This window comes from Trematomus bernacchii, unplaced genomic scaffold (genome assembly GCF_902827165.1).
Source record: "Trematomus bernacchii unplaced genomic scaffold, fTreBer1.1, whole genome shotgun sequence".
NCBI classification, from domain to species: Eukaryota; Metazoa; Chordata; class Actinopteri; order Perciformes; family Nototheniidae; genus Trematomus; species Trematomus bernacchii.
In genome coordinates this window covers 6757-150935 of record NW_022987342.1, presented here as the reverse complement: position 1 = coordinate 150935, position 144179 = coordinate 6757, and the positions used below count along the sequence as shown (strand labels likewise).

Here is a 144179-nt window from a genome sequence, read left to right as displayed (position 1 = left end):
GGGGTGGGGTCCCCCGGCACTGTTTTTTGAGCACACTTTCTGCGAGGTAAGCGCAGCAGGGTGTGCTCTGTCAGCCGCAGCCCAGATTTCTCCTCGGTCTAAACCGGGTTAAGGGAGAGTGTGGGGCAGCAGCTGCTGACCAGAAAAGCCGATCAGGGGCAGTAGGGTGGAATGGTGTTGGACGACAGTGCGCGTATACATCAGGGCTCCACCCACTGTACCCATAGAGTCCAGTAGAGGGCGGAGCCTGTGAGAGATATAACGGGGGGTTACTTATTGTAACCCTTGTTATATAAACACAGGCGGAGCCCTCTACTCAGGGCACTGTCTGTCCTGTTCCGCTCGCTGAAGAGAGGTATAGGATGGCAGTCAGGAGGCGAGGCCTCCTTTTATACGGTGTGATGCGCGCGCATTCAGGTAGGCCCGCCCTGGGCCGGCTACGTCTATAGAAGTCTCAGTGAGAGAATGCACGCGGGATAAGGTAGTACCCATAGAGTCCAGGCTCCGCCTGTGTTTATATAACAAGGGTTACAATACGTAACCCCCCGTTATTTCCTGGTACGTTTACACATACAAGGGTTGCGGTCGAATAGTCCAAAAATCAGCTCCTAAGTTCTAACCCTATCGTCTATCCCTTGACCTCTGAGTGAAACGTCACGGGGTTAAGGGATAGTGGATAGGAGAATTCAAAAGGATTTAGGAGAAGAGACTGCGGTACTTTAGAGAATCCGACTGCACTTTCACTATCCGACGTGTTTATGATGCGCCAGCAGAGGTCATAAATGTGCGCCTGCTGCTGTGGGGAAACTATGGAAACTACAGTTTTCTATACAGCGGACTACAACATGGATGTTTAATAAGAACGAGGGACTACTGTAAACTCATCTAGAGACTCTGCACCGTGCTCTGATGCTGTTGTTTTATGCTTTATGAACGGGGACAACAGAGAAACATATTCTTCATGACCAAAGTTGGAATTGAAATAAAAAAGGAAAGTGAAACTTATGCTCGTCACCCTCTCCCTCCGGTCCACATTAATACAAATGATCCCAATACGTATGATTATATGAAAAGATCTTAAAATCAATACAAATGTATTTATTATAAACGTTAGTCCTTAACATCTATCACTGTGTATATCACCATTCAAACATATTTCAAAAGTTGAACAAACCCCACACAGCTCAGTAAAGACTGTGAAATGTTGACTTTATTTGATCATTTCAGTAAAAACTAACGTTCATATTTCTCTTTTTGATTATAATACTGATGAACGTTCAAAACAAAGCACTTTGGCAACTTACCACATACGTTTTAAAATGCTTAATAAGCACCGTAACTTTCATGATATCATTTCTCGTTCATAATCGGTTGTTTCCGTGAACGGCCGACTGTTGTGTGACGGCAAATGCCGCGGCCGCAAGGCATTGTGGGGCAGCATTTTCTCCTCTCCTTTCGGTTAGGGAGGTCCAGTGGTTCCTAAGCTAAAGGAGGTTATAAAGGAAGTTTGAAACCTCCTTTCCTTTCATTTAGAGAATTCGAACGGCACTTATCATGGCTGCCACTGAGGGACTTCCGGGTCATTTCACTCCGTTAGGAAGGTTCCTAAATGGACTATTCGACCGCAACCAAGGTATTTGCTTTGGTGATGGTGGTTTTGGCCTTGCAGAAGGAAGGAAAAACTGTGGCGAGAGGTTTTGGTCCTGATGGAGCGCAGCCTCCTGCCAGAGGGGAGGGGGGTGAACAGTTGGTGTCCAGCACTGTAAGACCAAACATTACAAGCTTCTTAAAGAAAATGGGTTGTTTTAACTCAAACATTTAAAAAAGTTAATTCACCGCTAATGTTCTGATTACTATGAACTGATTTTTTATTTAATATTGTGTATACAGTGCTCAACCACTTTGGGTCATATTGGGGATTGTACTCAAACATTTTTACTGAATCTGTCTGACGCTGGTCTGACGTCATCACGTACGTATGTGCTCCGCCCCCGATGTGCCTAGACGTGCTCTTTCACCGATGCCTTTACCAGAGTCCGCCATGATAGCTGCTCGCCTCGGACTTCTAAGCAATTTGCCCACCGTGCTGATTGCTATCACTGCCGGAATCTTGATCCTTTTTTTTTGGCCGCGCTACTCTGGTGAGTGGCTGAGAAGGGCAATCGACAATTACAAAGTGTGAAACACTTTAACAAAGCTTGAGACAAATTTGCATTTTCTAAAACAAATTTACATTTTCTAAAACTAAATTACATTAGCAAAACACTTTTACCAAAGAAAAAACTATTTAACATTAACAAAAACAAATTAACAAGATGCGAAACACTTTTACCAAAACTGAGACAAATTTACAAGTGTCGAAACACTTTAACATTTCCCGAAACACTTTAACATTTGCCGAAACAAAATATATCTAGATATTTCTCAAGGCCTTTGCACTGTTTTTAAGGTATTTTGTGTTTAAAAGTGAGTTATTTGCTATAATGTATATATATTGGTTGGTAAAGTGTTTATTTGTCACTTAATAAAACAGTGATTTGCATTTAAATTGTCAGTGTTAAAGTGCTTTTTAATGTTTACTCAAAATGTTAATTTAGGGATTTTGAGTTACAGTTACTTGAAAATATTTATGTAATCGGTTTTAAAAAATGTTTTAAGTACTCTACATTCAGTTTTGAGTACTACTCAATTTAAGTTTTTAATTCATATCACGTTTTATACAGCGAAAAGTTTTTATTTACAGATAATACAAATATTTAAGTTAAATCTACTTGATTTTCATATGTACTGTGCTAACAAAATAGCTAGTTGAAATATATGAAACATTTTTTTTTTTTTTTTTTAAGTTAACGATACTTGATCTTTATATGTACAGTGTTAACAAACATTCTTAGTTAAAATAACTTAATATATAATGTTTCTTTTAACTTAAAACAATATGTTTGTGTCACTTAAAAATTACTAGTAAATAGAACTCAATTGATAAGATTATACTTTAACTTAAAACATTTCAGTTAAAGGTGGGGTAGGTAAGTTTGAGAAACCGGCTCGAGATACACTTTTTGTTATATTCCATTGAATGCTCTTAACATCCCGATAGCAATGAATATCTTAAGTGCTTTGACAAAAAATCCATCTGTGGAAGCCGTAGTAGTACTGTAAAAAGCACGACCAATCATTTTAGCCGGCTCGGCTAAAATAACTGGATGGCCTACCTGCCTGTCAGCCTTCCATCTGTGCACAAACTTATCTCGTGCCCTCATTGGTCATGTGCGCGTTTGTGTGTGTTGGAGGAGGGGCTCTGTAAGGAAGTGGCAGATTTTTTCCGGCTGTGTACTTTCAAATTCTAGCGAGCTGGTTTCTCCAAAATTACCTACCCCACCTTTAAGGTATAAGTATTACTCAAATATTTAGATGTAATCGGTTTCAACAAAAGTTTTGAGTTATATTAACTTGTCTGGTTTTACAGTGAGGGTGGGTGTTTATGCTATAGCTCCGTTATTTGGTTTATAATGCAGTCTCCGACCGAAAATAACGCGTTTAGGTTAATCTGCAGTTCAGTCAGACAACTCACGTGTTTCTTTATATGTTTATTAGAAGCAGCATATAGTTTGAGTTTGGCCTCTAGGCTCGGGCCTCATCACTCCACAGATGCACATAGAACATTGAGTGATGATTAGATAACTATCCCGAGCCTACAGGTGGATGCTGGGATGGAGCTTGGGTGGTGGTGGGGCAGGCAAGCAGCTGTGACATGAAACACAGCAGCAGTAGCAATGTAAACGCAGCAGAAGGGCACAAACACAGCAGCAGCAGCAGCAGCATTATCGAGGCAGAGGCAGGCAGATCTTGCAGCTTAAAGGGGACCTATCATGCAAAATGCCCTTTTGTACGTCTTTTATACATGAATATGTGTCCCCGGTGTTCCAGGGAACTCACCAAGTGTCAGAAAACACAACCCTCTCTATTTTCCTCCATACCCAAATCTCTAAAAAAGGGGCTGCAACGGATCTGATAAAAACTGATCCAGATTTGAACACTGTCCTGACGTCAGGACGGTGGCACTATACGGCTATTGGGCCAACTCCACCAATCAGGAGGAGACGGCCATTGCCGTTCGAAAGCGCTGGAGACGCTGTAGTACATATGCCAGGCCTGTAAGTGGCACTGTAGTCTGCCACAAAAGCAGTGAAGAAGACTTGGTTACCATGGTTACCCTTCTGTTTATTCTCCGCTGTGGCTTTCTTTCTCCCTCCCCGAGGCAAGCGTTTGCTCGCGCTGCAATGCAATCCCTCCCCGTCGAGGCAAGCACTGTAATTCTCTCCGGTTAGTCCACCAGCAGATGACAAACACCCACCTCTCCGCCTCTTCCAAGGAACGAGGGGACCGCGCGGCAGAGTTTCAGTTTCAGTTTGTTTCGCCGGTCAAGATGTCCGTTAAAGTTTAAATCTTCCGGACAAAATTCGAAAAGTGCCGGTCAAAGGTCTTCTTTGTTATTTATTGAGCTTTAAAACAAATGAATAACGACTCTATATAATAAAACACGGAGATCTCTTTTTCTCCCCCTCTTCTGACAGCCCAGCAGCTGATCAGAGCACGTCTCCCCACTCCTGCAGAGGGGCGTGGTCAGCAAAATCAGACCCTTAGACAGCAAACAGCACATAGAGCGAAATGAGGCATGGCTAAAATGCATGATCTGTTTGGTATTTTGAAAACAGAAATGTATAAATATACCTTATATAGGTATGGCCCTACAATATATCATTTAAATATAGCATGATAGGTTTCCTTTAAATAGAGCGGCATGTTTAGGAGAATGTGTTTGGTTGGTTGTAACAGGTGCGTCACGTGTTAATGTATCATTAGGCGCTTTCACACCGGAGTACTTTTCCCAGTATAGTTCAGATATATTTCCCAAAATGTGCGTTCATACCAAAAAAATCCGGAACTAGAACTTGATTCATGAGAACCTTTTCATCCTCTTTTCAGTCCCTGCTAGAGAGCAGGTACTTTCATGGGAGAAAAAGGTTCCCATTTCTGATTGGCTGGGCGGATTGCAAACCACGCCCCGTAAAACTCCCAAAAAGTTTTGTGAAGCCGCCATTTTATTTTCCTCGCATTAGCATTATTATCATTAGCATTAGCCCAGCGCACAAACGGAGAGGGACTAACTTATGGCAACACAAAAGAAAACATGGGAGCGGTGGAGATGAGGAGGTGTCGGTGTTTTTGGCGATTTACTCGGAAGGCTTCAGAAGCTGCTGGGACTCCCAGCAGCTTCTACTGAAGCCAGTCCCCATCTCCGGGGACTTCGGGTGGCAGTTACGCCATGAAGTTGTTTGCGGCCTGCAAGTAAACCCAAAGCAGAAGAAGAAGAAGTGACGTCAGCGGCTTCATTTGCCTAATCCACCCTCAGCGACTTATTCCGGTGTGAACGCGATCTGCTCTTTAGTTCATCAGAACTAAAGAGTTCTGATGAACTAAGTTCTGATGAACTAAGTACGGCAAAGTACTTGGTGTGAAAACGCCTATTGGTGCTCGAGTTGACTGCCTGAACTAGCTCGCAGGCTTCGCCCCATTGCTTACATGCTTACTATTCGCCATGGAGCTAACACTCTGTCACTGTTACGCGTGCTAGTTAGCCGGACGTGCTAACAATTGCGTACTATACTGTACCAGAGCAGATAAACACTGTTGGTTCCTTACGGTTTTGCTACGATACGATAATACTTGTCAGATCAAGTCTGACATTTTTCTTGCATCACAGCAGCTCCATGAACAACATCAACAAGGACAAAGATTTAAGACAAGATACAAGGGAGCAAACATTTAACAAAACATCAAGACAAACATGCTCAAGACCCTCTAACGTACATTTGACCTGGGATTTAGCTCTGTATTTAATTTGAGGATTGACTGGTGCACAAAAGAATGCTTCAGTCTAAATTTACTAAATCATGGAACCCTGTATCTCCGATTTGATGGCAACAAATCATATTTGCTGTTCTGGACATGGTTGGGGTCACAGATGATGTTGTTGGCCAGCCGCAATATGTTATTATTGTAGGCTGCTTCATAGAGTCTCTCAAAAGGTTGACATACAATATTTGAGCAGATGCTCTCTCTTTATACAAAGGCTAACAACGGTAAGATATGGCTAATTAGTTTTCTTATGCAACATTATCTGAACCTACATCATCTGTTCTTCAGCTAAATACAGCCAAGAAAGTGATAAGTAAGTTGTTTCTGTCATTTACAGACCGTTTAAAATCCCACAAAATGTGCCCAAAAGAAGCATAGACACATCCTTAAAAAGCTCCAAGACAGTATTTATCGGTGTGATTTAAATACAGTTATATTACTGTTGTTAAGCAGCCAACTGGGACGTTTATGTCACTTTCATACTGATTGAGGTGCGATTCATGTCGTACGTTGTACACTGATGGACTGCCCGAAGCGATTCTGGCCATTTGGGAGCAGCAAGGGGCTGATTTCTCTTCTTTTAATCTGGTCACACTGGGCTGGGTGTGTCCTCATTTGATAGCTCGCAGCTGTAATGGCTGCAGCACTCTGGAGAACTTAATTGCTACCCAAGCAGCGCTCAGAGAAACGCTTGGAATCTTAAAGCCACTTCCCTTTTAATTGCTGCCATTTCTTCCTTTCTAAGAAAATAAGCTTCTCTTTTGTTTGGAGATGGCAAAGGTAGAGTAGACACAAAAAGGAAGCGGTGAGCACATTATTTTTTCTAGATTTGGTCAGGGAGTCTATTAGATCTTGGTATTGATTGAGAGACATCTCTTGGAATTCTCCCTGTATAGTGTCAAACAGCGTATGTGCTTAAATATGTTGTGTCTGTATTGATTTCTCCATGAAGCTCAGCTGAGATAGAATATTGAGCTATTCAGCTTGAGCCGGCACAGTCTGCCTTTCTGTTACAAAGGGTTGTAAAGGACATACCACATACCCCCTTAACATTTAGAACATGTGCATTGTTGCAACTTAATGAAAGCATGAAAACAGCAGAGAAAGTCTAGATATTTGACAATTAATTAAAATGAATTAATGTATAATTGAGGTTAATATGCACATATGAAGAGGTTATTTCTTCAAAGTAAAGAAACAACAGAGGTCAGAAGAGATAACATTATGAAAAAATATTTGAAAGCAATACAGGATGCCATACTGCATTATTGTTCACCTGGTGCCTGCATTTGCACTTTTCCTTTAAATGAAAAGAGACATGTCCACCATTAATTGGTGCATAAAGAAACGATTTGAACATTTATTTTTGTATTTCATGTCGTGTGCACGGTTTGTTTGCATGTCAATTGTCTGCAAAAGCTGAAATCCTAAAGTTTATTTTTCTGCGTTGACATTGATGAGCTGAGATTAATTGTGGGGATACACCTTAAATAATTTAATCCAAAAACAAGAAGAGAGGTAAAATCTGTCGCCTCTGTGTCCTGCCTATTTCCACCTGACCATGTTACGTTCCAAGGATACATGAGACTGGTCCTGTGCATTTAAAAATAGCATAAACTGTCCATGTAACCTCATTTAAGCACTCCCGGGGCTTTGAAATCACAAAATGATTTATCAGACTTGACACATCAATTTCCCTGCACTTACAAATTCTGCTGCATATGCTTTTGGTCATGAGATTATTTTCCTTATGAGCGCTGTCACAGATGTAGCTTTGACAATTTTCCCATAGGATGCTGTCACTTTTAATCAAACTAGCACATTTATCAGTTTCAGGCTTTGAATAGAAATCTAGAAATCTATTACAGTACGGTTCATATTTTTCATCAGTTCATGAATATTCAGTGAAGGAACGTCAATCACCTCCCCCTCCCTTTTCTTTAGCCTAATGCTATTCAGACTTTATTTTTAATTATATGACAGCTGCACACTCTCAAGACTGAGGACTGATATGTGATGAAGCAGATGCAGTTGGACTTTGGTTCAACTCCTACATTGCTATTGGTCAGCTGACTGCCCTCATTATATTTTAAATTCCCCATAAGAATCAGAACCAGAAATCCTTTATTTGTCCCAAAGGGGGTACATGTACATTGTTGAGGCAAAGGGGGCAGTGCAGATAAAAAAAGGCTTATACAATTAGTCAAGTAAACAAAGTATACATTAATAAGATCAATAAGTACACAATCATAGTTAGAACATGTTTTGGTAGCAATATGAAGTACGTGAACATATAAAGTGACTGAAGTATCACCCAGTAATTACAGAAATAAACTGTGCAAAATTGTACATTGCACATGATTAGTGACGCTTTATGATAATTTTCAGGTTTATATTTAATGTCTCTAATGTTCAAAAGGTCTTTATTCTTCTCATACTGCCTGTGCTGCAGCATTTATTTTCACCCTCTGTCTGAAACCAGAGCCCAGAGAGAAACTCCCTCTGGAGTGAACTGTGGGATATTAGCCTTTGCAGACCATTTACATGCACCAAAACCAAACCTATATAACACACTACAGGACAGGGAATACCTCCAAAAGGCATAATAGGGCCCTTTCAAAAATGTGGACTACTCTAAGAATCAGCAGGGATAAAACCCAGAAAAGCTTAAAAGGGCCTCTTCAATATTCAAAGGCAGTGTTGAACATTGCACATCAGTGATATTACAGTCAGGAAGTCTACCAGGGACCATTGTGGTTTTACAGTTTGACCGCTGCAGGAAGAAAGGACCTGCATGTCAGTATTGCTGCTCTAGGAATAGATTTTGAGATTTTGCTTGAAGGTTCCACTGGCATTTGCTCAAAAGGTCACTTGAGCCATTCACCGATCTGTTATTTGACTTTAAGCGTATGCTTTTCCCCCGATATGTTCGATATTATTGGCACCTTATACAGTAGGTAGACTGAGTCCTCGTTGCTATGGATTTCAGAGGAACAGGTTCACCTGTTTGTGAAAACTAGACTGACATATTGGTATCTGTGAGGTTCTGTGCCTTCTAGGATTTAGATTGACCTCAAAGAGACATACAACCAAAAGAAAATTCCTGTAAACCTACTTGGTAATCAAACCGATTCTGATTCTGAAATATTACGAGACGCAAAATAATAAAAAAGAAGACATTAAATAGCTACAAAGTTATGCAAAGACACAAAAAGAAAAGAGAACTATGAGACACCAACTGGTCAAAAAGAGACCAACTGATACAAAACCCCCTAAAAACGCCATTATGACCCCAAAACCACAAAGACAGACAAAACCACAGAGATACAGAATAAGCAAAAAAGGCACATGAATGACTCTAGAAGACTTCCATGATACATACAATGAGCAAGAAAACACATCAAGTGATCCTAAAGAGATACATATCAACCAGAAAACTGAAGAAATTACAATAAAGAAACATTAAATAGTGGAGATGCAAAATAACCAAAAAGTCTCACCAAAACGACTGACTACAAAGAGATTCAAAACCACCCAAAAAGTGAAGGGACACACAATCATTGGAAAGAGACATTAAAAGATGCATAACAAAAACAAAGAGTCTTAATGTTTATTGCTACCATATCGGAAAAGGTGCTGGGGCATTTTGCATGTCTTTGCCCAGGGACCCAATGCTCATAATCCGCCCAAGTTGACTATTCTGTATACACTCTCTTGGCACAAATCTCTGCAGTTTTACAAATGAAACTTGTCAAGCTGATAATGTGTAGAGAGTGTGAATCATATGTGCATTGTAACAAGCTCACGCATGAGAACTTGTTAGAACAGTGAAACGGGGGGTTACGTATTGTAACCCTAGTTATATAAACACAAGCGGAGCCCTCTACTGGACTCTATGGGTACTACCTTATCCCGCGTGCATTCTCCCACTGAGACTTCTATAGACGTAGCCGGCCCAGGGCGGGCCTACCTGAATGCGCGCGCATCACACCGTATAAAAGGAGGCCTCGCCTCCTGACTGCCATCCTATACCTCTCTTCAGCGAGCGGAACAGGACAGACAGTGCCCTGAGTAGAGGGCTCCACCTGTGTTTATATAACTAGGGTTACAATACGTAACCCCCCGTTATATCTCTCACAGGCTCCGCCCTCTACTGGACTCTATGGGTACAGTGGGTGGAGCCCTGATGTATACGCGCACTGTCGTCCAACACCATTCCACCCTACTGCCCCTGACCGGCTTTTCTGGTCAGCAGCTGCTGCCCCACACTCTCCCTTAACCCGGTTTAGACCGAGGAGAAATCTGGGCTGCGGCTGACAGAGCACACCCTGCTGCGCTTACCTCGCAGAAAGTGTGCTCAAAAAACAGTGCCGACGGACCCCCCCCCCGCCCATAGACGGGTGGGGAGAGCCCCCTCGGCCCCCGTATGGGCCTGAATCCCTAAGGCCCATGCCTCACACTCAAGCACTGACCCCGTGCAGAGTGTGAGAGGACAAAAAATGTGGGGGGGCTATCCCCCTCCTGCCTCTGGAGAACCACAGGGCACAGTGGCTGTTGCGCCGGCTGGCGAACAGGTCCACTTCTGCTCTCCCGAACTGGGCCCAGATCTGCTTCACCACCTCCGGGTGAAGCACTCGCCTGGCAGGGGGCCGCCCCTCGACCTGAGGTCGGCCCCTCTGTTCTCCAGTCCCGGGACATGGAGGGCTCTCAGAGATAACACCACCTCTGAGGCCCATCACCACAGCTCCTCCGCTGTGGTCAACAAGGAGGCGGAGCGGACTCCGCCCTGCCTGTTGATATAAGCCACTGTGGTGCTGTTGTCGCACCTGACCATTACATGTCTCCCCTGAATTAGGGGCATGAAATGCCGGAGGACTAACACTACTGCCCGTAGCTCTAGGAGGTTGCTGTATCGAAACTCTGTCAGAGCCCAGCGCCCACCTATAGCTCTCTTCAGGCAGGTCCCTCCCCATCCTGTTCCGGACGCGTCCGTGAACACTGTGATGTAGGAGGTCACCCGTCCCAGTGGAGACCCCCTCCGGAGGTGGTCCGGAGACCCCCAAAACCGGAGGTTGCCCCCACTGAGGGGGGGGGGAGGAATGGTCACCAGCCGTCGTTTGTGCCTCCAAACGCAGGCTGGGGAACCACCTCTGCAGGCGGCGCATATGTAGTAACCGGCGGGACCACCATGTGAGCAGCCGCCATGAGACACAGAGTCTGCATGACAGTTAAAGCTGTCACTGTTGCCCCCTGTCGCAGCCTGTGCGCCGCCCTGAGACGGGGCGCACGTCTGCTCTCTGACAGGGTGGCACGCAGCGCGTCTGCATCGAGCACCACACCCAAATACAACGCCTGTTGGCGAGGTATGGGGGTGCTCTTTCTTTCCCATCGATCGCAAAACCTAATTTGGTTAGGTGTGTGATCAAATGTGCTGTGCAAAATATTGCCTGTTCCCGGGACCCAGCCATGACTATGAGGTTGTCTATGTAAAAGAAAACTCTCATGCCGTGTGCGCGCAGCGGTTGAGGCGCTGTGGCCACACATTTGCTGAATGTGCGTGGGGATAGGGAATAACCGAACGGCAGCCTGTTGTATTCGTAGGCTATTCCCTGGAAGGCAAAACGCAGATACCTTCTGTGCTCTGGAACAATTTCCACATGAAAGTATGCGTCTTTCAGGTCGATGGTGGTGAACCAATCGCCTAGCTGCACAAGCCCTAGTAACTGTTTCACAGTTAACATGCGGAATTTCCTGCTGGAAATATGACGATTCAGGCCCCGGAGATCTAGAATAGGTCTGAATTCCCCTGTTTTCTTGAGAACCAGGAAATACATGGAATAAAGACCCCTCTCTCTGTGCTGAGGATGCATAACAGACACAGCCTGTTTCTGCACCAGAGCCTGAATCTCTGCTGAGAGGAAACCCATCTCCTCCTGGGAAGACAGATTTACCTCTCGCATGCCCATAAAAGGAGGTGGGATGCTGCAAAACTGGAGTGAATAGCCCGTTTCAGCGTCCTGTCCATCCACCTTGTCAGTACACAGCTGAGTTTCCATTCCCCATAACATTGTGTTAATGGGCAAGCCCTCAGCTGTGGGGCCGCAGCTATGAAGCTGTGGTACTCTCTGGTGGCCCACTCCGCCGTCAAACCCTCCATAAAAGGAAGTTTGACCCATGGGGGGCTGACACAGAAAGGGCCGTTTTTCTATAATGCAGTTTCCACTCAGAGAAAAAAACGGCAGATTTTCCACTGAGGTACCTGAACGCACCACGGCACGCTCCCGTGAGAGCGCGCGCTCCGCCATAATGCTGCTTCCTCTTAGAGAGAAAGAGGCATTAATCGGAGTTTCTTCTGTCCATGAACGCACCGCGGCCCGCTCTCGAGGGGGGGGGCTGCGCGTCGTCCTAATGCTATTTTCCTCACTATGGAAAACGGCATTAACCGGAGTTCTTACAGGCGTAGTGTGTTTTACTAAGGCCCCTGAACGCACCGCCACGCGCCTCTTTACAAGTGCGGGCGTTGCTATAATGCAGCCCCTATCACTATAGTAAACAGCATTATTTGGAGTCTTAGTTTCAGGCATAGAATGTTTTCTAACAGAAAAACATCGGCCATAAAGTCCCTGTACCCGCACCGCACTATAACAGTGCTGCCTGCGGTTTATCACTCTCATCTGCGCACTCCCACTAGCCTCCTCCCTAACGGGAGCTATAGCTGGGGCGGCGAGTGGGGAATTTGTACAGTCATCAACATGTGCAAGTGTATTGTGGAAACAAAGGACACTCAGACTTGGATACAGATCAACACCATCTTTATTTTAAAAGTTTTGACAGAGATCTGGGCATTAAATAGGCGAGGCCTCCTTTTATACGGTGTGATGCGCGCGCATTCAGGTAGGCCCGCCCTGGGCCGGCTACGTCTATAGAAGTCTCAGTAGAAAGTTGTGGTTGTTAGATGTTGGAGTGGCAGTGCGACAAGGTTACGCCGAGCGTCAAACAGCTCTATGAAATGGAATAAAACCACGGCAGACTATCCAAAACTGGACTTGAACGGCTCCACTACATTTATTTTAGTTACTTTGCAGATTCTGATTAATGATGTGAAATATATACAACCCTTAAATCAGACTTTAGTTACACCTGAGTAAAACTCAGGGAAGGTGATTGTCAAGTGCCAAAATAAACTATGCAATATATTAGACGTTAAGTACTTTGTCAAGCTTAATATTTATCTCTAGATACCCCCAACGTTTTTTTCTTATTCAAAAGAAGACCTTAACTTAAAGTATTCTTTAATGTTTGAATAAAGCCTTATTTGTTAGTCTGTTTTGCACATCCTCCTGTTAATATCTTTGGACGTCCTGCACTAAACTGTTTTATTGTAGAGATCACTACAGTATCTTCTTGATATTTTCTATTCTATATTTCTATCATTGACCTTCTACTTTCCCCCTATTTTGTAAGTAGGCTACTCTTAATATTTAAACGTTTTCATCAAATGTTTGAATAAAGCCTTATTAGTTTGTCTGTTTTGCACATCCTCCTATTAAAGCTTCCATGTCATGCTTTTCCGGTTATTACCCGTCCCCTTGTGTGTTATGAAGGTTTTTATGCATGTAAACGGTGTGCAGAGTCAAAACCCTCAAAGTACACCCTGTAGCGAGTAAAACTCTAACACAGAAAATACCTCCCCAAAACGCCTCGTTGGAGATACGTCACTGCCCATTTGAGTCTTCCATTTAGTTCCGGGTACGGCCTGATGTCATGCGGTACCCGGAACGAAATGGACCAATCCCGAAGAGCTATGGCCACACCCAGCGGTGCTGGCCGCACCCTCTGCCAGCCTAACATTTACTGTTGGAAGCTCTGGTTCAGTTCACAATCATCCAGTCATGCCACTGCCAAGGACCTGTTTCCTGAAATGTGAGGAGAAATCTGAGCTGTTTGTCCTACCGACGGAAGAACCACGACGAAGTCAGTGGTTGAAATTTCTTTTTAACACTGTTCCTTCAGAGGTTCGAAGAACCGGCATTTCACAGACGAAAGCTTCCAAAACATTGCCCAGTTTGAGGCCGGATATGCACAGCTTGTTTGGACCGTTTGGAGCAGGGGAAGATCCGGGTACACAACCTGTAAGTTTGCATTGTTATTTGTGTATTTATCAAACAAGACTGTTTAAATGTGTAAACTGTGTTGGACTGCTAAGCCATTGACACAGTGCTAACTGTACTAACTAAGTTGCTAGCGTTTCCATATATCAACTCTAATATCAGCAGATGGCCTTGCATACATGTATCTCATAGCAGGAGAATGTCTGCATTCACACACAAAATACCTATTGACAGTATACTCCGGGTGATTTGCCGTGCGGTCAGTCGCGAAACGTAATTACATTATAGCTGGCGTAGCGTGTATGCAACCGATCTAACACACGGAGCTAGAGCTAGGTTTGGTCGGAAAAACATTTTTGTGATGCTACGTTGCTAGCGTTTAAATATATCAACTACAATGTCAGCAGATGGCCTTACATGTTTGTCATGGCAGGAGAATGTCTGCAGTCACACACACAGAATACTCATACAGTATACTCCGGGTGATTTACCGTACATTGTGACAGTACATATACTGCATGTATAGCTAACGAGGCTAGCTGTATGCTAGCGCAAAACAATGTATTCATGCAAGTTACATTGTATGACCGAACGTAGCAGAATACCCGTATACGATTGCAATTATAAACACGTTATTGCTAGCCTAATATGAACCACTAGCTTTTGTTCATAGTAGTTGTATTACACTGCATTATAGTTGCCTTTCCTCCAAGCTAACGTTCATATCGTGTTAGCTACCAAGGTAAACAAAGCTAGGTTAGCATATTAGCAGGCAAGCTGTTCATTACACTCCTACCACAACTACTACTAACGAATCTAAAACAACTAAGTTTCTCTAATATTTTGTGATTTGCATTTGATTTCGTCCAGCCAGATCCTGGCGGACAATCCATGACGGGGACGGGACTTCTACTACTACTGAGGCCTCGTGCTAAAAGGCACCGGCTGCACCCAGGCAAGATGCGGGGAGGAATGGATGATATACCGTGTATATATGTATATTTATGTTCATTTTGTACATTTCTAAAAATAAAGTTTAATGGAAATACTTAGTAGGCCTATCCTTTCTTCCCTGAATTATTTGCTCCTATAACATATCATTCATATATAGCAAACCATGATTTGATTTCTCATCAAACAGTAGTAGTTTATTACAGGTAAAAATAACTTACTCTTTGTTATGACCGGCTCGTAGGCCACAACGGAAAGGCAAGGAGACATACACGAGTTTACAAAACCACGGCACATTTATTGTGGTAAATGCAGAGATAGGTGGTCGGGGAGAGAATCACCGAGTTCGTCCTTCTGCAGCCGCTTTGGAGAGAGACTCCGGGCCGCTGGGATTAATAGCACCGGCTACGGAGGTGTCCGTGATCGCGCTGATTACCCTCTTCAGCTCCACCCCACCGTAAGCCCTGCAACACACCTGCACAAAGGCCCTGGGGCCGTCACACTCTTCTATAACAACAGTTGTAGGTTCAGTTCGGTTAGTTAGCGTATAAAATATCAGCTGTACCGACGCCATTATTACACTGATGTTCCCCGAAAAAAGCGGGCGGAGCCTCTCTGGTGGTTGACTAATCAGAACAGAGTGGCCGAGCTGACCAATCGGAGCACACTAGGCTCACAGGGAGGGGGGGGCAAGAGCTCCAACGAGTCATTTAGTGGAGAGAGTGAATACTGCTGAATACACATGCTTGACAGAGATGCTGTATGCGAAACCAATGTGAGTTTGGAAAATTGCACAGTATAAATCTATTTTAGTATACCTCAACAATGTAATTATGATCAGTGGAAATGGCCATGACATGGGCCCTTTAATATCTTTGGACGTCCTGCACTAAACTGTTTTATTGTAGAGATCACTACAGTATCTTCTTGATATTTTCTATTCTATATTTCTATCATTGACCTTCTACCTTCCCACTATTTTGTATGTAGGCTACTCTTAATATTTAAATGTTTTCATCCATCACCCAAATCCCCTGACTATTCTCTCAACTCAGTATTTACATTCTTTAATTCAAAGAAAATCTGTAATATCTTTAAAAACTACAAGTCCTTTTCTATAAGCTGTGCACCGTTATCGTGTACATATAACCTATCTACCAATTGGATCAAATATAAAAGTCAGCCGAATTACTATTGATACTGCAAGGAGACGTATTGTGTGAAGAGAAATTGAAGATATTGTTTAATTGCTGATATATTTATGATCCACGTCACATATTCAGTTTCGGCGGCATTTCTTCCAGTTTGTCCAAAGATCTTTTAACACTAGAACCACCAGAGGTTTTTGTATACCTAAAACCGCCACCTGGGTCAAATTGACCCGCTATTAGAATGCATTGATTTTCAAGGTAAAATGTTCTTTTATTGAACAGTGAGTTTTGATCGCACAGGGATGAAACGTATACCAATAGAATCTGTGGACTCAGCTTTTCATATGTCACAGGGCTCGACATTATAAATGGCCCGCTGGCCCGGAAGCATTATTTAGACACCCCGGCCAGCATAACGTACTTTCAACTCGCCCCACAGCTGTTTGCTGCGGAGCGCAGCGTGAGCAGTCTCCCGTGAGCGGGAGCGCACTCCTTCACTACAGACTGTCTCTATCTCTCTCTCTCTATATATCTATCCATCTATCTCTCTCTCTCTCAATCTATCTCTCAATCTATAAGGAACAAAAGGCGTTGCTATAGCAACACGTCATGTTTATATGAAAAGGGGTGGGGTCAATATGACCCGCTGGGCGGAAATAGGTATAAATGGCAATTTATTTGGCGATTTCTTCAATCTGACTTCATATTGACAATTTTTAACAACATAGGGTGCTACATAACACACTTTCAGGAAAAGTCACGGACTGGGAGACTTTAATATTTTATTGAAAAAAAGTTACATACAATAAAAAAACTAGAGAACTACGGCAGATGTGTAATATTTAATGCAGCCGAACCGTGTATTACAATGCCGTTATGTGATGACTTTCAAAGAAAAAGCAAGCACACTCGGAATAAAGTATTCTTTTCTTTTCTTTTTTAAAAATGTTTTCGGATTTCACATCACATATGCGGCTAAAACATCAAATCACCGAGCTTCAACGATAGCTGAGGATTATGGGTAGTTCGATGTTTTAGCCTATCAAAACCTCTGAAAAAATAAATGTGTCTCAGAATCGAAAGGGAAAAATCTATGGGAAAAACACAAAAGCAGTGTACACAAATGTAAACCAATTAATGTAATTAACAAGGATAAACTGATGTGTTTTAGTGGATGAGTACGGCAGATATCACTGTGAAATAATTTGACAGTGAGGGGAATACAGTTTTATTATGAAAACTTCGAGACCGGAAATACTGTTTTCACCCCGTGAGGGTTAACGCTAACTTTACATAGGGGGAAAGACATACACGTTCTCCTGGCGAGACCTCAAATAATCTTCGTAATATCTATCAAACTATTGGACGTGTATTCTAAAAGTACAATATACACTTCTCGCTAGAAATCTAATCAAAAAGCATTTTAATGGCCAAACTATTCTACAATTTAGGATTTTCCAGTGTGAGGAAGCGCACACACCCCCTCACTAACATTTTGGCTTAACTATTTGTTTGTTAACCTGTTAAGCACCAAGCCTGTTTTTCATGTTTCAGGCTCGAAAATGACATGCCCAAAACAAATGACTACAACTTAACTTCTAAAAGGGTTATATGAATAATTTCTTTTATCAAAGCAAGGTTACATCTGTGAGTTGGATGTAGAAGTGTCAGAATCAATATAAATGTTTTTTATTTTAAAGAAAATTCAGATTTTACATAGTAAAAAACTGTAAATTATAGTGTCCGTCCAAAAATTATTTTTTACAGATAGTGAAAACTACCCTTGGATGATGGGTTAGTAGACTAAAAGCTTTAGGAATCCAAAGTACAACATATAATAAGTACCCTGTATCAAGATTGATTCAAAACAAGTGACATTTGACCTTTTTAGAGAGGTTTAGCCAAAACCACCCCACCTCTGAGGTGATTTGGGTGAAAATGGGTTTTTTTCCATATCTCTGGCCCCCCTTGCTCGATTTTGATGGTTGACACCTCTTTCTGACCGTTAGAGCCAATAGAATCGAAGGGGGAGGCTCACACACACACACATTGTGAAGGGAAAAGGTGGGGGCTGCGCGCATGTAAATGTAAAGCAGAGTGGAGCTATTCTAGCTCTGGCATTTGGAAAAAAGCAGTTTTATTGCTTATGGATTATCAGAAATAATTTCAAAGAGGGCACAGATACATTGGATGAACCTATGGATTAACTGCAACATCGTTTTTTTATCGTTTTAATGGCATTGAAGACCAGTTTTGACCAAGGTAAGCCATGTTAGCGTTTCTAGCTACTTAGCTCCACATGTTATGATGTACGCTTTCGTTTATGGCGTCGCAAATGTTTATCACTGAGTGTTGAGGTGGGCACCACTAGATTCAGTGTCTCCAGGACACCAAAAACGAGTGGTTGGCTGTGCATCTAGGATAAGTAATAAGGGAGTTATTGTGAGGTTAAGTGCCGTTTTAGGTTAAATTTTTTCGCTCGTGGCTAATTCAGAGGCTGAGTGCTAGCATTGTGTTTTTTTTTTGGATAAAACATTCATAGTTTTATTAAATATTAAGATTCCTTAGACGTTGTTTCCTGTAAATGACACGTTTATCCGCCCCGTACCGGGCGGATAAAGTAATCACCATTTCCTTTGTTCAGACCTGGAAGCCATCTTGTGCCAGTGCTCAAAAGGGGAGCACGCCTCCAAAGTACTCCTTATATGTGCCGTATGAGTAGGCGGAGTCTTGGACGTGATTGGTCAGGAAATGTGTGATTGTCTGAGTGTCAATTAGGTTAAAAATTATCCGTTTTAAGCAGACCTTGTTGTTTTTGAAGGTACCATATTTATGTTGATGCAATTATGAATTTACTTAAAGGGCCCATGTCATGGCCATTTCCACTGATCATAATTACATTGTTGAGGTATACTAAAATAGATTTATACTGTGCAATTTTCCAAACTCACATTGGTTTCGCATACAGCATCTCTGTCAAGCATGTGTATTCAGCAGTATTCACTCTCTCCACTAAACGACTCGTTGGAGCTCTTGCCCCCCCCTCCCTGTGAGCCTAGTGTGCTCCGATTGGTCAGCTCGGCCACTCTGTTCTGATTAACCACCAGAGAGGCTCCGCCCATGTCTAACAGTGCTTTTTCCGGCTGCTCTCAGCTGAACATCAGTCTTATCATGGCGTCGGTACAGCCGTATATTTTATACGCCAACTAACCGAACTGTACCTACAACTGTTGTTATAGAAGAGTGTGACGGCCCCAGGGCCTTTGTCTTACGATGGGGTGGAGCTGAAGAGGCTAATCAGCGCGATCACGGACACCTGACCGGAGCCGAGGTGCTAGCCAGCTGCCCGGAGTCAAACGGCGGCCCCTCTCTCTCTCCAAAGCAGCTCAGCGATCCTCTCCCGTCGACCACCTATCTCTGCATTTACCACAATAAATGTGCCGTGGTTTTGTAAACTCGTGTATGTCTCCTTGTCTTTCCGTTGTGGCCTACGAGCCGGTCATAACAAAGAGTAAGTTATTTTTACCCGTTATAAACTACTGCTGTTTGATGAGAAATCAAATAATGGTTTGCTATATATGAATGATATGTTATAGGAGCAAATAATTCAGGGAAGAAAGGATAGGCCTACTAAGTATTTCCATTAAACTTTATTTTTAGAAATGTACAAAATGAACGTAAATATACATATATACATGGTATATCGTCAATTACTCCCCGTTGTCGGCATCTTGCCTATAGCAGCCGGGGCTTTTTAGGACGATGCATCAGTGTGGTAGTCCAGTCATGTATTGTCCGGCAGGATCTGGCTGGACGAAATCAAATGCAAATCACAAAATATTAGAGAAACTTAGTTGTTTTAGATTCGTTAGCAGGGCTGGACTGGCCATCTGGCATACCGGGCATATTCCCGGTGGGCCGACGTGCCTTTTGGGCCGACGCGTCATTTTTTTTTTTTTCTGAAGTCCCGGCCCATAAGACGGGTAGATTGGCCCTCTGTTTAAATGTTTTTAGTAATTGACACTGGGCCGGCCCAATCAAATCTTTAATCACCTCCCCCTTTGGGCCGCTCGGTGTGCATCATTAAATCACGCCCCCAAGAGGTGAGCCGGCCGTTGAAGAACAAACTGCCTTTTTTTTCGAAAAAAAAAAAAAGTTCGTGTTAGAAATGGAGAAGGCGAAGACGAAGGCCAAGCGAAAAGGGGGAGCAGAAAAATTGCGGGCAAGAAAAAAGCAGGCCCTTCGTGCTGATGCTGCCGCTTGTGTCAAAATAACCGACATGTTTAGCACAGGTGCAGGTCCATATTCAGCACCCGTGGCCGATATTGGTGGTGAGGAGGAAGATGATGAGAGGGAGAGAGATCCGCGCGAGTGGGGAGAGGGAGGAGAACTCGCGGTAAGCAGAAGCTAAGAAAATTAGGAAAAGATTATTATTAAGGTTATGATACTCTGTAGTTCTGGAACCCATTAATATCCCCTTGATGAAGCACTAATAAGACAAATATTATAAGAGAAACATTCGTTAGCCTACAAGCTAGTAAGCTGGCTTTTTTAGGTTTTCCCTGGCAAGTTAAAATATAGCTTAATGGGACTCTGATACGTTGTCTCATTGAAAGAATGTCATTATTTTGTTAACCACCATTCATGAACAATTACTGTCAGCTGGCAGCTTGTTTTGTTTAGTTTATTTACTTATGTGGTTATAAGGGCAACAGTGGTCTTTTGGGACCTGAAAAAAATGTTTATAGTCAGCTTTTTGTGATAGTTTTGATTGACAATATATAGAATGAATAATATAGAAATAGATATTAAATTGAGGCACACATGTAGTTTTGACCATTAACTGTGTGGTATTGTTATGTCAATGCCTATTTGTATGGACCTCTATCAGGGAATCCATTAATTCTGTATCATTGTGTTGAGCCAGGTAGCATCCCTAGAAGAGGAGAGTGTCAGCGAGAGTGAGGAGAGCAAAGAGCAGGAGGACATAGATTACTTTGCCCGCCCCGAGCCATCTATGTTACAGATGTTTTTAGAACAGCACCCACAACAACATACCAGAAATCCAGTTGTGCAGAAGGTATTCACCTGTAAAGATGGCACCAGCAGAAAGTGGCTTACATATTGCAAGGGACGTCATATGTTGTTTTGTTTTGTATGTCTGGCATTTGGGAAGAGGACTGACACTGGCACATTTATAACTGGAATGTCAGATTGGAGGCACGCACACCAGCGTACAGAGGAGCACGAAAAGAGCATTACACATTCAACCTGTGCTGAAGCTTTTTTCTTACGGTGCTCTAAAGCAGACATCGAAAGCATGTTTGCTGGCAGTCAGATGTCTGCTCATAGGGAACAAGTCCGAAAGAGACGTCAGGTTTTGGAGCGTGTGGTGGATGTGGTGAAAGTGCTTGGGAAGAGGGGGCTAAGCTACAGGCAGGTGGAGAATGAGGGAGCATATATGCTAGCTGACAACACCGTGGACCACGGTAACTTTTTGGAGCTCATCCTTTTATTAGGAAAGTATGATGTCTGCTTAAAAGAGCATCTGGATGATTGCATAGAGAAGAGCAAGAAATTGCACCAATCCAGTGGAACAAAAGGTAGAGGGTCTCTCATCACCCTACTCTCCAAAACTACTGTTAACTCCATAATAGAAACTGTTGGTAGTCTAATCAAAGAAAGTATCTCCAGTGATGTCCAGAAGGCCGGAATGTTTTCTGTTCAGCTGGACACAACACAAGACATAACTTCTCAGGATCAGTGTTCAGTCATCTTAAGATATGTCAATGAGACTGTGCAAGAGAGGCTTGTGGCTTTAGTGAAGTGCCATGCATCCACTGGACAATACTTTGTGAACTTGCTCTCAGAGGTCTTAGAGCATCTGAAACTGGACAAGGGCATGTGTATAGGTAACGCAACAGATGGAGCATCCAATATGCAAGGCCGGTACAAAGGATTTTCTGCACTGATGACCTCCCAGTCACCCACTCATGTCCATGTGTGGTGCTATGCTCATGTTCTTAATCTTGTCCTGGCTGAAACTACCCAAACTGTCATCGAATGTGGAACACTTTTCAACCTAATCAATGACATAGCAGTGTTTATCAGGGAGTCATATCAGAGGGTCAATCTGTGGGAGAAACAAGCCCAAGACAAGAGCCACAGGCGCCTCTCCCCAATTGGACAGACAAGATGGTGGGCAAAGCACGAAGCTGTCAGAAAGGTGTTTGGAAATTTCAATAAACCAGAGAAAGGCCTCTTTATTGATGTAGTGCTCACACTGGCAGCCATAGAACAGAAGGCAAATGAAAAGCCAACTGTACGGGCCAAAGCACGAGGCTTTAAAGAGGGCCTCCTGAGATTTGAGACAGTGTTAACAGCACAGATATTCCTGAGACTATTTGAAAAAACCACTCCGCTGTCCAAGTACCTCCAGACACAAAAGATGGACATCCTTTCCGCCCATCGAATGGTGAGTGCCACACAAGAAAGTCTCAAAAGCATCGCCAGGGATTTCAAAACTGTGAAAGCAGCTGCAGACACGTTTGCCAAATGGACAAATGAAAACATTGAGGAGAGGGAGGAAGGAACAGACATTGAAGTGGCGGTTGCACTACCTCAGAAAAGAACAAAGAAAAGAAGCAGGGCTGAAGAGATGTCTCCAGATGAAGCACTAAGCGATGCAGAGAGAGCATATGAAGTAAATGTACACAACGCTATTCTGGACACAGCAATCGAGACAATCCACAGGAGGTTTATGACACATGGAACTCTCTTTGCTGACTTAGCATGGCTGGACCCTCGGAACTTCAGTCAGATCAGAACCACGCCGCTCCCAAATACTGCACTCAAAGACCTCAGTAATTGTCTTATCAGATTTGACAGCAGGGCTACAGTGGAGAATCTACAGTCAGAGCTGATAGGTTTAGCTGGACAGTGGGACAGGCTTAAAGCATCACATGTGGAAGAATATAAGACCAGAACGGTGGAAGATGGATCAGAAGGAAAGGAAGAGGAGACTGAAATTGTGCATAAAAGCTGCTCCTCCTGCAAAAATTGCCCACTGTGCTGCTATGAGATACTCAGGCGGTTCAACATGTTGTCAGATGCTTATCATGTCCTTGGGCTTGCATATAAGTTCCTGCTGACCCTTTCCCTAACTCAGGTGGCCTGTGAAAGAACATTTTCAACGCTCAAGTTCATAAAGAGCCGACTCAGAAGCAGTCTGTCAGAGAACAAGCTGGAGACTTTTCTGTTGATGGCCACTGAGAAAGACATCCTCATGGCATTGGACTCCGACGTGGTCATTGACAGGGTTGCTGAGAAGAGTGACTTATTGAGAAAGATGCTTTTGTAGCTTAATAAGGTGAGATTAAGTAAATAAAATGATTAAGAAAATTCTCATTGTAATTAGCCAGCTCTGTTTTCTTAAATCCTGAACTTCACCCTCTCTTTGACAGGATGCCATCACTTGCCTTTTAAAGGATTCATCCAAAGAGGTCACCTGCATCCTTTTTGACTCTCCCAAAGCCCCCCAACTACATACAAACAGACACACACACACACACACACACACACACACACACACACACACACACACACACACACACACACACACACACACACACACACCCCGAGGAATGGACGCTGGACATAGTGCCCCTCTCCACAACAAGCATTAATTTTTGTTATTTCAATCTAGTATATAAGTTACTTTGTGTGTACAGTATATATATATACAGTATATATATCTTGCTAGTTGTGTACTTTTGTAATTTATGTGGGATTTCTGTCAAATGTTGCTTCAACTCCCTTTGTAAATTTAAATCTGTCTCTTTCAAACCTATTCTCAGGAAAAAAAATAAAGACAGTGGATAGTATTTTTGGTTAAGCATGTGTTCCTTCAGTTCTGTGTGCTCTGTGAGGTTCTGAGAAACCAGCCGCCTAAGACTTGCACTATAGCCCCTTGCGTGCGTCAATCAATCAATCACATTTTATTTATATAGCCCAATATCACAAATTACAATTTGTCTCAGAGGGCTTCACAGTGTGTACAGGTACGACATCCTCTGTCCTTAGACCCTTGCAGCGCTCAAGGAAAAACTCCCCAAAACAGACCCCACAATTAACAGTGGAAAGTAGGAAGAAACCTCTGTGAGAGCAACAGAAGAGGGATCCCTCCCCCAGGACGGACAGACGTGCAATAGGTGTCGTGTGTACAGATGAAAAAGGCAATACAATTACAGCGATTAAAAAAAGGATGGAAAAATTAAATGAAAGCGTCAATGTATATAAAAAAGATGCCGTCGACTCATCCTGTAGACTCATCTGGTCCTATCTCTATTGTGTTGTCATAGAAAGGGGAGGCAGGGCACTATAGGGTCCACCCCCCCTAAATTCACTAGAAGTCATCATTTAAGGGGTTATTTTTAAAACTTTTCTTCTGGGGGGGGCATACCCCCCCAGACCCCCCTATTAGTGCTCGGTCACTGTTCGCTTTGTGAGAGGGTTTGAAGGTCTAATTTCTAATGATTGATAGTTACACATACTTGTGGTATGTATTAGTTTTGTTTGCCCCTGGTACGTAAAAAGGATAATAATAGCGTTTTTTTTTATTATACTGAGTTATTCTTCTTGTCAGGAACTGCTACTATTCGTTTGTTTTATGGATTTGGGCCGGTCTGGGTCTAAATGCCAGGGCCGATTTGCTGTCCCAGTCCGGCCCTGTTCGTTAGTAGTAGTTGTGGTAGGAGTGTGGATCTATCTAATGAACAGCTTGCCTGCTAATATGCTAACCTAGCTTTGTTTACCTTGGTAGCTAACACGATATGAACGTTAGCTTGGAGGAACGGCAACTATAATGGAGTGTAATAAAACTACTATGAACAAAAGCTAGTGGTTAATATTAGGCTAGCAATAACGTGTTTATAATTGCAATATTATACGGGTATTCTGCTACGTTCGGTCATACATTGTAACTTGCATGAATACATTGTTTTGCGCTAGCATACAGCTAGCCTCGTTAGCTATACATGCAGTATATACATGTACTGTCACAATGTACGGTAAATCACCCGGAGTATACTGTATGAGTATTCCGTGTGTGTGACTGCAGACATTCTCCTGCCATGACAAACATGTAAGGCCATCTGCTGACATTGTAGTTGATATATTTAAACGCTAGCAACGTAGCATAACAAAAATGTTTTTCCGACCAAACTAAGGTCTAGCTCCGTCGGTTAGATCGGTAGCATACACGCTACGCCAGCTATAATGTAATTACGTTTCGCGACTGACCGTACGGTAAATCACCAGGAGTATACGGTCTATGACTATTTCGTGTGTGAATGCAGACATTATCCAGCTATGAGGAACATGTATGTAAGGCGATCTGCTAATATTGGAGTTGATATATGGAAACGCTAGCAACTTAGTTAGCCCAGTTAGCACTATGTCAATGACTTAGGAGTCCGGTTTACACATTTAACCAGTCGTGGTAGATACCTTGTTTGATAAATACACAAATAACAATGCAAACTTACAGGTTGTGTACCCGAATCTTCCCCTACTCCAAACGGTCCAAACAAACTATAGCCTCGTTGTTTGTGTAGCTCGGTAGCATACACGCTCGGAACGCCAGCTATAATGTAATTACGTTTCGCGACTGACTGTACGGTAAATCACCTGGAGTATACTGTCTGAGTATTTCGTGTGTGAATGCAGACATTCTACATCCATGTATGTAAGGCCATCTGCTGATATTAGAGTTGATATGGAAACGCTAGCAACTTAGTTAGCACAGTTAGCACTGGCTTAGCAGTCCGAAACATGTTTACACATTTAAACAGTCGTGGTAGATACCTTGTTTGATAAATACACAAATAACAATGCAAACTTACAGGTTGTGTACCCGAATCTTCCCCTGCTCCAAACGGTCCAAACAAGCTGTGCATATCCGGCCTCAAACTGGGCAATGTTTTGGAAGCTTTCGTCTGTGAAATGCCGGTTCTTCGAACCTCTGAAGGAACAGTGTTAAAAAGACATTTCAACCACTGACTTCGTCGTGGTTCTTCCGTCGGTAGGACAAACAGCTCAGATTTCTCCTCACATTTCAGGAAACAGGTCCCTGGCAGTGGCATGACTGGATCGATTGTGAACTGAACCAGAGCTTCCAACAGTAAATGTTAGGCTGGCAGAGGGTGCGGCCAGCGCCGCTGGGTGTGGCCATAGCTCTTCGGGATTGGTCCATTTCGTTCCGGGTACCGCATGACATCAGGCCGTACCCGGAACTAAATGGAAGACTCAAATGGGCAGTGACGTATCTCCAACGAGGCGTTTTGGGGAGGTATTTTCTGTGTTAGAGTTTTACTCGCTACAGGGTGTACTTTGAGGGTTTTGACTCTGCACACCGTTTACATGCATAAAAACCTTCATAACACACAAAGGGACGGGTAATAACCGGAAAAGCATGACATGGGAGCTTTAAGCCTTTAGGGTTTTATTAAATGTAGACAACAGTGTTTAATTTTGTATTTAACCCTTCACTCCGCTTTCAGAGCCATGAACTGATTGGCCAGGTTGGATTGGGAAGGCGGGCAGTCTCCTATAAATGTGGTTGGGAAGAGAGGGGAGTGTTTGTTCCTTGCTGGTGAACGCAGCACCAGGCATGAAGTTTTGTGTTCCTGTAAAAGAATATGGAAGGCTAAGAAATACGACTCCTGACTTTTCCTTGTGTTTTATTTTTATTTTTTATATCTGTTGTAATTTATTGTCTTTTATTGTGATTGTAGTAATGTGTTTTTATTACATGTACAGCACTTTGGCTCGACCAAAAATCGCTTTTAAATGTGCTTTATAAATAAAACTTGATTTGATTTGATTTGATCCAGAGTGGGTTATTTGTGAATATACGACCCTCCGGAGCGTTTGTAATTGCCGCAAATTGTTGTTTCTTACACGACCACTAGAGGTGCTAAACTTTCAAACGTGACTATAGGTCGTAATAAGCTGCTGAACAATCGACCTATTTGGTCGTATGAGTTGGAGGACTTGTTGGGAAATAAACTTGATTCTGATTGTTATTCTGATCAAATCTGCTAATAACAGCCGCCTTGTAAAAATTGAGTTGCTAGAAAAGAAAAGATAAGCCTGCTTTTGTGTAAATTGAGGGAAAACAAGTCAGGTTGTAAATTATCACATTTAACGAAATATTTGAAAACATACTAAGGCAACAGCTAATAGTCAACTGAGAGAAAAACAAACTGTCTCCGTTATCTTTCCCTATTGTTATTTACTGTACCAGCCACATACCGCTTACAGTGAGCATATTCTACAAGAAGAGTTTAATAACTTCTTTCATAAAGCCTAAATCTTTCATCTGTCTTCCACTTCCAGAACTCCAGAAGAAATGACGCAAGGGTACTTGGGGGGAAGCAAGGAAAACCCTTTCATTATCCCTGGTGTCTGCGGTGTGGGAGAAATCAATAAAGGTGTCCATGCTGGATTCATCTATATTCTACTGTGTGAACCTAATACCCTCACTTGGGGAAAGGAAGATGAGTGGGTGGTTTGAGGGGAAGAGGTGAGGGAGTATCAGAGGCAGGGAGGCACACTGGAGGGGAAAAGGAAGTTAAAGATGGAGGGGTCAAAGAGTTATTTAAACACAAAGTTTCTCAGTGCACTCACACAGCTTGAGGTAACTTCGTCAGGTTAGAGCGACTTTGGGGAACTTTGCTGGATTTTGATGCCGGTGGGATACTATGGGCTCAGAACAGTCTCATAATACACAAATGCAAACAGAAGGATTCACACTTGTATTTCATGATCCGCAAAAGGAGTCACACTTGTATTTCCGGATCCACACTTGTGTTGTTCAATGCACACACAAATGTGTTCCGTTTCATATACCAACACGTTCTCACTCCCAACCCGTCACATGTTGACGGTCGGTCAGGGCCCCTCCCCGTCACCCTATTACGCACAGGGTACCCCTTGAGTGTCAGTTTTCAACGGGCAGGGCGTCCCATTGACTTGCATAGTGCTCCCTGAACGTTGGTAATAGACGAGTTGGGATTGCGGCGAAATGCTCTCCGCAGACCCATTCTCACAGCGTTTATCAACCTTTTTCTAACTCAATATCAAGCCACACTTATTGTGTTTACTTCTTTATTTTAATTGAATAATGTCTGACTTTTGTTGCCGTCAGTTAGGGGGAGAGTAGGGGCTCAGAAAACTGAAATCTGTATTGTTTCATCGTTTTTTCCTTCTAATTTTGTATTCTTTTCTAAACCACACACTGTTATTTACTCAACAATAAGACACAATTATCCTTGTGTTTATTTATTTGTTTGATTGTATAATGTCGGACTTTTGGAGTCCGTCAGGACCGAGGGTCGGAGCAGCTCATAGTAGTTGCTTTAGAGAATTTTACACCCGGAAGTAAGTATTCTCTCCGCTATGTTTGACAAACCCCGTGATTAGTCGTCAAGCTCTGTGATTGGATGTTTGAGTGGCAGTGCGCCGAGGGTTACGCCGAGCGTCAAACATCACTTTGAAATGGGATGAAACCACGGCAGACTATTCAAAACTGGATTCGGATGGGTCCAATGCCATGTTCCTGGAGCAAATCGGAAAATACTTGGAGTTATCAGTGGAGTTCCGATAGAAATCGGCATAGAAGAACTCAAGAAAGAAATTAAAGGGGGAAAAGTGTCTGTAGTTAAGCGTCTTCCTACTAGGTATCAGGGTAAGATAGTGGATAGTTTGTCTGTTCTTCTTCAGTTTGAAGAAACAATTCAACAGAAGATAATGATCGGTTGCATGAGCTTTCCAGTAAGAGAATTCATCCCTAAACCTTTGCGGTGCTTTAAATGCCAAAGGTTTGGGTATGTGGCAGACAAGTGCAAAGCAACTAAGCCCAGGTGTCCAACATGTGCGGGGGAACATGAATATGGTAGTTGTGCTGCAGGTGCTAAGGTGAAATGTTGTAACTGTGGTGGGGAACATAGTGCTGCGTATCAGGGCTGCGAAGTGCAGAAAAAGGCCAAGGAGGTGCAGAGATACAAAGTGCAAAATAAAGTCTCATATTCTGAAGCAACAGAAAAGGTATCACTAAACTTAGCTAGGAAATCCCAAGTAGCAGCAAGTATATTCTCTTCAAAAGATTTTCCCAAACTCCCACAGGCAAAGGAAAGCTCCACAAAGTGTTCACATAAGTGTGTGATAGGAGAGGATGCATTGATTGTTAATAAGTACACATTTGTGGCCTTTATTGGAAAAGTGGTGAATGTTGCTTTGCAACAAACAAAAAAGAGGTCAAGACTGAAAACAATAGTGGAAGCAGCAGGTGAATTTTTGGGGATAAAGGATATAACGGTTGAAATGATACATGATATGCTAGCCCCCAATAATGATGATTCACAGATTAGTGAGTAGATTGATGGTTTTTCTCATTCTGCAGTGGAATGCTAGAAGCCTTATTGCAAATGGACAAGAATTCAAGACCTATATATATCAGTTAAAAGAAAAACCAGACGTTATTTGTATTCAAGAAACATGGCTGAAGAATCATTTGGACTTCATTATTGGGGGATATAGTGCTATAAGACAAGATAGAAATGATGGTCAGGGAGGGGGATGTGCAATCTTTATCAGAGAAATAATGTCTTATAGTAGGCTAACATTTAAGAACAGTCATGATTTAGAAATAGTGGGTGTAGAAGTTTGGATTAATAAAAGGAATATTAGTGTCCTGAATTTTTATAATCCATGTAATAAACTCAAAATAGAGGAATTAGACAGTCTTTGCCAAGGAAATAAAATAATATGGTGTGGTGATTTTAATGCACATAATACAATGTGGGGAGGGAGATCAACAGATTACAACGGACAGGTGGTGGAGGACTTAATGGAGGCAAAGGAATTAGTTTGTTTAAATAATGGGCAAGGTACAAGACTCAATTTTAGAGATGGAACAGAGTCTGCGATCGATCTAACTCTGGTAACAAGTGAATTAGCTTCTGGTAGCATTTGGGAAGTATTGGCAAATAACAGTATTGGGAGTGATCATCTTCCGATTATAATCAAGTTTGATATAAGTAATGTGGTTGAGCTAGACGGTATCATGAGATGGACTTTTTCTAAAGCAAATTGGGAGATGTTTGCTAAATTGTGTGATAATGAATTTGATCAGATTGATATGGCAGGAAGTATTGATGATATAAATGAGCAATTTACTTCAAATATAATTAAAAGCGCTAATCAATCTATTGGGAATAAAACTGGTAAACTTAGTAAATGTGTTAAGATGGTACCGTGGTAGAACAAAGAATGTAATGATGCAATCCGAAACAAAATCAGGCTGTTTGGAAAGCTAAGAAAGACACATTCATTACACAATTTATTAGAATATAAGAAGGCACAGGCTCAGGTAAGGAAAATTGTTAAAAGAGCAAAAAGGGAGTGTTGGAGAGGATTCTGTTCAAGTATTGGGAGAACTACGCCATTAGATAAAGTATGGGGAATGATTAAGAAGATGAGGGGAATTAGACAGCAGAGTAACCTGCCAGTGTTAGAGAATGGAGGGGAAATTGCCACTGGTCCTATGGAGAAGGCAGAAATTCTAGCTAAAAATGTTGTCAAAGTTCATTCTTCGGAAAATTTGACAGAAGAAGGTAAGATGAGGAGGCAGGAAGTGTTAGATGAACATCCTAATGTATATGAAGAAAGACATTTGTCGCAGAGTGTTGTAAATGTACCTTTTTCTATTCAAGAGTTGAGAAGAGCATTAAGTAGGGATGGGTATCGTTAAGGTTTTAACGGTACTACTACTTTTATCGATACCGCTTATCGGTCCGGTCTTTTAACGGTACTTTTATCGGTTCTTTTGGAGAGAAAAACGAGGTAAACTAACTATATGTTGTATGTCAGGGACTACGGATGGAAATTAGCTCAAAGCTAAAATCCAGCATATTTACACTTGAAGCATTATTTGTCTAAAGTGTTCATTAATGTGCATTGTCCCTATTCAAATAAACAATTAAATGAAAAATGAAAATAAACAAATTGTGAACAAAACTAACATTGCTTTTTATTTTAATTAAATACATAATATTTCACATCAAAATAAACAACGTTTTAACAAATGGTATTAAATAATCTGATGACAGAACTGTAAACAGAATAGCTGAAACTTTAACAAACTAAATAACTCAGTTCCCTCTAATCATTAACCCATGTTTGTATCATTGAGTTAGCTCCGTGTGTTGCTGCTAGCATACATAGCACCTGACGTGGAAACGTTACTCGTGGACGGGGCTACAGAGCTACTAGAAAGACAGTTGAACCCGGTGCATTTCTCCGTCTGAATGTGGTGCACTTTTGCTAAATGTTTAGACAGATTGCTCGTGTTACCGCCCTCACATGCTAAACTCTTATTGCACTTTTGGCAACGAGCGAGACAGGTAAAGTTTAACCACACCTCGGAGCGCGTTCTCTCCGCCATCTCCTCCGTGTGTGTGTGTTGCTGCATGTAGCAGCTGCGTGTGTGTAAACTGCCCCGCCCCCTCGCAAGCAGGCGGGGGAGAGAGATCTCTCGTCTGGATTGGAGAGATCGAAAATACAAAAAATGACGCATTTTGCAGTCTTTTTGCGTATTAGAAACGGAGTTGGCGACACTAAAACTGCAATATAATGTTTGTGTAGCAATAATACATATGACATATTTTTTACATGTCTCCAGTACCGATAAAAATACCGATAACGTCGGAGCTTAACGGTACCACGGTCTTTAATAATTCAGCCCCGGGGCCCGTTTAATACCGGGGCTCGGTACCCATCCCTAGCATTAAGTAAGTGTAAAATGACTGCTCCTGGGAAAGATAATGTATGTTATATAATGTTGACCAAATTAAGTGATTTTGCATTAGGAAAGCTGTTGGAGATGTATAATAAGATTTGGGAGAAAGGGAAGCTGCCAATAATATGGAAAGAGTCTGTCATTATTCCTATTAGAAAACCTGGGAAAGATCCAACTAGTCCAGGCAGTTATAGACCTATAGCTCTGACATCGCACTTGTGTAAAGTTATGGAAAGAATGATAACAGAAAGGCTGACATACTACGTTGAGAAAAATGAACTAATGACTCCTTATCAGAGTGGGTTTAGAAGAGGGCGGAGTACTTTAGATCCACTGCTGTGCCTGGAATCTGAAGTTAGGAAAGCCCAAGCGAATAAGGAGTGTGTTGTAGCTGTATTCTTTGATGTGGAAAAAGCTTACGATATGATGTGGAAGGAAGGATTATTAATAAAACTGGACATTATGGGTCTGGGAGGTAATGTATATAATTGGATTATGGATTTTTTGTTTGGCCGTGCCATCAGAGTCCGAGTTGGCAATTCTTATTCTCGAAGGCATGAAGTTGAAAATGGAACCCCACAGGGGAGTGTAATTAGTCCTCTTTTGTTTTCTATCATGATAAATGATATACACAAGTAGGATCTGATATCGGTAAGTCACTTTTTGCAGATGATGGAGCTATTTGGAAAAGGGGCAGAAATGTAAATTATATTGTAGGTAAGATTCAGGAAGCCATTACGGAAATTGAAAGCTGGTCTCTGACATGGGGGTTTAGATTGTCGGTGGAAAAAACTGAAACTTTATTTTTTACGAGGAAAAGGATAGGTGAGGAGGTTAGGTTAAAACTTTATGGACAAGAACTAAAGAAAGTGAAGACATTTAAATCTCTGGGAATATGGTTGGACGAGAGAGTCACATGGAGTACTCACATTGATAAAGTAGTAGATAAATGTAAAAGGGTTTTAAATGTTATGAGGTGCTTGGCAGGCACTAAGTGGGGGGCTGATGAAGCTGCTTTGAGGAACGTATACACAGCTTTAATTAGATCAGCCATAGAATACGGACTAATAGTGTATGGTTCAGCTGCATACTCTTCTCTTCAAAAATTAGATAGAGTCCAGGCACAAGCACTAAGGATATGCTGTGGGGCAGTCAGATCTACACCAGTGTCGGCACTTCAGGTAGAGGTCGGAGAAATACCAATTTTTTTGAGGAGAAAACAGTTAATTGCTGCACGGATTATAACAGACAAAGACTCATTCTGAAAACTGCACTGGAACAACTCAACGTCAAGGACATGGATTTCAAGTCAATATACGAAAGTAAATCAAGAAATGAAGCAAACAAGCTGATCTTCAAATTCCTCAAAAGCACTGGTCTGAGGACAAGGATTTAGTATAAACATTTAATAAATCAACAGTAGGTGGCGATATATGCTCCAAGTGGAAGCGATTCGCCATTAAAGAAAAGAAGAAGAAGAAGAAGGGACGGGCAGTGACAGTCGGTCCGTTCTTCTATATGTCTGTCGGTCTCAAATCTAAAGGGTGCAATAACGATTTTTATCCAATATGCATAAACAGCGGACACTGTTTATACGCAGCCCTCACAAACCACACACGGCCAGATAGCTTATCTAACAGTTAGAACCTACATACGAGACACAACCTTTATAGTCAGAAAAAAGTGTGATTATTTTCTGATATTTTACACATATGATATTATGAATACTGTGGGCCTACATACCTTAGTGTGATTATAAGTGCATGTGAGTGAATATTGGCATGCAAATTCGTTTTTATACGTCCTATTCATTGTCTCAATGCGCGCATACATCTTAAGAAAGTGATCACCAAAAATGTTAAGAATGTTTTTAGAGAACGTTATCCTACCTTTCAGAAGAACATTCTGGGAACCAAAATAAAACATCCCGCTGAAAACGTTTTAAGAACAGTAGGGCATAATGTTCTAACAATGTTATCAAAAACATCTTAAGAAGGTTATCACCAAACATTTCAAGAATGTTTTCAAAGAACGTTATCCTCCCTTTCAGAAGAACATTCTGGGAACCAAAATAAAACGTCCTGCTGAAAACATTCCTAGAACAATGAATGGTAACATTCTCAGAATTCTTTGAGAACCAAAAATGTCTAGCTGGGAACTCACACATGCCACCGCAAACATGCAATATCTGCTTACAGCTTATCATGAATTATGTGCTTGTTTGTTTTTTTCAAAAGGAAAATATGGTGACATCAGATTTTTTAAAACATCCGTTTCAAACAAATGCAACAAGTTTGTTTTTTAAAGCGCTCTAGAAATAAATCTGACGTTGACCATGACCCTTTTAATATTTGCCATCACAGGAACGTTTTATAAAAAAAGAATAACATCCTGAAAACATATTCAGAATGTTTCTTGGAGAATGTTCTTCATTTGTTATCATGTAACATTGAGGGAACGTTTTATAAAGAACATCTTTAATGTGTTACCCCAACAACGTCCAAAACACATCCTTAGAATGTTGCAGGCAAAACGTTCCACCTTTGTTAACATATCACATTAAAGGAACATTTTATAAAACACTTTCTGTCATCTCAGGCCTCAATAACATCCTGAAAACATATTCAGAATGTTGCAGGCAAAACGTTCCACCTTTGTTAACATATCACATTAAAGGAACGTTTTATAAAAAAACGTTCTGTCATCTCAGGCCTTAATAACATCCTCAAAACATTCTCTGAATGTTGCAGTTAAAACGTTATGTCTTAGTTAACCTTAAACCTTATAGGAACATTATTTGAAATAATAAACATCCTAAAAAGGTTCTTTGAACATCAGATTAAAAAGTTTCTTTAAAACATTATTAGAACCTGTAGGTAACATTAGCCAAAGTTGTGAGAACATTCCCCGCTAGCTGGGAGGTCCATGGAGCCTGCCTGCAGGCGCTAATCTCAGGACACTTCCACTCTCAGTATATTGCCACTTTCCAAACAGGAAATGCACGCAAATACAATCTTTTATATTATTAAGGTACAGCGCCACTTTCCAAACCATTAATGAATGCTTGTATACACAAAAACGGCAGGCAAAACCGTTTTAAATGTGTGTTTCCTGTATGGCGAATACAGCTGCTTTATTTATGTCTGTATGAAGTTGTTGTGAGTGTGGAGGGAGCAGCTACAGGTTAGCTTAGCCTAATAGATCAGCGGCCTGTACTACGAAGCAAGTTCTACAGACCCTGGATATCTCTGAGTTATCTGGCTTAACTAACCCTAACAAGCGGTCGGTCCTACGACCATACTTGCCAACCTTGAGACCTCAGAAATTGGGAGCATTTCAAGCTGTTAGAACTGTTAGCGCCGGAGCCTCGCAGCGGGGAAAGAGACTTTTAAAGATGAAAATAACATCTACACATTAGGGCTGTAACGGTATCCGTATTCGTCCCGTACCGTCACGGTTCGGACGTCACGGTTCGGACGTCACGGTTCGGCACATGCAGTGACACGACGAATACACCTTTTTTTAACGAGTGGGAAAAAAGTCTGTCATTCAGGGCAGTATCCACTACACTATATATTATCCAGGGGGCGGTATTGTGCCTAAAAGCTGTTTGCCAGCCGCCCTTAAACAACAAATGAAGAAGAAGAAGAAGAAAACACAGCAAAACGAACAAATTACAAGAAGAAGAAAAGTTAGTATGGCGAGTTCAGATACCACACAGGAGCTAGAACCCACCTGCTTCTTTTAAATCAGCTGTGTGGGAACATTTCGGGTTCCCTGTGGACTACAACAACGTTGTTCGACAGCGGTGCGGTATGCTAATGGTAACACGCAAACATGCTAAATCATATCAGAAGGCATCACCCAGATTTGCCAATCACCAGAGCCCGGCAAAAGACAACAGCTGTTCAACAGCTTATCCCCGCTGTTTTTAAGAAGCCAATAGACATGAAAGCCGAGAGACCAAAATAAATAACGGAAGCTATTGGCATATATATTTCAACAGCTATGCGCCCTGGAAACACTTTCTTATTATTTATTTTGTAATATTTTCAAGACATTCTTTTTAGTTTTACAGCTTGATGAAACCTTTTTGTTTGACATCAGCCATTATAGATAATATGGCCATCTGAGTGTGTGTGGTACTGTTTGTGGTTTGTTTTTCACTGTGTAATACAGTTAATTATTCAAAATGTTAGAGTTCCTTATTTTTATACTGAAACTTGCACTACTGTTCAAAAATAAATAACAACAAACCTGGAATTATGCATTTGGGACTTTTTTTTTGCTTTTTCTTGTTGTACCGAACCCGTACCGAACCGTGACCCCCAAACCGAGGTACGTACCGAACCGTGAATTCTGTGAACCGTTACACCCCTACTACACGTGCTTATTGTAGTTGTAAGTGCAATGCCTTGCTGCCTGTAGCACCATCCTTGATGGAGCATATGTGTGGGCTGGACCTGTATTTTACAGGAAAGGAGTGAGCAGAGGGTAGAGTTGTCCATTCTTGTTCTGTTTTCTGTGACTATCTTCCTCACCATGCTGAACACCCTCTCAGACTTTCAGTTGCGCGCGCTACTAAAGAGACGCGCTACCATGGAAACCAAACAATGGTGTGCCTGTATTAAAGTCCAAGTGGAAACAGTCGTGAGTACATCAGATTTTGTCAGAAATCGGGAGAAATGCAGGAGAAATATGACCCCGGGAGGAAACCGGGAGTCTCCCGCGAAAATCGGGAGGGTTGGCAAGTATGTCTACGACGCTGGTTATCAACTCGGTAAATCAACCCAGGGTTTCTCTGTCCGGCCGAGAGCGCGTTCACGTGAAAGGGACGGGGTGAGCAACATTTGACCAATCACAAACAGGGACAAGCGTACTGACAGCGCAGTGTCATACTATACTATAAAAGACAAATATGAAGAAGTTAAACTTTAAACATCCATGACTTAAACACTTAATCCAGGATAAAAGCAACATAGCTGCACCTGCAAGGTGAATACAGAACAGCTGGTACAAAAAAACGACCGAGTGTTTGAATGCGTACATTAACAGGTTTATGCAACCCGGTATCACTGCAAGACGTGAACATGTGACGATTTACCATGCTGGGAGACGTGAAGATGTCACGCAACAGCTTCGGTTCATGTTAATTTACAAACTCTTCAACTAGAGCCGTAGTTATATTTAGAAACATTTTAGAAGGCCTCACGAAATACTTTAATGTAAATTAAAATTTAAATGTGAAGGAATGTGTGTATAACAAAATACATCCGTCATAAAAAATACCGGAAACAGACGTAGGCAAGGTCCTCAGCTCGGTGATTCGATGGTTTAGCCGCAATGCACGTTGGGAAATGGTGTTTATGCGATGTGAAATCCGAAAACATTTTTTTTAAATAAAATAAACCTTTATTCCGAGTGTGCTTGCTTTTCTCTTTGAAAGTCATCACATAACGGCATTGTAATACACGGTTCGGCTGCATTAAATATTACATATCTGCCATAGTTCTCTATTTATAGAGCCCTGATGAGAAGACTTCTGGACAAACAGGAAGCACTGCCGCCAAAACTGAAAACGTGACGTGGATCATAAATATATCAGCAATTAAACAACGTCTTACATTTCTTTTCACACAATACGTCTCCTTGCAGTATCAATACTAATTCGGCTGACTTTTATATTTGATCCAATTGGTAGATAGGTTATATTTACACCATAGATATACAGCACAGCTGATATAAAAGGACTTGTAGTTTTTAAAGATATTACTGATTTTCTTTGAATATAAGAATGTAAATACTGAGTTGAGAGAAGAGTCAGGGGATTTGGGTGATGGGAGACACATCTATGGATTCAGAATTTCAATAGCTTACTGTTAAATGACGGATATACCTTTCTGTCTGTGATGTTTTACAAATCAGATATTAGAAGTAAAACATGTGAAATAATATAGCAATATCCTGTACAATTATGTGAAAACATGAATAAAACTACACATCTTCAGATGTTATACATACACAAGTGTCCTACACTAATAATACAAAGTTATTATGGCTGTGTGTACCTTGTGTGCACCGCCTAGTGGTTAAAGCACGTTATTGAATTAGTTGTGTATATGATATGTCAATAAACCTTAGAAAATCTTGAAAGGGATATGCAAAATAGCCATTATATACAGTCTTTAATTAACTATTAGTAGAGTAACGAGTAATGAATATACTTTATAGGGATCTGCAGATAAATGTTTAGTCTTCTCAAGCACCAACTATCAAATATCTCTCCTGATTGTTGATTGTTGGCACTTGACAATCACCTTTCCCTGAATTTTACTCAGGTGTAACTAAAGCCTGATTTAAGGGTTGTTTATATTTCACATCATTAATCAGAATCTGCAAAGTAACTAAAATAAATGTAGTGGAGTCAAAATACCAGGTTAACCTCTGAATTGTAGTGGAGTAGAATTGCTGTTTTGTTTAGTAATGGATATTGAATATGGAATAAAGGTTTTGACAAGACCTGGTGTAACAATAATCAAAAAGGACATTAAAAGAGCTCCAGATGTTAATGATCTAAACAAAACAGCACACCTGAAATGTATATTTAAATACTTTATTAACCTGTTAAGCCCTGAGCCTGTTTTTCAGGTCTCAGGCTCGAAAATGACATTCCCAGAACAAATGACCATATCTTCCCTTCTAAAAGGGTTAAATTAATAATCTTTTTTCTCAAAGTAATGATAAACCTGTGAGAAAAGTCAGAATCAATATAGATGTTTTTTATTTTAAAGAAAATTCAGATTTTACATAGTAAAAAACTGTAAATTATAGTGTCTGTCCAAAAATTCTTTTTTACAGATAGTGAAAACTACCCTTGGATGATGGGTTATTAGACTAAAAGCTTTAGGAATCCAAAGTACAACATATAATAAGTACCGTGTATCAAGATTGATGCAAAACAAGTGACATTTGACCTTTTTAGAGAGATTTAGCCAAAACCACCCCACCTCTGAGGTGATTTGGGTGAAAATGGTTTTTTTTCCATATCTCTGGCCCCCCTTGCTCGATTTGGATGGTTGACACCTCTTTCTGACCGTTAGAGCCAATAGAATCGAAGGGGGAGGCCCCCACACACACACGTTGTGAAGAGAAAAGGTGGGGGCTGCGCGCATATAAATGTGCAGCAGAGTGGACCGATCTCTCCCTCTGACATTTGGAAACGAAAAAGCAGTTTTATTGCTTATGGATTATCAGAAATAATTTCAAAGAGTACACAGACACATTGGATTAACCTATGGATTAACTGCAGCATCGTTTTTTTATCGTTTTAATGCCATTGAAGACCAGTTTTGACCAAGGTAAGCCATGTTAGCGTTTCTAGCTACCTAGCTCCACATGTTACGCTTTCGTTTATAGCGTCGCAAATGTTTATCACTGAGTGTTGAGGTGGGCACCAAACGATTCTGTGTCTCCAGGACACCCAAAACGAGCGGTTGGCTGTGCATCTAGGATAAGTAATAAGGGAGTTATTGTGAGTTTAGTTGCAGAGATAGGTTGCATTTTTTTCGCTCGTGGCTAATTCAGAGGCTGAGTGTTAGCATTGTGGGGTTTTTTTGGAGAAAAAAAATTAAAAAGATCAGTTAGCTGAGTTTCTTCCCGTTACATGGATATAAAACATTCATAGTTTATTAAATGAACATGCCCTCATACACTGTTTCCTGCAAGATGTTGCGGCAGTGCCCCGGTACCGGGGTCTCTCGGGCTTAACAGGTTAAGGGCAGTGAATTAGTTTTTTCTGTATGTTTTTCAAATCAGTGTTATACAGTAAGTGTCATAGACAGTGTTACATTGCTATTATTATCCTTAAAATATATGTAAAACAAAACCACTTATGATCTTTTTATTTGAGTGGTTTACTAATGACAGTTAATTCTGTTTTTGCTATTGATGGTTTCATTTTTGTGAAAAATAATCAAATTCAATAACGTGCTTTAAACACTAGATGTGCCTTTCTATCAGCTTTGCACCGTTACGGAGCGTCCACACAGCAGCGTTAAAAAAATCTTGGAGGTGGGCGTATCTGAAGCTTGGGGATTTTTTGCGAGCAAAGCGAACAACAACCAATCACATGAATCTCCCGCCCCCAACATACAAAGCAAAAAAGCCCGAAGTAAACTGGATATAAACTCCCCAAACAGGCGAAAACCTACCACTGTCTCTGCCACCTCCCTCCATGCCTGGCTACTCCGGTTTGTATCCCGGTAGGTAAATAGGGACTGGTCATAAAGCACCGGGTGATTCCCTACCGCGATAATGAATTTCTCCTCCATTTTTTGGAATATGAGGAAATGACCTGCGGTATGTCTCTCCCAGCTTACACGCGGTTTGATTGGCTAGCGCTTGAACTGTCAGATTTGCATAAATGGGATTTGATTGGCTGACGCTTCCACCTCAGCTTCAAAAGTTGAACATTGCTCAACTTTTGAATCCTGAAAATCCTGAAAATCTCCGCTCTGCTTCCCACAATGCAGTTCGGCGAAAAGTGAGGCAAAGTGACGTCACCCCATTCAAAGTGAATGGGCAGAAGCGTTCCAAGATTTTTTTAACGCTGCTGTGTGGATGCTCCGTTATGGTGTAAATACAGCCTATCTACCAATTGGATCAAATATAAAAGTCAGCCGAATTAGTATTGATACTGCAAGGAGACGTATTGTGTGAAAAGAAATCTAAGATGTTGTTTAATTGCTGATATATTTATGATCCACGTCACGTTTTCAGTTTTGGCGGCAGTGCTTCCTGTTTGTCTAGAAGTCTTCTCATCAGGGCTCTATAAATAGAGAACTACGGCAGATATGTAATATTTAATGCAGCCGAACCGTGTATTACAATGCCGTTATGTGATGACTTTCAAAGAGAAAAGCAAGCACACTCGGAATAAAGTTTTTTTTTTTTTTAAATGTTTTCGGATTTCACATCGCATAAACACCATTTCCCAACGTGCATTGCGGCTAAACCATCGAATCACCGAGCTGAGGACCTTGCCTACGTCTGTTTCCGGGATATTTTTTATGACGTTTGTATTTTGTTATACACACATTCCTTCACATTTAAATTTTAATTTACATTAAAGTATTTCGTGAGGCCTTCTAAAATGTTTTTAAAGCTCCCATGTCATGCTTTTCCGGTTATTACCCGTCCCCTTGTGTGTTATGAAGGTTTTTATGCATGTAAATGGTGTGCAGAGTCAAAACCCTCAAAGTACACCCTGTAGCGAGTAAAACTCGAACACAGAAAATACCTCCCCAAAACGCCTCGTTGGAGATACGTCACTGCCCATTTGATTCTTCCGGGTACCGCCTGATGTCATGCGGTACCCGGAACGAAATGGACCAATCCCGAAGAGCTATGGCCACACCAGCAGCGGCGTGTTCCTCCTCCAGAGGTTCGAAGAACCGGCATTTCACAGACGAAAGCTTCCAAAACATTGCCCAGTTTGAGGCCGGATATGCACAGCTTGTTTGGACCGTTTGGAGCAGGGGAAGATCTGGGTATACAACCTGTAAGTTTGCATTGTTATTTGTGTATTTATCAAACAAGACTGTTTAAATGTGTAAACTGTGTTGGACTGCTAAGCCATTGACACAGTGCTAACTGTGCTAACTAAGTTGCTAGAGTTTCCATATATCAACTCTAATATCAGCAGATGGCCTTGCATACATGTATCTCATAGCAGGAGAATGTCTGCATTCACACACAAAATACCTATTGACAGTATACTCCGGGTGATTTCGCGAAACGTAATTACATTATAGCTGGCGTAGCGATCTAACACACGGAGCTAGAGCTAGTTTTGGTCGGAAAAACATTTTTGTGATGCTACGTTGCTAGCGTTTAAATATATCAACTACAATGTCAGCAGATGGCCTTACATGTTTGTCATGGCAGGAGAATGTCTGCAGTCACACACACGGAATACTCATACAGTATACTGTACTGTGATTTACCGTACATTGTGACCGTACATATACTGCATGTAGCTAACGAGGCTAGCTGTATGCTAGCGCAAAACAATGTATTCATGCAAGTTACATTGTATGGTAGCAGAATACCCGTATACGATTGCAATTATAAACACGTTATTGCTAGCCTAATATGAACCACTAGCTTTTGTTCATAGTAGTTTTATTACACTGCATTATAGTTGCCTTTCCTCCAAGCTAACGTTCATATCGTGTTAGCTACCAAGGTAAACAAAGCTAGGTTAGCATATTAGCAGGCAAGCTGTTCATTACACAACTACTACTAACGAATCTAAAACAACTAAGTTTCTCTAATATTTTGTGATTTGCATTTGATTTCGTCCAGCCAGATCCTGGCGGACAATCCATGACGTGCTAAAAGGCACTTCTACTACTACTGAGGCGTCGTGCTAAAAGGCACCGCACCGACTGTGCGCAGGCAAGATGCGAGGAGGAGGAATGGATGATATACCGTGTATATATGTATATTTATGTTCATTTTGTACATTTCTAAAAATAAAGTTTAATGGAAATACTTAGTAGGCCTATCCTTTCTTCCCTGAATTCATATATAGCAAACCATGATTTGATTTCTCATCAAACAGTAGTAGTTTATAACGGGTAAAAATAACTTACTCTTTGTTATGAGCGGCTCGTAGGCCACAAAGACAAGGAGACATACACGAGTTTACAAAACCACGGCACATTTATTGTGGTAAATGCAGAGATAGGTGGTTGAGAGGATCGCAGAGTTAGTCTTCCTGCAGCCGCTTTGGAGAGACTGGGGCCGTAGTGTCCGGAGGTGTCCGTGATCGTGCTGATTAGCCTCTTCAGCTCCACCCCATCGTAAGACAAAGGCCCTGGGGCCGTCACACTCTTCTATAACAACAGTTTAAAATATATATGTATATAAAATATACGGCTGTGCCGACGCCATGATAAGACTGATGTTACGCTGAGCGCAGCCGGGAAAAGCACTGTTAGACATGGGCGCAGCCTCTCTGGTGGTTGACTAATCAGAACGAGTGGCCGAGCTGACCAATCGGAGCACACTAGGCTCACAGGGAGGGGGGGGCAAGAGCTCCAACGAGTCGTTTAGTGGAGAAAGTGAATACTGCTGAATACACATGCTTGACAGAGATGCTGTATGCGAAACCAATGTGAGTTTGGAAAATTGCACAGTATAAATCTATTTTAGTATACCTCAACAATGTAATTATGATCAGTGGAAATGGCCATGACATGGGCCCTTTAACAAGCTCCCATGTCATGCTTTTCCGGTTATTACCCGTCCCCTTGTGTGTTATGAAGGTTTTTATGCATGTAAACGGTGTGCAGAGTCAAAACCCTCAAAGTACACCCTGTAGCGAGTAAAACTCTAACACAGAAAATACCTCCCCAAAACGCCTCGTTGGAGATACGTCACTGCCCATTTGATTCTTCCGGGTACCGCCTGATGTCATGCGGTACCCGGAACGAAATGGACCAATCCCGAAGAGCTATGGCCACACCAGCAGCGGCGTGTTCCTCCTCCAGAGGTTCGAAGAACCGGCATTTCACAGACGAAAGCTTCCAAAACATTGCCCAGTTTGAGGCCGGATATGCACAGCTTGTTTGGACCGTTTGGAGCAGGGGAAGATCTGGGTATACAACCTGTAAGTTTGCATTGTTATTTGTGTATTTATCAAACAAGACTGTTTAAATGTGTAAACTGTGTTGGACTGCTAAGCCATTGACACAGTGCTAACTGTGCTAACTAAGTTGCTAGAGTTTCCATATATCAACTCTAATATCAGCAGATGGCCTTGCATACATGTATCTCATAGCAGGAGAATGTCTGCATTCACACACACGGAATACTCATACAGTATACTGTACTGTGATTTACCATACATTGTGACCGTACATATACTGCATGTAGCTAACGAGGCTAGCTGTATGCTAGCGCAAAACAATGTATTCATGCAAGTTACATTGTATGGTAGCAGAATACCCGTATACGATTGCAATTATAAACACGTTATTGCTAGCCTAATATGAACCACTAGCTTTTGTTCATAGTAGTTTTATTACACTGCATTATAGTTGCCTTTCCTCCAAGCTAACGTTCATAACGTGTTAGCTACCAAGGTAAACAAAGCTAGGTTAGCATATTAGCAGGCAAGCTGTTCATTACACAACTACTACTAACGAATCTAAAACAACTAAGTTTCTCTAATATTTTGTGATTTGCATTTGATTTCGTCCAGCCAGATCCTGGCGGACAATCCATGACGGGGAAGGGACTTCGACTACTACTGAGGCCTCGTGCTAAAAGGCACCGCACCGACTGTGCGCAGGCAAGATGCGAGCAGGAGGAATGGATGATATACCGTGTGTATATATGTATATTTATGTTCATTTTGTACATTTCTAAAAATAAAGTTTAATGGAAATACTTAGTAGGCCTATCCTTTCTTCCCTGAATTCATATATAGCAAACCATGATTTGATTTCTCATCAAACAGTAGTAGTTTATAACGGGTAAAAATAACTTACTCTTTGTTATGAGAGTAGCTCGTAGGCCACAACGGAAAGACAAGGAGACATACACGAGTTTACAAAACCACGGCACATTTATTGTGGTAAATGCAGAGATAGGTGGTTGAGAGGATCGCAGAGTTAGTCTTCCTGCAGCCGCTTTGGAGAGAGACTGTGTCCGGAGGTGTCCGTGATCGTGCTGATTAGCCTCTTCAGCTCCACCCCATCGTAAGACAAAGGCCCTGGGGCCGTCACACTCTTCTATAACAACAGTTAAAAATATATATGTATATAAAATATACGGCTGTGCCGACGCCATGATAAGACTGATGTTACGCTGAGAGCAGCCGGGAAAAGCACTGACATGGGCGCAGCCTCTCTGGTGGTTGACTAATCAGAACGAGTGGCCGAGATGACCAATCGGAGCACACTAGGCTCACAGGGAGGGGGGGGGCAAGAGCTCCAACGAGTCGTTTAGTGGAGAAAGTGAATACTGCTGAATACACATGCTTGACAGAGATGCTGTATGCGAAACCAATGTGAGTTTGGAAAATTGCACAGTATAAATCTATTTTAGTATACCTCAACAATGTAATTATGATCAGTGGAAATGGCCATGACATGGGCCCTTTAAATATAAACTACGGTTCTAGTTGAAGAGTTTGTAAATTAACATGAACCGAAGCTGTTGCCTGGCAACGTAATCGCACAACGTCACGTCCGTTAATTCCACATCCACACACATGGATTAACATCGATTTAATACATTATTGTAGCCTTTGTTTCTGCTAAAAGAGGTGTCGACCAGCCACAAGAAAATTGGCGAAATCGAGTGTGACGATTAAAAAATAAATTAAAAACATCTAATTTTGACAATGAAAACCGACCAATAGGCGCGGTAGACCATTTGCTTGGCACTTCCGGGTATTTCTCCACTGGTTGGACCATGTTGACAATACCGTGTAACTGTCACGTTTGAAGGGACGAAACCGTGACATATTCACGTCTCCCAGCATGGTAGATCGTCACATGTTCATGTCTTGCCGTGATACCGGGTTGGGTTTATGATATCACTAAGACACGACTGGATCTGACTTTAATTACATTTGACTCAAGTGTTTCGTCAACTTAATGTGTTGTTTAAAATAACACTTCGGCATACAGTATGTGACTATAAGTGTTGCACGGCCAGATACGGCTCGAGAAGCTGACTCAGATGAATGAGGCGAGTAAACACAGCTGACAGCCGGCGTGAAACTCGAGCGATTATTCGCATCGCGTCTGGTGTGAACGCACCATTATTACAAGTATTATATAATTACAAAATAAAATCGCCACTCTCAGTACTGCGCCACTTTCGGAACAGGAAATGCACACAAATACAAAAAGTTATATTATTATTATTATTAATAATAATATATATAAATAAAGACATATTGTATTTTAGTTACACCCGCTATTGATTAATTTTGTCAACATTGGACCTTGACACCGTCCACATAGCTATAGTGAAATAATATAATCGAAAACATTAAGCCTCTTTGATTTAATAATCGCAGCTGAAACCTCTCTGCCATCTCATATAACACACACTTCCTTATTTATCTTTGAATAATAATAACGTAAAAATAAAGACGACTATACTACGGTCCTTCGGTCCTGAGATTAGCGCCTGCAGGCAGGCTCCATGGACCTGTCAGCTCCGGACAGCGCAAAATGCGTATATGAAGTGCTACGTCATGAACGCAATAAATCATACCCTCGTGGGGGCGCGCTCATGTGATTGGCTTAGAATGGAGGAGACATCTGATTGGCTATAGATAGAAAAAATTACAAGTACGAATCGGGTGACCGTCAGGGGAGTCTCAAAAAACCCACACACGAATGCACAGCGATCCATGCACAGAAAGCAGTTTGTGTTTGCAGGTTCAGCGGTTTTAAACGGAAAACAAATATGTGAGGATCAAAAATACATATGTAAAACTTTTTTCTGTATTTGGATTTTATTTACATGTATATGAAACGGAACACATTTGTGTGTGCATTGAAAAACACAAGTGTGGATCCGGAAATACAAATGTGACTCCTTCTGTGTGCATGTGTGTATTATGAGACTGTTCTGAGCCCATAGGATACAGTAGCTGCACAAATATTACCTGAGAACTGTGCTGAACTGAAGAGGAAAACAAACCCCTGGTTATCGCCTAAGAGATATAAATGGAGACAAAATCCTGTGTGATTTTTCTAGGAAACAAATCAAAGAGCAACACAAGGCAGTTGGCGACGCACTGGATGCAATAACAGACATTTCATCTGTGGAAGTCATGCTAACGAGGCACTTGTTCGACTTGAGTGAAAATCCTCCTCACCAGCACACGTACGTTCACACACACAGAATCTAACAACCACATCACCTGTCAGTGGGAGCCTCATTAAGCTGACAGGCGCTGGCCTCTCAGGGCAGGCCAAGACGTCAGAGCCCTCTCCTTCCTGTCATGACATGATGGATCTCTCCACCACTGGCTGCCAAGCTGCCACTCATGTCCACCTTCCTGTAGGCGTCCATCAGGAAACACTTGCTAAGCATCCTGTTGATCTGATGAGAAGCCTAAATACCCACAATGCCGGTTTGGGACCAAATCTGACTGCATGTCGAAGGGACCATCAAGATTGGCTCTATTAGGAAGTTCTTCCCTGTGTCTCAATGTCAAAATGTTAACAGGTGTAAATTGGATTGCACCAATGACTAACTTTATACTTTACTACTAGCATAGCCTGGTGTCAGGCCCAATTCAAATACATATTTCAGTACTTAGAAAAACATGAACTTCTCTTACCTATCACTAACATTACAAATGCTACCGTTGCGACTGCAAAACACATTGGCAGCCAGGATGGGTATCGCTCTCTATGTATAACACTGTAAAAGTGCTGAATTATTCAAGTTAAACACACATGATCTCATTCATTAAACTTTGGCAAGTAAGATAAAGAGCATCTTATAAAATAGTGAAAAATGTGATCACTTGGAAACATTATTGATAATAACTCATTTTAAAAGCTTCAAGTGTTTTTCAGCTAACTAGGGGAGAAACATTAGTATTCATTTTGCGCTATGTTCATGAACACCTAATGAATATAAGTCATTCCTAACTGTCCTTTGATCATTTGCGAATATTAAAATATTGACTTTAGCACAGCTTTATAGCTTGTTCAAGCCATATCGGCAGAATGTTGAACTTAGACAGTTTGTTGTAGCATTGATACTTATCTTTTGGTACAAATCCAAAAGTTCCTGTCAACAGAATTACGAGATAGTTCTTCAACGATTTATTTCATCTTTGATGTAGTGCTGCCTGTCAGGATAAGTGTTAAAATAGCACAAGAGTAAAAGTCTTGGTGTGGATGGGAAAAACACTCAACAGCTCATCACTAATGACAGCGCCGCCTTTGAAGAATTCCCATACGAGTTTTAGTATCTCAAGACCTTTGAGGAGAACCAATTAACTGTCAGCACTACTAATAATTGAGCCAACTGGAAAGCTGTCAGACAGGGAGAGCTACATGAAGTGAGCTTGTTGGTGGATTGTTGTTGGCAAATAGTTTGGTCGTCACAATAAAGACCTATTGTTGAAACTATTCCATCCCAAAGAGATGTAAAAAGGGAGATTTGGAAGAGCTAAATTAAGCTTATTTTTACAAAATATACCAGGTTTATGAGATGCGAAATCAATAAAACAGATAACTACGTCATATTTTGGAGTAAGGCTTTATGATTGGTCAACAATGTCACACGATTGGCCGCAGACAACATGTTTTTTCCTGCTTCCAACATGCCTTTTTTAATGGATTGTTAATGGGTAAATACAGTATGTCGAGGATATGCATGGTTGGAGAGATGTTTAGTTATTTTAAAGGCCCGGACACACCAACCCGATTTTGGCCGTCGATAGATGTCGATAGATGTCTGGCCGTCGATGAGCGTCCTGTTGCCCTACTCAGATTGGTGTGTCCCGCGCCGTCGTGTCTTTTCTGCCGTGCCGACACCTTCCGCCGCCGATTCGACATCTTGAATCGGGAGGCTGTCGGCTAAAGGCCGTCGGCCAAAGAAATCACTCTGATTGGCTGTTCAGCTTAGCGAATCAGTGCATGAGAAGCGAAACGGAAGTGAGGGACCCAAACAAACGATTAAGAAGGCAAATCTGAGATTTAATTTAACTCCAGCTCTCGACACAGGTTCGGGAAAGCCCCATGAGCTTCTCGCTGTAGAGTGAAAATGGAACGCACACGCTATTTGTTGTTTGTTTATATGACGCAGTCTGTTCTTCTTCTCTCGGTTATCACGCAGTCTGTCTTCCGGTTGTTGCCTCTTTTGAATGATGAATACACACTACCGCCGCCTGCTGGTAAGGAGAGTTATTGCCACTCACGCATGCGCAGTGCGTACGTGCTACTTGGCCGTCGGCTGAAGTCTTTGCGGTGTGTTCCAGTGCAACACATGGCCAAGACGCAGGAGACGTGAGGCGACACAACAGTCGTGTTCCGTCGGGACGTGTTCTTTGGTGTCAGTTTGGTGTGTAGGCCCCTTTAGGGATCTGCTTAGAAAACCAAGACCTATCGTCGAAAGTCACGCTTCATTAAATGTGACTTAAAGATGACAACACATAAGCCTTGCAGTCAATTTGAAACAAATTATAAAAAAAGAACAGCTGTACTTATCAGCATTAAATCTTGATAAAAGCTTCATTTTCTTTAGATGTTGTTTATTTAATTGCTGACAACCAGATGTTGTGGATATCAGAGTTGTACAGCCCCCCAAATAAGAAAATATATATATCTTTGGCAATTTATTGACGTAGTTAAACTAAATATAGTCTTGCTTTGCAATTATAATAAACAAGATGCAAAATCATGCAAGTGGCGTAAAGTGTGTGTGTTTGTGTGTGTTTGGTGGGGGGGGTCCCTTCTTCCTTGCCCTATACTTCTGGCGCCCTTGCTTAAAACACAGCCATTTTAAAATTCACGCTACTGCAGTGATAGACAGAAACATTAAGACTACAAAGTACTCAAAACCCCCAGTTCCTGCTACAGTAGATGTTTCAGAAGCCATTTTGCTATGATGACACACAGACAGACTCACAAGATAAAATAAAAGCATCACTGTCGAGGCTGGAGACTAAAGTAATAATCTTAAAGATTTGCATTAAAATAAATGTAAGTATGCATCCCCAATGAGGTAAAGCAATGAGGATTGAGGCTATGCATTTGCAGTATTAAAAAAACTGCAGCAACATTCCCAAGAAAAGGCAGTTTGGATCTCTGGGAAATGAGATCCACAAAAACGCACCTGCCATTACTGCTTGTCAAAGAGTATAAAATTGACATCTTTGAGGTAGTAACTAAGCAGATTATTTGATGTGTTTGATTGGTGAAAAACCTCTAGAGTCACAATCTGCGTAGTGCCTGGAGAGAACCTATAACTGACTGATAGTAGCTGTGTTTATTGGCAGCCTTACGCAGAGCCCATTAAGCTGTTATGCAAACAGAATTTAACCCCTCACTTAAATACTGACAAAACTCAGAAGCTGAACAAACAAAACACCTCGATCAGACGTTTATATCAGTTCCTACAGAGACATATGGGACATCAAGTTATATGGCTTGCTGAGATTCTTTCTTCCACACATGTCCTGATGTGCATCTCACAAAGTGGAAGAGCAGAGGCATTGTCAGCTTTGGTGATAACAATCTCAGGCACCTGCCACCTCCATCGCCAGGTCCCTCCATACAACATTCCTGCATGCACCTTTCTCTGTTTGTATCATCAAAGAACAGCTGCTGGCAGGAGGCGCCCCGCTGAGATGTTGGACGGAGTCTTTTGACAGCGAGTGTAGCACACGTAGGACAGGCCAGCTTGTACCAAATTTAATGCTGGCTGCTCTCATATGCGAGTCCCATTGGTGACCTTGTGACCCGGGCACTATAAAGCAGGGGGCTGTTAATAGCTTAGTAGACAAAGGTAATGAGGTTATCAATTAGAAGGAGACTTGCTCTCATTTGTCCCTGTTATGATGTCAGGCTTCTGGGGAAGGGGAAGCTAGCTGTGAATTTGTAATTGTCTCTTCATTAAAGGATCCAGAAGCCAGTGTTCCATTACAGGTGTTTTTTTTTTTTTTAAAGCAGATGTTTCCAATGCAGCAAAGGTTTCAGGATTTGCACAATAAATTACCCAAGACAAGGCGACAAGCAATGATGGCCCATTATCCTAAGAAAGATAAAACTGTATCGTATCTACGCAGCGGATCATGAAGTTTCGGATGTTTTATATTCATTGTGGTGTCACCCTCATGCACACGCGGAATATAAATAAAGGTGTGTGAATGTGTTTCTGCATGGGTGACCTGCCTATAAAGGTGTGATATGTGTTATTAAAGGATATCACTCAGTATTCCTCTCAGCAGCTGGCCAGGCGCTGTGAGTGTGAGGGTCCCGGGAGGTGAGCAGACAGAAAAACAGCTCGGGCCAGGGATCTTATTCTCTCTCCGCATTCAAAACCTCAGAGGCCAATGTATTATTCACATACAGTACGAAGACAAGGGTTTCTCTTCAGTATGAGGGATGGCAAGAAGAAAGAGAGGAAAGAAGGGACAGAGAGAGGGGACGATGACAGCAGACGTGTGAAGAAGAGATAAACAGATTGAAGGGGAAGACATACAGTAAGTAACAGAATCAAGAGAGATGAAAATAACTTAGTGGTGGAACAAACGGTGTGCAGTTCAGAGCATCTGTAGCAAACACTTGAGCGTTTCATTTCCCTGATCACCACACCTTCAGTCAGAAGGAAGTAATCAGTGAAATCACCTGCTCTCGTGTTTGGCTCCAACGCTATCCTGCATGAACATGATTTCAATAGCACAGGGATGGAGACCACTGGGTTCGTTGATAAGTGTTTCTTTGATTGGGGTAGTTTATTTTAAACTTTTTACTTAATGTAAAACATGCACAAACACAAGAATAGGACCCCTGACTCAAATGTTAAGCTTTATATTCTATAAGTCAGACAACTACTATTAAAGCGGTTATAGACATGTTGTTAACGATGGATCACACTGAAGAAACTAGAAGGGCAATTGAAAGATTGTAGATTCCTACCAAAGCCACATTTTTTGTATCCACCCCTCAAAATACAATAGACACGGTTCTTCTCCCATGCTACAGCCGTACACACAGTTTTATGAAAATCGTGCCACTTGTTTTTCCATAATCCTGCTTACAGAATAGCAAACAAACAAAATGATCTACTGTAAAAACATTACCTGGTAAGGTAATAAGAAGATACTTATTACCCCACTCTCAGCTGCAAAGCTTTATTGTCTGTTAAAGCACATTGTTTGCTTTCCAGACTGCAACTTTACTGTTTTGGTTTATTCTCACGACAGCATATTTTTATATTCAAGCAACGTTAGCAGCTAGCTAAACATTGTAGCACATTTAGCAGCTTAGACAGCCTAGAGTCTAGACATTACTTTCAATAGAGGCCATAAACACAGCTTAAGGTGAGTAATTATTGGTATTACGTTTATCTGGTCGCCTGTATCTGCCGGATGTGTACATATGCAACTTTTTGCTAGCAAGTGTGCCATATAAACTTAAGAGGTGACTATATGTCAGTGTTGTATCCACAGCTTGTTTCCACTGCCCCCTAGTGGGAAAAACATAAATGCATTTGCTTTCTTTCTGGAAGGCCAATGAGGAATTAGATTCTTCCTCTCGCGTCTGAATGCTAAATGAGTAGCTACATTCAGGAAACGGTTAGGTTAGAGCTAGCCAAAGTGACTTCTTCCGACATCTGATTTAAAAATGTACTTTTAGCGCCACCCTCTCATCCTTTGATTGTTACTTCTGGTCCCAACATTTCCAGGTGCAGATGACCAACAACCAAGATGGCAATGACCAACATCCTAAACTCATGGCTTCATAATTTAACTGTACAAACCAATTGGTTGTTCAGTCGTTGCAGTAAATACATTGACTCTAATTACCAACATCTTCCTTTGCTGTTGTCTCAATAAATCTTGCTAAACATTTTGTACTGATCTCTCCTTATTGAAATTCTATCAACAATCCATTTGTTTCTCCATCTGCCATTGCAACCGACTCTATAAACACTAGCTCTATACCCATTGGACACCCAGTGTCTTATTTCTGTGTTTGTATGGATTTCAGCAGAGCGGGGCATTATTTCAAATGTTGCATGGTTGCTTGTAGATACAACCAAGTATCTCAGCTTTGATTGTTCACGCTAAATATATTAATGTCTCCAAATGAATGTGCTAATGAATATTTTTTGCTGGTAAAAGCTGCATACAGCACATTGAAATTCTGACAGCGTTCCATCCATGTGTCTTTCTCTTGCACCAAAGGCCGCCTACACTAGCTTACCCATTCCCACTGTGTCATCTCTTCACCCTCAGGCTAACCAACAGTGGAGGTCAGTGAGGATTTGTCTCTCTCCTCACACACACACCCTATCTACCTATTTTTATTCTCTCATTTTAACAGTCTCTGTGCAGCACATCCACATCTACACAGCTCTCCTAAAAGTATGCACTGCACACCTATCAAATTAAATTAACACAAAAATATCCCTCTTATGTTATCACTTGACTGACTATTCACCCACTTAATTAATCATAATCAGAAAAGGTATATCCGCCTAATCAAAACATGTGTGTTGTATCTGGCATAATCCTCAGTATCCTCATCTGCTCAGCATAGTGTGAAGGGTGTGACGAGGAGACGTTAATTTGGGTTTTCCTTCTTGTTTCATTATCCTCAATCACTATGAAACATGACATGAGACTACAGCTATAGATTCCATAGCTCGTTTGATCAGACAGTGCTGACAGATGCATGAATTACTGGCTCCGAGTCCAGAAACGACGGCTTGTTTGTTTGGTTAATGTGTGTGGTGTCGCTGTGCCTTGAAGCCAACTAATATAAACCTCATTAGAAAAGTGTTTTCATATTCGCTGGCTGTGTAGAACATAGATAACCGAGGCGGTGCACACATTTCACACAACATTTCTGGGAAGCCATGCGAGATATGCAGCGCAGTTGAATATAATGAATAATTTGGCTCCTAAATTAGTCAAAACTTTGATTTAAAACCACACGTTTCACACTAAAAACTGTTAATTTGGCACATCACTATGCTGTGTTTGTATTAAGTCAGGCCCACACCTGGTCTGAAGGGCAGCTTTAATGACTGCTCGGGCGTTAATCGATACTAGTAGCGCTGCAAGCTGATGTTAAATATTTAGCATTCAAAGCTTGTCCCAGTGATGTACTAAGGAAAGGTCTTAGTATATAGAAGCCTTGTTCAAGCTTCCTCCAGAGTGTCAGCAGCCATGCCCACCTCTTTTGTCCTCATCCACACCGTGACTTTGTTCAAGGACTTTTACAACTCCGGTATGATCAACTTCTCCGCACACCAGATTTCCCTTTGTCTCCCTCCTCCTCCCCTTTCGTCAGGCTCCGTTGATCGTACAGATGACAGAATGGACTTCGGCACCAGTGTATCGGAACCAAGAGATGAGGAGAGCAATGAGGGAAGGGGGAGGAGATAGGAGACAAACCAGATGGATATAGAGAGAGAGATACTGTATGGAGAAAGAGAGTCACTCCTTCCCAGAGCCTTTTTAATACCATAATGTCTGCTTTTACTGCCGTGCCCACATTTTTTACAGCCCCTAGGTTAGAAGCTATGGAGAACTTACTAAGCAGGCCTGAGTGCTCATTTGATCCACAAGACGTTTTAGCATAGCAGGAGAGGCAGAGATACCTCATGAGGATCAGAAAGGGCCAAAGTGAGCAGGGTTCACCTGGTTGACCCCGTGCAGAAAGGAGGGAAGGAAACAGGCGGCATGTAGAGGAGGGCAGTATCACACACGTGTTCAAGGAGAGATTAGGAGGCCGAGTTCATACTTGGTGTCAAGCGGTGTTAAGATTCACACAGGGAAGATGTGTTTCGGATGTCAATGCTTACAGTATGTCATGTCTTGGTAAAACTGGAATAAATGTTTTTAGCTAACCTCTCTAAAGTGTGACCTTCAATCTACATTGTTTAAAATAATGGATTAAAGGTCCTGTTGTATGGATTCAAATGTTACCTTATTTACACAAGTCTAAAAATGTGTCCAAACTGTGAAAGCAAATCATTGATTTTATTGGGTGAGATGCTATAACACTAGTAAGTTCCAAGGCCTATCTGATACACATCCAATTTAATTCATGTGTCCCCGTAAAACATGAAGCATGAAGCTAAGTGATGATGTAGCTACTTGACCTCGCTGTGGCTTACTGTACAGTACAATAGACCTGCAAAACGGGAACAAATCTGTAAACATATTGTCACTTCTTAAGTGCAAATTCTACACATCCCAGGGCAATGTTAGCTTTCATTTGAACACATGTTCACTCTCTATTTCTGGTCTTCACCAACTCCTGAGGAAACATCTGTCTCTTTAGCTGCTAAATATGTCCACCAACTACCCTTTTCTGTTACCATTTATGCTGCTACTGTAAATAACGTATGAACAGTGAGAGTGGACCAAACATTAAAGGGGACATATGCAACTTTTAAGGATCATCCTAGTAACTTTGGGTTTCTAGAACACGTTTACAAGTTTTAATGTATTTCTGTTATACTCTCTGCCTGAGAATACATACAATCTATGGAGATTACACATATTTTCCCTTATATGGTGCAACTTCTGCAAAAGTAATTCTTAACTCTAATAAGCCCGCATGTGACATCGTAAGAGGTTATAGGAATCTGATTGGCTTGTTGATTCCCATTTTTTGTACAACAAACATTTTTACTGGGTTTTCCTATTTCCCAGTTTGGGTTGGTATGCACTACAGAGGATTGACAGCCAATGATATGTTTACTTGCACCGATTTTTTTAAATGTCGTATATTATGTCTCCTTTAAAGCTGCTGACCAAACATCTAAAAACAATGAGCTGCTAGTTGTTAAAAAGCTATTCTAGCTGAGGAGATGCAGAGTCTTGTGATCTGTAGGATCATTACTACGAGCAAGGTTAATATACATTTCATATACAAATATTTGTGCAGTTTTTGTGTAATAATCAATAAGTTTGTGCAGTTTGATGGAGCAGATATGTGCCTTTTACACCCTAGGCAGAGCAGGGTTATATAAAACACAGCTTATAAGATATCATCCTTCATTTCAAGTACAAAATGACATGTGTTGGCTCTTAGGGAAAATATGCTTTGCCTCTACGAGAAAACACAATGACCGCGGTGATTAATTGAAATAAACTGATTCTGAAATATTGCTGTTATAAAGGCTGGTGTGACTCAGCCGTACGAGTACAGCAATATTCTACTTCTGATTTGCAGTATGTATGAATGATGCAAGACTTTTAATGCCTTCTTTGCACTTTTGATCTCTCCGATTAAATTATTGGGGCCGCAGCCACCTCAGCTGTCATCACATCTGACATACAGTAAGTAGGCATTAGGTTTCATAAAAGGCTGACATGACACACCCCTTGCTCTGATAGAAGCTGGCACTTACAGTCCGTCTGGGTAGTGTCTACACACACACACGCCAGCTCCCACAAAAAGCAGCTAGTAGATACTATTACAAATCATCCGCGCAGCTGCCCGTCTTCTCATCCTCACCTATGAATATTCAATTCCTCCTCTCTGGCCTGCTCATCAAACGTCTGGTATAAACGGCCACAGAAGGTGTGCTGCGCCCCTCTCCGCCTCCTTCCTCCTCTGCCCTCCTCTCGGCCGATGCATTATGACTGGTAGAGGTGACTCAGGCTGGGCAGAAAGCCACTGGAGTGTGGGGTGACATGAATGGAGGGGGTTATTTTAGGTGACACACTGATGAAAAACGAAGCCGCAGACGAAGGACCAGTCATAATGCTGTATCGATTTTGGATAAGACTTTCTAGTCATTTGCATTTAAGGGCCTGTTCACACCAACGTTGTTAAAGGGGCCCTATGATGCTCATTTTCAGAAATTTGAAAACTCATTATGTGATACAGATTTTTGCCGTTTTCTTGTGAATGTGGAAATGTCTCATAGCACAACAACTGCTTCACATTATCTGGTTTAAAAGGCTTCCACTAATCCACACTTTGATGGGTAATTCTTATAAGCCCTTAAGGACCCTGGAATCACAGACTGTGCTTCAGAAGTGTTGGTAATGACAGCGATGGATACATGTTGTGAAACAGCTGGTTGCATAATATCAAAGTAGAATGACAGTAAATGTTGTCTTGTCTGAAAACAAAATTCCCAGACAGTTTTATCAAGAAATATAAATAAGTATAGAAAATAGAAAACAATGACTCATGCTTACAGCAAGCTGAAGTTTGTTATGAACTTAGCGATGGAGCTGCTGACCCTGGTGTGTGTTGTTGTTCTGTCATTCCTCAGGTCGCTTCAGACAGACGCTGAGCTCAGTGGCTCAAACTAATTGGCTGCATCTCATCAACACAAAATGCCAGGAGAAAAGCCAGCGTCATGTCACAGATCCTGACAAAAGGCGGTGTATTGAGCGACAAGCTCTCAGATAACAGCCCTTAGCTTCAGAAGAGTGGACACAGGGTAGAAGGGAGGTAGCCCCTCCAGGGCAAGATCCACATAAGCAACATAAGACAGCGCCATCTCAAATGTTTGAGAAAAGAGACAAAAGGAAAACACTTACAATGCTGAGGATAAAATAATGATGGGCAAAGCTTAGGACCACAAGTTCACGTTTTAAGGCTCAAAAAATTGAATAATGAACAGCAGAATAGCAGAATTTATTTAAAAGACCTAAAAGGCAAAGATATTTGAAGCATCTTATTTTCAAGGGAAGTTATTTGAACAAGAAACATTACTATAATTATTATCATTACAAGAATTTTCATTGGATTCTTGTGAATGCCATGTGAAATGTTTTGTTTATTTACCTAATTAAGATTCACTAGCTCACAACAGCATGCTCAGCAGCAGTAAACAATGTCAACATGTCCCATGAGTATAGCCATTGTCACACCTTCAGAGCCTCATGAGAGGTGTGACTGTTTATTGCAACAACAAAAAATACAGGTTTGTTTTCCTTTGTTTTGTTTTAATGCCAAGTGTCCAATTGTTACCATCCTGTATGCCAATAGCTCAGTGAGCACTGCCAGGGGTCTCTATAAATGTCTCTTTTGCTGTTCTTTCACGTAACTAAGATATGTCAAAAATAGGCCACATCAAATTATTCCAAGGGAGATACATGTGGGGTTCCCCAGTTTATTGTTTTTATTGTATGGGTCCTTGGCTGAAAAATAATTGGGCACCTCTGGCTTAGAAAACCCCAAGAAATAAAATCCTGTGAAACAGAGGTTATAGTAGAGGGGGGGTTTTAACACTGTAAATAAAACGTAAGCACTTCTAAATATAGAATTAGAATTGGGAGGGATGAAACCCTCTTTTAATGGTCACACATGCAGAGCACACAGCACACACAGTGAAATTTGGCCTCTGCATTTAACCCATCCTAGTACCAGGAGTCTAGTACTAGGAGCAGTTGGCAGCTATTGTACAGCGCCCGGGGAGCAATGGGAGTGAGGGGGGAAGCAGAAACAAAAACAATACTGATATTTACAGATTTTCAACAGGTAGTCCACTTTTTTTTTAAATGAAGAACTGAATGTGTATGAGTCCTACACTTTAAGACTTTAAGGATTTACATTTCTTACCATTTTATGATATACTGTATATAAATGCCTTAAGTTACACTGCCCCCCGGAGGCAACATTACACAACTGTTCATTTCCTTTGAGTCAAACTTCACTCATATCAAAACGTTTTAACAGATTCTGACCAGATGACAAATACACCCCACTTCCTTTCTCCTCCCTCTCCCCCAAACGAATTACCTCACCCTAAGTGTGGACTAATTGGAAGATCTTTCAACTCAGTAAATAGTCAGTGGCCTTTTATCTTTCAGCTAAATCAGCCTCAACTGTGAGCTGATGAATTAACTACCAAAAATAATTGGGGTCCAAAGTTTTCTCTGTCATTAAACAGCTCAGCCGTTATGAAATTACCATTCTGTCTTTTAAAGTCTGTGCCAAAGATGATCCTTTGTTGATAAGTTTTGTTAATTTTCCCTTCTGTGGATGTAAGTGTTATAAAAACACTTGGCAGACTTCATCTGACAGCTCAAAAAACACAAACTTTGTCTACCCTGGGTTCAAAATAAAAACAATATTCAGTTGCCAGTTACTTATAAATAAATAAATTATAAATTGCTCTTTTTGTCATTTCACAGTACAGGTACTATGTAACAAAATTGTTCCTCTGCATTTGACCCATCCTAGTGTTAGGAGCAGTGTGCTGCCGTGTCCGGCGCCCGGGGAGCAGTGTAGGGAACGGTGCCTTGCTCAGGGACACCTCGGTAGCACTTGGTCTTGCCGGGACTCTAACTGGTGACCTTCCAGTTGCCAAGCCAAGTCCCCATCGACTTCGCCACCACCGCCCCTTTGGCATTAGGGCAGGGATATCTAGATACTTTCCAAGGTTTGACATAATTAATTGTGCTACTTTTAAAGCAAGCAACGATGTTTTCAAATCTGTAATCAAAAAGCTCCGCCTTCCTGCCGTTGCTACGTTTTTCAAACTGTAACAACGGACTATTTTTCTTAGCGGATGAATGTCAATTGAAATCAATACATACAACTATTTTTTCAATCAATAAAAACATTTTCTAAATGCATAAAAGCATTTAAATTAATATTGGGAGTCATATCGTTACTTTGTTGAGAACGTGGCCATGTAATAAGCGGGATAATGTGCAGCGACTTGGTCATTATGGGTAAAATAACACCCTTCATGCAGATCAAGATCCTGATCTGCCTGTCGGGTGTTCTTTTACCCATAATGACCGCCTCGCTGCACATTATCCCTTACATAAAACTTTGCACAAGTCACAAGGTTTGATAATAATAGAGAATTAAATGGAACTAAGGCATTTCCTGCCTTGCCAGAGCGATTACGGAGCGTGAACTTCTGACAAACTAAAATTATGAAGAGAGGTTTAAACTTGCAGCGGGATTACTGCTGCTTTTGTTCTGCGTGTAGAAAGGACCCACGTGATAAGGCTGCTGATAAGTCATAATCACAGGGTTCCCACAGTTATTTTAAGGATTAAATTAGAAAAGTTCTCCTATATAACTCTCAGTGCCATGTAAAACACTATTACATTTAAAAATGGGTTACAGTTTGGACTGGAGAAGTAAGGATGTCCTTTTAGTAGAAGGCTAGGAGAAAGTTCAATCGTCACTTAGTAAACAGTAATTGAGAATACATTCTTATAATTATTTATTTGCAGTAGCTGCAGGAGCTTTTGAAAATATTCATGAAATGTATCAGCTGATGAGGATTCATAGGTTAATTTTGAAGCTCTGTTTATAAACAAACATAAGCGAGAGATATTTTGTGAAATTGTGGGTATTATCAGACCGACAGGTGAATTTAATCATTGGTGTTCTATCCCGGAGAGGATTTACAAAAGAAATTGACAAAACACACTGTAGACTCTCTGTACAGAAAATGACAAAGCCAGAAAGAGGAATCTAACACTGATCAGTTGTGCCGGGATCTCATGGTCGCTGTAGATAATTGCAGACCTTTTTTACAAAGGCAGTACAAAGGCGACGCACTGGCAGCACACAGCAAAGCAGAGAAGTGACTCAACTATCATCAGTGCTATCTTGTATTTTGTAAAAACATGAACAAGGAATAAGCAGCTAATTTCAATCATCTAATTTCATATTCATATAAAACCCACACCATTTAAGTAGTAAGAGGGCCCAAAGAGCTATAATTTAAAAATACTCTGGATGATAGTTTGAGCTAAAGCAGATGGAAGAGTGGCTGGTGAGTACTGGGATGTATGTACATTGTACCTTCTTACAATGTGTATTTTTCAACTCCCTCGTCATACTAAAATGGAGACCTTTACTTCTTTACATACAAAACGAAATGACATGCAAATGTAGCAGTCCTGCTCAAACTGGTGGCAGGAGCGAGAGGTGACTTTGTATCACCTGGACAGGCCATGTTTAGTTGATTAATTACTTTGCTCCAGTTTTATATTTAGGTAAGCGTGACACAGACCTTTTGGCACAAACACTGTACTCTAACTATGCACGAGGGATATGTCTCCTTACTAGATATGCTAATTCCCGCTATGTTTAGCTAATGAGAGGACAGGAGAAAGAACCTCACCAGGCTTTGAGAGACAGAAGCCGTTGACTGACTCGCTAAGAGGTTGTACACTCCTACTTTCTTAGGTTTACTGCCATCTTGGAAAAAACGTCTTTAACGTCTTTATTTGAACATCTTCTTTAATTATTTTAGGGGCTGCCCAAATCCTCTTCAAGACATTGGTACTGGCCTACCATGCTGCGAGGGGACCGGGTTCTTCCTACATCCAGGACATGGTTAAACCATACACTTCAGCATGTGCACTTCGCTCTGCAGCAGTGATACAGCTTGCTATTCCCCTGGGAGATGGACCCAGAAACCCCTCAACAAAAACACGCCTGTTTGCTATTCAGGCTCCATAATGGTGGAACGGGCTCCCCATTGATATCAGATCAGCAAAAAGTCTACATATCTTCCGTCTTAAACTGCAAACACACCGGTTTCGCTTGTATCTTGGCAAATATGTGAATAAAATGAGCACCTGAAGAGTTTAGCCAATTTGAAACTAGTGCACAAGCAATGCGGTTTGGTGATGGTTTGGCTTGTTTGAAGGAAAGTATCTGCATTTTTATTGTTGTTCTGAGTTTGTATCCTTATGGTTTATTGCTCTTTGGATAAGAGCGCCAGGCTAAATGAAATGTATTGTAATGTAATGTGACCCAGTAATTAAAAAAAATATTAAAAGTACTAGTTGCTGAAATATATTCAATATGTCACACAAAACCCTTAAAAGCTGTGATCCCTGGAGGTTGAGGCTTTCCCTATCTTATATCATTATTATACTATCTTTATCTATCATCCTTAAAGAAAATGCTTAAGAAGGGAAACACCAAAGTGGTCTGCAATGAACGTGCCTCAGAAGCAGCTGAGTGTGCAGAGGAGCTTGCAGGCAAACAGAAACAGATTGTGTGCATTGAGCAGCGAGTGAGATGGATGCAGCACCAGAAGGTTCAGAAACACTGGCTGAATAATGCGTGCTTCCTGAGAGCTGGCGCTAAATATCAATTATGAACAGCAAGCTGGTAATTACCAATTGATTTCCCTGCAATCGTTGGAGAGTAATTTCTGAATAGAAATGTACAAAAGGTTGGAGGAATCAGTTTATAGCCAATGTTTGACTTGATTGCTTCCATCTTGTAATGTCTCTAATTAACCTCGAATGTAATAAATGTTGCAAGGGATGAAAGAATGACTATGAAAGTTATTATTGTCTGCCTTTACCTCCGCCTAAGGGAGACATACCTGTCCTGAACAAAAGATAATGGTAACCTAGTTACCTAGTTTGTACTAAAGCACTCAAATCTGTTATATTTCAGCATAACAATCTCAAAACCTAGAAGTATAACATATTTTGGATCTTTTCTGACAATCAGTCGGAGATCTGTTGGCTGTTTTTAATATTAAAGCAGCAATTTCTTTATATGTATATCATTTGACTTTTTACCTTCAGTTTGAAACTGTTTTGTTCCACCTTGAAATCATCCTGGAAGGAGTGGGATCAAACCTGGTCATTTATTTCTGTAGAAGGGCATCTAAAGAGAAAGATTTCACAAAAGCAAAAATTAGATGCAGAAATTATAATATTTATACAAGAGGGAGGAATATTGATTTTGAACTCAGTGGGAGGTTAAAGTCAAATGACATGAAATCAAACCCCATTTTTAAACTGTTTATCGTGGCCATTTTTATACAAAAAATACCCAAACAACGTATTTAGATTGAATTATTTTCATTCTATGGTGGTTAAGTGGTAGTGGCAGAGTCCACAGACTTCCCCAAATATAATCAAATGTAATGAATTACAGTGTATTTATAAAAAAAAGAAGTGTTTTGATTGAATATACAGAACTGCATCATGAAATAATTACCGTGATATTAAATCAACTAGGCAGGCCTACAGTGCAGGCTAACATTAGACCTTGGCCATAACGCCAGCATTTACCCTTCAGGAGAAGTTCCTCTACTGCTGTCACCAGAAAGTGAACCAGTCAAATACAGCCAGTAGGTGGGAAGTAACTAAGTATATTTACTCAAGAACTACTTAAGTACAATCTTGAGATACTTGTACTTTACTTGAGTATTTCATTTTTGTGCTACTTTGTACTTCTACTCCACTACAATTCAGAGGTAAATCGTGTACCTTTACTCCACTACATTTACTTAATACCTTTAGTTACTTTGCAGATCTGGATTAATAGTGTGAAATATAATCAACACTTAAATCATAGGCTACTTTAGTTACACCTGGAGTAAATTCACAATCTACCCTGCAGTATACAAAGTCATTAAAACTACCTGCACTTTTACCAGCTTTGATAACACTTTAATGATCAATAATTATAATCAGAACATATCATATATATTATTCTGAAATGGGCCAATTTGCATTATTAGTACTTTTACTTTTGGTACTTTAAGTATATTTTGATGCTAATACTTTGCTAGCACTTTTGAATGCAGGACTTTTACTTGTAACAGAGTATTCCTACACTCTGGTACTTTTACTCAAGTACATGATCTGAGTACTTCCTCCACCTCTGCAGTCAATGCATCAGAGGAAGTAAAACTAAGTGTATTAAAGGCTATTTGAAACATTAACATTATCAGTGCAGGGATTGACGTATTGACAATAAAACGAAGCTCACAAATATAGTAATACTGCACAGTTCATTCAAAGGTGTTGTACCTGAAGAAGAATCAGAAGCCATTACTGTCGTCTCTCTTAGTTCCCGCCTTTGTTTCCCTTATTTATTTTTTGTGTATTTCGCGTTAAGGTCAGTCTCACCCGTCTGTTGGAGTTCGTTCGCAGGTGTCGCGAGTTGTTTCCTCCTCTCCTCTCTGCAGTGCACCCCCCACACAGCCCCCCACCTCAATATGAATATGTTTGTGTCCTATTATCCCGATATTGTACGTTTAGTCGCCCAAGTAAAATGAGTTTAAAGTCTGAACTCATGGAATCTCCATAAGCAACATTAAATGTATAACCGTACTGAATGTCAGTTGGCTTCCTCCAATCAGAGACAAGCTGGATTGACGTCACTTTCACCTATGCTCAGGTGTGCTTTAACCTGTTAAGCCCCAACGCCCCCATCGGCGGGTCTTTTTTTTTTTCACAAATAAAAAAAAAAAAAAACGTTTTTTTTTAATTTTTTAATTCTTTATTAATTTTTTTTATTTTAATTTTTTTTCTTTGAATGGAATGAATACCTATGGTGATAATTCAATGTAATACATCATTTTTATAGTCTGGTACCTGAAAAAGGTCAAATGGCACTGATGGAACCAGATATACCCAAATGTGCCGAAAGCCTATTCCGCCTGGAACTTTTTTTTGCTAAATCTCTCTAAAAAGGTCAAATTGAACTTGTTTTGCCTCAATCTTGATACAGGGTACTTATTATATGTTATAGTTTGGATTCCTAAAGCTTTTAGTCTACTAACCCATCATCCAAGGGTGGTTTTCACTATAAGTAATGGGTTTTTTGTAGGCGGAGGTAAGAATTTACCTTTTTTTACTATGTTCCATCTGAATTTACTCTGACTGAGAAAAATCTATATTGATTCTGACACTTCTACATCCAACTCACAGATGTAACCTTGCTTTGATAAAAGAAATTATTGATATAACCCTTTTAGAAGTGAAGTTGTAGTCATTTGTTTTGGGCATGTCATTTTCGAGCCTGAAACATGAAAAACAGGCTCGGGGCTTAACAGGTGGCTCAGAATAAATAAGAATGTGTAGTGATCACTGATTGACATAATTCACGCATGGAACTACAGGTTGGGGGTATTGTTTCCGCACGGACATATGTGTTGCTGACAGTATTTATTGTGTGCCCTCCTGGCTTCTTTCTCTTCTTCCCGGGCTGCGACCCGACAACATGTCCGTCTCTGCTGCTCATTAAAGCACCACTTTTCACCTTCGATGCACCGCCTCCGACTCCTATCTCTCGGCACTACAAATGCAACCAAAACCACATTTGAATTTGAAAAACATATTTATTTGAAATATTAACTTAAAGGTGGGGTAGGTAAGTTTGAGAAACCAGCTTTTTTCTTCGTCTTTCTATATTTGTTTTAAACCTTTTTTGTACCCGTGTACCCCTAATGTCAACATGTAATGTGTGTAAAATGTATGATGTTCATTTATTTTATATTTTCCTAAATATATATATATCATTGTTTTAATCAAATGTTGGCTCAGCTTGTACACAAAGGAGCACATTTTTAATAATGGAAATGCCATAGTGTGTTTTTGCCCCAAAAAGACTTTCATTAATTTAGTTATGTGAAGGTTAATCTTGTAGGTACAAATAAGATACCATCTTGTACCTAGTACGAGATTCATTTAGATTTTGTCCAACATTGCTCCCACAAATAATTGATTTCCACCTTTCCCTTCAGGGCGTCCGTAAAAAAAGACAATGTATTAATCTATTCTATTTTTCAACTTACTTTTCATACTGAAATGTGTGAAAAGAAACACAAAACACCCAAGATGCCAACATATATTAAAGCAGTGTGGGAAAGAACTTCCTTCTGGAGGGCACTTTGGGGTTTTAGCCTTTGCAGACCATTACCCATATAACACACTACAGGAAAGGGAAATCCCCAAGAAGCATAATAGGGCCCCTTTAACTCTGAAAGGATATACAATTATTACAATGTTTTTGTCATGCCTTAAGGTACACTGCCCCCTAGAGGTAAACCAATAAAACAGTCAATTTCACAACCTTCCATAACTTTATTCATTATCTCAACATTTTTTTACAGATTCTGCTCAAATATGACAAATAAACTCCCCCCCTTAATAAAGACTAATTGGAATATCTTTTAGTTAATAGTCAGTGGCCTTTTCATCTTTCAGGAACACAACTGAGAGCCGATGAATTAAATACAGAAGAATGATTGGGGACCATCATTTTCACAGTGCATTACAAAGCTCAGCGGTAAGACAAGGAGCTTATGATATTCTGTCGTAGCTCTCTACGGTATGTGGATGTCAGTCTTCTTGAAATTAAGGAAGCTCTTTAAAAAAAAAACACTTCATTTGAAAAAACAAACACTTCTGAGAGGCATTCCCCAGCACACAAACTAAGTAATCATTCACATCTGATTAGACATTATGTTAATAAATTAATCAACTATCTGTTATCTGCTATAGCGCCCTACCAACCCACCCACCCACCGAAAAAAACAAAATGTTCTATTCAAACCCAAATTTCCAGCATCTATCGACCACCGCTTTCCTGAGCTGAAACGGACAAAAAGTCGACCTTGCGTCACGCTAAACAACATATAAGAGGTGGAGTGCATGGCAGTAACTCGTGTTTTCTTTTTTAAATATATATAACATGACGGACAATGGTATGAAGCTTGTCCACGTCTTTGGCTGTCTTTTGATGATAGTTAACAGTTACACAATCCCATGTTTGTGATGGAATTATTTAAGTCAATTCAGCTCGATTGAGTTTATTGACAACGGGGACAAATAAGGGCCAATAAGCATAATTAGAGTAAATGAAATTTGAAAATAAATACAAGGGTTTATTTCTAGATGTAGATCTCACAATCATTTCACAAGCTCTAAATTATATTGACCTTTTTTTGTCCTATAAAAAGGTAATATTAAAGTAGACGGTTTAAATATCCTCTTTGTCACTGCAGTGTGTAAATACCCCTGTGTTTCGTCTGAATTGACCCAAACGCTGATAGGTGACACACGTGACCATCCCTGGTGTCCTAAACTCTGTTAAGACTGATATCAAAAGCATTCAAGTGCCTTCAAAACATAAGCAAATGATTTTCGTTGACCTAGATAAATTACAAAGGTATAAAAATGGCTCATATTCTATCACAAATATTAACAATTTTCTTTAGACAATGAGTGCTGTGGAAACAATGGAGGAAAACAACCTGTAAAACTTCAGTCCAGTGAATCTGATGCGCATCGAGTGGTTTCTGTTGGTCTTCACACGGGGTCAAATCACATCTTTAGCGCACCCAATATTTCTCTAGCATCCTGGGGCATTTATCTTGTTAACTGGAATCTACTGTGAGCCAACCCTCCGTAAACAGGCAGTAACCATGGTTGCAAGTGGAATATTTAGTGGGCAAAGATGTGGTCTGAGGTGAGCCGTGGTTGGGTCCTTATGTGCGCCGGGCCTTCTGTCTCTTGGCCTGACGTTTGGCTTCGTCCAGAGCAGCGTTGTCCGCGCTGACCTGGGACATGCTCCTCACTCCCTGGATACGGTTCACCAGCTGTAGCAGGAGGGGGATTACCTGCAACAGGAGAGCAAAACATGTTCTTACTTGAAAAATGTAAAACGCACAGTAAGTATTTTTTTGTATTGCACTCTTCTGGTTAGGATGACTTCAGTGTTTATCGTTCAGGAGGTTTTCTACCGGAAGCCGTATTGTTCGCAGAGGTCTCCTCTCCAAAACAAACAGACTCAGCTTTTGAATATGGTAAGAAATATGAATAAAGCAGTGTCAACTTAGAAATCAGTGTTTCTCCCATGCGGTTTGGTGGACTACGAATGTTTGGTAAGCTTGTTTTTCTGATAACTTAAGATCAAGACGACCGATGATTGAAATATTTTATCATGTTAAAATGTATTGTTAAGAAAGACCAAGCACATTGTCTCTGGAGTTGAAGTATGGGTTACATTTTTTATCGTATACCTCGATATCAGTATTGCGACAATAGGGTTGACAATTGGTGCTTTCATACATTTATAAAACAAAAATCATTTGATTGTAGAACGAGGAAAATAGACTATAAAACCACAAAGTGATATACGAGTTATATGGCCCCGCCCTAATGCAGGAGGAGGCAGGGGCGGACTGGCCATCTGTAGAATCTGGAGAATCACAGAACGGCCGGTCGTCAAGGGCCGTTGACGGCCGGCTCGGTTCGCTGACGGCTGGCACCGCCTTTAATTTATGTCTTTAAACGGCATCATTGAAGTTGTGCTGACAAGCGACAGAGGTCCACCGTTTCCCCGCAGCGAGGCTCCCCCCCCCGTTGACAGTTCACTAGCATCCCGCCCCTGGGAGGAGGTGAAGAGGGATAAGTACCTTCTCGTGGTTGTATGCTGCCAACAGGAGCAGCAGGGTGAGGGGCAGAGCGATGTACGAGCCCTGGGCTACATCCTGGTCAGGCACTTTACGCTGTGGGGAAGCACAAACACACAATCTGAGATGAGACAACTACAAGAGAAACTAATTAAATGAAGGGGAGGAGGGGGAATATTCTGAGTAAAAGCTCGGAATAAAGTTGGTTATTTAAATCTCTGAAAGTAAAGTTTTTTTTACAAGAAGGAACAACATATATTTGTTATTCATCTCCAATAAACTTGTCTTTTATGATTAATGAATCTTATCCCTAAAATGTTAAGTATTTTCTCTGAATATTACCCCCCAAGACTATATCTCGCTATATCTCACTACTAGTCAGGTATCCGGTAGTTAAAAACTGGATATTTTTACACAACAAAAAACCCTCATTTAAATATTCTGCAAGTTAAAAATGTCTCCTTACAGTGGGGTTGAAGGTGAGTGTGATGTGCTTGTGGTAACCGTTGGAGGTGAAGGTGACCTGAGGCAGAGTGAAGTCAAACTGGAAGCGGGACAGCGTGGAGTGCAGTATCAGCACGTAGCTCTGTGGAGGAGGAGAGAGGAGACTTTGTAACAAACAATAACAACAACAGCAGCATGTCCTCAGTCTATTCAGTTCAGACAAATATACAAACATTAAGAAGACTGAGAAGACTTGAGAAAAATCGGATTTGAGGTTTTAGCACCATAAAACGATCTTGAAAATGTTCATGATTAGATTGTTTTTCAATATAGTTATTCTTGAAGCCATACATTCGGGAGTCACAACCCCTGTGAGATGACTGGTTTGACTCAGAATTTGATCATTTTGCTCCAATAAGGTTTTGAATAGTCTATGAGAGGAGCACTATTAAATGTATCCCCAATCCAATTAGCATAGGGCTAACTGGAAGTAAGCCGACTAGGTTGGCAGAAGTCTCTTCTTTGGATTTGGCAGAATTGACGATTCTGCTAAATTATCAAATAATTTTGGCCAACAGAAAGTGTTGTATATTCTTTCGCTCATTGACCTATTCTGGTTAAAACAATACAAACTATTTAAAAAAACATTTATTTCATTCACTTAAATATTATTTTACACATTCATTGTTTTTTTTTAAATTTATATTGTATTCATTTACCCTGTATGCTAAATGTTTGCACCCCACTGCTGCATAACCAAGTGCCCCACAAGGGACAAATTAAGTTAATCCTTTTTTCAGGGTTCAGTCCTAAGAAGAATAAATTATATTAAAACTGTAAATTAAGCACTGTAATGTACTACAAACATTGATCCTGCCCTAATTTGACCTAAGAGCAGAAACACAAGCATACCTCTCCATCTCTGTCCAGCGGAGGGAAGTTGAAGAAGAGGGACTGTCCCAGAGAGATGCTGTTGATCGGGTTGTCCATGTTGTCACTCTTGTAAAGCTTCACCTGGATAAAGAGAATGGGGGTAAAAAAGAAAAACGTCAAGAACTGTAACTGCACATTCCTGCCGTATGAGCCTTGGAGGGGAGTTGCCGATATGTTCAATAAAAATGACCAAAATGCATTAGCCGCTTTCACACCAAGTACTTTGCCGTACTTAGTGCCCAGCACTTAGTGCCCAGCACTTAGTACCCCCATGGAACTAAGTACAGATCGCGTTCACACCGGAATAAGTTCCCTGAGGGAAGATTATGCAAATTAAGCCACTGACATCACTTCTTCTGCTTTGGGTTTACTGACAGGCCGCAAACCACTTCATGGCGTATACTGCCACCCGAAGTCCCCGGCCGGAAGTCCCCGGAGTAAATCGCCAGAACGCCGACACCTCCTCATCACTCCACCGCTCCAATGTTTTTTTTTTGTGTTGCTATAAGTTATTCTCTCTCTGTTGGTGCGCGGGGCTAATGCTAATGCCAGCAAATACAATGGCGGCTTCACAAAACTTTTCACAGTTTTACGGGGCATGGTTTGCAATTCGCCCAGCCAATCAGAAATTGGTACTTTTTTCTCCCCAGGATAGTACCACCTCTCTAGCAGGCACTAAAAATGGGGGTAAAAGTTCTCTGAACAAAGTTCTCTTTTTGGTGTGAACGCAAAATTCCAGGCACTATCGGAACTAAACGGGAAAAGTACAGGTAAAAGTACTCCGGTGTGAAAGCGCCTATTGGGAATATAAGCCCAGCAGTCCTACCGATAGTGTTGCGAGGTGTTCAGGGGACGTGTGGACGTTTCCACTGAGGTCAAACTGATTGATTTGTCTGAAGGCGATGATGTTGACCCCTTCAATGTCATTGCTGCCGACCTGAGGGGGAAACAGAGCTTAGATCAGATACAACCTTAGAAAATGCCAAATGTTAACTGTGGATAAAACTTTGCACAAGTCACAAGGTTTGATAATAATAGAGAATTAAATGGAACTAAGGCATTTCCTGCCTTGCCAGAGCGATTACGGAGCCTGAACTTCTGACAAACTAAAATTATAAAGAGAGATTTAAACTTGCAGCGGGATTACTACAAGAAACAAAAAAATAAAGCCCCATGTTTTCCACTCAGTTTAAAGTTCAACTAATCCAAAAAATGCAGTTTATTTCAACTACCCTAAAGCCGTCAGTTATTGCAAGAACACAAAACATTATTTTTCCATGAATCAGTGATTCTAAACATTTAAAAAACGTACAAAAAAACTATTTGCAGCTGTTAATGAGCTCCTGAACATCACCAATGACCCATTATTGTATCCTGACCAGATTATTTCTACTGTGTACCTTGGGATGGTAAATACAAATTATTGCTGCAGTGCTCACATTTCTTTGTTGTTAAATCTGGGAGTATTACAAACAGTTGTGCTTACAAGCCTTTAACACGTTAGCCTCTCACCTCTACTGCTCTGTATTGTGGTAAGGCCCTCTCTATGTGGTCGTTGCCTTCAGCTCGCAGCTGAATGAGATATTTGCAACCCGGCTGAAAGGAAAAAAACATAGTTAGAACACAGTGAAAAGGCTTGAAAGAAATAGCGTCTGCACAGCATTTCAGACATTGAATCAGTCAGTTATACCTGCTCAAATGGGGCATACACATTGTGTTAACAAGATTAGCTCATTTTTTGAGAACCTAAGTGTGTTAATTTCGTACTCACCAGCAGACCCCTGAGTCTGAAGCGCCCCTCTTCATCGGTGACAGTGTCCTCGCTGTAGATGCTACAGTCTGCCTGTCCCACCGCCTCCACGGCAACGTCCCTCTCTGCGTCCCCGCTCAGAGACTGCACGGCTCCGTAGCAGCTGAGGACGTATACACACTCATAAGACTTATGCTGTGGACATGTTAGGCCCCTATTATAAACAGCATCGAGGCACATGTGCATACCTGTAAGCGGTCTTGATGCCAGTGATATCGATACTGAGGTTCTGACCCTCCTCCACTGCGATCATCTGAGACGCCGGCTCAAAGCGGAACTCCTTCATCATGGGCTTGAAGTAGTACTGACCGGGACTCTGAGGAGAGGGAAGCAGAAAAATAAACACATTAGATAGAGATCCCGTCAACTAGCAGACTGTGAGAGCAGATTAACACACTGCTGGATCCCTACCAGGTTATTGAAGGTGAGCAGGCCGGTGTCCTGAGTCAGCAGGTTGGAGCGAAACTGTCCCCCACTCAGAGACAGGAGGACACCTGAAAGGGGAATACCGTCCTCTGATCTGATCTGCAGCACAGAGGGAAGGAGAGGACAGGTTATAGATCTCACGTCAATTAACTAACTGATCGATTTCTTCAGCACTTTATATTTATACCATATGAGTTTAAATTAATGATAGAAATTGGACATTTTTGGAATCTTAGAAGCTTTAGATGTGGTTGACCTAGTCATAAAAACCAATACATCGGTTCAAAGTCAATGCCAAATTTGTCGTAACTGGTAGGTACACAGTTTGTTTTTCTCAGCATCCTACTGTAGGTAACTGGGGATCTGGACTAATGGTTTTCCATCGACATGGAAAAATCCCAAAAGAAAATAAGCCAATTACAAAGGACAACAAAATGTTTTATTTAAGCTCACAGATGATGTTACAGCAATACAAAAATAGATATTAGAGAGGGAATTACAGGCAGCCTGTCGAACCTCCTAACAAAAGAATAACAATATTCAAACTTATCTAAAGAGTGTATGTTGAAGTACATTGGATTTACTGTCGTCTTTACAATTGTGAAATATAAATACAATTAAAAAATGTACCTTGAAGGTGACTCCAGCCAGAGCGAACGCCTTGAAGTCTCCCACGGTTCCCTCCACAGGACTCAGGACGAAGCCTTCTTTGCTGGCACTGATGTCGTACTGCCGGTCGCTGTGGAGCGGACCCACACTGAGGAGAGAGGGGAGCACAGCGCTGGTTAGGACTGCAGGTCTAGGATATATTCTATAAGGTCACAATACTTCAAGGCCATCTATGCCACTTAGTTTACGGACAAAACTAATACTCTTTTATTAGCCATGGTTTTGTACTGCTTTTGTCTCGCTTCATTTTTTTTTTTACCCGCTATTGAACTTTTGCTGTAACACTGTACATTTCCCCGCTGTGGGACTAATAAAGGATTTCTGATTAAGGTTGAACAGTAATAATGCATCGTTTGGTTCTCAGACCTGTATGCTCCCATCTCATTGGTGCCCACAGTAATGAGCGGTGCAGCGGCTCCTCTCTCAGTGATGGAGATCTCCACACCCTGCAGCTCTGGAGACACTTTGCCCGCCAGGAAGAGCCCGGCTCGCCCTGCGATGTCCACCAGACGACCCGGACACGACTCTGTGGAGGGAGAGGAAATACCATTTAGGTATTACAGAATTTGGGATGTTATTCATCGGTTTTCCAACTGATGAGTTACAGTTAAAGTAACTTTAAGTACTTAAGAAGCAGCTACAAACAGACACATATAGACAGTGGATTCACGATTAAGTGTGTGTGTGTGTGTGTGTGTGTGTGTGTGTGTGTGTGTGTGTGTGTGTGTGTTTACCTCCAGTAATGGTGGCCTCTACCTCTGGAGGATAGAACAGCAGTTCCTTGGATGAGGGCGTCACTGTGATCTTTTCTCCAGCCCTGCACAGATCAACAGAATATATAAACTCACTGCATCAACGCTTCACATTAGATTCCTGCCTGACCAATCGCAATAGCTCATGTGCCATCTACTATTTGCCAGAATACGAAGAGTGGTGCATAGATTACGTATTAACCCCAAAGTTAGCATTGCAAGGGCTCCCTCGACAAAAAGCAATGGGATTTTCCATTAACTTTTGGAGTGTTGCAAAAAATAAGATCTGTGGCAAACACACGTTTATGATACTTGCATGTTCCTTCAGCAGGATAATGTCCACATATTAATACAACTTTAATGATTTTTTAAGCGTAAATGAAATCTCAAGAAGTATAAAGCTAACATTAGCCTATAAAATATTCAAATGCTCAACGTTTTACTGTGATATCTTGTTTCAACAGTTACTTTGTTATTTTTTGTATTATTATTTTTATTCTATTTTATCTTTACTTTTTACCTTGTGAGAATCCTGTTTTTCACTCTGACCCTGTTGCTGCTATAAACGCCTGAACATCCCCACAGGGATAAATATAGTTCCATCTTATCTTGTCTTAAACAAACTCCATCAGGGTTGTACGACTACTCGTCAACACAGATGAGCTTAAAGCAGACTTGTTTTTTGGAATGTTTAGTATTCTCATTTAGTCACTTGTTAGCATCCTCTGTATTTAGACACTGTTGACTTCAAGACTAGGGAATCTTAAGTGCTAACTCATAGCCAGCCTTACCTTGCCCAGTAGGAGAACTCGTAGTGGAAGGGGCCTGTCAGGTCGTCGGCTTTCTCTTGGATGGGGGGGCTGTCGTCCCTGGCCCCTCCCTCCTCCTCGGCGGCGCGGCGCTCTCTCTCCTGGCGCCGCAGCGTGATCTCCTGCAGCTGCTGCTCCAGCCGCTGCTCCTCCAGGCTGCGCAGGGGCCCCAGCACCAGGGCCGGCTCACTCTCAATAGACGATCTGAAAAGATGGAGAATAAAAAACATTTGTAAGAGGATGCGCAGCAGTAGCTTATATTAGCACACAGTGTAGCCATGCTGAGTCATTACTTGATAGTAACGGTGACGTCCAGGATCTTGTCGGTGGTGATGAGCCCGGTCATGTGATGGCGCACTGCAGTGAGCGTCAGGATGCTGGGGGCCGAGCTGTTGGACATAGGTTAACAACAGTCAATTTATTGTATTGCATAGAGGGAAAACACTGAAATAAATAAATGGAAATCCTCTCATTACTTACGTATCGTACGTGTAGAAGTCCTGCTCAAACTGATGGCAGGAGCGAGGGGTGACTTTGTAAACACCTGGAGAAACATGTTTAGTTGATGAATTACTTCAGTTTTTATTAAGGTAAGCGTGACACAGACCCTTTGGCTCCAAACACTTTACTCTAACGATACACAAGGGATATTTCTCCTTTCTAGATATGCCAATTCCTACTATGTTAAAGTGGACCTATCATGCTATTTTTAGGCAATAGCATAGGTCTCAGATATATAAAAAAAATATAAAAAACATGTCTATGAAGTGTTTTGCTCAAAATACCAAACAGATCACCCATTCTAGCCATGCCTCATATCCCTCTATTTCACTTCCTGTTTCAAAAGTGCTGATTTGGGGTATAAAGTTTTTTTTTTAAATCAAAAAGGAGGGGGCTGAGCTCATGAGGGACCCGGCAGCTACCGTCTAAACTAAATACTGCCGTGATGAAACGCCATATCATGGATTATCAAGGATTATTTCTGAAACAGTATGGAGCTCAAAGGCTTTCTCTCTTGCCGGTTGTACCACAAGGTGAGTTCCTTTTTATTTCCTGCTTCTTCACACACATGCTCTGTGCAGTACAGGTTAGCTCTGAGTGTTAGCGATGCTAATGTAAACATGCACCGACCATATTACGTCCAAAACAGTCGGGCATTGTTTCTGATAGCAACGTTTCTGATAGGGCCGTGGGTGTAAAGCCAGCCCACATTTCCGATATTCGGACGCAAATCTGGATCAGCTCCGTTGCAGCCCCGTTTTTAGAGATTTGGGTACGGAGGAAAAGAGAGAGGGTTTTATTTTCTGACGCTGCGTGAGTTCCCCGACACACCGGGGACACATATTTATGTATAAAAGACATCAAAAAGTGCATTTTGCATGATAGGTCCCCTTTAAGCTAATGAGCGGTCAGGGGAAAGAACCTCACCAGGCTTTGAGAGGCAGAAGCGGTTGACTCCTTTAGAGAGGTTGTACACGCCGACGTTTTCGGGTTTGCTGCCATCTTGGAAGAACTCCTGTGCAGAAAAACAGATATAATTAGAATAATTGTGGAGGTGTCACCATCTGATACACACATCAGGTACTGATTACTGACCAGAGTGATAGCATGGGAGAGGGAGCAGCGCAGGATGTAGCCAATCTGTCTGAACTCCACCCCCACCACGTCTGAGTCCAGCACCTCCACCTCCATGGACTTATGCTTCCAGCACCACTCCTCGTGAGTAATACTCACTGAAAGGGGAGAACGAAAAATAATCAACACATAGAATAAAAGTAACAGAGAGACATGTTTGATGGAAGGATTTAAAGGTGCAAATCTGCTCCGAATAAATAGAGGCTTGCATTTAGCATTTTATATTTCCTGCTAGGCTATACATATGCTGAATTCAACTGCTAATGAAAGCTTCTACCACAGCTACTCATTGATTGAAGTGACAAAATATTTTACTTTCATCTTCTGCAAATATATGAATGAGGGCTAGGGCTGCTCGATTATGGCAAAAATCATAATCTCGATTATTTGGGTCAATAATTGATATCAAAAACGATTATCCATTTACTTTGAAAACATCAATTTATTGGCGAAAGAAAATTTGAACAGTATGTTTTTAACAGTTGATTACCCTGAACTTTAAGTATAATTCAACTGAAAAAAAAAAAAAGTAATAATAATAATAAAAACATTATCGTTTTATTTCGATTACGTTGTTTTCGTAATCGTTGCAAGCCATAATCGTAATCGCGATTAAAATACGATTAATTGAGCAGCCCTAATGAGGGCTGCACAATATATGTAAAAAAAAAAAACTGACACAAGCACATTTTTTTTGTACAATATAATGAATTATGTAAAAATACTGAATCGAGTCCTGACCTTTGTATTTCCCCGGTAAAACGTCCTCAAAGGAGAAGCTGAGGATGTCGTTGCTGCCGGACAGAGCCACCGTCCGCCTCTCTCCCTGCCGACTCACTGGCTGCAGAGTCACAGAGAGGTCATCGCAGGACGCTACAGATCAACCAGGAGACACAGGAGCCGGGAAAATATGAACAAACAACCCCATAAATATTTAAGTGGGACGGGAGCCACTAAGACAAAGACAGCACGTATACTAGAATTACAAATTCAGTGTATATTACCAAGCCTTTACCTAGACAGTAGACTTTCCCAGTGACAGAAGCCATGAACTGGGTGAAGAGTAGGTCTGTGAGGGGCCGGTCCACAAGGGAGACCTCCAGGGCCTGAGGCTGCAGAGCAAGCCCTGCCTTCACCTCCGCCTCGGGGAGAGACACCTGCAAGACAACAGAGTTACCATACTGCTACATAGGCACTGAAATCAATTATATCGCTAGGATACACCTCAAAAGACAAACATTAGATATCTTAGAATCAAGTGTTTGAGGTTAGCTTTGTGTCGATTTAGTCAGGGACTAGTTGCTGCGAGAGTCTTACATGGACACTGTAGTCTCCGGGTTTGGCCTGAAAGCAGAAGGCCCCCTGGGGGTCTGAGTCCACGGTCTTGCTCGAGGCCTTGTCTTGGCCCTGCTGAGTCAAGGTGACCTTGTAGCGGCCCTGCTGCTTCATGCCCTCAGGCAGGCGGCTGACGGAGATCTGGCCACACACACTGAACCTGTGGGAACAACATCAGAGGTCAGATCGAGCTAGGAAGAGTGCTGAAGCTGATATTTTTGATATTTCAGAACATGTGTAGTGTAGCTATTTAATATCATTTTTTACAGCGGACAGGCCATGCGTACCCTGCTGTGATGATGTCAGGAAGCTGGGGTGTGTTGGGGGCGATCTTCACTGTGATTGGCTCGAAGAACATGAGCTCCTTGGTGACACGGATGGTGTAGGTACCAGCCGTCATGTTCTCCAGGCGGAAAGAGCCTTCCTCCTTGCTGATGACTGAGGGACACAAGAGCGAAAGACGTAAAGTGAGAACAACGAAATGCACAAATGGAGCACTTCCACAGTTGGATGTTTTATTTATTGCTTTTCGGGAGTTTCTTTGTTTACCTTTGATCTGGTTGTTGAGGGACACTGTGGCATCAGGGACGCCCTCCCCCCCATCACTGTTGAGAACTCGGCCCGTCACAGAGAAGCCCATGACACGGAAGATTGGCTGCAACAGAAACAGTAAGGCATGTGGTATAACACATAAAACATATTCATACTCACAAGATAATGACGGTTATATCTATATATAGATATATTTTCACTCTTTACCTCCAGTTTCAAACTGTTGTGTTCCACTTTGAAATTCATCCTGGAAGGAGCGACATCAAACGTGATCCTTTCTCCTCTGTAGAAGGGCACCTTCAAAATATGATTTGCAGAATTTAGAAGCAGAAATGTGGATATTTACATCAGAGAAAGGCATTACCATTTCCAATACAGTTTGCAGGTCACATTTGCAATGCCCTGAAATGAACCCCAATAATGATACTCTTTATGGTGGCCCTTTATGTATTGCATAATATGTATCATAAATAAAGTGATTAACTTTCCATTATGTAGTTTTTAGTAGTTTCACAGCCCTTCAAAATTCTCAGTGGGTGTGTTGAAGTGCACTGTAACATTTCTGACAGAGTAGCTGCAAAAAAGGTTTGTTGTAGTATTAACAGCACTTGTCGGAGTGAAATCGTGTAGGGGACATACGTACAAAAGTTTTGTTTTTTTCAGTGCTTGTAAAACAAGACAACATAGTTCTTTTCACTGAGCTGCCTAGTCGAAAAGCCATTCAGGTCTGGCTCTTCTCCTATGTCTACATTTTGAATACCTCTAAAGAGGCAAAAATAAGAACTTGAGCTTTTTCCTAGTATTAGTGTAACCTTAATGCTACACAAGTCATTTTAAGGAGGACATCAGTTTAAACAAAAAAAAATGCCCTGATACAGAGGTAATGACTTATATCCAACAATTGTAGTAATTAAAAAAACGTTTTAACCTTATAACATTTTTTATTAGAGACATATTAGGCATTTTTCACAAAGCTCACCACGGTGTACACGCCGCTGGCCAGCGAGAGGAAGACGAAGGTTCCATCTTCCCTGGAGAGAGCGCTGCACAGGTAGAGCAGCGAGCTGTCCCCAGGATCTGCCCCCTCCACTGGGGATGTGTTACAGCCGCCGACGTCCTGAAATCACACAGATAGATATGATGCAATCTTACCTCGTTGTGCCGTTTGAAATCCAACCAAAACTTCCATAACATTCCAGTCACAACTGCTCACTGTTTAAAAATGTGAAATGGTTTACCTCTTTCTTGACTGTGGCCGAGTACAGGAGGAAGGTGACCTCTTTCATGGGCTCTCCATCACTGCGGACCTCCCCCGAGACGTCGTAGCCTCCAACCACCAGATTCTCGGCAGCGGGGGCGTTGGCATTGGAGACCACCACTGAGGTGGCTCTCTGTTCAAATAAAAAAAATAAAAAATCAGCATGAGAGTTACAGTAAGGGTCTGAATAATGGCGACTACTTCTGTGCGTGTGCGTCATTAGTTATAAACCTGCTGCACTGACAGGGAACCTAATCCGCTGAGCAAAAGGTGATTAATGAAGTATTACATACAGAACTAAAGAGAGCTGATGTGTTCTTCACTGGGAAGGGCCCTACTTTGGTACCCAGTGGCGTTTTAGCACAGTATTTGTCTATTTCCTATGAAGTTATTAATGATGTTTATGGAGTGGCTACATGCTAGCATAGCCATGATCTTTCTGAACTTTAGTCAGACAACAAGAATTTTTAAAGGTTTCATACACTTCCTCAAATCCGCTTGTTATCATACAGATCTGAATACATAAATTCAAGACTTTCTTTTACAAATAGGCATTATGATGTTATTTTGGAATCCTTTTGATCTATTATTTTCGGACAATGACAGGAGGAGGACTTTGTGCCCGATTTATTTTTGCAGACTTTTGTCTTTTCATATAGCCAAAATCTGTCAAACTGATGCAAGTTGCGCAAGGAAAATATTGAAATAAACATATTTGAGTCCAAAAAGCTACTTTAACTTCTTCTGAATTATATGATCATACAATATTAGAGGTTTATGGGGAAGTTAGCTAGCCTATCACTCCACAAATCTACTGCATTGACCAACATTTTGACTTTCTGTGTCCAGTAAATTAAGAACATATTAATTCAAAAGCTTCTAAAAAATGCCATGGGAGACATCACATATGACACATTTGTGTTCTAGTCAGTCTGTGCTGTTAATAGGGCCATATGAAATCTGAAGTGAGTGTACAAACCTGCTCCAGAGTCCAAGAAGGATGGGAAGCTGTGATGTCATAATTTCCAGGGAGTACTTTTAAAAAGGTGTACCTGGGTAAGGAAGGAAACAAAATGAAATGGCAATGTAAGAGGGATCAGTTTAGTGATATAAAAATCAAAAAAACAAAAAAGGAGAGAGTACTTACTTTCCTCCAGGCTTTGTGACGACGCTCTGGAGTTTCTCCTCTGTTCCCACTCGGGTGAGTTTCACTTCTACTCCAGCAGGACCCAGGGGATGGCCTTTACTGAGAACCTGAAGAGAGAGATGCTTTATGCTCTGAATTCATTCCTACAACTGATAATACTCAAAATAAAACGTGGTTAATTGATTTTCAACTTGTTATTTATGGTGGTTTCTTTGTGCATATTTATGAAAGGAAGGTGGGCTTAGCAATTGATCGAATTTCGATTAGCGTTAAGACTTCCAGCATTATACAGAGACATGAGACAAGATAATCAACATGAAGTGATCAGTGTACGCATTCCGTTGTGCAATGAAGCTATCATTTTGTCTTGTGTTATTAATCCAGCACACCCCTTTCCTTTACAGAGGCGTACTTTAACCCTTCTCTTAGAAAGAGGGTCTGAATCAATGTGTTTATGATTTAATTGTTGACAAACATAAAACTCTTCATAAATCTGGGCTCTTGATTTTACCCTCAAAGTGCACCAGACTGTTGCTTTTATTTGTAAAATGTTTATTTTTTAAATGCATGTTTTGTGTAAAAAAAAGATCTCAACTGTACAAAAATAATTGAGATTAGCAAATTGCACAAAAAAAGCAGAGCAGCCAGCCATGCAGAACTAAACAAAGACTGTTGGATGTGTGAGGAGCTAATTCCAAGCACTTTTACAATTGTTCTTAAATACCACAGTCAGAATTGTAGGCGTTAACCTTTATTTTCATGCAGATAAGCTTTCATAGTCAAGAGAAAATTATTCTGATATAAAGACAGGAAATCCTTCAAAATGCTCACCGTTCCTGAGACCGAGAAGCCAGTGAAGACAAAGTTGATGTCTTCCTCTTTTGTACAAATGTCACTCACTCCATCCACATGGAGGTCGACACTGGTGGGCTCTGGTGAGAGTTAAAACCCAAGAAGAAAAGTTAATAATGGACAAAAATAAATTGAAATGAGAAAATAAATATTGCAAACAATCTAGACCGATCTGTCTTTGCATTTCCTGGAGTACAAACACATGAATAATATGTTTTGAGCTGTGAGTTTACCGAAGCTCCATCCAAGAGGAGGCTCGATCTTTAAAACAAAGTCCCCCTATGTGAAAGAAACAAGTGTAAAGATTATAATCATCATTGGTAAATAAAATACATAAAATGCTCAAATGTAATGAATATCATACCTTGTCATACAGGGGGATCATAAAGTAGCCATTGATTGGAGCACAGTCCGTTTGATATTTCAGGGATCCTTGTTTGGTGTACAGTTTAATCTGTGTATGAAAGAAGACATCATTAAATAGTGTAGTATACTTGAACAAATAAATGCCTTAAATACAACTTCGAATGGGAAATTGGTTAATTCATTTGTATCAGCTGTCATTCGCAAACAGACCAGAATATCTGGGATTAAATTAATTTCACCAATTAGGCGAATGGCTAATCCAATGGAGCCTGTTAATGAGCAGGGATTATGAATAGTGGCTAGCAACCCCTTGTGCACAGACAAACAGGGTTTTTTTTAAGTTTGAGTGAGAATTGTAACACAAATAAACTGTAATAGGGCTAATGTATCAATGCTAACATAGCTTTGCAGTCAACCGCAACTGCGTAGAGAAAACGTCCGAATTAGCAGACTAGCATAGCTGCCAAAATTAAAATGTTCCCTTTAATTAATTTTAGTAAGCAACAGAGATACAACTTTTACAAAAAGTAGATTGAAGTTGAGTTCATTTCATTCATACTGTCATACAAACACATCTCTGGTTCCGCCTAACCTTTAGCCTACTACGATAAACCAGCTAACGGTTAGCTAGCCGCTAGGTAGCTAGCTATCGGAAGGCTTGCACTCTCACCTCGATCAGAGAGTAATTGATCTCCACGTCGGATTTCACAAATCCCCCGCATGCCACCACTATGTCATCAGAGGAAACTGTCAAAAACTGGGAATAGGTGATACATAATAACACCCAAATGGCTCCCACGTCTGCCCGGATTGTAATTCTCAACATTTTCGGCTAACTGATCTCTCGATGAACCAACCAAGCAACAGCACGCTGCCTCCGGTTCCGTACCAGCTGAGCTGCTGTCAGAGGCCGAGCGCAGCGCCCCGAGCAGCGGCCTCTGTCGGCCGGAGGTGGTATAACAGGCCAAAGAAAAGAACAGGGCACAGAAGAAAAAAGCCAGTGGAACACGAAGATTATTTCACATCATTTTAAATGTATTTATTTTACAGTCACCACAGTCATATACAAATGCTTCATAATAAAGAAAAACAGTACTTATTCCAAAGACATAAACCTTATTTTTAGTAATATAGTACCGACACCCATCATCCAAAATATGTTATAAAACTAATTCACAGTTTCGAGTGACCTTTTTTGTTAGATGAAGATTTACTCAAAACCAATGACAGCGATAATTATGCAAGTAAAACATATGTTTGTCTTAGAATAGTGTTTATCACAGCCCTTAGGTAAACTTAACTTGAATCCATTAATTCAAGATACAAGATTTAGTTGAAGTATCTTGAAATACAAATATATAGTATATATATCTATATATATAGATATATATGCTCCTTTGGTACCTCAATGTATATATTTTTGCTTGTTTGTTTTGTTGCTATATATATAATTTAAAAATAAAAATGTGACTGTAATCATGTTCCTTTTACCATTACTGTTTTAAATGTAGTCGTTTTTTGCATTAATATACAATCATTATTGATGATAAACAGTAGATGATGATAGACGATGCCCACACTGTTTTGTAAACACACAAATTATAAAAAGTAAGAAAACAGTAGTGTTAATACATTTAAAGTGCATACATTTCAGAAAGGTTGTTACAAACTCCAGTGGTTATAATAATGCAAGTCCTTCTCAGAAGGAAGAAATGACAGTACATACAACAGATAAAAAACACCACAAATGATATTGTTTTAAAAATACTTGAACATTGCATCCTCTTAAGGGTTTTATAATAATCAGATTGTCAACGAAAGAACACACAAAAACACACTACATTAATTTAAGCAGGTCCAGAGAAGCTCCGAAGTAGTGTTTTCATAATAAAAAATAGAAGATATTAATTCAGTTTTCAAATCCAGTCCGTCCAGTCTTGTTCTTTTTGGTCTGTATAAGCAGGTAGTGCGTCACACATGTGTGGAGGAGTCAGGAGGTGAGTGTGCCAGGAACACACTTTCATTGAAATTGTTGGAGAAGCTGGTGTGATAGCTGGGGCTGCGGGGCTGGGATTTGGACCCCGGGGATTTGATAGCCGAGAGCCTCTGGGCCTGGCACAGCTTTTGGATCAGGAAACGTTTGTCACGGCCCTCCTGGGATACAAAATGACACAGTTAGTAGGTCCAATTATGGTTATTACTCAAATGACAAACGGCGAGATAGAATAAACCAGAATGGTGAAATAGAATTAGAAAATGTATTTTGCAGAAAACCTACCACTACCAGCTGCTCCCTTAGTTGGTTAATAACTCTCTTGTGAGCTCCAGCTAGTGCAATCACATAAAACATGATCAAACTGTTGGGGGAAAACAGGAAGTTGATTAAACTTCAACCATAAAGAGTAAAGAACACTTGTTACAACTGTTCAAATGCTGATGGAAACACGTACCATGTGACAACAAAGAAGGAGACAGCGAAGGCCTCTGATGAGAGAGCGAAGAGGAGGGTTTTGATTCCATGGGGTAGCTCGGATACTGTATTTGGCAGCACCTCCCAGGAGGTGGTGTAATTAACGAATGGTCCACAGGCCTGGGAAGAGTTTATTCTGTGCAACAAGGGAAGGGTGAATGAGGATGTATGCCAAACAAAATGGATGCAGCAATGAGCTGTGCTACCATTCTTTAGGTCAGTAAAATGCAGAAGAGATTAATGACAAATATCATGTCAACATGTATGTTTTACATTTAAATGTAGTATACAAGAGAGAAGTATAGACATGATATAACAAAACAGACTGAAAGTGTGCTCTCAAATGTAATAAAACAGTTATGTTTCAGAATTTCTATCAGACACTTAAAAAAAACAGAAAAAACAAGAAATGCCACTTTCAATGCTTAGTCATCAGTGGCCTAAATGACCATGTGACAGGCTGCTGAAAAGCAATGTAAAAGGATTTTTTTTTTAACGACGGCTCTGCAATACGGAGAAAATCTAATATTAGTATATTTCTGATCGGATACCCCAATATCGATAATGCAACGGTATTGTAGGGATGACTATTCGTTCTTTCAAAAAAGAGTTTTAATAAATATTCATTAGTAACATGAATATAATGGGTAAAAGCAAATAATTGAACAGCTAGAACAGTCCGTAAAGTTCAGAAAATGACCTCACTTTACTGTAATGCAGCCAAAGTTACATATCTACGGAGCCCTGGAGGGTTCATAGAGAGAAAAATAAATAGAACAAGGCCACGTTTTAATTATTCGTGCGCACGAGATGTAATTCGTGGCCTTAATTTAAATAAAACGAGTCCACGCTTTATTAATTAGAGCGCACAATATACTTTCTCGTTCGCACGAGATACTTTCTCGTTCACACAAGATACTTTCTCGTTCACACGAGATACTTTCTCGTGCGCACGAGATACTTTTTATGGTTAGACACATCGAACTGCCCGATTATTACGCCATATTATTAGTTTTATGAAGAAGATCTCCGGTCGCCAGGGCGTGTGTGTGTGTGTATGTTTGTTTGTGTGTCTGTGTGTGTATGTGTGTGTGTGGGCATTTGTTTTCAGAAGATATTATGATAGTGGCGTTCGTTCCGGTGCACTCCGACAGCATTTAGCACTAGCCTACATCGAGATTAGGTTAAACGAACTTCTTTCACTTGGGAATACACATATGGAGTTAGCCAGATGGGTGTAAATGACTGTTCATGGTCATTTGAAAACAAATGCCGGTGTCGGACACACACATACACCGAACACACACACACCCACACAGAGCTGAGCTGAGCAGAGCACAAACACACACACATCATGTAGCATTTCACGTTTCCATAGCAACAACAACTTCCTGTCAACAGCGTAAACTCGCCTTCAAAATAAAAGTTAACCTAAATTACATTTAAGACATATACAACTGCAACGAAAGTAACAAAAACAATGTCATATCCTGTGATCCTGTCATATCTCCTTATTTACACATCATGCGCCCTGGTGACTGGATATCTCCTTCATAAAACGAGTAACAGGGGGAATAATCGGGCAGTGCGTGCGTGCGTGCGTGTGTGGCTAAAACGTAGCAGCCTCGATCTCTATTCAGCTGTTCAAAAGGTAAACACAGTGAAGGCGCTGCGTAAAAGACACAGCTCTCTCAGATAGCAGATACTGTGAGAGTCACGGACATGAATTCATAGATCAAGGCAGACTGGTTCACAGACTCTCCTGTTTTGCGAATCCGGTGCTTAAACAAATAGCTCTACGCCTCTGGCCGAAATGTCCCTAAAATGAAGTCCGAGTTTGAAATATATCTCAAATAATGTATGCACTGCCATTTCCCCACATAAACATAACAGTCTGCAATGAAACGGTTGTCTCCTGTGCGCTCCACTTCCTACTTGGCGCACCGGTATCTCGTGCGCACGAGAAAGTATCTCGTGCGCACAAATTAATAAAGTGTGGCCTCGTTTTATTTAAATTGAGGCCACGAATTACATCTCGTGCGCACGAATTAATAAAACGTGGCCTCGTTTTATTTAAATTGAGGCCACGAATTACATCTCGTGCGCACGAATTAATAAAACGTGGCCTCGTTTTATTTATTTTTCTCTCTATGAACCCTCCAGGGCTCCGTACATATCTAATATTACAGTATTTAACATATCACAGACAGCATATTGCCCACTTCACATCAAAATGCACCAGGGTTTACACTTCCAGAGCTAAACAGATTCACCAATCGGTTTAACCGAATATTTTTTGGTCTATAGTAGCTCAGTAAATCACACTAAAACACAGAATCTGTCAGAGCGTCAGCCTGTTGTTCACTACCAAGGTTTTCTGTGTAACAACATTAGCTTCACTTCCCCTGTCTCTCCTCTGCTCGGCGTGGAGAGGGCCCACAGTTGGTGAAACACGAGAGCAGAGGATATTAATGATCGATGCAGCAGCGATCATAAATCTGTAGTTGATTCACTGGTCAACAACAATGCATTACTTACTGTGCCACACTGAAAGAGACGGGCAGGCAGGCCAGAGCCAGGCCTATCAGCAGCACCACCAGGAAGAAGAAGTTGGAGCTGGAGGCTCGGAATGGACGTGTGGCTGGACGGCAGTTGTTGATCAAAGACACCTTCAAACAGGAATCAGAAAACAATGGAAACTTCTAGAACTTCTGAATATAATCCATGGAATAAAGTAAGAAATATCACCTTTTTAATATAGAAGATAAAGAAGTATTTCATCGTGCAGATGGCAGGCAGCATCGGGCTGTAGAACGTGCCGATCCAGCAGATGGTCTGACCGTAGACGATCTCCAGCACGTTCTGAGGGATGGCAAACTCCTGCTGGCCAAACCACTTCGCCAGGCCGCAGTCACAGTGCTGCACTATCAGCCTGGGTAGCACAGGGCAACACATGGACAACGGGTTAAAAATTACTAAAGAAGAAAGGATGACAATGACTTCAACGTAAAAGTGTTCAAGACATTTGGAGGCCAAAGAATAAAATACACATATATTGTGCCAGCTGTGCAAAGAAGACAGCGTGGAAACAGAGTTGCACTGTTTGACAGAATGCACAAAACTCCAACCAATCCGGACACAATATTTCTCCAAATTTAAAAACAAACATCCTGAATTTCACCACATGACAAACAATCCAAAAAATTCCAATCCTGTTAGGAGAGCTCAAAGAGAGCTGTCTGGCAGCAGAATATGTATTTACCTGCTACAAGGTAGGAGCAGTGAGTGACCACACACGCACACACTTTTTTTTATTTTTTTTTATTTGCACGTTATTGTTGGCATGTACAGTTTGTTTTGTGTTTTGCTGTTGTGCCACATTTATTGTTGGCATGTGTGTTTAGTGTTTGTTTTTGTTCTGTTATCACGCCTTGTGCTGAATGCTTTGGCAATGCTATGTGTAATATGTGGTCATGCCAATAAAGCCCCTTTGTATTGTATTGTATTGTATTGTATTGTGTCAACAAAACTAGAATAACAGTTTTATTTAAGAATCTATTAAGAGGATAAAGATGTTTTGTCTTTATTGATGAGGACTTACTTTCTGGGAAACTCCACAAAGACGGTGACTGCAAAAATGATGATGAAGTCAAAGATGGTGAGTTTGTACATCTCCTGTCCAACGCGGGTCTCCCAACACTGTGGACAGAAACAGAGGCACAAATCAAGAAGATTGGAAGGAATCCTCTGAGACACATCCCAGTATCAGTTCAGTTTCAACCACCATATGTTACAGAAGAATGGAGTTTATACTAAAAATTGAAATGGAGGATTCTAATAGAATGACATTTTTATCATCACACATTATCACTGCACCCACTCACATTTAGATTTGACCCATCCTGGTATTAGGAAGGGATGGAAGCTACAATATATATTAAGTGCCCGAGGAGCAGTGTAGCAGTCAGGAGCCTTTGTTTAAGGGCGCCACTCTAGGTACAAGTCCATCCTCTGAACTTAGTACAATTGGAGATTTGAACCTCAAGTTCTCAAGCAAAGTCTCAAGGGACAGAGCTAAATGATTGACCAAAGAATTACCAAATAAAGTGATCACTTAGCAATCAAGAGCTTATGTAAATTTAAAGTAATATAAATTATTTTAATTATACGTAATTATTTACTAAAATGTAATCTTAATAGCTTTAAAACCCCTTTGATTGTTGCAAAAAGAACTTTGATCCACAGGTTTGCATGTCGACATAGAGATGAAAACGTAATTTTTTCCCAAAGAGTCATTGTTTGTTGTGTTGGGATGAAGGGAAATGACTCACAGAGTAAAGCACGTGGTTATAGCCACACAGGCATGGCTCATTTTCACATTTAGTGATCTGAGACCAGAGAGAGAAGAGCAGAACCCCGATGCTGGTCAACCGCATGAAGACACACCTGGGGAGAAAGGGAAATGAAAGAATGACGGAGCGTAGCTGAGTAAGTGTTTCACAATAGAAACATGTCCACACAGCTACAAATTCTTCCTAAATGCATCGCAATGAATCAGTTTGAAAAGGAGACGTCACACACACACACTCAGGAGGTGAACAAACTATTTTCCAAATCACCAAATTGTTTCATTTTCCCCCAAGTTGAACACAATCCTGTCATTGTCATTACTCTAAGGATTGAATCCCCCTCATCTTTTAAAGGCAAATATGCCACTTTAATATAATGTTTGTCTCCTTATAACATTACTTTTCAGGTAAACATCTCCATCAAGAGAAAAAATTAGAAAGTAGATGAATGGAAGTCTGCAGTACCTCATGAGAGTGAAGCGGATTTCGAAGGCAGGCGAGTAGTCCTCGTAATTTATTATAGCCGAGAAGAGGAGGGGGGTGATGAAGTTAGCCAAGGTGATGACAATTGAGGGGAGATACTCAACGATGAGATCCACGATGAAATTATCCTGCAACCAAGGCCAAAAGATAATGTCAGATCAAAGATTTTATTTAAATGTCATCAACTTTTTCTTGCAAATTTGAAAGAAGGAGCTTAGCTTTTACAAAATGCTTTAGATAACAAGGAGAAAAGAGAAAACAGTTGGTTAAGTAGAAACATGAAGACATTTTGACAGGAGGATAACAAATGTTTGAAGTGGTGGTCGGATTCCGTTACCTTTTTACTATCCCTCTGGCATTCCTGGGAGAAGATGGTGGCTTGGTAAATGCTGTAGAAGCAACCCATCAGCACACCGATGACGAAAAGGTTGAGGATGAGGCGGATGAGGTAAATCCGGCACCTCTCTTTGCGGGTTCGATCTGCTATTTTCTGTTTGATCCTCTCCTCCTCCAAATCTGTCTGAGGATAGAACAGAATAAGACATTTTAAAGGCTGGCAAACATTCAGCGGATAGATAGAATAAACATTTGCAACAATGTATTAATCAAACTAAATACACTATGTTATAAACTAAAAGTGTCTGCAGCAGCATCCATCCAAAGTTGAATATCAATTTGGTGAAAGGCACCAGACGATAAGACATCCTGAAGAGAGTCAGAAATCTTAGTTATACTTGTCAGTAGTTTATAGAATGAAATAAACAAACATTCATTTTACTCAAACACATACCTATAAATAGTACAACCAGAGAAACTGATAATGCTGCAGTGGTCTCTTAAGTTTTTCTAGAGCTGTAGCTTCATACTTTGCCCACGCTATTCTATAATGCTATTTAGGTTTATATTGTACTCTAAGCATGTCAACATGATCACCGATGCCCTTATGTTATGTCTCAGTTCATGTTTAAAGGGGTCCTATTATGCTATTTTGCATTTTTCCCTTTCCTGTAGTGTGGTATAGGTTATTGTGCATGTAAATGGTCTGTAAAGGCTAAAATCCCTGTGTTCCCTCCAGAGGGAGTGTCTCTTCCACACACTCAGCCCCTGCCTGAAACGCCTCCATTGGACTCCTTTGTTTACTTCTGTAACATAGTAACTTCACTATGTACTGTAACACTCACGCTTTTATTTGCTAGCACTCCAACAAATTGTATCTGATAGGCTAAGGGGCGGGAGATCTATAAGCGGTTGACCAATCACAACAAAGCCGGCCAGCTGCACAATAATAAAACAAGTTCGACTAAAATGATGAACAGTTGGATTAATCACCCTGAGCTCGTAGAGCAGACTGCTTCTCTTGAGCCTCACTGCGTTCTCGTTGGTGATGCAGAAGTCCCAGCCGGCGAAAATCTTGTTGCAGAAACTCTGGAAACGATCCTCATCCTGAACCAGGTTACGTTTAAATCCTGTGGCAGACCTTGAAGAAAAGTAATCCAAAGTGAACATCACTTCCAGAGACTCAAACTAACTCCACATGTTTATTTATTTAATTTTCAGTACCTTTTAACAATCCAGATGAGACTGAAGAACAGGTAGGCTATGGTGACCAACAGGTAGGCCAGCGGCAAATTGTAAGTGGAATTAGAAAAGTGGATTTTGTCCGCTCTGTAGTAGCCGTAGAAAAGATAAGTCTGTTCCAGAAAGCCCTGTTGATAAAGCACAAAAGAAACGTGAGAAAACAACACATCCCTTTTTCTTCCGGGGGACTTGTACATGTGAAGTGTAATGACTTACTCCTCCAGACAGCAGATCTGTAATGTGCTCATGAAAGATGACCAGCCCTCGCCGAGCGCTGCTGGGATACACACTGCACTCACTTCCTGTAGCAAAAAACAGGAAAGTATAAGACTAATGCCTGCCTTGTTTTAATATAAACGTTGAAAGTGTCCTCTCGCCTAAATTCAGGTTGTAGGTGATATTCCCCGAAACGTTAGGAGCTATGATGATGGGTAACATGACGAAGCTGAACATGAGCACAAAGATGATCAAGTTGAGCATGACCAGGAAGCGCAGGAAGGAGAAGTACGACAGGATCCCTGTGCCGAACATCCCTGGGAGAACAAGTGGAGAGAATTCCATTATCAAAACAAAATTGGTAAATTTTCTGTGAGTGCAATAGTATGTTAACATGTTGGCCATCATGAGAGGAAATTAATAAAAGTCTAAGGACAATTCATCTGAGAGCTGCCAGAAGGATGTTTTTACAGTTTTCAATTTTATTTTGTTTCTAAAACATAATATTTCCCTGAGTATTTGGAAGGTGGTGTCAGCTGTGTTGGTTTTAAATCATCCTGTTGTGTTAGAATTCATCTCTAAAAGTCTGTCATTGAGTTTGACACACATGCAAAACAGAGTTGATTTAAATCAGTTTGGATCAGATTCACCAGAACATCTATTATGATAGTCACCCCGAGCTTTCTTAAGCTTTGGTCAGAAAGAAGCTGGTTTTATCCTTTGTTAAATCCAATATGGCTTTTAAATCTGTATGTAAGAATGAACTTCATGAAAGATGCAGATCCTGCATGTTCTGAATTTGTATCTTCTTAGTTGCACTGATTGTAAGTAGCTTTGGATAAAAGTGTCAGCTTGATGAAATGTAAGGTAATATGAGCTCATATTTCATGCCTCACCCTCTATGAGGTGGATGTCGCCCCTCCAGAGCTTCAGGGAGCCCAGCCACTGGTGAACATCGTCCCTCAGCCTCCTCAGATGCCGGCGGGTGCTGTGCTCCAACTGTTTCAAACTGCTGAGCTCTCGATCTTCCTCCAAGCGCTGTGTGCTAAAAGTGAAACACATTGTTGCTATATAATACCCTTTAAACATAGCCAGTAAAATAAGAATGTAAGCACTTTCAAAACAGCGTCATTCAAGACAGTGTATAGTGATATTTCTCCCACTTGTCTCTGCGTTTCTCGGCCATGGTCCTGGGGAGTTCCCTGATGGGTCTCTCCTCCGTCTGACTCTTCTGTTTCTCCTCACGCCTGCTGATGGTGCCCACGCCCCATTTCCCACTGCCAGAGGAGCCGATGCGCCCTCTGGAGCTGCTCCTTCGCTTGGTGCCAGCCGTGGACGACTTCCTGCGGTACAGCAGGGACTGGTAGCTGGGGAGCTGGTCCAACAGTGGGTTACTGCTGACCCTTCCACTACGATCAGTGTAGAACACTTGGAAAGGTGGACATAATATGATTGCAGAGTTATTACTTGTGATAATGGTTATGATATAAGGCTGCAAGATTTTGAAAATAAATATTCTTTCATCACTGGATTGAATTAAAATAAGTTAGTGACTGATGCTGATTGCTCCAAGAGAAAAAAACAATGCTGCAAAACATATTTGTGGGCATTATAAATCCATTGATAAAGTAGCAGTGTTACTAATATTGCTCAAAATCAGGATAGTCCCATTCGTCACAATAATGACCTATCCATGTCAACAGCAATGGGTAATCCCATGCCTTTAATGATACTTGAACCTGCCATAAGTACGTTTCTCGATGACAATAGTTATTAATACAAACATTATGTTACATGGATATGTTGTTGAGGAGGTAGTTTGTGGATTCTTTATTGTATTCTCTTACAATGTTATATTGTATCCATATACATTTCAGTGGGATCGAATTTACCTGGGTTATGTGTCAGTGTAATCAATGCTGTGAAAAACTACTACTACTTCTATCAAATCACATGAGGATGTTACAATTTCGTAAGAAAATAAGAAATCTCCAAATGTTAGAAATGACAGGGTATCTATAAAATCAAATCAATATGTTTGATTCAGTACAAGATTGTCAGTACTAGCTTATGCCTGTTTATAAGTGAAAACATTCATATAAAAAAACAAGGTGTTGCATTTTCTCCAGCAACTAACACTGGAGTTAGGTATTTTCCTCCCTTGTTGTGTTTATCCAGCTTCAGAGAATGCCTACCCAAGAAGCAGACTCAGCAAGTAATAAATGCAAACAACGTAGTTTTGGTAAAGAGAGTCAGACGAAACCAAACAATACTATAAGTCCATAACTTATTCCAAAAACCGTTTAACAAAACATCAGCTAGCCTGTCATAGGTGTTAGCCTGTTGTTAACGATTCTTTGACCTAAGTTTGAGGCTAGCGTTACTAGCTTTGTAGCTAATGCTGCGGTATGTTTTAATAGACCCAGCTCACTTATCAGTAGGGATAGCTGCAGATACAAGTATAGCATTAACTTCCAGTTTACCTGAGTCGACCTCCATTGTTTCCTTCTCCAAATAACAATAGCTATTTGTTGGATAATATTAGCTAACAATTTACCGAGCAGACTTTGTCAACTGGGAGTTGACTCCGCTGTCAGACTTCCCAGAGACCACTTCCTGGATGTGGATACAGGAGCAGCCCGGAGCGCACTCACTGGAACCAGTGGGGCAAAAAGTACTCAGATACTTTACTTGAGTAAAAGTAGAAATATTATGGTTTTAAATACTCCATTACAAGTAAAAGTCCTGAGGTCAAAATGTTACAGTAGAAGTATAGACGTATTATGAGTAGTAGGCCTACTCATTGTGCAGAATGGCTCTTTTAAAATGTTATATTATTACAGATTATTAACCTGTTTTTGTATCACTAACAAATACACATAATATGTTTTCCAATGTTGTAATTTGTCAATGTAGAACATATTTCGGATATTCTGAGTTTTGTGCTACTCTATAAATGTGTGTGTGTGTGTGTGTGTGTGTGTGTGTGTGTGTGTGTGTGTGTGTGTGTGTGTGTGTGTGTGTGTGTGTGTGTATACAATACAGTATAGGCTACTATACTTATATACTCACAATAATTTACTTTTTCATATATCATTATATTGTACAAACATATTACTTAACTACAAGTTTCAAATAAATGTAGTGTAGTAAAAAGTACGATATTTCCCTTTGAGTGCAAGTATAAAGTAGCAGAAAATGGAAATACTCAATTAAAGTATACGTACCTCAAAATTGTACTTGAGTATAGCACTTGAATAAAAGTACTTAAGAGACATCCACCACTGACTGTAAATGTATTGTATTTAAATGGAATGTTATTGTATATTTTTTTATTTCATTCAGTCTTTTATTACTGGTTTAAAAATATATATATATTTACATTAAATGGATTCTTTGTTAATAGTTTCAATCCCTCATCTATATGTAAATGTATGTTATTTATAAAAGAGGAAAATGAATGAACTTGTATGAAGTTATTAAAGGGTACTGAGCGTTTTAGTAATGCTCTTATACATAGTTGGGACACCCTGAAAGATACATTTAAAATAATAATGGTTCAAACTGATGCAGCACAATACAAGTTTAACTGCTCAAACCTCAAAAAACTGCATCGCACATTTCTCAAAATGCAAGTAAATACCACCTTTTGTTATACTATCCCATGACTGTCAAACTCCGTGCCCAACTAAGTTTTAACAATGTCAGAAGTATTCAGGATAATGCAAGTAAACAAATCAATAATATATAGAACATTTTATAGCAGAAATGTTACATAATTATATTTTGAAAAATCAAGATCTTATGACAGTGAGCAACAATGCATGATATATCTGACAAAGTTATGCTGCCTAAGGAGACTTGAAGTGCATGTTGTTTCAGTAGGTATTCTGCATGGGCACTTCCTTGTCTCTCTATTCATTTTTCTTTACTATCTTTTTATCACCACATGGGAACTACAGCAGATATATAGCATGGACTCTTGGACACACACTGCATGTCCTAATAAGAATAGCAATTACATTTTAAATTTAGGGGGTTTAATTATTTTTGTCACATCACAAAGTGTCCACATGGGATTTACTTAACCCACTCAGAAGCAGTGGACTTTTACCTTTATGAGCTCAGCGAACACTTCCTGGTACCCAGACAGTGCTTGGTTTTATCTCACGGACGGTGGTGCTCAGGCTGATTCACTCCTCACGCTTGGTCAACACGGACTGCAGAAAAACTAGAAGACATTTATTTCTGCAACTCTCCAGCATTTTGTTCGGACTTTTCTATTGTATTATTTTCCAACATCACCACACATTAACAAGGTAAGCAGGGTGTGAGAAAAAGTAGTTTATCAAGATTTTATTTAATTATCTGGACAGCATAGTATAATCTATGATAAACTACTTTAACTCATACACTATTTGTAGTCCTGCTAGATGAGATTTTTTCTTTCCAATTTCCATTATTGATGTATCACACTGCAGTTTTCTCTTCATTGTAATTCAGATTTTCCTATTCTGCCGTCCTTCAGTGGCTGTAGAGCCATAGACTTTCCATGTGGTGGAAACCAAACCTAATGTTTGAATTAATGATGACCCGATGATGATGGGACCAGGGGATTAAATAACACATTCTTACCCCCCCCTGACAATGTAGCTGTCACTCTGTGCACAGAAAGGCACTTGGTGTTATGCTACTTGTTTACTCTGAAGCTGGCATAGGAAGCTTCAATACAACACTCAATGAAGGACTATTCTCTTATCTTCCTCATGATAACTTTGCACACTATCATAGTCATCTTAAGATCAAGTTTTTAAAGTGCACTCGGGACGGGACTGAACAAACATCAACATATCAATAGAGCGACTGCTTCAGGGTGAGCTAAAGTATCGCTGTTGTCTTCACAGAAGAGCGAAAGGATCAATTTGAAGGATCTCATGACAAGTTACAGTAATGGAGGATTCTTCAACCCTGCCTACCATGACAGCGAGACTCTGGAAATTGATAGAAGGTTTGTTGCAATATGATAAAATGTGTCTTCAAATGTGCATCAGTGAACTATTTATTCTGAAAAATGTGTTTCACTCTTTTACATACCAAGCGTGTATTTGAGTGGGTGCTGTTTGTACTCAAAGGGCATGTCATGTATTATAAAAGAATGAACAGGATGTCTTCAAGGATCAAGCAGCATATGTATATGTATATGATCATAACACTCTTCTTTTAAACATTACGGTAAACTTTAAGAGACAAATACATTAGTGTGTTGGTCTCTACTCAGAAACCTTATCCTGCACTTCCTTGTAGGATATTATATCACCTCCTTAAAAAACGCTCAATATTAAGCATATCTATGACACTGATTATAATCATCACTTGAAATTCCAGTTCCTTCCTTGAACTGATAACCTCAGTGCTCTTAAGTGTTATAAACACAAACAGTGTGACGTCAATGTTTTTTCTTTATCGTCACACATTTGTGATATCTAGGTCTTCCAGCAAAACCCCCCTCCACACTAACCCCTACGCCCGGGGTGAGGGTGCAGATGGAAATTACTCCACTGGTCAGATCAGCAGTGATGATGCTTTAAGGAGGGTGCCGCGGGGGGGTTGGCAGGAGGAGAGCTGGAGGGGGAGGGAAAGCCTCCCCATGGGCCACATCTCAACACGCCCTAGGAGTCCTTCATGGCAGCATGACATCAGTAAGTGGCCAAGCTACATCTTTTGGACTATGGAACAATAGTAAAGCTGGGATAGGCAGTATGTTTTTTTTGGGTCGTTTGACAAAAATTAAATTATAACTTGCAGCATATTGTAATTTCAGTGGTCTGAAAGGAAACATAGATTTGCCTTGTTTTCAGGCCTTCACTAGTTTCTTGTCTCTGGTGATGAGAAAGGGTGTTTCTTTTGGCTGTTCTAGAAATGCAGTTGCATGTGTGTGGCCCTTTAGATATTGATAGCATGATCCAACGGCACAAACTCTTTTAGCAACCTAAAAATGGACAGACTTATCCAAAAGAAAGTCTGACAATTTTCTCTTGCACTTTGAGATAGAGAGACATTTTGTTAAATGTTTAGCCTATTGCTAACCGTAGCAAAAGACTCAGCTGCGGCTAGCACCCAGCAGCTTGTGGCTGCATTTCACATCTAGCTCACATTAGCTTACAGCTGCAATTAGCAGAAGGCTTAACAATTAGCAACATTTTCAGTCCAACATGAAAGAAGCTAGCTAAAACCTCTAAAAACAGATTATCATTTGAAAAGGCTCTGAAGGCCCACACCTTTCAAACAAAACAGAAAGGTAGTTCTTATTTAATTGCTGCTTTATAACCCTATTCAAAATCATCTGAATGACGTACAGTTTACTGTATATGTCTGTTCTTGTTAATGGTAGGAATGGATGCAGAATACTGCAATATCAATAGAATTACAATACGCTGAGAGCTTTCTTTGGAAATGTTGCCTCTTGACGTCAAGAAAAGTCTGCCTATCCCAGCATCAATGTATGACGTAAACACATTCTTTTTTGTGCATGACAACTAAGGCTATGTAATTTGTCGTTTTGTTTCTATGTGCCGCTTTGTGTTGCTCAGTGACAATTGTGTTGAAACTTCTACTGCACCTGCTCTCTTTTATTCAGATCACAGTACCTTCCAAATCCCACCTGACTCTCAGTATGATCGATCACTTTCCATCCGCCTTCCTTCCACAACATCAGGTAATGTTTAAACTAAATGTACTCCTTAGATAATAGTTTCTTTTCACAGTTTTGTTGCGCTCTGTTGCCATGGTTTTGCTAAACACACAGTAAAACCTTTTAATAAATGTGACATTCATGTTGACCTGTTGACTTTGATTATCAATCAAGTTAGCTAAGTAGGCTACTGGATAATTATTAATGAAAGGTCTGCAAAACAGAACAGTGACAAGGAAGTTGGCAAAGAAAATGAAACTGAGGGAAAGGGGTTGTGGGGAAAATATCGTCTTAATCTGAAGGACACAATATAAAGGTTTTGGAAATGTCTGTTTAGAAAGTGGATATTTGGGTATGTGTGACCGCTCCATGTTAATCACGCTGTACTGTAACTAAATCCCTTTAGAATGACTCTTCAGCTTAAGGCAGCCTAATTCTGCCATTGTGATAAAAACAAAAGATCCTGCGACTCATTCGAACGAAACCTTCTCACAATTTAATGTCATAATATCTTGAAATAACGAGAAACTTATTTTGATTAGCATGTTAGCATTGGAACTGAGAGCATTCTAGCAAGCTAACGTTTAGCTCAACGCATAAAGTGTGACTCACAGAGTGAAATTATACTATAATTTAAATGTAAAAGACTTAACGTTACCATATTACCTGTGAATAACACTAGTCTCTTGAAATACACAGTTGGCACAGTAGTCAGTCTGCGGTGCTAACAGTATGATAGGTTTAATCAGGAGTAAAGATAAAGTCAGTAGTATAGCACCAGAAAAGCTCACATTGCTATCAGTTGTACTTTGGCGGTGCACTAACTGAAGGTAATACGTTCAACGTGTGTGCTGTAATTAATCAGGAAAAAAATAAAGAGACAAAGTAAATCTCAGTCAAGCTGCGGTGGGAGAGTAAATGTTTGCATGTGTGAGCAGCTGCAGGTTTTACATTTAAAAATGCAGACCCTGATAACTGTCATGCTGCTCCTGTTTTTCCCATCTGTCCCGGGAGTTTGCCTGTAGATCTCAAGTTTATTTTGGCAGTCACAGCCGAACAACAGAACTCAATGGGCATCATTCACTAATAAGTATGTTCTTAATTAAGTCCGTATGTCAGATTTATGACATGTTCCTTAACCAAAAATGTGTGTTCTTATTATGATGGATCGCATCGGCCTCTTACAGTGAAGCGTTTGCAATGTAATGTTTATTTATTTGAAAGTTCCATAATGATTTGTTAAATAATGAAAATAATTATCAAAAAATATAATAAATGCTAAAGAAATATGGTAATTTTAACCATTTATTATACAACTGAATATTTCAAAAAAACACAAAAAACACAAACAAATATTATTTAGCAAACACATGTTGGCAAAACAGACAAATAAATCGCAATAAGGAATTTTCTTTTAGAATGATTGGTTGATGAGGCACATTATTGTCTTCATGTTTGTTCCTCCAGGTAACATGACGATGAGAAGGAGGGGAATATCAATGAGACGGATGAGCATGTTTCCTAACGGTGATCCTAACCACGTAGCCTTCACAGAGGACGCCATAAGGAACGAGATGGAGAATGGTAAGAGCTTTTGAATGTGAAGAGTGACATCTAATCTACATTCATACAACTTTTACATAGAACTTTTTTGTCATCCTGTGTGTGACAGAGGAACAGAACCTGGTAAAAGAGCTTGTTGCCCTATCAACACGAGACAGAATTTGGGCGATTCGGGACCTTCCAATGAGCTTTGATGAGAAGAAACAAATAAGGTGGGTTTTTCACTGAGAAGAAGATGTTAATTAGCTTCCTTGTTAGAGTATTTCTAGGCACAAAGCACAACCTTTACACCCTGCTGGGAACCATAAATATGGAACGCAAAGCCAAGGTACAGTGTTGCAATATTGATCACTAGAGCAAAAGTGACAGAATTACACACTGCTCTTGTTTCAGGGCACATTACACAATAAACTATTAAAATGACAGAAAGTCCAAAGGTTTTTTCGGCACACTACAACATTATATCATTCTGGCAGATCTTCTAGCTCATCAGGAAATATAGATTTTCAAGGCACTAATGTCATTATTATTGTAACAAATTAACTAGATTTATGATACTTCGTAATCTGCTTGTCAATAATAAATAAAATGTATGATAAATAATGAGTAAACATTTAAAGGTGGGGTAGGTAAGTTTGAGAAACCGGCTCGAGATACACTTTTTGTTATATTCCATGGAATGCTCTTAACATCCCGATAGCAATGAATATCTGAAGTGCTTTGACAAAAAATCCATAAAAAAAATTCATCTGTGGAAGCCGTAATACTGTAAAAAGCACGACCAATCATTTTAGCCGGCCCGGCTAAAATAACTGGATGGCCTACCTGCCTGTCAGCCTTCCATCTGTGCACAAACTTATCTCGTGCCCTCATTGGTCATGTGCGCGTTCGTGTGTGTTGGAGGAGGGGCTCTGTAAGGAAGTGGCAGATTTGTTCCGGCTGTGTATTTTCAAATCCTAGCGCACTCGAGCTGGTTTCTCCAAAATTACCTACCCCACCTTTAAAGTATGATAATACCTTTCAGGGCAAGATTATGGATTGATTATGTTGAAAAGAACAGAAATAATGTAAGAAGAAAAATATCCCCAAAAACGTATAAAATGTTCATGCTACAGAAGAGAACTATGATATAACGATCAGATTATTACAAATAAAACATCACACTAAATGTACAGACTTTAAAATGTTGTTATCTAGCTGATGATTAACTTGCACTGCTAATGTACAAAGCCCTAAATCATGTTTCCTTTTTATTACTTTAAGAAATGTTTTAATAAAGTTTTATAAAGTAGGTAAAATAAATGACTCCTACTTCTAACTATATTCTACATTTCTTCAACAGGAGCCAAGTGCTGGCATTCAAGTCTGCCAAGAAATCTCGCCAGTTCACATGTTTTGCAGACTGCTCTGAGAACATGTCACTGGTAAGTAAACAACATGCTGCAACGCCTTACTTAAACAACTAAACCATCTGATTCATCACCTATGTGTGTATGCTACACAGTCTTTCCGCAGGTGCGGATATGGTATAAGATCGGCCAGGCAGACCCTGGAGCTGTGGCAGGGCATCATGAAAGAGATCGGTGGCACGTTTGGCACCAGCGTGCTCTCCTACTTCGTGTTCCTCAAGTGGCTGCTCATGTTCAACATTTTCTCCTTCCTGGTGAACTTTGGCTTTATTACCATCCCGCAGCTTGTTTACAGCCCCTGGCCCAACATATCTCCGAATGTGAGCTTCAGAGGACTGGAGATACTGACTGGAGCAGTAAGTAGAGGCTCCCACCACAACACATACCTGTAAAGCCACAACTATCCAAATGGTCCCTAAAAAGTTTCAGTATTTTTTTACTAAATCAAAAAAATGTATGTTCACATGAAATTACTATGTGTAACGTTACATATGACCCCACAATGATATATAACCCCACAGCTTAATCAAACCCCATAGTGTTATTTAGCTTATTGTTTCAGTTTCCCGCAACTTCAATGTTTTGGTTCACTCCCACCATTGTTGTTTGCAGATCCAGCAGCAACTTATTATTTCTTGTATTATTAAACATTTTCTAAAATGTACGTTCATATATGCAAACAACGAAGTATCTTATTTATTATGTGCTAGTTTGCATGAATTCCTGGAACAGATATCTGGAAGATGAGAGACAGGTTCAAAAGTGTGGTTTCCTTATGTTGACATATTAGAGTTAAAGGTTTTTACAGAGGTTACTTTGGATGTCTCTTTGTCTTAATCCATAAATCAGAAAATAGTGTCAATGGTTATAAAAAATAAATAAAAGGAAAATGTGCCATGTTTTTAGGAATAAAATGTTACACAAAACCGATATCTTTATATTTAAAGATAAATATATATATATATATTGTAAAATGACACCTATTAGACACTACAGGTTAATAGGATATTAAGAATAACTAATCCAGGTTCCAATTAACTTCCCTAGTTGATTACATTTGGACAATTATCTTTGTATACAAATATTCTTTAAATGCAAAATGTTGGTAAATTTAAGAGAAATTCCCAGACAAGTAGGTAAATACACATCGTAAAATGACCAGTGTAGGAAAAAACTATGTTTTTGACTACATTGTCTGGCCTTATGTGAAGATGCTCAATACGTATTTTTCCCAATGCAATATAAATGTGTTTTGGTTTCTCCAGGGTTACTTCAACAACACCGTCATGTACTACGGGGGCTACAGCAATGAAACCAAGGTGCATCTAGCGGAGTACAACATGCAGTTGGCTTATTTCTTCACCATTGCAGTCTACATGGTTCTGTGTGGAATTGCACTTATCTTCAGGTCAGTCCAATTGTCCATATAACTATATAATGTAGAGAACATTTTACATTTCCTTAAATTACATTCAATTACATGAAGTAGTTTCAACTCTATAAAATGTACGTTACCTATTTTCGTCACGCAGCATGGCCAGCTCATTCAAGACAAACTATGTGCTAGCAGACCCTGCTTCAAACAGTGCATGGCAGCTTCTGTGCAGCTGGGACTTTAATATTACCAACGAGAAGGCAGTGAGACAGCGCAAAAACAATCTACGAGTGCAACTCAAGGTGACTATTACTGTGTTAAAATATATCAAATAGGAGCAGCTCTCAATGCCATGTTGAATATATTAACTCATTTATTGCCAATCTAAGCTTTTAAAGAGTTTTTCACAATAAACGTTCATCAAACTTCAGACCCTTAGTTATCTCAAAGGTTAATTCCTGTTTTAAAACACAACATGCACCTCATAATTTTTTCATTAATCGTCTTGCCCTCTCTTCAGGAGTCCATGTCAGAGAAGGCCCAGAGGGAGGGCCTAACCCTCTCTGAAAGTCTGAAGCACTTTGGGGTTTATCTGGGTGCCTGGCTGCTCTCCACTAGCCTGGCTGTCGGCTCTGGAGCTAGCATCTATTATGTCTGCCAATTCGAACAGCAGGTACACAAAACTAAACTGAAACTAAGTGTTATTGTTAAATTGGAATAATTGTTCTTTGTTTGATTTAGACTACATAGAGGTTTCTTCGTCTGTACAAGTCTCATTGTTCCATTAAACCAGTATTAACAGAAACATATCCTTACTGATCCCTTTGTCTGCATGCTCTGAGAAACTGCGTGTCATCGTACTTTATGGCATGGTAATAAAGCAATTGTTCTTTAAATTCAGTATCAGCATGCGTCATAAGATTGCAACTTACTGACAGTTATATGTCGAGTCATTTACTGGCAGTGCAGGGTTTGATTCATTTCTTTGCACACAGTGTTGTCCATCTAGCACTATGTTGAGCTGACCTCCATCTGTTATCTTTATAGCGGGCAACAGATTCTGCCAACTGGTCTCTGCTGCAGGAGGCAGAGACTCTGCTGGTTCCCTTTGTGGTGTCTCTGATGAACCTGGTCGTCCCGCTCTTCTACTCCCTCTTCAACAAGTTTGAGCACTACTCCAGCCAGCGCAAACAGATCTACGCACTGGTAGTCAGGTCAGACAGCAGAGACAAATGAATTTAAAGTGCATAAAATTAAGAATTTTAAGTAGAAGTAGAAAGAATTGTTGCACATTAGCATAATTCCCCAAATGTTCAAGCATCAATCTTGAATAAAATATTTGTTTCTCTTTTCCCACTTACAGAAATGTGTTACTCAAGATGTCCATTCTGGCTGTCTTGTGTTATAACTGGATGAATGTGGTGGCTGTAAAGTTTTCGGTATGTTTGACAGGGTTTAACCCAAAAATGTGTTATATCAGTTTCCATCGCTAAAGACAGTCATTCATGAACCTAATGTTTTTCCACAGTGTTGGGAGTCCATGGTAGGACAGGCTTTGTACCGACTGGTCATTGTTGATTTTCTTTTTCTAATGTTGGGATCCTTCTTTGGAGAGTTTCTTAGCAAGTGAGTGGCTTTCTGTTTGTTTGTGTTCTTCACAATCAAATAAATGGGGTTGGTTAACCTCACATGTAAATCATATGTCTAATTTCTCCTCAACAGTGTGATTGGGACCAGATTACTTCCACGTCTGGGAGTTCCAGAGTTTGATGTAGCCAGAAATGTCCTTGAACTGATCTACGCACAGACTCTGGCCTGGTAAGAGCAATACATTCAACACTTACTAACTACCAGAGTCGGGACCAAGTCATAGTTTTGCATTTCAAGTCAAGTCTTCACACTGAAGTCCTGAGTCCTAAACTTCGATATTGAAGTCTAATTTTTGATTCACAAAGTCATATCTCTGCTTACCACAGGACCTAACAACTCAATGAATTTAAAATCAAGATTTGTGTTTCTCTCCTGGTGTCAATGCTCATTTACTATACATAGTTAGCTAACTGTGAATTTCCCCCCATAGGATTGGTATTTACTTTTCTCCTCTGCTGCCTGCCATCCAGATCCTCAAATTTTTCATTTTGTTTTACTTAAAGAAGGTAAATGACACTTAATTAATAGCCTTGGTGATTGTGAACTGAACTGCTATAATGACAAACAGCCACAGGGAGATCCAAGGCCATCGCTGACCTAGTTGCTCTTTTTAATGTTTTGCGCTCACGTTACGCTATTTGTGCAGCTGGTTCAATATTTGATTCAAATCCTTTCATCACACTGACAGCATGCTTTATTTTGTGTTTTGGAAAGGACTTAGGTATTGGGATATGTGAAGTCAACAAGTTGGTTATAATGTTCCAGGCAAGATCAATCAATGTCAGAGTAATTTAATTCAGAGCGATTGGTCATTTGACTCAGGATGGATCTGGTGTTCTTGAATGTTTCATGAACATGCTGAATGACCTTTGAAGCAATGCTATTCAAAGCTCTGATGAGTTCTTCATGTTTTCTATTATGGAGTGAAACAGATATGATGTGTAGGCTAGTTTCATAAACTTTAAAAACATCATTATGGTAGTGCAATAATAATGAGGGAAAAAGTGTTTTTGTGTGTCATGTATTTGTTCATGTGTATGAGTGTTTTGTTACCACTTCCCCAGGTCAGCCTGACCCAGAACTGCCAGCCTCCGAGGCGGTCAGGCAGAGCCGCTCAGATGCAAACCATCTTCATCGCCCTGCTCTTCTTCCCTTTCTTCGTGGGAGCCGTCTCTATGGTTGCGTTCACCGCCTGGAGGTACGAGGACATGACCTACTACAGCCTGGAGTCAAAGAATATCATTGTACAACAACGAAATGATAACAAAACTATAACATAGCCTTGGTACACAAACCCCCCTAAAAGTATTGATTGGTTTTGTCTACCTTGTCTTGCTCTGTAGTCTGACCCCCTCAGAGCATTGTGGTCCTTTCCGGGGACTCAACAGCACCTTCAATGTGGTCGAAGTTTGGATGGTTCATCTGGAGGAGACCTCTAGTTCTGAATGGGTGGTTTGGATCTACCAAAATGTCATCAGGAGTGAAATCTTCTACTTTCTTATCTCACTCATCATCATGTAAGTTTATTGTGCAGGTGCCATGTTGCGTATGTGGTGTGTGTTACATTAATTGAGATGATGCATAAAATATAAATTAAAAAACAAGAGGAAAAAAAAAATCATGTCCTTAAAGGGGTCCTATTATGCCAGGTTCATATTTGTTTTTTGTGCTTCTACTGTGACATGTCTCCATGCTTTAATGTTAAAAAACATCTTTATTTTTCTCATACTGCCTTTACTGCAGCACCTCTTTTCACCCTCTGTCTGAAACCAGAGCCTGCTCTGTCTCTGATTGGTTAGCTGGCCGGCTCTGTTGTGATTGGTCCACCACTTAGAGATGTCACTCCCCTTAGCCTATCATATACAATGTGTTGGAGCGCTATCCAACAGAAGCACAGTGTTACATAGTGATGTCATTATGATACTGAAGTAAACAAAGTCCAATTACATTCACAAAAACCTAGTTAACAGTCTCTACAGGAAAAAAAGCATAATAGGGCCTCCTTAATGAGTGAATAATCTTACCTCAAGGTCCATATAGTAGCTAACTTCGCTGTTTAGTAGTTATAATTATTACCATGTTCACTCGCTCTAATATCAAATGTGGCTGTAATGTTATATGTATCAATAGGACGTGAACCAAATCCTTGTGCTTAATGTTTTGTTAATAGTAATCTTAATACACTTTCTTTGTAGAGTATTTGAAAAATCTTAGCAGGTAACTTATGGACATGAAGTGCAAACATTCGTGGTTTGATTACGTACTATTGTGATAAGCAGGGTGCTAAATTTAGCAACTGCATCATACCAGTCACCATTCTGCGGTTGATTTATTTGACTATTTAAACATAGACTGTTACAGACTGGAACAGTGTTTGCATAATGTCATGTCATATTATCATGCTTTCAGAGTCATCATATACATCTTCTGGCAAGTCACTCGGGGCCGCAAGCTCCTTATTCGTGTACTGAGACAACAGATTGTTAATGTGAGTGTTCACTTTTTGATATTTTTCCTTCTTTTTGGTACCGATTCCTTAATTTATTGCTTGGCTGTACTTAATTCATCCCTTAACTCTTTATTTTTCTCACATCAGGAAGGGAAAGACAAGTCCTTCTTGTTAGAGAGACTCCAAAATCTCCAAAAATCTCACCCTGATAAAAGATCAAAACAGAAGAATCCGAAAAAGGTGTGTTGTAAGGATTCTTTGATGTCAAATTCTCACCTTTCAGCCTGAGATTTGCTATTAATTTCTCTGCATATTTTTTCACATATTTCAGCACTCCAAACGGAGGCCAGATGACCACTCCTCAGGCGGTCAGTCCACCTCAAACGCCATGGTTCAGGCGTTACTCGCTCGCCAGCAGCTCGAGAAGGAGGAAGAGGAAAGACTCAGCACTGGCGGAGTTCCAGTTCCCTCCGACATCTCCTCCTCCTCCAGTGCTCTTATTCAGGCCATGCAGGCCCGGCAGAGGGCCGAGGGTCAAGAAAGGGACGAACACTACAGCGCAGTTTATTACGAAAGCCCCACAAACACATCCAGCGCTGTCACACAGGCGATGCAAGCCAGACAAAGAGCGCAAGTGGAAGGAACTGATGATGCAAGTGATCCAACTTCTTCTGTGTCAAGTGTTATGATGCAAGTCATGCAAGCCAGGCAGAGGGCAGAGGAAGAGGATAGGCCTCAGTGGGTCCCGGCACCCCCACAAAACCCAGCACCCGCAGGCTCCAGCGCGCTCATTCAGGCCATGTTGGCCCGGCAGCAGGCCCAGAACGAGTATGATGATGGCTACTAAAAAAAGGGCCTTTATTTTACCATGGATAAGTGGGACAGAATTGAAGAGATGACTGAAAACACACTTTTGATTTGTGCTATCACCCATAGATGAATAGCCTTGGTTGTATATCTATAAATTAGGTGATTTCTCTAGAAATGCAATACATTTTAATAGGACAAGTATAGGTACTGTAGCAGGGCTAGAAGATATCGTAGGCCCACCTCTCTATGCACTTTTTTTGTACAAATATATCTTAATAGTATGTTTCTATGACAGTATATACGCCTTGTAATATAAATAAACACTATAACATGTATAGGCCTCATATTGTGCCATTTTGTGATAAGATTTATATATCATACACTCCAGTTGTCAATACTGTACTATATGGATTGAGACCAGATACAAATTTGAAAGATTCTAAAATAAATGTCACCACCATACAGTATACAGTTAAATGTAGTTTTTTATTTAAAACAACACTGCCCTCTGTAGGGATTCTGCATACATTGCCACAGATTACACATTACTCTTAATAATTGAAATTGTGTTTTTGGCCAGTAGATCAACATTTATTTTACCATTAAAATATTTGGTGAAATATAAAAACTTTTACTATTAACTTTTATTAAACTATATTTATATAATATAATATCAATGACTAAAACCTGTATTTTGAGTGGAGGGGGGCTTTATTATCCAGCATATTTGGCGAAAAAGCTCTATAAAATAAACATTTCCAAAGCATTAAGTAATCATGTTACTCGGGTCAATACAGAAACATCAAATAAAACTAGAGAATGCAATTCCTGAAGAAATTGCTAGTGGGGAATGCTTTATGCTGAAAATCTGACGCTAAACTGCTATGCTGAAATGTAATGTGTAAGAAGAAAGTGAAGAATTTAGATTGAAATGATACATGAACACTGGGGGCTTGAATGTGTGATGAGAGAAGAAAAGAACGTAAAAAGGCTTGGAAAAGCAGCAGAATATTTGAACTGCAAACTTTTGAACTAACTTGATGGTGAATGATCTGTCGCCATGCCAACGGCATTTGATGACATCCCATAATACGCTTAGATGTGTGGATGGCTGCATCGTTACCAAACCTGTGAAGTTTTGGGCTGTTTGGAGCATTTTCACTGAAGTTATGAGAAAACCGTGTTTCATGGCGAGGCTTGTGTTACCATGGCAACGGCATTTGAAGAAACCCCATAATTGACGTAGAGCTGTTGAGGGCTGTACCGGTGATATACAAGCGAAGTTTGGAGGACGATCGGACCGTGTCCATTGGACTTACAGCGACATCGTGCTTCATGGCGAGTGGTCTGTCGCCATGGCAACGGCATTTGATGACACCCCATAATACGGTTAGATGTGTTGATGGCTGCATCGTTACCAAACCTTTGAAGTTTTGGGCCATTTGGAGCATTTTCACTGAAGCTATGAGAAAACCGTGTTTCATGGCGAGCATTGTGTTGCCATGGCAACGGCATTTGAAGAAACCCCATAATTGACGTAGAGCTGTTGAGGGCTGGACCGGTGATATACAAGTGAAGATTGGGGGACGATTGGACCGTGTCCATTGGACTTACAGCAACATCGTGTTTCATGGCGAGTGGTCTGTCGCCATGGCAACGGCATTTGATGACACCCCATACTACGCTTAGATGCGTTGATGGCTGCATCGTTACCAAACCTGTGAAGTTTTGGGCCGTTTGGAACATTGTGTGTGAGAGAGAGAGAGAGAGAGAGAGAGAGAGAGAGAGAGAGAGAGAGAGAGAGAGAGAGAGAGAGAGAGAGAGAGAGAGTGTGTGTGTCTGTGTGTGTGTGGCAGAGAGAGAGAGAGAGAGAGAGAGAGAGAGAGAGAGAGAGAGAGAGAGAGAGAGAGAGAGACTCTGTAGCCTCATCCCAATACCCCTCCTCGACTCCTCTCTTCCCCTCCTCCGGGACTTGACCCGGAAATCGATCAAGACACGCCATGTTGAAGGACGTCCCAATAGAGTGGCGAAGTCCCTCCCACTTACTTCCGGGGTATGGGACCTTATTTCGGAAAAATTATGCATTGAAGTCAATGGGGAGAGAAAACTTATCTTTCGATCCCGTTTGAATTGTGCCATGAATTACACATATGATGTTTGTCAATCTTAAAAAATCATTTCCATGTCAAAAAAGTCACAGTTTGTCGTAAAACTGTTGAAATATAAGACTATGAAAAATACGTAACTAGAAAGACTACAAATCCCAGAGTCGCGTAAGTGATGTCACAATTGTTTACCTCCACCATTCAGATACCTAAGATCAGCGCAATATAGATATAATCTATCTATATGGCGCTGGCTAAGATAAGATAACTTTAACAAGATGCCTGTGTGCTTAGTACCAGGTTGTTATCATACCAGCAATGGGTCTTGCTCGTTCTTTTGCTTCCCGTCTGATGAAACGACCAGGAGTGGCTTGATCAAGTTAGCTACCTAGCTAGTAGCTAGCACGTTAGTTAGCATTACAGCCTTGTCATTTTTATTAGCCTTAACATGAAGTAACATTAAGTAACCCAAAATGTTAAACAGTAAGAGTAGTAGTCATATTTCGTGAACCCTTTGAATAGTACTGTCACCGGTGTGATCATTCTATAATACACCATTTAATTCCGGGGGAGAAATGCTAACGCTAACGTTAGCATCGGCGATCTTTTCTACTTCATGCTATCTGCACAAATGGTTGACATTAAACATTAAAACGACCAGGCAGTTCAGAGAGAATCAAAGGAAGGCAGGCAGGCAGCTTTGCATGACATTCTTCAGGACGTGTTTCATTGTGGTGATAGTCAATCGTTTGTTGACAAGACAGTAGTGACGGCCATCTTGGTGACGTGTGTTGTTGACCAGAGATGTAGTTCATTTAGCGTTTCACACAAACAAATGTGTTACTTCACAGTTTTACGACACATTTTTTTTTTTTTTACTTGCAAAATTATCTTTTAAATTGACAAACATCATATGTGTAATTCGTGGCACAATTCAAACGGGATCGAAAGATAATCTTTCTCTCTCCATTGACTTCAATGCATAACTTTTCCGAAATAAGGTCCCATGGGGCTCAACCGGAAGGGGAGGGACTTCGCCACTCTATAGCTGAAATGCACACGGAGGAGTCGAGGAGGGGTGAGGGAGGAGGGGTGCGGGAGGAGACGAAAGGGAGGATACACGAGAGCAGACTACGCGGAAGTGTTTTCACTACTCGCGTATAAAAGCCCCGCCCCCACCTTCACAGCTGGTCGATTTCAAGAGAGGAAAACGGAGAACTGGAAGAATGAGTGGAAAAGCGTCACATAAATGTACAAGTGCTCACAGCTCCGTGGGAATTATTATGTGCAATTCATTTCTTAAGGTTATACTAACAATTTAAGTAATGTTTAATGATCTTGAACGTCACTAAAACATAGCTATTAAGAAAGCTATTTCATAAATGGCTAGATCTTGATAAATAACAATTATTTGTTTTGTTTTGTGTTAAAATATTGAGTAGTTAAATTATTTTAAATGCACAGTCCTGAATGTGGGTTTGTGGTGAATGTGGGGATCTACAGGACACACATGTTCAGAGTAAAGGCTTTCACATTATTATAATTATAATTTTATTGAAATGTACATTTTACACCAAAACGGAACACAAAAGCAGGACCAACCATCATACATTGAATTCCTTGACTAACAAGAGAAAGATTCATCATTTAAATACATATTTAACAACAAATGGGCCGGTTATTCAGTTAAGCCCGATGAGAGGGGATACAGCTGTGCACATGTCATCATTAACAGACGTCGTTTAAGAGTGACGTTTGAGTGAACGAGGACATCCCAATTAATACCTGAGGACTCCTCTGTCCTCGCGTCACCTCCTCGTGTCTCTCGCTCGTATCTTACGGAGGCGGAGCTAAGACGCAAGGAAGGGACGCGAGTGAGGGGAAGGAGGAGTCGAGGAGGGGTATTGAGATGAGGCTCGTGTGTGGCAGAGAGAGAGAGAGAGAGAGAGAGAGAGAGAGAGAGAGAGAGAGAGAGAGAGAGAGAGAGAGAGTGTGTGTGTGTGAGTATGAAATGAACAGTTAGAACTGACTGCTGTCAGTTGGAGTGATGACATCATCGTGGTCCATTACACAGGTGTTTATAGTTGAGCTAACGAGCTCTGAAGAGATCAAAGGTTTGCATTGTTCTGAATGAGAGATAAACCTCTTACATGTGAACGTTTTGTGGAAGAATGATAACAGATATCTGTGAAATTTCAAAACGTGAAGCATGTCAAGGAAGTTGAGTATCTGAAGTGTAATTTTTGTGTACTTTCGGGTTAATGTGGCCTTTATGGCAGTTTAACTAAAGGTGTGCGGCTGCTGCTGTGAGGAAATATCAGCCTGAAATTACAATGGGTTTTAATGGAGACATGTTGAACGTTTTCGCCACTTCATGCCCTCAAGAGGCATTTTGTTTAATTATTTTTGCTTAATTATTTGTCATTTTTCAAGCTATGAGATGTTTTCCTACGTTTGTCATGAAAAATTATGTCTCAGGAATGTAAGGTTTGGGAATTATGGCAGTTTTAAAAAAATATATGAAGGCAAATTTCAAGATTTGCTCCACTCTAGCTGTGACATCACGCACTCTAGTTAACGTTAAAATCTGAAGAAAACCTCTTTAACAAGGTCTGAACAATGTTTAATATCTCTAAAAGTAAGAATCAGATTTAAAAGTTGTGTTACACGAATGTCAGAAAGATGTGTAACATTTTAAAGTTGGAATGAGGTTTCTGAGTGAAAGTATGAATGAACAGTTGAAGTCGCATGAAGATTTGTTGAAGTCTGAAGAATATCTCCATTGACTTCAATGGTTAAAAATGTAATGAATTATGGGATGTATCTCTGGAATTATGAAAGTTATGAATGAGAAAAGTAATAGCCTGCGATTCCCGACCGAGCTGAACGTTTTGATGTTTGAACTGAGTTTCTGCGATGTTGAATGTGGGAGGAGAAGAGGGCCAAAATAAGTCGGCGGAATAATAATAAACTTTTTGTCCGTAGCATAACATATAGTTGGAATGCTGTATCAGCATTCCCACTAAATAATGAGGAAAACATTACCTTTGCTCTCAAGCAGTGATAGTAATGCTCCCCCGAATATCAGAAACACAGGACAGATATAAGTTTCCTAAATGACACACGAACATGTTCCCTAATCATGTTTAACGCACACACATTGTCAGGTCTCCTAAACTTGGACGCACCAACATCAGAGCAACATGTAAGTTCCAGATGTGTCACGGTTGAGTGCAGCAGGCAGGACCCAAATGCAGATTTCCAAGAATAATTCCTTTAATCCGGTACAAAGTAGAACACAGAACACTACCATGTGACACACAGTCAAATACAAACAATGAACCAACAATGACAGACAGAAAAACCAGAACTAAAATACACACAAGACCAATCACACAAACAAGACACAGGTGAGGAGGGAGGAGAAAACACAGGGGCACCAGGTGAACACAATCGGGCAATCAGGCAGGAGGGAACACAGAGACAGGAAGCAACAGGCAGGTGAACACTTTTCAAAACAAAACAGGAAACCAAAGACAGAAAAAGACAAGACAAAACACAACACAGACAGATCGTGACAGTACCCCCCCCTCAAGGAACGGATCCCAGACGTCCCAAAAAGTCCCAAAAAATCCAAAACATTCCAGCAGGGTGGGTGGAGGGGGTCTGGAGGAGGGACGCACAACCAGGACCAACAGGGTGGGTGGAGGGGGTCCGGAGGACGGGCCCGGAAGGGGTCTCGGGCGGACGGCCCGGGGGCAAGGCAGAGTCCAAAAAGGGGCGAAGGCCACAGCGGGCGAACTCAGGGACCCGGGCATGAGAGCGAAGGCAGTGGTTGGAAGAGTCAGGAGGCCGGGCTCGAGGGCGAAGACCACGGCTGGGGAACTCAGGAGACCGGGCTTGAGGGCGAAGACCGCGGCACTCCGGGAGCCAGGCTCGAAGGTCAAGACGGGACAGCTCCGGTGGACGAGCAGAAAGGCGCCGACGGGACAGCTCCGGAGGCCGGGCAGGAAAGCGCAGACGGGACAGCTCCGGAGGCCGGGCAGGAAGGCGTCGATAGGACAGCTCCGGAGGCCGGGCAGGAAGGCGTCGACAGGACAGCTCCGGAGGCCGGGCAGGAAGGCGTCGACAGGACAGCTCCGGAGGCCGGGCAGGAAGGCGCCGACAGGACAGCTCCGGAGGCCGGGCAGGAAGGCGTCGACAGGACAGCTCCGGAGGACGGGCAGGACCCAGTATCGACCGGACAGGAACCGGAGCCGACCGGACAGGCGCAGACGGGACCCCGAACAAGACATGGGCTTGTGTCAATGGGACCCCGGATGTAGCAAGGGCTGGTGTCGACTGGACCCCCAACGGAACAGGACACAGAGTTGGTAGGACCCCCGGCGGGACCGGTGTCGGCGGGACCCCCAACAGAACCGGACACAGAGCTGGCAGAACCCCCGGCGAGACAGGTGTCGGTGGGACCCCCAACAGGACAGGATCTGGTGTTGGCAGGAAACCCGGCGGAGCAGTAGTCGGCGGGACCCCCAACGAGACAGGACATGGGGTTGGCAGGACCCACAGCGGAACAGGTGTCGGCAGGACCCCCAACGATACTGGACGTGGAGTTGGCAGGACCCTCAGCGGAACCCCCAACGGCACAGGACATAGGATTGGCAAGACCCCCGGCAGAAGAGTAGTCGGCAGGACCCCCAATGGGAAAGGACATGGAGTTTGCAAGACCCCCGGCAGGAGAGTTGTTGGCGGGACCCCCAACGGGACAGGTGTCGGTGGGACCCCCAACAGGACAGGATCTGGTGTTGGCAGGAAACCCGGCAGAAGAGTAGTCAGCGGGACCTCCAACAGCACTGGACATAGGGTTGGCAGGACCCCCGGCAGAAGAGTAGTCGGCGGGACCCCCAACGGGACAGGACATAGGATTGGCAAGACCCCCGGCAGAAGAGTAGTCGGCGGGACCTCCAACGGCACAGGACATAGGGTTGGCAGGACCCCCGGCAGAAGAGTAGTCGGCGGGAACTCCAACGGCACAGGACATAGGGTTGGCAGGACCCCCGGCAGGAGAGTTGTCGGCGGGAACTCCAACGGCACAGGACATAGGGTTGGCAGGACCCCCGGCAGAAGAGTAGTCGGCGGGACCCCCAATGGGACAGGACCTCCAACGGGACAGGACATAGGATTGGCAGGACCCCCGGCAGAAGAGTAGTCGGCGGGACCCCCAATGGGACAGGACATATGATTGGCAGGACCCCCGGCAGAAGAGCAGTCGGCAGGACCCCCAACGATACTGGACATGGAGTTGGCAGGACCCTCAGCGGAACCCCCAACGGCACAGGACATATGATTGGCAGGACCCCCGGCAGAAGAGCAGTCGGCGGGACCCCCAATGGGACAGGACATAGAGTTGGCAAGACCCCCGGCAGACCCCTGGCAGCAAGGTTTGACATGTGTAGAGCCAAGGACTGATTGATTTCAGCTAAGGCTCGCATCATCTGCTCATGTTGGCCCAGAAGATTTCCCTGACGAAAAATGGCGTGCTGGACCGGAACAGAGGCCGGAACCATGGCTGCTGGGGCCAGAACTGGGGCTGGAACCATGGCTGCTGGGGCCAGAACTGGGGCTGGAACCATGGCTGCGTGGGCCGGTTCTGGAGCCGGAACCATGGCTGCTGGGGCCTGTACTGGAGCCCAAAGCAAGGCTTCTGGGGCTCGGGCTGCTAGCCTGGACTCGCGACTCCTTCTCTTAGGAGACTTTTGGAGGCTCCGTGGACCTCCAAAAGCCAGACGAGTACCCGAGAACGGCTCCTGGACAGGAGCAGGAAATGGGGAAGAAGCAGGGGTTGACTCCAGACGGAACACACCGAGATGTATGGTGTCAGGTTGGGAGTTGGGAGGCAGGGGGCGAGCATGCCTGGGGCTAGCAGGCCGGGAATCACACATCGAAAGGAAATCCAAAATCCAGTCAGGTAAGAACTTAACCAAAGACGGATCCACTGTTGCCACCTGGTGAGCCTCTGCCAGAGCAGCCTCTCTCTGCTGAACACTGGACGCTCCCCTCCACCTACCATAGCAGCAAGCCAAAGAAAAAGTAAAATGTTGTAAATCCACCTCAAATGGATCTGCTGGGCCCATTTCTGGTTGGTTCATTCTGTCACGGTTGAGTGCAGCAGGCAGGACCCAAATGCAGATTTCCAAGAATAATTCCTTTAATCCGGTACAAAGTAGAACACAGAACACTACCATGTGACACACAGTCAAATACAAACAATGAACCAACAATGACAGACAGAAAAACCAGAACTAAAATACACACAAGACCAATCACACAAACAAGACACAGGTGAGGAGGGAGGAGAAAACACAGGGGCACCAGGTGAACACAATCGGGCAATCAGGCAGGAGGGAACACAGAGACAGGAAGCAACAGGCAGGTGAACACTTTTCAAAACAAAACAGGAAACCAAAGACAGAAAAAGACAAGACAAAACACAACACAGACAGATCGTGACAAGATGTCAAAAGGTCATTATCTCGTGACGACTTTAGGAGTCTTGCAGGATAGGAATTATCCAATTAACAAACTATATATACGTCTGCACATGAGCGCACATACATTTCTTTACATTAACTAACACACCAACATCCTTATCGTTTCTTAGCTAATGCATGCTGGATATGAACCACTAACTAACAATACTTTAACTGTATTATATCTGAGGAAGACCTCTCTCGGAGTTCCTCTGACCTTTGCCAATTTACTTAAAGGGCCCATGTCATGGCCATTTCCACTGATCATAATTACATTGTTGAGGTATACTAAAATAGATTTATACTGTGCAATTTTCCAAACTCACATTGGTTTCGCATACAGCATCTCTGTCAAGCATGTGTATTCAGCAGTATTCACTTTCTCCACTAAACGACTCGTTGGAGCTCTTGCCCCCCCCTCCCTGTGAGCCTAGTGTGCTCCGATTGGTCAGCTCGGCCACTCGTTCTGATTAGTCAACCACCAGAGAGGCTGCGCCCATGTCTAACAGTGCTTTTCCCGGCTGCTCTCAGCGTAACATCAGTCTTATCATGGCGTCGGTACAGCCGTATATTTTATATACATATATATTTTTAACTGTTGTTATAGAAGAGTGTGACGGCCCCAGGGCCTTTGTCTTACGATGGGGTGGAGCTGAAGAGGCTAATCAGCACGATCACGGACACCTCCGGAGCCCAGCTGCCCGGAGTCACACGACGGCCCCAGTCTCTCTCCAAAGCGGCTGCAGGAAGACTAACTCTGCGATCCTCTCAACCACCTATCTCTGCATTTACCACAATAAATGTGCCGTGGTTTTGTAAACTCGTGTATGTCTCCTTGTCTTTCCGTTGTGGCCTAACAAAGAGTAAGTTATTTTTACCCGTTATAAACTACTACTGTTTGATGAGAAATCAAATCATGGTTTGCTATATATGAATTCAGGGAAGAAAGGATAGGCCTACTAAGTATTTCCATTAAACTTTATTTTTAGAAATGTACAAAATGAACATAAATATACATATATACACACGGTATATCATCCATTCCTCCTCCTCGCATCTTGCCTGCGCACAGTCGGTGCGGTGCCTTTTAGCACGAGGCCTCAGTAGTAGTAGAAGTCCCTTCCCCGTCATGGATTGTCCGCCAGGATCTGGCTGGACGAAATCAAATGCAAATCACAAAATATTAGAGAAACCTAAAAAACCTCAACACTCAGTGATAAACATTTGCGACGCTATAAACGAAAGCGTACATCATAACATGTGGAGCTAAGTAGCTAGAAACGCTAACATGGCTTACCTTGGTCAAAACTGGTCTTCAATGGCATTAAAACGATAAAAAAACGATGCTGCAGTTAATCCATAGGTTCATCCAATGTATCTGTGCCCTCTTTGAAATTATTTCTGATAATCCATAAGCAATAAAACTGCTTTTTAGTTTCCAAATACCAGAGGGAGAGATCGGTCCACTCTGATGCTAAATTACATGCGCGCAGCCCGCACCTTTTCTCTTTACAAAGAGTGTGTATGTGGGCCTCCCCCTTCGATTCTATTGGCTCTAATGGTCAGAAAGAGGTGTCAACTATCAAAATCGAGCAAGGAGGGCCAGAGATATGAAAAAAAAAACATTTTCACCCAAATCACCTCAGAGGTGGGGTGGTTTTGGCTAAACCTCTCTAAAAAGGTCAAATGTCACTTGTTTTGCATCAATCTTGATACAGGGTACTTATTATATGTTGTATTTTGGATTCCTAAAGCTTTTAGTCTACTAACCCCTAGATTCCACCGGGTCCGTCTGCGGCGCGTTACGGACACGTTACGGACGCGTTACGGCTGCGCCGCGGTGCTCAAGGTGATCGCGGCCACTCTAGTCAATGGGTGCTATTCCACCACACGCGGCGCGTTACGGCTCAGACGCGTCCCAGAAGCGTCCCAGAAGCGGCTCGGCGCAGGGCTTTTCTAAAATTAGGATCGAATCCTATTTTTGTCGCGGCGCAGCCGTAACGTAAGGTCGGGCAGGCAGGAAGTGGAACGTTCAGAGCTATATAGACCTATATATATACACACACACAAACTAATTTTGCAGACCCTATCCCTCCGTAGTCTTTCAAGTAGGAGGAGAAATGCCAGCGTTCTCCTCCGGTTTACAGGCACTGTGTAAATTATATATATAGAATAATTATGATGATGAATGCATTTTTTTTACCACTAAAATACAGCAACACATCTTTGATTCATGTCGTTTATAACTGGAATATTACAGTTATTATTAACTTTGTCTGTACAAAGTAGCCTGTCCAGGAAATATGCCCAAATCAACAAAAACTGCGAGCCGGCAGGCAAGACTCTCCGCTTCTGAAATGCTTCTGAAACGCGCCTGGTAGGGTATGACGCCGGAGGAGGCCGGACCAAAACCGCGGCGCAGACGGACCCGGTGGAATCTAGGGGTAACCCATCATCCAAGGGTAGTTTTCACTATCTGTAAAAAATAACCACTATGTAAAATCTGAATTTTCTTTAAAATAAAAAACATTTATATTGATTCTGACATTTCTACATCCAACTCACAGATGTAACCTTGCTTTGATAAAAGAAATTATTCATATAACCCTTTTAGAAGTTAGGTTGTAGTCATTTGTTTTGGGCATGTCATTTTCGAGCCTGAAACATGAAAAACAGGCTTGGTGCTTAACAGGATAAATAACAAAGAAGACCTTTGACCGGCACTTTTCTAATTTTGTCCGGAAGATTTAAACTTTAACAGACATCTTGACCGGCGAAAGAAAACCTAACTGAAACTCTGCCGCACGGTCCCCTCGTTCCTTGGAAGAGGCGGAGAGGTGGGTGTTTGTCATCTGCTGGTGGACTAACCGGAGAGAATTACAGTGCTTGCCTCGACGGGAGGGATTGCATTGAATTAAAGCAGCAGGAGGAGCAAACGCTTGCCTCGGGGAGGGAGAAAAAAAGCCACAGCGGAGAATAAACAGAAGGGTAACCATGGTAAACATGCGCGGGAAGTCTTCTTCGCTGCTTTTGTGGCAGACTACAGCGCCACTTACAGGCCTGGCATATGTACTACAGCGTCTCCAGCACTTTCGAGCGGCAATGGCCGGCCGTGGCCCAACCCCACATTCCCCTGATAGGTGGAGAGTTGGCCCAATAGCCGTAGCGCCACTGTCCTGATGTCAGGACAGTGTTCAAATCTGGATCAGTTTTTATCAGATCCGTTGCAGCCCCTTTTTGAGAGATTTGGGTATGGAGGAAAATAGAAAGGGTTGTGTTTTCTGACACTTGGTGAGTTCCCTGGAACACCGGGGACACATATTCATGTGTAAAAGACGTACAAAAGTGCATTTTGCATGATAGGTCCCCTTTAATGTAAATTAAAATTGAAATGTGAAGGAATGTGTGTATATTAACTGTGGGTTTTTCTCTGGAAGTTTTTCCTTGTACGATGTGAGGGTCAAAGGACGCCGTTTTTCTCATACTGATATTCCGCTATGCACCCTGAGATTTGGTGTTTATGCGATGTGAAATCCGAAAACATTTAAAAAAAAATAAATAATACATTATTCCGAGTGTGCTTGCTTTTCTCTTTGAAAGTCATCACATAACGGCATTGTAATACACGTTTCGGCTGCATTAAATATTACATATCTGCCGTAGTTGTCTATTTATAGAGCCCTGATGAGAAGACTTCTAGACAAACAGGAACAACTGCCGCCAAAACTGAAAACTTGACGTGGATCTTAAATATATAAGCAATTAAACAACATCTTACATTTCTTTTCACACAATACGTCTCCTTGCAGTATCAACACTAATTCGGCTGACTTTTATATTTCTAATTGGTAGATAGGCTGTATTTACGCCATAACGGTGCACAGCTGATAGAAAGGGACACCTACTGGTTAAAGCACGTTATTGCATTTTATAATTTTATTATTAGATATTAATAGGATCCCTATAAAGTATATTCTTTACTCGTCATTATGCTCTACTAATAGTTAATTAAAGACTGTATATAATGACTATTTTGCACATCCCTTTCAAGATTTCAAGATTTTCTAAGGTTTATTGATATATCATATTATACACAACTACGGTGTAGTAATGCAATGAATGAAAAACTTGGGTCGCAGGTTCCTCAACAGTGAATTACAAGACATCTATCAATATGTGTGTACCTCCACCATTACATTGTCATATTCTGCACATTTCTTATACTATCTACCAGAGGTGGGGACTCGAGTCACATGACTTGACTCGAGTCAGACTCGAGTCGCATATTTTTTGACTTGAGACTTGCTTGACTAACATTGATAAAAGACTTGACTTGACTTTGACTTGGTATTCATGACTTGAGACTTGACTTAAGCTTGAGACAGATGACTTGAAAGGACTTGTCTGTTTAAAATTAAATATTTGTTTGTTTTTGTAGTGAGATATTGCATTTAGTTTTTTCGAAAAACGTGATTGGGTGATTATAGCGCCGTGCGCGCAAACCTGGCAACCCACTAGACGGCAGGAGGGTCAGTTAACATGGCAGCGGCTAGCGTTACTCCACAAATAGTGAAGTTTGGATTCAAGGATTATGTTGTCGATGACGCTAATAAGGAGAGAACAGCGGTATGCAGGGTCTGCAGCATAAAGATCAGTGACACGACCACCACAACATCCAACTTCATTCGTCACTACAAAAAAACCCACAGAGAAAGGTGCGTGAATGTGTTGTGTTAGCTAGAAAGCTAACGTTAAGTTTAAGCTACGTTAGACTTGGTTTCAAATCGATTAAGCATTACAAAGAGAAGACAAAACGGTAAATGAACACTAGAACCGCCAAGGGATTCATTTTGACTAACCCTGATACTGACGGGCCGTCAGGAGAGGGAGAGAGAGAGGAAAAGAGATGCCTCGTTTATTTCCCCTGTGTTATTATCAGAAGTTACTGTAAACTGTTGAATAATGTAGTTCATCTACTTTTAGTAGTTTGTTTAAATGTTTTAATTATGTTGTTTTTGTTTGTAGAAGTGCATCATTCCTTGATTTATTGTAAAATGAATCTGAACCTTTTGATCTGTTATGATGATAAACTGAAGCAATTTCTAAATTAACCCAATTAAGTGAGTTTTAAATCGTCCTACTTAGTTTATAAGGAAATTATGAAGAGGAACAAATTAAATGATTTGAAAATGATATCTATGTAGGTGCTGATGCTGTTGGCGGTTCTAGTGTTAACAGAAATTTAAATTAAATATGTGTAATGGCAAATGCCATATATGATTTTCTTACCTGGAATTCTGCCTTTTTGAACAGACTTTTTGATTGAGTCCTAGCTATATTGTCTGCAGTGGATTAATATGAATCTAATATGATTGTCATCGGTCTAAATTAGATTTCAAATGATTAACTGTGTATGTAATGAAGATCATAGTGTGGGTTAAATCCAGAGATGGGGTCGTTACTAAAAAAAAGTAATATATTACATATTACATATTACTTTAAAAAAAAAGTAATATATTACACTACTTCGTTACTCTCTACATAAAGTAACTCGTTACTTTACTCGTTACTTTACTCGTTACTTTACTCGCAGGGCCGGCCCGCCCCTCCCTACAGGCAGATCACGCAGACTGCTAAAGTTTCAAATGTTCTCTTTAGTTCAGTTTCCATTGTCGCATAAGACTGATCCAGATTAGTGATGGGAATTATGGCTCTTTGAAGGGAGCCGGATTTTATGGCTCCGTTCCTTTCAAAGAGCCGTTCAAAAGAGCCGTTCAAAAGAGCCGTTTTTTAAAAAAGGGGGCGGGGTTACTAGGTTTATCTGCGAAATAATCACCAGGATAATGATTGACTGCATTGCCAGACCTAATGTCAATAATCTGCATTGTAAACATGACACAAGGTGGCGCCATATCCATGTCATTCATGTCAGTGAATGTACTTTGAATTTACCCTCTGCATGTGTTAAGTAAATAAAGTTGCCTTGCCTTGAATGAAATTCACGCAACTCTTAATATTAGTAGTGTGTTTTTAAGTGGCGATGGAGATTATTTGTTGACCCTGCTTTAAAGGATATTTTGCCTTTACAAATGGTGCGCTTTATCACTGCCTGGGTTTTGGTTGAAGTGCATCCAAATGCTGCTGCGTTTTCGCGTTTGGCTCATTTTCCATCCGAAAAACACGTCGTCTATCTGTCCAGTACCACTTGTTATGACTTCTCTCTCTCGCGTATTCCGTTAAGACCCACCCCACCTAACTCCTCGTGCTGAAACCTACCAATCAGAGTAGGGGCGGGTCTTCACAGAATACGTTTGGGGAACAAAATCAAGCTTTTTAAAAGGCGAGTGAATTTTGGCAGGCAGTGAGTGCGGACCAACTTTGATTGAACGATAAGAAGAACGGCTCTCACCAAGTACGACTCGGTTCCCCTCGTTCGTACCAAAGAGCCGTTCAAAAGAATCGGCTCGTTCGCGACCGACACATCACTAATCCAGATAGCTCTGACTATGGCTGTCCTCTGTCTCCTGCTATCTGTATTTTGCGCAGTATATCTCTGAACGATGCGATGGTGATTCCACTGTGCAAATGGGCAACATTACCTCTACTATGAAGGATGCTACAAGCCTGTCCATCTCTGCTTTGGTTACCGGTCCTCCAAATTCAAATTTTTGCTGCTTTGGAGTTGGCGGCGGCGCACTCAAAACATCCTCACTCTGGGTTCGGGGGTCCGGTCCTTAGCTATTAGCTTCACCTTAGCATGTGTTCTTTGCAGGTGTTTGTTGAGGTTTGACGTGGTGTTTACAGCAGTGTATAACAGCTTCTGGCCTGGACACAGTTTGCACCTCACCGTCACATTCCTGTCTATTCTTCGGACGAACTCAAAATAATGGGCATACCTCCACCCCTCGAAAGTTATCGCTGACTCTGCCATGTTTATGCAGCACTGCACGTGGATATGTGGACGCGCAAGTCGCGCAGATTATGTACATATAAACCTGCGGCGGAAACCCCTCTTGTCTGTCAGTGTGATTATGACTGATTTTATAAAAGTAACGAAGTAACGCGTGTCGGGGCAATGTTAGTAACTGTAGTGTGATTACTGAATTATAAAAGTAACGCGTTACACTACTCCGTTACCGACAAAAGTAATATTATTACAGTAACGCGAATTTCGTATGACTTGACTTGACTTGACTTGACCTGAGCAATGACTTGACTTGACTTGCTTGACTCTCACCACAGTGACTTGGGACTTGCTTGATACTTGTAGGTCAAGACTTAAGACTTGCTCATGACTTGCACATGTAGGACTTACTCCCACCTCTGCTATCTACTGTACATACATCTTATAAGAGGAAAATACATATGTATAATATCAGTTAAAATAAGTGCTTAAACATAGTTAACATTGCAGGAAAGCAATATATTAGACTTTAAGTACTTTGTCAGGCTTAATATTTATCTGTAGATACAAATTTCACTGTGTGTGCTGTGTGCTCTGCATGTGTGACCATCAAAGAGGGTTTCATCCCTCCATATTCATCTTCTATACCTTAACCTAAAGTATTCTTTAATGTTTAAATAAAGCCTTATTAGTTTGTCTGTTTTGCACATCCTCCTATTAATATTTAATAATAAAATTATAAAATGCAATAACGTGCTTTAACCAGTAGGTGTCCCTTTCTATCAGCTGTGCACCGTTATGGCGTAAATACAGCCTATCTACCAATTGGATCAAATATAAAAGTCAGCCGAATTAGTGTTGATACTGCAAGGAGACGTATTGTGTGAAAAGAAATGTAAGATGTTGTTTAATTGCTTATATATTTAAGATCCACGTCAAGTTTTCAGTTTTGGCGGCAGTTGTTCCTGTTTGTCTAGAAGTCTTCTCATCAGGGCTCTATAAATAGACAACTACGGCAGATATGTAATATTTAATGCAGCCGAAACGTGTATTACAATGCCGTTATGTGATGACTTTCAAAGAGAAAAGCAAGCACAATCGGAATAATGTATTATCTTTTTTTTTTAAATGTTTTCGGATTTCACATCGCATAACACCAAATCCCAGCGTGCATAGCGGAATATCAGTATGAGAAAAACGGCGTCTTTTGACCCTCACATCGTACAAGGAAAAACTTCCAGAGAAAAACCCACAGTTAATATACACACATTCCTTCACATTTAAATTTAAATCTACATTAAAGTATTTCGTGAGGCCTTCTAACATGTTTTTAAATATAACTACGGTTGTAGTTGAAGAGTTTGTAAATTAACATGAACCGAAGCTGTTGCCTGTTGCAATATACAGTCTATGGTTGCTACAGAGGATTGTGGGTAATGTAATGTCTTCGGCCATCCAAAACTCATAGAAAACTACTTGTTTCTCAGAATTGAAGGGGAAAACGTGACAAAAGCATTGTACACACACTAAAACCTATCAATGTTGTTTAATTAACAAGGATAATCTGGTGTTTTTGAGTTGATGAGTAGTGGAGATATCACTGTCAAATCAATCGACAGTAAGGGGAATACTTACTTCCGGGTGTACAATTCTCCGTTATCCAATGGGAATGGACGCTCACATTGCCTTTAACACAAACGAATGCCGTGCTTCCATGAGCGTCAAATCCCGCCGCAGATGGGAATACATTGCAATCAGTTGAAAGCTATTTGCGTCTGTTTATGAAGCTGAAGGAGCCTAGGAGCGTCCCAACTGCACGCCTCGGGACCCTGACCAAGCGTCGCTTCTGGACGTTTATGGAGTGAGAGTCTGTTGCTCCTGAGTACAATCATTCATGTATTCTGCTACATTTGTTGAGGGATAAAATGATTTTTTGCAATAAGTTCTACATGAAATTGATACTGTTGGACTCAGTACTACTTGGAATACAACCACAAGTACAATCAAGTATTTTTACTCTCTACTTTTTGAATAATACTCGGTTAAACTCCTGTCCTGAGTACAATAATTCACAGTTCATAGAGTACAACACATGAATTATTGTACTCAGGACGGGAGTTTGTGTAGGTGATCTAGTATTTATTATTGTTCAATGGAATGTATATCAGTGTATTAAAGTCAATACTTCATTTATTTAAACCAATATCTTTCTTGATTCTTTGTACAGTATGAAAAAAATAGTCTTTGTACCTGTGCTGAAGTTCACTGCTGTGAGGAGTCCAGTTCTGTCTCTCACTCTCTGGTCCAGCCTGTCGAATCACCTGGACACTTTAAACAAACAGATATATATGTAAAGTACCATGTGTACAAACAATATAACTTATTCTCTTCTGTTGAACATGTTGGATTGTGTATTGTCCGAATCAGGGTCCTTTTTATTTTACTGTAACTTTGGAAGAACAAATGAAATGCAATGAATAAGCTTAATTTTAACTGAAGCACACATAACATCTGATCTAATATTTCACCTCAGGACTTAGTGTGCATGTTCAATATGATTGACTATGTGTGCAAATTCAGCAGGTTCAGTATACAAATTAAACATTAGTAACATTTCCCAAACAAGAAAAGAAGAACAAGAAGAACAAGAACTACATAAATGCAGAAAAGTTATTTGGCAGTCATTTTGAACTGGTCATTCAACTTTATGCTCCAAAGTTAGTCAAACATGTTAATGTTACCCCTTATTGATTTTCTGCTGTTTATCTTTTTCCTCAAATTGGACCTCAGTTTCTCAACTGCTGCTGGGAAATGGTGTGTATGTGGTTGTGTTCGTACAGGTGGACAGAAAGACTAAGTGAGGTGAGGTGGGGCTGGGCAGTGAGAGGATAAAAGGAGGGTGCTGCATAGCGACACTTCACTGACAGCGGACCAGGATCAGGTAGGAGGATGAGGAAAACTCTGCTGTGGCTGCTGGCCTCTCTGGCCTTCGTCTCCCTGACTTCTCTTGCTGATGGAGCTCCATTGTAAGTAGACATGTCGTACCTTTACCCACTCCAGCTCTGCTTGAATCATTTCTCAGAAAAGAAAGATATATCTTTTTTTGTTTTTGGTCATCTTCCTGGTATACACGTTGTTATTGGTTAAACTGTAATGGAAGCAACTATTGGTGGTCGCTACATTCATATTATTCGAAAAGCTTTTGGATTTACCTTAACTTGTGTCTTTCATAATGAGGAGCTAAAGTCCACTCTGTGTTACAAAATTCAAGGTTATGTGGTGTTTCAAATGATGCCGATAAGTTGGCCTAATTTTTTGTTTAGAGTTTGCACAACGATGCAAAATGCCAGACAGAGCAAGGGTCTAGAGATATGATGAAATATTGTGTTGATCCAGTGCTGGATCTTTGTCAATGTAATCAATAGATTACTCATTGTGTGTGCAATCCATGCTGGAGCTCATGATCCAAATCTTTGAAAAATAGATTTCGTTTTTTTCTGCAGTTTGGGGGAATTGAAACCTAAAGTTAAATGTTCTGCTCCCCCTCACTGTTCCCTTTAATTATGTTCTTACCAATTGGGTTCGGTTTATTTATTTGACCACTTTAAGCACATATATACACACAACTCATGCAGTATCCCATATATTTATTTGTATGCTCACAATTTCCAAAACACATGAATATTCTTTGAACTTTACTATTTGAAACACTTCAAACTCGTCCTGCGAATGGATATAAAACATGGAGGCATCATTAATTCAAGATGAGTAGTTAATTTAAAAAAGGTTGTTTTGTGTGTGAATTCATATTTTGAACTCTTTTGTTTCAGTACATCCAAAACAGCATGTGTTTTTTTCTGCTCGGTGACATCACATTCACATTAATATATATCTTCTTTTCCGCCCCCGCTTTGCAGGGAGGTGATGTCTGCCCCCAACTTGTTGAGTGTAGGAACAGCAGAAAACATTTTTGTGGAGTGTCAAGACTGCACAGGTGAAGACAAAAAGGTGGAAATCCATGTGATGAGCCATCCAACCAAAAACATAAGGCTGGCAAATGCATCTGTGACACTTACCAGTACAAATGAATTCCAGGCGCTGGTACAGATAATGGTAAATGATGCGCTATAACTCGGCTGCATTTTAAAATGATCTATTAATTAAAAAATGCACATACTGTACACACCCTGCTCCTATTACTGCTTCATAATTATTTCAGATCCCTGCTGGAGACTTCAGTAAGGATCCCAGCATTAAGCAGTATGTGTATCTGCAAGCTCAGTTCCCTGGCCGACTGCTTGAGAAGGTTGTCCTGGTCTCCTTTCAGTCTGGGTATATCTTCATCCAAACTGACAAGACCATCTACACCCCCAACAGCAAAGGTGAATTTATTCAATATCAATAAATCAAGCAATATGTATTCATAAAGCCCCATATTACAAATGTGAAATGTGCCAAAAGGGGCTGATTAGGAAAATCAGTCCCAATTAATCTGTGCAAAAATAAAAACTATAAAGATATGACTTAAAGGTCACCTATAGGGCAAAATCCACAATGTAATGTATTTTATACATTAATATGTGTCCCCTCTGTGTTAAGAGTTTCAGGAAAAAATAATCTTTCTCTTTTCTGATCCATCTATCTAAAAACCGGTCTGAAAATGAGCTGATCAGATTTAGGCCACTTTGTGATGTCACAATGTTTGTTTTGGGTTGTGCAACCATTAGCCAATAACCAACCAAGGTGACACCCGCTCACCTGAATCTCATCCTAGAAGGTTTCTAATTTCTCTAATTCCCCTCCTTGACTCCCCTCCTCGACTCCTATCCTCGACTCCCCTCCTCGACTCCTATCCTCAACTCCTATCCTCGTGTCTTAGTCCCTCCCACAGGAGATGCGAGCGGAGGAGTCGAGGAGGGGAACCAAGGAGAGAGGAGGGGAAGCAGCAGGCGGTTAGAGAAATGAGAAATCCTCTCCTCTGAGCGGTCATTTTAAAGAGACGTCCGTTAATGATGACAGGAGGCACAGCAGCCCTCTGTCTGATGGACAGATGTGTTCATGATGACTTATATATTTACTTTTAATTAATTGACTGCGGTATAATGAGACAATAACAGGCTACAGATGCGGACATATATACACACACACATATATATTTATATAAATATATACAATTTCAGAATCAAACAAGTATGAGAGCACTCTCATAATAACGTAACACTATCAGAGACTGGATATATCCCCCCCTCTCTCTGGTCGCTACAATGAGGAGTTTAAATTACGGGCCAAAAGTTTTATTTACAAGTATTAAAAGTAAGCAGAGTTAACCAGACCAACTGAGACTGGGTTTAAGGCATGCTACAATGCACGATCTGTTTAGTATTTCGAGCCAAACACTTCAGAGACATGTTTTATATATATCTAAGACCTATAATGTATTGTTGAAAAAGAATATAATAGGGGACCTTTAAAACATAGTAGTGGCAGCGGACCTAAATCAGGAGAACTGCAACAGGTTCATCCACAATCCCAAAGGTGCAACGATTAAATGTGGCTTTCTGCAAGAGGAAAGAGCTCGAAAAATCTGGAGTTGCCAAGTTTTTACCATGCATTTATCGGACATTAGTGCATAAAGATAGAGAGGCAGGGGAAAAGAGAGGCAGTCTAAGCCTATAGCAGCATGATTAGGGGCTGGTCCAAAGTAAGCATGAGCCAGCCCCAACTATAAGCTTTATCAAAAAGTAAACTCTTAAGTCCACTCGTTTTCTATGTCAGTTCTTTACAGGATGTTTGCTGTGACACCCCGTATGGAGCCTGTGGAAAGGGATGACGCCAACCAAATGGATGCGTCTATTGCCATTGAGTTTGTGGTATTGTTTTCCGATCTTTGATAAGCACATATAAGCCTCTTTGTATTACAAATTCTTAACAGTAGATACTTTTCCTCGGAGATTACCAAAATAAATAAAAACACAGCCAACCTTGTGAGTTGTTGGGTTGTGTTACTTAAGGAACACCTGTCCTATCACTTGCTACCCTCTAGTGGTTGATTTGCATAGCCACTTTCTTTAGTGGTAGATAAATACATTTTAGGAGTAACTGGAAATTAAAAAAGTCTCAATGGAGACAATTACCAAGCTCATTGAGACATGCATAACATTGTCTATAGCTTGGATTTACAACTTGTTTCTGTTAATGTTTTATTTTTTATATTGTTCTTTTTTAGACCCCTGAAGGCATCATTTTAGCACGTGATCCAGTCTCTTTGAAATCAGGGATCCACTCTGGAGATTACCAACTCGCTGAAATTGTCAGGTTAGTAGTTTATCTTGTTTATGTTGTGTTCTCTACAATGAATTTCCATGTTGCGAATTTAGTGTTTGGAAAAGAACTAAACAAAAAGTAATATCTTGGGGGGGGGGGGGCGCGGGCGTGGGCGGGCTCGTGAACTGTAGTGCGGTGTTATGCATGTCCACTGCACCTCGCGGGAGCGCACAGACATTTCAATGATTTGTATGGCAAAGTACGGTTTGGAAACTATATAATTTCCTTTTTGACGGGCATGCATAACACGGCAAAACACCGGAGCCTCGCTGCGGGGAAGCTTTGGTGCTGTTCTGGTTTGTTCTGATCTGTCAAAATGACGGACTGCTTTCAGATTTTTCCGTCATTGTTAAAGCTCCCATGTCATGCTTTTCCGGTTATTACCCGTCCCCTTGTGTGTTATGAAGGTTTTTATGCATGTAAACGGTGTGCAGAGTCAAAACCCTCAAAGTACACCCTGTAGCGAGTAAAACTCTAACACAGAAAATACCTCCCCAAAACGCCTCGTTGGAGATACGTCACTGCCCATTTGAGTCTTCCATTTAGTTCCGGGTACCGCCTGATGTCATGCGGTACCCGGAACGAAATGGACCAATCCCGAAGAGCTATGGCCACACCAGCAGCGGCGTGTTCCTCCTCCAGAGGTTCGAAGAACCGGCATTTCACAGACGAAAGCTTCCAAAACATTGCCCAGTTTGAGGCCGGATATGCACAGCTTGTTTGGACCGTTTGGAGCAGGGGAAGATCTGGGTATACAACCTGTAAGTTTGCATTGTTATTTGTGTATTTATCAAACAAGACTGTTTAAATGTGTAAACTGTGTTGGACTGCTAAGCCATTGACACAGTGCTAACTGTGCTAACTAAGTTGCTAGAGTTTCCATATATCAACTCTAATATCAGCAGATGGCCTTGCATACATGTATCTCATAGCAGGAGAATGTCTGCATTCACACACAAAATACCTATTGACAGTATACTGCGGGTGATTTGCCGGTCAGTCGCGAAACGTAATTACATTATAGCTGGCGTAGCGATCTAACACACGGAGCTTGAGCTAGTTTTGGTCAGAAAAACATTTTTGTGATGCTACGTTGCTAGCGTTTAAATATATCAACTACAATGTCAGCAGATGGCCTTACATGTTTGTCATGGCAGGAGAATGTCTGCAGTCACACACACGGAATACTCATACAGTATACTCCGGTTTACCGTACATTGTGACCGTACATATACTGCATGTAGCTAACGAGGCTAGCTGTATGCTAGCGCAAAACAATGTATTCATGCAAGTTACATTGTATGGTAGCAGAATACCCGTATACGATTGCAATTATAAACACGTTATTGCTAGCCTAATATGAACCACTAGCTTTTGTTCATAGTAGTTTTATTACACTGCATTATAGTTGCCTTTCCTCCAAGCTAACGTTCATATCGTGTTAGCTACCAAGGTAAACAAAGCTAGGTTAGCATATTAGCAGGCAAGCTGTTCATTACACAACTACTACTAACGAATCTAAAACAACTAAGTTTCTCTAATATTTTGTGATTTGCATTTGATTTCGTCCAGCCAGATCCTGGCGGACAATCCATGACGGGGAAGGGATTCTACTGAGGGTGCTAAAAGGCACCGCACCGCACCGGCTGTGCGCAGGCAAGAGGAGGAGGAATGGATGATATACCGTGTATATATGTATATTTATGTTCATTTTGTACATTTCTAAAAATAAAGTTTAATGGAAATACTTAGTAGGCCTATCCTTTCTTCCCTGAATTCATATATAGCAAACCATGATTTGATTTCTCATCAAACAGTAGTAGTTTATAACGGGTAAAAATAACTTACTCTTTGTTATGAGCGGCTCGTAGGCCACAAAGACAAGGAGACATACACGAGTTTACAAAACCACGGCACATTTATTGTGATAAATGCAGAGATAGGTGGTTGAGAGGATCGCAGAGTTAGTCTTCCTGCAGCCGCTTTGGAGAGAGACTGGGGCCGTAGTGTCCGGAGGTGTCCGTGATCGTGCTGATTAGCCTCTTCAGCTCCACCCCATCGTAAGACAAAGGCCCTGGGGCCGTCACACTCTTCTATAACAACAGTTAAAAATATATATGTATATAAAATATACCGCTGTACCGACGCCATGATAAGACTGATGTTACGCTGAGAGCAGCCGGGAAAAGCACTGACATGGGCGCAGCCTCTCTGGTGGTTGACTAATCAGAACGAGTGGCCGAGCTGACCAATCGGAGCACACTAGGCTCACAGGGAGGGGGGGGCAAGAGCTCCAACGAGTCGTTTAGTGGAGAAAGTGAATACTGCTGAATACACATGCTTGACAGAGATGCTGTATGCGAAACCAATGTGAGTTTGGAAAATTGCACAGTATAAATCTATTTTAGTATACCTCAACAATGTAATTATGATCAGTGGAAATGGCCATGACATGGGCCCTTTAAAAGAAATCCGTCATTGACGGAAAATATTTGGTTAACGCGGCCTCTGGTTGGCACGGTAGTTCCTGGGCTCTATAACACCTTACTGCACTTCATCTGGAAATCCATTTGTAAATTCATTCAGCGAATATGCTACTTTACTAAAGTAGCATATTCGCTTTCTGGCCGAAATGATTAAGGATTGAAATAACAGTCTTCTTGTGGTAATTATATTTTCTCACTCTCAAATAAATAGTTTATCTATACTTTATCTATAACAATACAGCATTTTAATTGTAAATGGACAGATTCAATAGAAATAGGAAACATTTAATGCCTATGAATTGTACAGTAAAGCTAATCAGCGTAAAAAGAAATACAATAAAAGTACTAATACCTTTACTCCCTACTACGCTACTAACCTGAAAACATTACATTTTAGTGTAGGGCACTAATAATTATATTCAGCAGCTAATTTTTATATATTTTATTTGTGAATTAACAAGATGTAAATACCTTCACAGAGTATGAGGCCTGATTCCTGTATTACCTTGTTACCTCTCTAAATTAGTGTTTAAATGTTGTGTTTTTGTGTGTTTCTATGTTTAGTACCGGACTGTGGAAGATCCGCACAAAGTTCCACAGCAACCCACAGCAGAGCTTTAGTGCAGAGTTTGAGGTCAAAGAATATGGCGAGTCTCCCATTACCTGCACTTTCATTTAAAACCAATATCAACTTACAACATTCACTCGTTTTTTTTACTGGATTGGTAAAACCATAAATATCATTTTTCAGTGCTTCCCAGTTTTGAGGTTAAACTGAATCCTACGAGCCCTTTCTTCTACGTGGACGACCGAGAGCTCACAGTCAACATTAAAGCCACGTAAGAGAAAGTTATTGCTCTGTGGCTTTAGAGACTGTTTGATTGTTGGATTGATTGTAGGAATGAATACAGGTTGCTGTTTAGAGGTTGGGTTGACGCTCTTGATCTTTTAGTTTCTTACTCATTTGTTTTTACTTTTTTTTAAATGAACCTGTTTTGATTCATACATTTCCCTCTCTTGTGGATTTAGGTATTTGTTTGGTCAAGAGGTGAATGGGATGGCCTACGTTGTGTTTGGGGTCATACATGATGGTGAAAAGAAGAGCTTTCCAAGTTCTCTTCAGAGAGTGCAGGTGAGCACATTCTACACTAACTATATTTTACATGTGTTTTGGAAGAGTCTCATACTCACAACATGTCTAGTATTTCTCCTCTAACTCCAAGATCTGCAGTTATTTCAGTTTAATTTCTATTCACAGATATTATGTATTTAGCGTGTTGACAATGTAACATAAGGACAACGATGGTGGTGACAAAACACAGTCTTTTCATATTGTTTTAATTGAGAGACCCTTAGCAGCAGGAAATAAAATGTTGTATTATCAACTGTTCACTGTAACACTATACTACATTTTAAGACACATTTTTAAACTATGTTACATTAGATTGAGAGAGGTCTTGGAGCTGTCACGCTGAAGAAAGAGCACATCAAAAACATTGAAGAACTGGTGACGAAATCCATATTTGTAGCTGTCAGTGTGCTAACGGAGAACGGTAAGAAAGAGACTAAGACTATTCCCAAACGACAGGGGGGGAAACATAAATATACTGTATAAAGATAGGATAAGTGTTTTTGTATCAACTACAAAGTGACCGCATTTAAAAAATATAATTACATTATAAACAAAAAAATCTTGTAATCTGTTTTTATTTGATTTGTTTCTGCATCTATTAACAGGTGGTGAAATGGTGGAGGCAGAGTTGAGAAATATTCAGATTGTTAAATCTCCTTACACCATCCACTTCAAGAAAACTCCAAAATATTTCAAACCAGGAATGTCCTTCCAAGTTGTGGTAAGTACTTTACATTAACTTTAAAAAAGTACTATAAAAAAAAGCACTTCATAATAACATTAGCAAAGGTATGGCTATATTTTTGATGTATTAAATGATTTTCTGAAAGACAGTTACTCTTTTTTAAATGATTAAACCTACATAGAGTTTACTACGGAGCCCTGGAGGGTTCATAGAGAGAAAAATAAAATAAAACGAGGCCACGTTTTATTAATTCATGCGCACGATATACTTTCTCGTTCGCACGAGATACTTTCTCGTTCACACAATATACTTTCTCGTTCGCACGAGATACTTTCTCGTTCACACAAGATACTTTCTTATGGTAAGACACATTGAACTGCCCGATTATTACGCCATATTATTAGTTTTATGAAGAATATGTCCGGTCGCCAGGGCATGTGTGTGTGTGTGTGTGTGGGCATTTGTTTATGATAGTGTCGTTCGTTCCGGTTCACTCCGGTAGGACTATAGCACTACATCGAGATTAAGATTAAATTCATTTCTTTCACTTGGGAATACACATATAACTATGGAGAACCAGATGTGTGTACATTACTGTTCGTGGTAATTTGAAAACAAATGCCGGTGTCGGACACACACAAACACACCGAACACACACACACAGAGCGGAGCTGAGCACAAACACACACACATCATGCGCCCTGAGGCCTGTACTACGAATCCGGTTCAACCTAACCTGGATATGTTTGAGTTACCTGGCTTACCTAATCCAAAACAAACGCGCTCTCGCTAAACTGTCCTACGACGCTGGTTATCAACTCGTTAACTCAAGCCAGCTTTGTCCTATCTAGTTAGGTGCGCGTTCACATGAAAGGTGTGGTATTTGGAGCATTCGACCAATCACAAACATGGACAAACGTACTGACAGCGCAGCGTCATACTTCCTGAATGAAAAGTCAACTATAATTAGACAAATATGAAGACGTTAAACTTTAAACATCCATGACTTAAACACTTTATCCAGGATAAAAGCCACATAGCTGCACCTGCAAGGTGAATACAGCTGGTAAAAGAAAAAGTGTTTGAATGCGTACATTAACAGGTTTATGAAATTACTGCCCCGTCCAAGACACGAGTGGATCTGACTTTAATTACATTTGACTCGAGTGTTTCGTCAACTTAATGTGTTGCTTAAAATAATACTTCTGCATACAGTATGTGACACTGTAAGTGTTGCACGGCCAGATACGGCAATTGCAGGTGCAGCTATGTGGCTTTTATCCTGGATAAAGTGTTTAAGTCATGGATGTTTAAAGTTTAACTTCTTCATATTTGACTAATATTAAAGTTCACTTTTCATTCAGGAAGTATGACGCGCTGCGCTGTCAGTACACTTGTCCATGTTTGAGATTGGTTGAATGCTCCAAATACCACCCCTTTCATGTGAACGCGCACCTAACTAGATAGGACACGGCTGGCTTGAGCGATCCACTTGATAACCAGCGTCGTAGTACAGTTTAGCGAGAGCGCGTATGTTTTGGATTGGGCCAACCGGCTAACTCAAACATATCCAGGTTAGGAAAATCCGGCTTCGTAGTACAGGCCTCTAGTGTTTAACAGTCTTATCGCCTGTGGAATGAAACGGGGGGTTACGTGTTGTAACCCTAGTTATATAAGCACAGGCACTCTACTGGACTCTATGGGTACTACCTTATCCCACGTGCATTCTCCCACTGAGACTTCTATAGACGTAGCCGGCCCAGGGCGGGCCTACCTGAATGCGCGCGCATCACACCGTATAAAAGGAGGCCTCGCCTCCTGACTATCATCCTATACCTCTCTTCAGCGAGCGGAATAGAACAGACAGTGCCCTGAGTAGAGGGCTCCACCTGTGCTTATATAACTAGGGTTACAATACGTAACCCCCCGTTATATCTCTCACAGGCTCCGCCCTCTACTGGACTCTATGGGTACAGTGGGTGGAGCCCTGATGTATACGCGCACTGTCGTCCAACACCATTCCACCCTACTGCCCCTGACCGGCTTTTCTGGTCAGCAGCTGCTGCCCCACACTCTCCCTTAACCCGGTTGTGACCGAGGAGAAATCTGGGCTGCGGCTGACAGAGCACACCCTGCTGCGCTTACCTCGCAGAAAGTGTGCTCAAAAAACAGTGCCGGGGGACCCCCCCCCCCCCCGCCCATAGACGGGTGGGGAGAGCCCCCTTGGCCCCGTATGGGCTTGCTACGCACCTGCCTTCCTGAATCCCTAAGGATAACAGGGAGAGCGCCAGCGCCCATGCCTCACACTCAAGCACTGACCCCGTGCAGAGTGTGAGAGGACTAAAATGTGGGGGGGCAGATGCCAACTGACCCACAACCCCCCCCCTCCCACCCCTACAAATCCTGTGTTGCCCCAGCAAGCACAGACGAGGAGAAAGAGCCAGACATGTCCGAGAGATAAAACCTTATAAAGGGGCCTGGCGTCGACCAAGACGCCGCTGTGCATAAATCCTCCACACTGTTGAATAAGGCTGTTGACACAGCTACAGCCCGTGTGGAGTGCGCACGAATCCCCGTGGGGCAGGCTCTCCCTGCCTGTCCGTAGGCATGTGCAATGCACTCGCAGAGCCAGCCTGCCAGGCGTTTCTTGGACAGAGCTTTCCCTATCACCCCGCCCCCGAAGCACACGAACAGCTGTTCGGTGCGTCTAAGGGCAGCCGTGCGCTCCACATAACATGCTAGCGCACGCACCGGGCAGAGGAGGTGCAGTTTAGCCTCCCTGGCCCCCCATGGGGGGGGAGACTAAAACCCCCTAACTGAATAGCCCTCGACCTGAACACACTTCTTAGGTCTTTAGGCACAAAGGAGGGGTTCGGTCTAAGTGTCGCGCCGCTCCGGCCACCCCGAACTAGTAAACAACTCGGGTGCACCGACAGAGCAGTTAACTCGGACACTCTTTTGGCTGACGTTAAGGCAAGAAGCAAAGCTGTCTTCCACGACAATGCTTTCAGAGGGGAGAGCTCCAGAGGCTCAATGGTCCCGAGGCCAGAGCCTCGAGCACTAGGGGCAGGTCCCACTGCGGGGTGGAGACGTGCACTACAGGGCGCAGTCTCCTAACCCTCTGTAAAAACCGCGACATCAGTGGTTGATTAAAGGCTGACCTGCCACCAAAATCCCTCATGACAGGACGAGATGGCTGCTGCATACACTTTCACCGTGGAATGCGCCAGCCCTCTGTCCACCAGTAAGTGTAAGAAGGATAAAATAGAGCCCAACTCACAAGATAGGGGCTCTATTCCCCGCTCCTCACACCAATGCTGGAATCTCAGCCACTTTGGCCTGTAACAGGCTGTGGTGGATTCTGCTCTAGCTGCCTGGATAGACTGAATAACGCTGTCAGACAATCCACCCTGTTCTCCAGTCCCGGGACATGGAGGGCTCTCAGAGATAACACCACCTCTGAGGCCCATAACCACAGCTCCTCCGCTGTGGTCAAGGAGGCGGAGCGGACTCCGCCCTGCCTGTTGATATAAGCCACTGTGGTGCTGTTGTCGCTCCTGACCATTACATGTCTCCCCTAAATTAGGGGCATGAAATGCCGGAGGAGTAACACTACTGCCCGTAGCTCTAGGAGGTTGCTGTGTCAAAACTCTGTCAGAGCCCAGCGCCCACCTATAACTCTCTTCAGGCAGGTCCCTCCCCATCCTGTTCCGGACGCGTCCGTGAACACTGTGATGTAGGAGGTCACCCGTCCCAGTGGAGACCCCCTCCGGAGGTGGTCCGGAGACCCCCAAAACTGGAGGTTGCCCCCACTGAGGGGGGGAGGGATGTTCACCAGCCGTCGTTTGTGCCTCCAAACGCAGGCTGGGGAACCACCTCTGCAGGCGGCGCATATGTAGTAACCGGCGGGACCACCATGTGAGCAGCCGCCATGAGACCCAGAGTCTGCATGACAGTTAAAGCTGTCACTGTTGCCCCCTGTCGCAGCCTGTGCACCGCCCTGAGAAGGGGCGCACGTCTGCTCTCTGACAGGGTGGCACGCAGCGCGTCTGCATCGAGCACCACACCCAAATACAACGCCTGTTGGCGAGGTATGGGGGTGCTCCTTTTTCCCAATCGATCGCAAAACTTAATTTGGTTAGGTGTGTGATCAACTGTGCTGTGCAAAACATTGCCTGTTCCCGGGACCCAGCCATGACTATGAGGTCGTCTATGTAAAAGAAAACTCTCATGCCGTGTGCGCGCAGCGGTTGAGGCGCTGTGGCCACACATTTGCTGAATGTGCGTGGGGATAGGGAATAACCGAACGGCAGCCTGTATTCGTAGGCTATTCCCTGAAAGGCAAAACGCAGATACTTTCTGTGCTCTGGAACAATTTCCACATGAAAGTACGCGTCTTTCAGGTCGATGGTGGTGAACCAATCGCCTGGCTGCACAAGCCCTAGTAACTGTTTCACAGTTAACATGCGGAATTTCCTGCTGGAAATATGACGATTCAAGCCCCGGAGATCTAGAATAGGTCTGAATTCCCCTGTTTTCTTGAGAACCAGGAAATACATGGCATAAAGACCCTTCTCTCTGTGCTGAGGATGCACAACAGACACAGCCTGTTTCTGCACCAGAGCCTGAATCTCTGCTGAGAGGAAACCCATCTCCTCCTGGGAAGACAGATTTACCTCTCGCATGCCCATAAAAGGAGGTGGGATGCTGCAAACTGGAGTGAATAGCCCCGTTTCAGCATCCTGTCCATCCACCTTGTCAGTACACAGCTGAGTTTCCATTCCCCATAACATTGTGTTAGGGGATGTGCAATCAGCTGCGGAGCCGCAGCTATGAAGCTGTGGTACTCTCTGGTGGCCCACTTCGCTGTCAAACCCTCCATAAAAGGAAGTTTGACCCATGGGGGGCTGACACAGAAAGGGCCGTTTTTCTATAATGCAGTTTCCACTCAGAGAAAAAAACGGCAGATTTTTCACTGAGGTCCCTGAACGCACCACGGCACGCTCCCGTGAGAGCGCGCGCTCCGCCATAATGCTGTTTCCTCTTAGAGAGAAAGAGGCATTAATCGGAGCTTCTTCTGTCCATGAACGCACCGCGGCCCGCTCTCGGGGGGGGGGGGCGCGCGTCGTCATAATGCTATTTTCCTCACTATGGAAAACAGCATTAACCAGAGTTTTTACAGGCGTAGTGTGTTTTCCTAAGGCCCCTGAACGCACCGCCACGCGTCTCTTTACAAGTGCGGGCGTTGCTATAATGCAGCCCCTATCACTATAGTAAACAGCATTATTTGGAGTCTTAGCTTCAGGCATAGAATGTTTTCTAACAGAAAAACGTCGGGGAATTTGTACAGTCATCAACATGTGCAAGTGTATTGTGGAAACAAAGGACACTCAGACTTGGATACAGATCAACACCATCTTTATTTTAAAAGTTTTGACAGGGATCTGGGCATTAAATAGGCAGTTAACTCCGCGAAGATGGAGTTCCCCACCCGGGTGCTCTGCTGTTGCGGAGCCTGCCTCGGTCGGGCAGCCCTTCCCCGTGATTGCCGGTATGCCGGTGCCACGGGGTGGGCCGTAGAGGTGGAGGGCGCCGCAGCTACGGGACCCCCGTGCCGGCGCCTCTCCCTCCGCTTCACTGTCGCACTACGCTCCCTCCCCTGTACGCGCGAGGGGGGCACGTAGCGGGGCCTGAGGAGGAGCCAGCGATAGCATGCGGCTAAGCTGGACTCTCTCCTCCTCTAGGCGGCTGAAGCGCTGGGTGACCGAGGAGACCGACCCAAAGAGCCCCTCCGTGGACACGGGGGCTCCGAGGAGATCTTCTCGGTCCTTCTTAGATAGGGCCGTGAGACCTGGCCACACGTGAGGGGACAGAGAAGAACGGAGGTCGTTCTCCCAGGAGCTGGGGAAAGCCAGGGTGTCCTCACAGATTGTGAGAAGAAAGCCACCCGTGGTGGTGGATGGTGGGCCGAACCCTCAGTGTCCTCTCCACTTTCAGATGAAGGGTCAGAGGAACTCAAAGAAATGCTGGACTCCAGAGAGCATTCAGCGTCAGACCCCAGCTCGAACCTTGTGTCTTCTTCAGAAGAAGGCTGCAAGATTATTTCTGAAGTCTCTTCTGCACTGACATGCTTCTTCATTTTAGTTCCTTCTCTTTGCTCCAGGTCTTTCTCCTTCTCTGCTCACTAATGAAATAAGCCCTTGGTCAAACTGCATGTTTATCTTTGGCAGCCAGGTGCATAAACACACTAACAGTTGTTTTTTGTTTTTGAGTAATCAAGCAGCTCTTCAAAGACACATCAAACACATCCCTCAAAAGATGGCCTTTTTTTACCCATGAAATGATCCGTGCATGCTTACAGATTCACACACACACACGCACACGCACACGCACACGCACACGCACACACACACACACACACACACACACCAGAGTTCCCGTTAGAATATTTTTTTGCCGGTCAACATGTCCGTTAAAGTTGAAATCTTCCGGACAAAATGAGAAAAGTGCCGATCAAAGGTCTTCTTTGTTATTTATTGAGCTTTTAAACAAATTGATATGATTCGATATTAAACAAACTAATTCTAGTAGATTAACTACATTATTCAAAAGTGTTCAGTAACTTATAACACGGGAATAATAAACGGAGCTCTCTCTCCCTCTCCTGACAGCCCGTCAGTATCATGCAACTCGCGGATCCAGTAATGAGTGACCCGACAGTCAAACTAAACATATCTATAACTAGTTTAGGTAGTTTGAGAGGTCATTCAAATAGCTACGTGATATTCTAACCTGAAGTGTGTGTTGCTCCGCTCACCGCTGCAGGGGATCATGCAGAGCTGCGTGTCGACTCGTCAGCAGCAGCTGATCTCTCTCTCCCGTCAGATTAGACTTCACTCGCGTTTATGTCCATATCGATCAGATCTATCTAGTTCTAGCTAATGATATGACTACCTGCTTATTAAAAGACACCTAAACAATAAGCGTCGCTATGCAACCGGGTGAGGCCGCAAAGTATAGCGCAGCATTATGCATTTGTTTACATGCCCACCGGAACCCCGAGGCATTACCAACAGATCAACGCACAATCAACCCATACAGGACATCTCTTTCTCCACATTAAATGTTAGACATTAGAGTTGACTATTCTTGTCTGTCACATATTCTTCTTGTCTATCACGTACTCTTCTTGTCTGTCACATACTCTTCTTGTCTGTCACATACTCTTCTTGTCTGTCACATACTCTTCTTGTCTGTCACATACTCTTCTTGTCTGTCACGTACCCTTCTTGTCTGTCACGTACCCTTCTTGTCTATCACGTACTCTTCTTGTCTGTCACATAAGTGGCGCAACTGATGCGGTATTGTGCTAAAGGGAAATTATTTTGACCGGACATTTTGACCGGAGAGATTTAGATTTGCCGGTCTTCAGCATATTTTACCGGTCATAGTCCGGTAATTACCGGTTAACGGGAACTCTGACACACACACACACACACACACACACACACACACACACACACACACACACACACACACAGAGGTAGGAGAGGTGTGTGCTGGTTGTGCACAGGCCTAAAATATTGTTGTTCTATCACCTGAGAGAGCACCAGGTCACATGCTACAGGACCTGCTGGTCTGCTGCTGGAAATGACACACACACACACACACACACACACACACACACACACACACACACACACACACACACACACACACACACACACACACACACACCACTCTCGGGGCCCCCTGGTAGTCACACGGCTCCATAATATAACTGGCAAAAATGTAAGAATTTCATGCATCGGCCTACAGTGGGAAAATGGTGTAATCTGTTGGAATAGAGTAGAAATATCAAATATCACTACTTTTCTTCTAAATGAAATGCTGACATTACAAAATGCATGGTTTTATACTGCAATGGCAGTGAGATCAACAAATGTGGTCTGAATGGAAGTCAATTAGGCATTTTTGAGAGAAATGAAATAATTAAAATAATTAAACAGGCATTTAAAGGGTTAAAATCCTGACAATGATTGAATGTTTGGTAGTTTTGAGTACGTTAGAAGTTGTATATGTGATTCATGAAAAGAAAAGTAGAAAAAGATATTGATGTATGATGATTTAATAGCAGTTGTTTGGGGCGTGTACATTTTTGCCACGAAGGGGTCCAGAGGTAGTATCTGACACTACGTAAAAAATAATAATGCAGTCAAATCAATTTTGTTGCTAATCTTTGACACATCCAAGACTCTAATAACCACCAAAGTTGCATCCCTCTACTAATTATTATATTGAAAGAAATTCATTTTTTGTGTTTTTTTTTAAGAGAAATTAAATAATTCAAATAATGAAACAGGCATTTAAAGGGTTAAAATCCTGAAAATTATTGAATGTTTGGTAGTTAGAAGTTGTTCAAGTGATTCATGGAAAAAAAAAGTTTAATAAAATATTGATGTATGATGATTTAATAGCAGTTTTTATGAGCGTGTACATTTTTGCCACAAAGGGGTCCAGAGGGTGCAAAATGCATCACGAGAGTATACAAAACATGTAAGAGTAAACGACATTGGATTTCAAAAATTTGACTCAAAAGAAGACTTCTTGCAAAAATCCATGCCAAAAGCTGAAACACAGCTGAAATGAACACCAAATAAAAAAAAAAAGTCAGAAAAAATGTACAAAAATGCCCGAGGAGGGCACAAGGGTTAATTAGCCTATCTCTCAAACTACCTAAACTAGTTATAAATATGTTTATTTTGTACTGTTGGCCGGGTCACTCATTACTGGATCAGCTGCTGCATTAGACAGACACTGACGCTGTCAGAAGAGAGGAAAAAGAGAGGACAGGCTCCGTGTATTTTATTATTATATATAGTCGTTATTCATTTGTTTTAAAGCTTAATAAATAACAAAGAAGACCTTTGACCGGCACTTTTATAATTTTGTCCGGAAGATTTTAACTTTTTCACACGTTGACCGGCGAAAAACTCTGCCCGGTTCCCTCGGCCCCCACCACGGTGAATAAACAGAAGCGCAACCATGACAACCATGCTTCCTCGCTGCTTTTTGTGGAGGAAGTTACAGTACAGGCTCGGCATATGTACTGCAGCTTTTTCCAGCGGTTGGAGCTAAACGGAGCTGTCTCGTGTGAACAGACATTATCCGGTGTATATTGCGTGTGGACGGAAGCTTTTTTGCGATTGCGTTAATCCTATGCGTTTTGCCGTATACGTTCCCATGGGGCACCAGCCTTAATTATGATGGAGGTGAGTGCTACTGGGCGGTAGTCATTGAGGCTGGTGATTTTTGTCTTTTTGGGGACAGGAACGATGGTGGAGTGTTTAAAACATGTGGGGACTACAGACTGCAGCAGGGACCTGTTGAAGATGTCTGTGAACACCTCTGCCAGCTGAACTGCACACACCCTGAGAACACGGCCAGGGATGCCATCAGGTCCAGGAGCCTTGTGTGGGTTAACCCTTTTAAAGGATTTGCACACATCTGCCCTGTTTAAAACAAAAGGGCAGGGCTCCTGATCCTTCTCTGCACCCCCAGCCTGGCTGCTCTTGAAGCGAGCAAAAAAACTGTTCAGCTCGCCTGGAAGAGATGCGCACGCAGACACTCCCGCAGCACCCCCTGCTGCTCCTTTGTAGTCTGTCATTGTTCTTAGTCCCGCCCACATGTTCCGGGTGTTACAGCCTTTGAAGTCAGATTCCACCTTGTCTTTGTACTGTCTCTTTGCATTGTTAATTGCTCTCCGGAGTTCATACCTAGAATTCCTGAACACCTCCAAATCTCCAGCTCTGTGCGCTTTCAGCTTGGTACGCACCTCACTGTTTATCCAGGGCATTTGATTTGGGAATGTTTGTACAGAAACCTTCGGTACCACGTCATCGATGCATTTCCCAATGTAGCAGATGACCGTGTCAGTGTGTGTATTGATGTTATTGTCCTCAAACACACTCCAATCCGTAGATACAAAGCAATCCTGCAGTGCTGAATCTGACTCCTCACTCCTTTAGTTCCATGAACTAAAGAACTCTGGGGAACTAAGTGCTGGGAACTAAGTACGGCAAAGTACTTGGTGTGAAAGCGGCTAATGAGGAAATGAAATTACGGGCAAAAAGTTGTATTTACAAGTATGAAAAGTAAGCATAGGACACCAAATCAACTGAGAGCTGTCTGTCCGCCGCATCTACGCACACACACACACACACACACACACACACACACACACTGTACAACACGCACCCACACAAACACTGTACAACACACACCTACTACAGCTCCTAAAGTATATAATATATATCAGGCTACAGCCATTGTGTATTTTATTATGTGAAGGACTAAATGGTTTTAGACAAATATCGACTCTTTGTTTGTAGATATCTACTAAACTCAAGCAAATACAGAGAGTAATGTAGGCCTGTTTTACTGAGTGATATATATTATACACACTGCTCTGCTTTCTGCACGGACCTCACAGCTGTTCTCACTGGAAACATCGCGTCGCGATGAAAGCAGTTAATAAAATAATATCCAGGGGATGCATGCAGAGCTGTCATTGGCTGAGATAAGTCCTGCCGTGCGTCACGACTCTTGTAAACATCTCTGTTGCCGGAAATGCATCAGCGGAGGAGCTGTGGAGGACCCATCAGTGTATCCATTAGATTACATTACATGTCACTTGTTAGACGCTTTTATCCAAAGCGACTTACATACTCAATACTGTGGGCAATCCCCACAGGAGCAATTTGGGGTGAAGTGTCTTGCCCAGGGACACAACGACATGCTGACTGCAGTGGGGTTTGAACCTGTGACCCCCTGATCCGAACACCAACGCACAACCCACTGCATCACACGCCTCCCTATCCTCAATTATAGCTCCTCCAGAGAGCCTCCTCGGTCCTCTAAGTGCATTTAGAGAAATCAGATGTCCTTCAACATGGCGCGCTGAAATTCATTTCCGGGTCACTACCAGAGGACCAAGAATTAGAGGAGTCGAGGAGGGGTAATTAGTGAAATGAGAAAGGGCCCAGGGTTTCTCTGTCTGGCTGAGAGCGCGTTCACGTGAAAGGGACGGGGTTAGCAACATTTGATCAATCACAAACATGGAGAAGCGTGCTGACAGCGCAGCGTCATACTTCATGACAGTGTTAATTTCGTCAACGAAAACTATGACGAAAAATGTTCGCCAACGACCTTTTTTACATGACTAAGAAGAGACGATGACGAGCTAAAAATAGATTCTTGATAACGAAGATTTGACGAAATGTATATTTAGTTTTCGTTGACGAGACGAGACGGGACTAAGGTGTTAATGGTGGACTATCGGACATTCAAAATGCAGGGTATTTCCCCCCAAGTGTCCGTCTTGTCTGTCAAAATGCATCTTACATTTTTAACTTGCAATATCATTATTTCCGCTCTCTTCACTCCAGAAGAGCGATCTCCCTCTCTCTCTGTGTGCGGGGGCGGGGCCTAACAGACACGCTGCAGCGGCAGAGACGGAGCGTTCAGAGAGTACAGAGACACTCTACAAGACTCGATGTGGACAAAGCTCGTTTGCCATGTTTTCGCGTTAGCGCGTTGACACGAGTAGAGTAGTCTGTCCAAACAGCCGGCCAAAAGGCGTCATATGCAGTCGGAGAAATGCACAATTTTCGACTTCCTTAACTCGTAGCTCTGTTGCCCCAATTACGAGTAACGTTATCACATCAGGTGTGCAGAGGTGGGAGAAGTACTCAGATCTTGTAGCTAAGTAAAAAAATACCATAGTGTAGGAAGAGTTCCTCAAGTCAAAGTATGATCATCAAAATATATTTAAAGTAGCGACAGTAAAAGTAGTCATTGTGCAGATTGGTCCATTTCAGAATAATATATATGATATGTTTTATAATGATTGATCATTAAAGTGTTCTCAAAGCTGGTAAAGGTGCAGCTAGTTTGAAGGACTTTGTATACTGCAGGGTAGCTTGTGAATTTACTAAAGTCTGAGTTAACACTTGATTATATTTCACATCATTCATCCACATCTGTAAAGTAACTAAAGGTATTAAATACATGTAGTGGAGTAGAAGT

The 144179-nt window shown here is 41.6% G+C and overlaps 3 protein-coding genes across 4 annotated transcripts in view; 2 read left to right on the top strand and 1 right to left on the bottom strand.

Annotated features, from left to right (window-relative positions):
• Positions 1-65545: 65545 nt before the first annotated feature.
• Positions 65546-92586, bottom strand: nomo (nodal modulator). The gene is given in 47 exon segments (XM_034129247.1): positions 65546-67103; positions 67902-67994; positions 68365-68484; positions 69255-69356; positions 70102-70212; positions 70788-70871; positions 71047-71188; positions 71274-71401; positions 71497-71610; positions 72142-72268; positions 72547-72706; positions 72915-72997; positions 73724-73945; positions 74035-74130; positions 74222-74285; positions 75170-75257; positions 75338-75474; positions 76118-76249; positions 76392-76533; positions 76694-76871; positions 76999-77149; positions 77261-77366; positions 77471-77560; positions 78243-78380; positions 78502-78654; positions 79501-79573; positions 79669-79775; positions 80500-80600; positions 80754-80799; positions 80885-80974; positions 81557-81718; positions 81721-81786; positions 82864-83040; positions 83165-83243; positions 83337-83492; positions 85895-86025; positions 86105-86288; positions 86958-87055; positions 87688-87802; positions 88171-88316; positions 88526-88708; positions 89518-89665; positions 89749-89894; positions 89983-90299; positions 90879-91027; positions 91146-91410; positions 92466-92586. Coding segments are annotated over 47 exon segments (6048 nt in total). The 5' UTR covers positions 92482-92586; the 3' UTR covers positions 65546-66971.
• Positions 92587-94166: 1580 nt separating this feature from the next.
• tmc5 (transmembrane channel like 5) lies at positions 94167-106241 on the top strand. Of its 2 annotated transcripts, none has more exons than XM_034130911.1 (21): positions 94167-94301; positions 94887-94990; positions 95479-95681; positions 96620-96697; positions 98141-98257; positions 98346-98448; positions 99579-99660; positions 99741-100001; positions 100911-101053; positions 101178-101322; positions 101541-101693; positions 102068-102234; positions 102384-102459; positions 102549-102646; positions 102743-102838; positions 103101-103176; positions 103735-103868; positions 104014-104187; positions 105080-105158; positions 105267-105359; positions 105451-106241. In XM_034130911.1, exons 2-21 carry the CDS (start codon positions 94917-94919, stop codon positions 105964-105966), a joined length of 2868 nt encoding a protein of 955 aa, XP_033986802.1. In that variant the 5' UTR covers positions 94167-94301; positions 94887-94916; the 3' UTR covers positions 105967-106241. The 2 variants fall into 2 exon arrangements, with proteins under 2 accessions (XP_033986802.1, XP_033986795.1); XM_034130904.1 differs by having other exon boundaries at positions 94169-94301; positions 95470-95681.
• Positions 106242-124408: 18167 nt separating this feature from the next.
• Positions 124409-144179, top strand: part of LOC117482595 (complement C3-like) — a gene marked incomplete at its 3' end in the record, with an annotated part of 26293 nt that continues 6522 nt past the window's right edge. Inside the window, exons 1-10 of the mRNA XM_034130736.1 lie at positions 124409-124491; positions 125383-125578; positions 125685-125847; positions 127241-127335; positions 127692-127780; positions 130840-130922; positions 131027-131114; positions 131305-131407; positions 131720-131828; positions 132013-132128. Of these exons, the coding sequence (XP_033986627.1) occupies positions 124415-124491; positions 125383-125578; positions 125685-125847; positions 127241-127335; positions 127692-127780; positions 130840-130922; positions 131027-131114; positions 131305-131407; positions 131720-131828; positions 132013-132128 (1119 nt within the window). The remainder of the gene's footprint in view (positions 124492-125382; positions 125579-125684; positions 125848-127240; positions 127336-127691; positions 127781-130839; positions 130923-131026; positions 131115-131304; positions 131408-131719; positions 131829-132012; positions 132129-144179) is intronic.

Bases quoted from the DNA above. Each gene is read 5' to 3' on its own strand.
- tmc5 (XM_034130904.1), top strand. From the start codon at position 94,917: ATGACAAGTTACAGTAATGGAGGATTCTTCAACCCTGCCTACCATGAC. The intron at 94,991-95,469 runs GTTTGTTGCAAT...TGTGATATCTAG, and splicing joins ACTCTGGAAATTGATAGAAG to GTCTTCCAGCAAAACCCCCC. The intron at 100,002-100,910 runs GTAAGTAGAGGC...TGGTTTCTCCAG, and splicing joins TGGAGATACTGACTGGAGCA to GGTTACTTCAACAACACCGT.